Raw genomic sequence first — 144,179 nt, forward strand, 5'->3', positions numbered from 1 at the left:
ACCAGCAGGTGGCAGCAGCAGCAGGTAGCTAATTGCCTTTCTTTAGAGACAAGCAAATTAGTGACGCATGTTTATCCAAACAGGCCCATGTTTCACACTGAGTAAGCATCAATATGAAACATTATAAAATACTTTTTTATTTGTGTTTATTTAATTCATATTCAAGACGTTATAATATAACGTCATTCTTCAATGTTAAAAAATGCTTATTTAAACAATATAACACTTATATTATTAAAAGAAGCTTTTTTTTCACAATTTCAGCTGGTGGTGTGCCGCGGGATTTTTTCAATGAAATAAATGTGCCTTGACTGAAAAACGTTTGAAAAACACTGGTCTATATCACTGCCGTTCAAAGCTCTAGCGATCGACGGCGTCCGCCATTATGACTCAAAAGAATTCCGGGACACCCTGTGTATATTCTGATACATTTCATTGGTTAAGAGACTTGGATTGAAAAAAAGAAAATGACGTATACGGTATAAGGGTAGAAAGACGCAACGGTGCTCCCGGCTCTAGTGGTAGAAACTCGGTTATTGCCCTTTATTTTTATACCCTTATTATTTTCTTTTGTTGTTGTTTGAAAAAGGCGGTTGAAGAGGGACAGTGTTGTTTCGGTTGTGGTAAAGTTAGAGTTGAGACAAGTGAATTTTCCTTTTTTAAACATTTGTGCATTTCTCAATTTATAACTTGCATTAATTTTCATGCTTTGGCTAGAAACATCTCATTTTGAACGTGTCCGAAGTTCCGGTGACACGGATATTAGCTTGAGCTTGTATTTACCCTCTTATGTTAAAAACATGACCAGGAAAATGATTATTACCATAGAGGAGTGGAGTCATCGATGCAAAATTAGCAGGATAAGCCTAGTAAACAATACACAAACATACATTCAAATATGCTTCATTTCAAGGACATTTTTGATCGACCGAAATGCAGAGAAAAGTTTAAAGCTGCAGTTCCCATGTTGACCTCATAGGATCAGTCTTTGCTGCCAAGTACATTGAAATTCGGCCCTCTGCTGGGTGGAAGAGGATGCCTCGAACCACGTCTGGTCCAGGGCAGTTCGAATGGTGGTGGTGCACACATTGTCTGTAGAGGTGCGTTAGGTGACGACGAGTTCATCCTTATCAGGAGTTTGATTCTTTCTTAGTCCTATCATGTCTTTGTAAAATCAAATGGCAAGGATTTCCCTGGTGATTCAATTGCTTTGAAGTGAGACTGGAGCAGACTTTGTGGCATCCTGTCTGAATCTTCTATTCAAGGCATGGAGACAAGGTCCACATGCGGCATATTTGTTACATACAACAATGTCATCAAAACCATCTTAGTTTAGTTCAAAAAAGCTAAAATATGCCAGAACTTGGTGATGTTATGTACCAACTTCTAGTCCTCTTAGGTCTTTTTGATGTTCTTTTTCAGCATATGTATGATTTTTTTAGATGGACTTACCATATTTTTCGGACTATACGGCACACTTCAAAATCCTTTAATTTTCTCAAAAATCCACAGTGTGCCTTGTAATCTGGTGCTCCTTACGTATTGAGGTCGGCTGCTCAGTTCGTCGTCTGCAATTCAAATTCCTTCCTATTTACTTTCACTCATCTAATTACTACCAGTCGTACATTTTTTTTGACATAGCGGAATGAGAAGTACTTCCTGCTCCATGTTTAAGAATCCCGTTGTCCTAATGCTGCAGTCAGACCAAATGCGAGCTGAGCATTTCTGGCGGCACGTTTCCAACGTTACAATGTGGGACCATATCATTCCGGTCTGCGGGACTGAGAGGTAAACGACACAGCCAGCTTCCAGTAGCTGCCTGGACTGAGAAAAAAGGAGCAGGCTTGAATAACAGCAATTGAGGAAGTTGGTGTATCTGGTGAGTGCATTGTTTACAAATGTTGAACTGTCAACCAAGATAGCATTTCGCAGCCAAAGCAATAACACAACCACTGGTCACCAGATTGACTAGCGATGTTCAAACTGTTTTTTCAACCGTCAGAGGAGCCCCTCCTCTTCTCCACTAGTAGAATCCCGCATGTAGTTGCACGGCGATTAAAGGCATGTGACACCGAGTCTGAACCTAGCATAATAGCGCTACAGCTGTCAATATAGTACAATTAGAATAAACCTTTTCACATACAATGCTTGACCAAGATAATGGGCCTAATGATCTGGTGCACCTAATGGTCCGATAAAATATAGTATGTACTGTAAGTACAGTGTACGTAATGCATTGCTCCTGGTAACAGGAGCGGTCTCGTTAATAAACACACACAATCATACCTAGGGTCAATTAAGAGTGCTAATCATCCTACCATGCATGTTTTTGGAATGTGGGAGGAAACCGGAGTTCCTGGAGAAAACCCATGCAGGCACGAAGAGAACATGCAAACGCCATACAGCAAGGCCGGATTCGAACACACGACCTCTGCAATGTGAGGCGGACATGCTAACCAGTTTCTTCCTTGGGTTTAAATAGTTAAAAAGTGTTTCACCCACAAAATTTCACGCAAGGAAGGTTGAAGACAGTCAGGTCGTCCCCCTCTGCCGATGGGGTGTCCATTATTTATTTTTCAGGGAGTTGGCAACCCTAATTGGTGCATGAGCTAATTGCCTATATTAACGTCGTTAATTTTTAGAGCATGGAATTCTAGACTTGTACGATTCAGTCATGTTCCTGCCCTAAAACAGACTTTAATTAAAATGTCATGAACTAATACCTCAATTTCAACTTAATGAATCTTTTAATCAATGGTTTTGCTTTTATAAGAGTGTGAGGAGGGAGATAAATCACCAAAAGCACTATTTGTAATAGTTTGCTGCTATTTTCTCAGCATGGCGAAAAGTGTGAGCAGCAATGCATAAATGGGTGTTTTGCTGAAGAGGCATCTGATCACTTCCTTCCTCCTGACCTCCCACTCTACTACTCAGTGGCCCTCTGCAGATGACTTAAATTGGATATTGCTCTGATTATCCAATGAACAAAGCCCAATCATGGAGTCTACGTTTGACCTATGATGCATGAGGCCTGCTCGATGTTGTGACATGGTCGTACTGTAGTATCAAAATACATCACATTAGACCAACTGTGAGGATGATATATTTTTCAAACTCGTAACGCCCGAATAGTACACATTAAAATTGGTCATTATTGTACCGGTAATTTGGGTCTTCTCAATGAATATCATGAAAAATCCAATACCCAATCTTGATGAGAGAAGATGCTTGTCCATCTAACTCAGGGATGGTCAACTAATACGATTGAGGGCGCCACAATGTTTTGTCAGCGCTACTGGGGAGCCACCGAATACTTCCTAACCAGATGTGTGCCAAAAATTTTTTATAAGGACAAAATATGTGCATATGCCTATGTTTTGAACCAATGTACAGAAGGGTATTTTAGTATATTTTCATTTTCAAATGCATATAGAAAAGATCCACTGCTTAACTACAAATAAATAACAATATACTGTGGTAACCCTCCCTCCTCCCCCATTGCAAAGGGCTTTCTTGCATAACAATTCCCATTGAAAGATGGCACAAAACTGCTCAACATCAAGTCAACATTCTCCTTTTGTGCCTGTATTCACTAAAATAAAACTCACTCAAAGATTTTAATATTATACTTCCACTTGATTGACTTGCGTGTCATTCATATCCCCAAATTGATAGGCTGGCTCACACACCTGTGTGAACAGCGCAGTGTAGGGCAGTAAAGCTGGTCCCGGATGCGCCCCCTTAGTAGACTTGTCACCAAGGGTAGGCCATAGAGGGCCGTGCCCGCCCAGCAAGATGCTTGAACATACAGTGTTACACTGGTTCCCAGTCAGCTGTAAAATAGATTTAAAATTCTGCTACTGGTCTATAAATCACTGAATGGTTGGGGTCCTGAACACATTAGAGAAATGCTGATTGAATATAAACTCAGTAGGGGTCTGAGATCTGCAGACTTCAGTCAATTATTGGGCCCAGAGTTCAAAGTAAACAAGATGAAGCTGTATTTAGCTGTTATGCTGCGCACAAATGCAATAAGAAACAGAAGAGAAGTCAGCCCCGAGTGTAAATGCTTTTAAATCTACCGGTTGTAAAAAACTTTGATAAAGGTCTTCTAAACATTTTTGAATTGTTTTTACTTTAAGTTATTTTAGAAACTTACACTTATTTCTTTACTTTTGTTTGAAATGGTTTTAAAGTTTTCTGTTAATGTGTATAAATGTTGTCAATCTACGTTCTTTAAGTCATTTTTGTAAGGTACTTTTGTTTTCTCTACTTTGCTTCTGAATATCATTACCGGTACCTAGTTTGTAAATGCAGGTGTTGTGTATTTGCTTGTGAATGAAATGTGCTATATAAATAAATCTGTCTTGCCTTGCCTTGCCTTTATGGCTTTTCTGTGCAGGGAGCGTGGGTTCAGTTTCTACTTAGTGATGGTTGGAATGTGAGTGTGAATGGTTGTGTGTCTCTATATGTACCCAGCAATTTACCCCCGACTAATCCAGGGTCCGCCTATCACTTACATTCAGATAGTATAGGCTCCAGTTCGAGCGACCCTGTACATGACAAATGGTACGGAAAAAGGATGTATGTATGAATAATGCATATTGAATAAACATAATGCATGCATGACAACATTAAGTCTCCAGAATGAGCTTCAACTTGCATTAGAATTGCACTTCGCTGAATTGACAAGCTGTTTTTGTTGAAGGTTTTGTTCTTTCTCTAAACAAAACATCCTTTTCTTCGCGGATGTCTGACTAAATGATTTGTAGCATGTGAACTGGTTACGTTATAATTTGTGTTTTGTTTATTCATTTACAAGTGGCAATGAAGCACCTATTGCTGTGTAAAACATGATAATATGCAGCCTGTTTTTACCAGCCAGTCTGTCTGGCATGTGAACATTTTTCTGTGTAGGAGTATCTCATCTTATTGCTATGTGAAATGTGTCCTGGCTGCAGGAGTTCATTATCCTGTTCTTGCCTGCTGCTGACCGAGAGTGCAAACTACCAGGCAGGTTTCAAACCCTATTCAGAAGTGTAAATGATGGATAGATGGCAGCGTTACCAGATGACCTCAGTTCAACCAGCTATTACTCACCCGTCAATGAAAGTGCTTTGCATAATACACACTGTGATAGGCAGGGAACATATTCTTTTCTAATAACATAACACTTTCCCCATTTTATAATTGTATAGATGTACCTTATAAAACATTTTCCGTCAAAGGATTTGTCTGCACGTCTGTCCATTCATCCATGCATCCATCCCTCACCGGTCCAAATTTCCAATTGAAGGTCCCACATCTCATGAATTTGCGAAATAAATATTGACTGGTTATAATTCATGTACCTGTGTGTTTGTTTAAATAATCCACAATCATGCCTCCAAATATTTGATGACTTGTAAAGGCTTTTTTTTCTGGGATATGCTGTGAATATGTGCATGTGTTTGCATATTTATTAGCTTTTAAGACCTGACAAATAACTGTGTTAATGGCTGAACAGTGGATTCAATTCAAGCTATGATTATCTGAAAGCACAGACTTCTGTAAATGGACTTGGACATTCATCACCTATGCACCCTAGAGTCTATAATTTAGCAAGCTGCACAAATCTCATAATGCAAAAGCACATATACAGATGAGATGCCTTTGACAGACGTTATTACATGCATGCAAAATCTGAATTATTCCAGCTGCTGGAAAACCAGATTGCCAGACATAGATGATTTTGTATTTTGTGATTTTGTATTTTAAATCCAGTATTGCCCATGATAACCCATTTTTAATACTAGTCCTACACTCAACTCTCTTAATTTACCCGTACTTATAGCGCACTTAAACAACAACCGAAGTAACAAAGTAAAACAAATATCTATATACATATGTATACAGTTTTTTTTATTTTACTTTGTTACAATTTCACTTGGGTTGTTGTTTTGATTAGATACTGAGGTGACACAGTTCGATAATTTTTTTTTGTAAATATTTTTTAATTGTTTTAATATTCAAAATTTCATTTTCTTTCCTTTAATCATTCAGCATTTACAAAACTTAATGAAACCTGCTGAAAAAGTACAGCTTGTGTCAATTAAATATTTATATGTGAACTCCTATGGAGCCATTTAGCTTCTCATGCGTTATTCATTTACAGTTATTTGACATCTGTAATGGACCTGTCAGAGTCACTCGGCTGTCGCTGTTGTCATACAGAATATTCTCAGAGGGAAGATGGTTACTGAAATGGTTGTAGCAGGTACGATATCCATGGTTGTTGCTGTCTTTTTGACAGGAACTTGGAACTTAACTGTTTCAAAACAACTCGTGTCCGAGAGTATATTAAGCTGTTTGCAGCACTCAAGTATGACGCTGCCACATCAAGGTGGGATTCATGCACTTCTTCTGGCGTCTTCTACTTCCGGAGATACGCCGCAGCAGACCTGCTGTGTATAGTGGTTTGCTGGTATGCTTTTATTTTGAAAGCCGTTAACGAAGGGAAGTGTGGAAAATAAATAACTTGTTGAATGTGACTTCTGGCCCTCTGTTGGACCCAAATAATTGTACAATACGACAAAACCAACCCCGGGGCCTCGCAATGGAAGTAAGCACACGCAGTTGGGTAAGTAGTAAAGTACCAGTGGCGCATTCTGAAGCGTGTCCACAGCAGGTTCGAATAGTAAATTAGCCAGCTAATGATCCTTAAAAAGCTTCTGCCGTTAGCATCTCTCCTGCGGCGGCGTCAATCATGGTCACTTTATTTTGGGGGGGGGGCGGGGGTGGAGGAGGGCGGAACGGGGCGGGGATGATCATTTTTATGAATAAGGGCGGGGGGGAAGGGTACCCAGGTCAAGGGTGGAGGGTCGCAGCCGGACCGGCAAAAAAGCGTTAAGAGCCCAGCTCTGGAAAACTGTAAGTTTTATTTCATTTAATAAAATGTGAGGTACTATAACAGGTCGTATTTTTGTAGGAAATGAGGTCTTAAACTATACAAATCTGCAATGCTGTATAGTGTAGGTTCAAATACGCTTTAGTCCAGAATGCATTCTTGCTAAATTGCGCTACTGAAACTGCAGCTCTAAATGCCATACGCCTCATGTTACATAATTGTTAACACACACAATGCATTAACATACAACCGGGACATCCTTAGGCCCTGCCTGCATACTAAACATTTGTCAATGTATGCTGATAAAGTTTTACGTTTAATCATTACATCTTCATGAATGATTGAAAATACCTTATATTTCCTGTACTTCTTCAAATTCGAATCTGTAGTATTTGATTGAAGTACACTAATTATAATTCCAATGATTGCTAGCATTGGCACTAGTTACTGTTCAGGGTCATATACTGTACAGGCCTTTTTCTTTTGTGACCAGACTTGTTCGGACATGAATCCTACTGAAATGCTGTGGCATAAACTAAAAAAGGCCCTTCATGCTCGAAAACACTCCAGTGTTACTGACTTTCTGCAAGGAAGAGTGGACCAAATTACTGTTGCTCCACAGACATCTGAAAGACTCAATGCCAGTTCAAGAAAATGATCCATGAATCCTTGAATAAAGTGTTTGCCGCTTAGAATAGCCCACCAGTTATTAAGTTTGGGGGACAAGTACTTTTTTACACAGGACATTTATCTGACATTTATATTTGTTTGCTGATCTTAAACGTTAAAGTGAAAAAATAATTCAAAAATAATAATGAATAGTCCGCTGATAGTGTAGTGGTACACACGCCTGAGTTGTGTGCGGGCAGCGTGGGATCGATTCCCGCTCAGTGACAGTGTCTATGTGTGCCCTGCGACTGGCTGGCCACCAGTTCGGGGTGTAGTCTGCCTTCGCCCATTGACGGCTGGGATAGGCTCCAGCAACTCCCCGCGACCCTATATAGGATAAGCGGTTTGGAAGATGACATGACATGACATAATAATGAATAATAAAATAATAATTTGAGAAGAGTCGTTTCCTGACAACTGGCATTTATTGTTCTATTTTTACCACGATGGTGACCAGGGGTGGGGTGACCATCGGGAATGTCGGGAAAACGTGAATTTTTCTCAACGGCCGATGTATTTCCGAGCCGGTCCTGACCTTCACGGTCGCTATCAGGTGTCCGTCCCGCCACAACCCCAACCCCCACCACCCCACCCCATCTACAATAACGTTTCAGCGTGTGACAACCGCACCACGTCGCCGCCTAAATGACAGCCCGTCGACGACAATTTTTCAGCGCATGAAGGCTGCACAAAAACCCCTCGCTATGAAACTCCTGCCTGACGCTGTTATGTCACAAGCAAGCTGTGGACAATCTAAGCCCTCTCTACACGTAGAGAGGGCTTAGATTGTTTTTGAAAACGCCCGATATAAGTCTGCGGTTAGCCCTATCATCCACACGTCCCCGGAGTTTTTTCAGTGAAAACGCAAAACAGTGGAGTGGACTGCAAACCGCAGTGGAGATTATACGGTTGTTAAAAAACCCTGGCTACGTGTAAACAAGGCCTTAGAGTCTTCCTTATATGCATATTTGGAAAGTGGGTAGAAGCTGGAATACCCAAAGAAACCCCACACAAATAACAGAGAGAACATGCACCCCAAACCTAGGACCTGTGAGGTTATTTTCAACATTTCCGCATTGCACGATGGCGCCCTTATCACGTCATCACTAGTGGACTAGTGTGCCAGAATACTACAGATGCACTAAACACAAATCCACGAGAGTTATAGTGAAAATTGGGTTAGTAACTAGTAAGTTAAAAAAAAATCTTGCAACTTAAGCAGTAAAAACAATGCTCAAAGTAACCTCCCACAGCTTTAGGGATCGCTCAGTAGTAATGAAGGGTACAGAAAATAATTAGCCCATGTATTAATCTATGACTCAAGAGTTGTTGATGACAACAAGTGTATGTAATTCACAGAGGAAATTAGAAAAAGCTCATGGAGGTTAAACATGTGAATACAGCGTGTCAGAAAAGCTCTAGGACTGGTGTTACAAATGTATATTTCTAACACAAACTACAATTTGCGAGTTTTCCCCTTCAGTGTGAGCCAGATTATCAACAGCACGTCCACAAAGAGATCTTGCGACATTTCCTTCGTTCAGTGTGCAAAGAAGAGGTCAGAGTTGTGGCAGAACAACTTGTGGCTGCTTCACCATAACACGCCTTGAGCCACCTCCCTACTGACCCAAGCTGGCTGTGTATTAACTTTGTTCTTAATTTGAAACTCAAGGGAGTCATCAAGGAGACCCATTTTGAAGTCATCAACCACATCAAGATGGTCGTGATTATGAAACTGTGGGGAAATCCTTCCAGGGGTGAATGAAGGTGTGGCAGAGAAAGCTGGGAGAGTGCCTTCGACTCCAAAAGGATTATTTTGAGAGGGACAACTTGTAGTTTGCAATTAAAATACATCTTTTGTGACACCAGTCCAAGAATGTTTTGACACACCACGTTAACCTGAAGAAAAATAATTGATGATTTATTCGATTACTTTCATCTCAAATAAAACCAGGCGCTGCTCGAGGTGCCGAGGACCAAGCGGAGACTCAGAGGGGATCGAGCATTTTCTGTCCCTCTCTGTCCATTTTTAAAACCCGGTTGAAGACACATTTCTTTTCTCTGGCTTTTCATCAGACCTGAAACTTTCGGCTCTTTTCCGGTGTCAATTTTATACAGTGTTTTATGTTAATTTATTGGCTTTATTTATTTATCATTTTAATTATATTTTATATATTATTTATTTATCTCTATATTTAATAATACGTGTATCACAGCCTTTGATTGTTTTTTTAAATTTATTATATTGTTTGTAAAGTGCTTTGTTACAGCTCTAGCTGTTATGAAATGTACTATATAAATAAAATTGTATTGTATTGTATTGTTTGTAGAACCTATTTGATATCTGCCTGAAGCACAATGTGGTTATGGCCTCCATCCGTTGAATGAATGTTCAATCAATGCATGACTAACATTCATTACTTCTGTCAAGGAGGCAATGTTTATTTGTTTATCTGATTGTTATTCTCCTTTGAGGAGTACATATCTTTTTCTGGATGGAGAACTATCTTAATACTTTGTACATTTTGATACAAGTAGGTCCACACTAGCCAACCGCTTACATGACATAAAAATCTGAATACGGTAACATAAAACCTACTGGAATTAAACACAAATAGGACTGAGCTCATGATTATGGCACTTCAGGCGCTATTCAGAAAGGTCGGAGAAATCTCATTTAACATTGACGGCTGCGCTATCGAACATTTTACTGAAGTCTGCGACCAGGGGAGTAATCTGTACCCCAATTTATCGTTCCAGTCCCACATCAAATTAATTTACAATTCAGCCTTGTTTTATCTTAAAAATACAGTATTTCCAGACTCTGCCCATCACACACTGGCAGAGACCCTCATTCATTCCCCAATCACTTCTCGCCTGGACTATTGCAGTGGAGTCCTGTAAGAATTGCCTCGCAAAGTCCAAGAAAGGCCCCATTATGTCCAAATGCTGTTGCCAAAATTCTCACCCACTCAAAGTTATGTCAGGACATGACCCCCCCCCCCCCATTCACCTTCAAGTTGTGGACTGTATTCAAATTTATCCTCATGATCTATACATACCTCCAGCCTATGCACCACCATACATCACTGACCGCCTCCATCCTTACACCACTACCAGGATGCAGACCTGCTCTCCATCCTAAACACCCAACACTGGATGTTTGGTATATAGCCCATCAGTATTGCAAACCCCAACTGCTGGAACTCTTAACCTGCTAAAATCTGAAATGCTGCTTCCCAGGGACATTTTTAAAAACTACTCAGGCACCATCTTTTCACGAAAATAGACATTCAGTATCCCCATTGCACTACTCCACTATGTCACTCTCCTGCAAGCTACCAAGACTTCTGACCACTGAGAGTGTCTTCCTACTTCCTTCTTACTGATACCCACAAACCAATTTTTAAAGTACGCTGTGAGAGCTCCCACACATGACAAGGAAAAATATCACCATCTGTGTTTACTGCTCTTAAAATGTGTGAATGTGTGCTTGCATGTACGTACTCAAGATGACCAACACAGCATACCAAACACAAGATACATGTTGAAGTTCCAATACTTATTTGTGAGAGAAGTATGGTGCCACAGGACAAACTGATGGAAAATACAAAGTAGAAAGAATAGCGGTAGAAGAAAAAATCTAAAACGCTAGAATAACTGTTAGATTATTAGGTACCTACATTTCGTTGCAAAGTCTTGGGCTTGCCCTTTTCTACTATGACTTAGAAGACACGTTATGCAAACATTTAACACACCACCATTTCAGCTACTCAATTTGCATCTGGCAAAAGTGCAATCTTTGGGTCACTCCATAATTAGCTATCATTCCATGTGAAATCTGTGTTTTGGCTCAAAAACTTGGTTAACCACACACAAGGATTTTGTGAATGGAAATAATGAACAGGTTTTCATTGATAGATTTCAGCCCTAACCATTTTCCAAGCACAATGGAAAGGAAAAATTACTCATAAGACTCTGAAAACAGTTGGGTTAAAAATAATACAATTTTGGGTAACAAATGGACCAATCCACTATTTGGGTCAATTTGACCAACTTTCTTGCTTTGTTTTGTACAAAACAGTCACATTTTTGGGTTTGTTTTGTAGAAAACTACCCGTTTTGGAGTTGTTTTCTGCAAAAACAACCCAGAGAGTTGGTTCGATTTGACCCAAGTAGTGGATGGGTCCTTTTTGACCCCAAATTGTGTTATTTTTAACCCATCTGTTTTTAGAGTGAAACAATCCTCACACCACAGGATAGTCATGCAAGATAATCTTTCAGAGATAGTTTTGCAAGATTTTGTCTGATTGTTGGTATGTGTTTATCGTAATACACTACTTAATAAGACATCAGACATCCAAACCACCAAAAATCATCAAACATACGTCAATTGGCAACAATGATTGGCACGTTTTACATGGGCATTATGCCCAGATTAAATTTTGCTGATTATTCTAGAATTCTGTGATCCTTAATATTTAAACTAGAAGAAGAAGAAGGCTTTCCAACAGAATCACTGTTGCAATGGATAAATAATATAATAACATTTCTACACTTTTTCAATCCAGTGATTAAATCGTCACACCACCTCCTCTTCATCAACTATAAGCATATCGTCGCTGTCATGTGAAAAACACTGATCTCCATTTTTTTTGTCATGTCATGTCATCTTCTAAACCGCTTATCCTATATAGGGTCGCGGGGAGTTGCTGGAGCCTATCCCAGCCGTCAATGGGCGAAGGCAGATTACACCCCGAACTGGTCGCCAGCCAGTCGCAGGGCACACATAGACACTGTCACTGAGCGGGAATCGATCCCACGCTGCCCGCACACAACTCAGGCGTGTGTACCACTACACTATCAGCGGTCCATTTTTTTTCATTTTCATATTTTTACATGAATCATGTTTCCGCGTTACAGACATCGCATTAAAGTGAAAATTAAAAAAGTTTCCAAAATTGGAGATGTTTTTCACCGGACAGCGACAATATGTTGCTTTTGCAGCTTTGAAAAATAGTTACTTACTGCAAGTTCTTCTTTTGTAAAATGCAAAGATTATTTTTGTAGATGTTGATGATTCACTATTTTCTGTCCTTTCCGAGTTTATAAAATTATACTTTTTCACATCAATTGCCTGTCAGGCAGGACTAAAAATAGACACCTCATATTCAAGCATTTCAGTAGGCACAACATTGTAAATGTGAACTTTCGTGCATCCAACATGAGGAGGACATTAAAAGATGTGATCACCAAACAAAAACACACTTGCAATACTGCATCTTGTGCTTAGAATTAAACTTCATGCAAAGAAGGGAAAATGAATTGGAAAACTATGAATTGAACAGTCTTTATAAAAAAAAAATAACCAACATCATTTCCAAAAAAGACAACACAATAATCAAAGCCAGACTGACTGGTCACAAAAGCTATTCATATGCAAAACACTGACGCAGTCGCAATCAAATGAACAGGTGTCTGTCTCGAAAGGCTTGGGAGTGCACTTGTGTGGAGAATCATTGTGAGTTGTGACACCAACATGTCTATCCACCTATTTTGGCAACAATTAAAATTCAACATTTAAAATCCCATTCAACAGTTTTTAGAATCTTCTGTTTTTATCAACATAAAGTAACATAACATTGGACTTGTCTAACTTGCATGTGCATAAAAGATCAGAATTTGAATTTAACATTTATAATATCATTTATCACATCTGAATCCTATACTCTTTCAAATTATGTTAATATACCATGGATTCCATTTAGTTCTTTTTTTTTTTTTAATTGAGATTCTAGATTGTTGGCATTGTTTGAACAGGTGGTAAACTATTACTATCTTGGTCTGGTTTAACCAAGTAAAATAATTTTAATGTCAAATTCAAGAGAAACTATTCAACTAAAACTATTGCAGCAGTCAATTAGCCCATGGATAACGGCTCCATGTGTTCCAAGCAGATGGGAATTTCATTTCGCCAGCTTTGTCTGAAATAAATTATAGGTGTTGTACAGCCAATCATCACCAAGGTCAACTTCAAGTGACGTTCTATTGCACTTTTTGTAGTTACTGGACTGAAACGTCTGACTTCCCAGTTTTTACTATTTTTAATTTAAAATGAAAAACATTTACCATATTGTGCCTTAATAACCCTTTTAGACAATGTTTACATGACAACTAGGTAGTTATTTCACACCTGAGACACTATAATTTGCATGTCGTGATTCTCCTCGTGGTCTTGTTCAGAAAAAAACAGTACTTGTTATTTCCTTCAAAACATATACTTCGGTTGAGTTGGGTTGAGTTACAGAATAAAGGTGCTTCCACTTTTCACCACACATCAATCATCACTCGTTATCTAGCTCACTATCTTGCACAAAAGATAAGATTTAATCAAAGAGTTTTTGACCTGTGCTACAAAAATTCAAATGCTCTCAATGTTCTTGGTTGGTGTAGTGACTTTGGATTATCATTTATATTCCCTCTGCATGGGAATAATCACACTGCAGTTACTGCATCCGGATAAAATCAAAGAGGGGAAGGGAGGGTATTATTGATGCATTAAATAAACAGTTTTCAAAAGATACCCAATTAGCTGTAACTCCACAATAGACCATAACCACAGGCAATTTCATCTCCATAGAGCATAGAGAGAACATCAGAGTAATTCAAAATGCGACTGGTGCTTTAGTGAATTGGAATACAATCAGAGTGAGGGTGATTTTCTCTACTCAGATTACTGATGCATGCTTGACCAAGTAGGAACAATGAGGATATTAATTAGGAGACATGCTCATCCACCTGTTTGGAGGTTTTATCAGCCTGAACCATCTGCAGGCGAAAGCAATCTCACAAATAGATATTTGAACATGCCAAATCGCAAATGGGAAAATGTTGGAGTCTCGCCCCATTTAGCTAAACATTAACAAAAAAAGCACATCATGGATGTACAATGCTATAATTGAGAAACTCAACGATTAGTGGCTTCAGTTTTTGCATGGTAATTCCAATTTGTTGATTTGCACTTTCTGAGGCTTCTTTCTTTGGAAGGTGGAACAGGGGAATTCTGACCTGAAAGATCTCTTTGACGAAGACTCATTTTTTCATTTCACCCTGTCAAGGGTGAAATACTTCATTCATACATTTTGCACCATTGCGTATGTAATTCACTTGTCCTTGAAGTTTGAAATTAAGCAGCTTTAATTTCAAACAATGTTGTAAATATTAATACATTTGGCAAAAGTTGGAAGAGTACTTACTCATGTTTAATTCAGCAAAGTAAGTGGTGTTGAGAAGAAAAATTGTATGACTTTTATTTTATGACAATTAAATTATAAGGATATGGATAACTAGATGATCAGTGCTAATGATGCGTGTGTATATTGCTTGTAAAAAATTGTAGAAAGTCTGCCTGTGAGTCTTTGCAATAAAAACCTTGCCTCACAGGGGTTAATACCAGAGCTGGGCATATCGCTTATGTGACAGACCGGTCCGCCTATCCGCCTATGACGGATGCCTATTTTGTTCTATATACATTAGGGCTGTCAAAATTAAAGCATGAACTATGTATATTAATTTAAATTTCATAACGCACTAAAAAAAATTAACTCAGTTAGCTCAGTTTTATTTACTTCCTGTAGCAGCTGACCTCTGCTCACTGTGCAGCCAAACTTAGAGGTGAGTCACTGTCGCAAAGACGGACTTTTATGTAATTTTACTTTAAAAAGTTGCTTGACTCCTCATTGGAGAAATCCAAAATAATTTACACAATAAGTAAATCATTATCTTTAAGATACAGTATGTAGTTTCCCCCCCTACTTATTTAAAAGTCACATTCAGGGTAAGTAAGTGGAACATGCTTTAAATGCTTGTTAAGTTGTTAAGTGTTCAGGTAGACATAAGGTAGGGTTGCACAGGATGAAACCACAGTGTCCATAATTGGAGTTATGCAGTTTTTGGATGAGCCTTTTGCACGCTACATTAGGTAGAATGTGGAGATTAGGTAAATTATATTAGATCCATTTCATGCTGCATTGATGAGCTAATTTACACTATTGCCCTTGAGAAATTGTCAATTTACTTGTCACTCATTATTGAATGACATTGACACTTTATGTTTAAATGTTATGTTGTTTCCCTTCCTTTAATTTATACACAGTATTATATATCCAACCTCTCTATTTCAGTTTTGAGATTATTAGTTACTGTTTGATAGTCAACATTTTTAAGTAAGGTTGGCATAAAATTTAGTATGCTTGTGAAATGAAGATCATCATCATCATCATCAATTTTATTTATGAATTAATCAGCCATTCAAAACTAATTCCACCACAACTTCAATATCTTTATGGGTCAATATGTTATGATTAATGTGGCTCTCATAAGAAAGAGAAAAATATAAAATGTCATGGACAACCACCACATAGACCAGGGGTGGCCAATTCCGGCCCTTGAGGGGCAGTATCCTAGCTGTTTTCCATCCGTCCCTTCTGCAACATCCCTGATTCAAATGATCATATAATCAGCAAGGTCTGCAGAAGCTGGATAACGATTCTGATCATTTGAATCAGGTGGGTTGCACCAGGGTAACATATAAAACATGCAGGATACCGGCCCTCGAATTGCCCACCCCTGACATAGACAATAATTGGCTCAGAGTGGAGAATTCCATTTGGGCTCACTTGCAATTTGCAACTGGTTTTGACACCAGACACAATAGGACTGTCTTAACAAAAGTCTAAAAGTGTAGAAACTCATATCATTATCAGATCAATCAATCACTAAGTAGCCTACCTTGTCTTGCTTGTGTCACGCTTTGCATCCACTTCACTATAACGAACCCTCTTATGGAAATTATCATTTCAGCTCAAGAGCTTATAAATACTGGCTTATCACCAATTACAGAAACATGAAAATAGTATTTAAGTATTGACAATTTTTTGCACTTAATGTCTTTATCCATTTGCACTACTCACTGTTGGTCAGTTGTACTTCCATCTAATTATTTTAGTGTACTAAAACAATGAGATTGCCAAAAGAAATAGACAGCACCTGGACACGCAGTCCCAGGACCCAGTCTGACTCTGAGAAATAATATCCATCCATCCATCATCCAATCCGCTTATGCTCACAGGGGTCGCGGGCGTGCTGGAGCCTATCCCAGGTGGATTCGGGCAGGGTAAACCCTGAACCGATTGCCAGCCATTCACAGGGCACACAAAGACAAACAAACATTCACACTCACAATCACACCTATGGGCAATTTAGAGTGCCCAATTAACCTACCATGCATTTTTTTGGAATGTAAAAGGAAACCGGAGTACATGCAGGCACAGGGAGAACATGCAAACTCCACACAGGAAGGCCGGGGCCGGATTCGAACCCACGACCTCTGCACTGTGAGACGGATATGCTAACCAGTTGACCACCATGACGCCTTGCAATAATACCCATTAAATAAAATATTTCATTCACAACCACCCAACTTGGGAGCGCTGTTTCTGACCATCATGAGTGATACTTTAAACAGTCTTATCCAGCACTCCTCTCTATTATTATGTTAATATTCTTCTTTTCAGCCATGAGTATCCTTGACACAACAATGGAGATGATGAGATTGAACTCCTGAATTTCAGTTAATGAAATCAATCTGAAAGCAAATCTTTACTACTTACGGCAGTTCACCATGAAATTGATGAATTAAATTTGATTAAATGAATGTGACGACAACTGATGAGATCCAGAGATGTACATACGGCACTTATCTACACTGTGTGTAGTACTGTTTAATAATGGCACCATTACATGATAGCTGGTGCTGCTGATGAGCACCAATTTATAAAGTGCAACGGCTTTTATACAATACAATACAATACAATACAATACAAAAATTGTATACATGTAAATGTACTGAATGGATTTTAAATGTGTACTGACGGTCATACCTTTGCATATAATCAAGTGTTTGATTTCTTATAGGTATGGCTTCATGTTGGTTTCACTCATGTTGCATTCATATTCAAAAGCAGCACCTGTCCAAAGGGTGATATGGTAGGAATATGACAATGTGATTATACCAGTGCTGATCATACACACTAAGCATTCTATGTGGATTTCTGAAAATGACTCGTGGGCTTTTTTACACGTTGGTAAAATGGAACAAACAGCAATATGTCAATACATTTCGATGGAATTTTGAGCAAACTCATCAAAAAGAGCCAGGAACCTTTTGTCGTTGGCTTCCAATAAGGGATTTATACAAGTATACAATTAAACCACCCCTCTTCTTTTCTGGTTCATTTTCAACGAAATGAAGCATTGGGGTGTTTTTCTCCTCCAGTCTCCAGGCTCTGCCTAGCCTGAGAAGATGCTAATCCACTGCCAGAGACCACATCAGCAGCAGAGTCCAATACACCTTAGGGGGTCCAACTAATTATCTCCCACTAAGAGCATCATGGATGAACAAAATGTTTGTCCATATGGCTGCTGTGGCCTCTCCCCCATTTGCGCCCAACCCTTTTGGTGGCAGTCTTAACTCCTACTCTTTCTAAAAACAAATAAGAGTTGTGGCGGTGACCATTTATTACAGATACAATTACATTAATGAAATACATCCATCCATTATCTTCCGCTTATCCGAGGTCGGCAGCTTCAGCAGGGAAGCCCAGTCCTCCCTCTCCCCAGCTACATCTTCCAGCTCTTCCGGAGGGATCCCAAGGCGTTCCCAGGCAAACAGGGAGAAATAGTCTCTCCAGCGTGTTCTGGGTGGTCCTCGGGGTCTCCTGCCGGTGGGATATGCCCAGAATACCTCATCAGGGAGGCGTCCAGGCGGCATCCTAATCAGATGCCTGAGTCACCTCAACTGGCTCCTCTCAACGCGGAGGAGCAGCGGCTCGACTCTGAGTCCCTCCCGGATGGCCAAACTTCTCAACCTATTTCTAAGGGAGAGCCCGGACACCCTGCGAAGGAAACCATTTCGGCCGCTTGTATCCGAGATCTTGTTCTTTCGGTCATGACCCACAGCTCATGACCATAGGTGAGAGTAGGAACATAGATCGACCGGTAAATTGAGAGCTTTGCCTTTCGGCTGAGCTCCTTCTTAACCACGACAGACCGATACAGGGTCCGCATCACAGCAGACGCTGCACCAATCCGCCTGTCAATCTCCCGTTCCATCCTACCCTCACTCAAGAATTGAATAGGTCTTCGAAGTATTCTCCCCACCGACCCACAACGTCCAGAGTTGAGGTCAGGAGCACCCTATCTCCACTATAAACAGTGTTAGCTTTCCTCTCCTGAGACGCCGGATGGTGGCCCGGAATTTCCTCGAAGCCATCCGGAAGTCATTTTTCTTGAACTCCTCCCACACCCGAGTTTTTGCCTCACCAACCGCCAAAGCTGCATTCCGCTTGGCCAGCTGGTACCTGTCAGCTGCCTCTGGTGTCCCGCAGGCCAAAACTCCTTCTTCAGCTGGACAGCATCCCTTACCACTGGTGTCCACCAGCGGGTTCGGGGATTGCCGCCACGACAGGCACCGACCACCTTGCGGCCACAGCTCCGATCGGCCGCCTCAACAATCGAGGCACGAAACATGGTCCACTCGTACTCAATGTCCCCCGCCTACCCCGGGGCGTGGGCAAAGTTCTGCCGGAGGTGGGAGTTGAAACTCCTTCTGACAGGGGATTCTGCCAGACGTTCCCAGCAAACCCTCACAATACGTTTTGGTCTGCCAGGTCGGACCGGCATCTTCCCCCACCATCGGAGCCAACTCACAACCAGATGGTGATCAGTTGACAGCTCCGCCCCTCTCTTCACCCGAGTGTCCAAAACATGCGGCCTCAAACCCGATGATACGACTACAAAATCAATCATCGAACTGCAGCCTAGGGTATCCTGGTGCCAAGTGCACATATGGACACCCTCATGTTTGAACATGGTGTTTATTATGGACAATCCGTGACGAGCACAGAATTCCAGTAACCAAACACCGCTCGGGTTCAGATCGGGGGGCCCTTCCTCCCAATCACGCCCTTCCAGGTCTCACTTTCATTGCCCACGTGAGCATTGAAGTCCCCCAGTAGAAGCTAACCAGTTACTTTTTTAGTCTGTGTTTTTTAATTTGATGAACATTTTACTGTTTGTAAACTTTTCTATGAGTTACTCAAAAGGCTATTTTTAACCAGTATATTAATATCAAACCTATGAACTTGAATTTTTGAACGTAGGCGCTGAAGTTAGAGGCAAGACAGGAATTTCGAAGACGGGGCATGCGGAGGTGCTTTAAAATGCAACGTCCTTTGATATTATTTCTTTACAGAGTTCAGCCACACTTTGGTTGCTCATACACCGCCAGCTAAGCCCCTGCCAAGTTGCCATCCGCCGCTCTCGATAGCTTTTTTTTTTTACGTGTTTTACAATAATAATTTTAAAAAACTTTCAATAAGTAACCAATTTCAGGCTGAAGAATAGTAAATAGTGTCATGTTAAATCGAGCTTTATATGGATCTTAGGATAACTGAAAATGCTCAACTGAAACGCAAAAGTAAAAACATTATTGAAAACTACCACAAAACAACTGCAAAAGCAAATCACCACAACAGAAATGATGTAAAACAGAGGCTGAACTCAATTGAAAGCAATGGTAAATGTTTAGCCGTTTCCATTTTTTCATTCACTGACATGAGGAAGAGTTTACAGCTGCAATGCGGTTACCAGAAAACATTCGACCTAACTTTCTGTTTTAATTATTTTTCTTTTACTTCTTCTACTGCTACTCTGCCACTCATCTTGTGGCATCTCACATGTCAGTTTTGATACAACAACATGCACTTGGTTTAGGGTAGGAGTGGTACGATCGTTAGTGGAGATGCTATGATCTGTGTTTTAAGATGTGTTGGTCATCTGTAGTACATTCACACTATAGGAGCATTAAGCATACACCAATTGCAAATGTGTATGTTCTCTGATTTAAAAAACAAAACAAAACATATTTTTAAAAATCTGTCTGCGTGTACCACATTTACCTCTATTTTAACTGTCACACTACTTTCAATCTGCTCCAGCTTTGATCAAAACACCAAATAAAAAAAATAAAATAACGCTAATTCAAAACTCATTCTGATACAAAATTGTTGGTTAATTTATTGTTCTTCCAGTGCTCAGCTTTTCTGGCGTCTGGAAAAAGCAATGAAAACCGCCAACTGAAAGCGAACAGAAGTTTCCCACCTTTGATTAAATGCTTTCAGAACTTTGCACCCTTGAGGAAGATAACTGTGTCTTTTCCACAGGCAGAGAGCACATATAACAAGGTTAGGCAGCTTTTCTCAGCAGGACGTTCTCATAAAAAAAGATTCACTTTCATTTGCTATTGACTGTTTAGCCCTATCTTCACACATGATCAATAACAATGTATTATGTCAGCTCTACACCCCAAATGCAGCCAAATATGCACTGCACTTGGGCTTTGAAAGAATAACAAGGTTGTTAGTTACGAAGGTTACATTGATTAATATTCTCTTTGTGCTATCATTAAGTGAGCAGTTCTCAGTAATGGAACATTTGCTCATAGAATCAACAAGGTTTCACAAATTATTAAATTATTATTATTATTGAATGATATCTGGCTGATATCATGTGGGTTTTCTGTATACTTGTTGCATTTTTCCATTTACTCTTTTTCTCTCTGTAAAGCACTTTGTCTTGCATTTTTAATGTATGAAAAGTGCTATATAAATAAAAAATGATTAATTTATTGATTGATTGATTGATTGATTGATTGATTGATTGATTGATTGATTGATTGATTGAAATGTGAGGAAGTCATATATATACGGTACATTCATTTCCAGTGATCAAGAACTACCACAAATAAAAGGGATGCCTCAACTAGAGGCCTCTTTCACAAAGACAACTCTCTCACGCCATACCCCTTTTCCTTTAATGTGTCCTGAATGAAGTATTTGACAAGGATCATCACCTAACTCAATTGAGTTGTAACGGGGAATACTACTCAAGGACTTTAAAGAGTCTTCTCGGTGAGACAGATCCAACAGAAAAATCTGACATCTGCCGTATTTATACAGTGGTTTAAACTTGCAAGGTTATTTTTTAGTTGATGTGAGGAGATTCTGAACACTCCCATCATTTCATGGACTATCACAGTGAGTGAGTCACCAAATGGTTACACTTGCTTTGCTGTCACACAACTGTTATTTATGTGCTGCAGGAGCATAACCTACCCCCCATGTCGACAGCGTTTGTTTTGGAACAAAGAAGGGAGCAAGAGAAGAAAACAAATGTCCCCATTAGATTATTACCTCAGTTGCTGTGGAAGAGCCCTCATCTAGTGCATGAGCTCGACCGATAAAGGCATTTGCCCAATGAGCCAGTGACAGAAAATGGCAAACTGATACAGTATCTCAGTATCACCACAGCCAGGTTAAAGGACCATGGATCATTTTAATGTAATCTTGTGTACGGCAAGCCTAAAGCAGCAGATTGATGATATATATCACCTGTGCACTCCTGCCCCCCTCTTGACACACACAGATATAGCCATTTTCAGTCTCTCTCACTTACTGTATGCACACATATACGATAATTATACCACACAATAACCCTTTGAGAAAACACTTAAATTCTCTTGAAGACGGTGGAATATGATTAAAGGTTTTGCGATGCTTTTATCATCCCATGAGCTGTTGATAGCCAGCAAAATAGAGCAAAGTGAATTACCTCCAGCTGTCTCAGTGTAGCCTGCAGACCTCAAGACAAGGGCCATAAAGTTAAATGCATTGTCGACTCCTGCTCCCACAACACCTAAAGAGAGCTCTTTGGGCCCTGGGAGAAGAAACCTTGTTATTGTAGCAAACACTATAAAACAGCTGCACTGCAAAATATTACATTACTCTGATTTTTTCCCCTATTTTTCCATTTTGTTAAGTTTACTTTCTATAAATAAATATATATATATATATATATATATATATATATATATATATATATATATATATATATATATATATATATATATATATATATATATATATATACATCGTGAGGTTCAGCGGTTCAGATAATGGATGGATGGTCTCATCAAGCGCATCATTTGCGAGCAGCAAACAGCGGACGTGTCCATGTCCAGAAACCCCCCTCATGACTTCTTTTTAAATCAGTGCTTCCAGTGCCGTCGGCTTCTGGGGTTTTAATGACTGTATGTGTTCCTGTTTTATTAAAAACTGATTTAATGCTGAATGATGTTAACAAACTATCGTCTCTCCTCGTTCGCTGGTTGGACTTCTGTGCTGGCACTTGTTTGGCCATCAGCTGCTGGTTCTGGCATCCAAAAAAGCCGTCCTGTTTCTAGTGAAGCATCTTCATTTTGACTTTTTGCACTTCTGTGATGCAGAGCTTTCCTCCAGTTTTTTCACCTTTGGTTGAGGACAGATCATCCAAAATATCTCACACAGTCTTTGGTCCAAATGCATTTATTGTACTCAGCTCTGCTTTTGTTCTTCCCAGCTGAATCTTCTTCACAACATTTAAGTCATGATATAAGGCACCACTGAGCTTGACAAGGCCGTCCGTGCTGTTGTATCTGAGTCTGTGTTTTACCGTACTCATATGAAGGCCTCACTGGCTGAAATTTGATCACTTTCTGCAGTACATGTAGCAAAGAATGCATCAATATTGCAAGCATCTTTCGCTAGTGTAGCCTTCTTGTGCATTTCTGTACTAGCAACCTGAGTTAGGTCATTTTCATCTCGGTGTCCTATTGAAAATTCCTGGCGGCATAAAGTGCAGTTGGGTCACCTCTGACAGGCTTAACCAACATCTTTACTTCCCATTGCTTGTTGGAACTGCAGTCTTTTCTTTCTTACAGGTTTATCCACGTTTCCCTTTGCCGAACCGACCAAACAACATGACACATTACCACATTAAATCGGTATATATCGGTATGTATAGGGCAGTCCTACAACTGATGCACATGATGATGCCTGATGCCTGTGATTGGATGACAGGTGGAGTGATTGGGCTTGGTCTGACATTGCCAATTTATCTGATCTAGAATCTGTGGAGTGCAGTTTGTTGTATTTACAAGATTTAATAGTTAATACGAGACATTTGAGACCCAATATGGGACAAAGAAATTTAGCTCAATACGGAATGTCCAGGCAAATAAGATAGTATAGGTCGCTGACAAAGCATGTTACCAACGCGGATTGGCTGCCGTGAGGCGATGTGCGACAAAAGTAAAATTTTTAGGTGAATGTGCAGATTTTTGCTGCCTGTCGCCGTACCCCAATGCTCCAAAAGCGTCTTCCACACCACCCTGCATGCTGGCCCGAACGTGTTGCCAGAAACACTCATCCTGCATTTGGTCTAAACATAGCATTAGACTATTGGACTATTTGCTGACGCAGTTGTTCCCTAAGTGTTAAACCTTGCCCCATCCTTGCTTGGGACAAATGAATCTTTCTGGGATTCCCCTTTTATAACCAATCATGACCGTCACCCTGTTTCCAAATAACCTGTTTACCTGTGGAATGTTCCAAACAGGTGTTTTTTTTAAGTATTCCTCAACTTTCACAGTCTTTTGTTGCCCCTGTCCTAGGTTTTTTGGAATATGTTGCAGGCATGAAATTCAAAATGAGTGAATATTTGCCCAACAACGTCTAGCAGTTCTAATGTTGTCTTTGCAGTGTATTCAATCTAGTCTCTGTAGTGTTTTCATTTGAATATAGGTTGAAAATGATTTGCAAATCATCATATTCTGTTTGGTCCCTGATAGTGTAGTGGTACACACGCCTGAGTTGTGTGCGGGCAGTGTGGGATCGATTCCCGCTCAGTGACAGTGTCTATGTGTGCCCTGTGACTGGCTGGCGACCAGTTCGGGGTGTAGTCTGCCTTCGCCCATCGACGGCTGGGATAGGCTCCAGCAACTCCCCGCGACCCTATATAGGATAAGCGGTTTGGAAGATGACATGACATATTCTGTTTTCATTTCCCTTTTATAACTCATCCCAACTATGTTAGAATTTGGGTTTGTACCATGTTGTCTCCATAAAAACACAGCATGGTGGTTTCTCTCTTACAGTTTCAGTCAGAATATCAAAAACGATGTTGAAAAGGAGTGGACTTGAAAAGTAGACAGAATTTTTGATGGCGTGCAACCCCTGTGCGTGCTTGGAAACCATTCGTTGTTCCCACTGTGATTCTTAGTCTAGGTGTGGCATTTATTATGGACTCCTTGATTATGCTCACATACTTCTCTGGCATTTTTTCTCTCACAGTCCTCTCCACACTTCTTGCCATGGGACACAATCATTGGCCTTCTCCAGCTCAATGAATGCAGGGTTTCTTGGTCCAGGCCTTTCATGAGCCCTAATTGTTGTGTGTTAATGAGAACTTCCTGTCTTGGTTGCCCATCTAACACCTTGTGTAGTAATTTAAGTGAATGAGAAGTTACCGTAATTTGACTAGTGACTAAAGCTCCCGACAACAATGGTCTTGTTTGGGATGCATTTTAATTGCCTGCCCTGAAATTGGCTGGCAACCATGGATGGGTGAACTTTTGCAGTTAAATTGGAATTTTTTAGGTGGGAATAATTCCAAAAGTATTTCAATGTTGCGTTCCATGGGAGCCACTTGGCGTCAGGCCCCCATGACGCATGGATGGATAGCTGGATATATGACATCATTAATAGCTTTAGGACCGTGACTAAAGCTTGATGTCACGTTGGTCTACTCTTTGTTTACCTGTACATCACTGTCGAAGTGCTAAAAGAATTTCACAAACGAGACACAAGTGGTTACTCGATTATAGCTCCTCCATAGAGCCTCCTAGACTGGCTTCTTTATGTGCATTTAAGACAATTGAGAGGTTCCATAATATGTTGGTGTGAGAACGACTTCTGGGTCACGGTCAGAGGCTTATGGCGAGTTCGGCTTAAGAGAGATGAAATCCACACTTTGTTTGGAAAGCATGGAATCAGTTTTACTTCATTATTTACAAAGATATTAAAAGATAAACATTTTTTCTGACTTCTGACCATCTGAGAGTAGTGGCATTTGAGCCTATTGCATTGAGTGATACAATTGACATCAGTCAAATTCAATATTGTGTCAGGTTAGATTCGCTCTTCTCAGTTGTCTTATTTACAACACTTAGGGAATGATGGGTAATGAACAGTGTCTGAAGAAAAAAAAAAAAAAATTGCGATCCTCCAGTGAACTACGATACTGCAGCGTGGTCAAAATGGCAGGCACGAAGCAAGCTCATTAGACAGAGGGAGTGTCCAGGATCAAGAGTGTTGCAGAAGACAGAGCCATGATTTTGTGTTTGTTTGTGGCTTTGTCAGGTACGTCCTTTTCAAATTGACGCCTGTGTTTGAAGCAGAGACCATTACAACAGCAGGAAGCAACATCTTGTCCAACCTTAAGAAGCACTACTGCTATAATCACTGCATGGGCAGAAATCAATGTAGGTTCAAGCTCTCAAGTGAGCCTGTTGATAAATTAAGACAAATAAATTAGGACAGGAACTAATTTTGTGTGAGACGGACAATTAAAGATGCATTGAAATTTCCCTAGTGAAAACACTTCCTCATCTATTAAATAGAAGCAATCATCAAGATTGACAATGACTGTGGAAAAAAGTGATTTGAGAATTCGATGTCATCTCAACTGTTCAGTGGCAATTTGTGTTCTTATCTAGTTTCCATTCTACTTGAATTTATGTTGTATCTTGTCTACATGCCAACTCTTGCCCTATAATTTCCTTTAAGTAGGGTGACTAGACTGTACTTTTCCAGACAATGAACACTTTTTGAGAAATATAAAAAGGTTTCAGCCCAGATTTGAACATCCTCTGGCATTCTCCAACCCTGAGTGAGCATTTCTAACTTTATTGAAACTACATGAGGGTATAGGATAAACTATAATCCAAACAATAATTTATATGACCTTTCTCGGTTTTTGATTACCACTGAAAGTTTAGTTAGAGAAGGTAGGTCGAGTATTGCAATTTGTGCTCCATCCACCATAGCGGCATGGCACTCGGTGTTTATTCAGCATGAAATGCTGAAAATACATTAGCTTTGGGAAAGGTCTGTAGGCGGGGTTAAAGGCTTTGCAATGCAGTTAAAGCGCCTCAAAAGAAACAGCACTACATCATGAACTGTCTGATATGGCAGCAGATCCCTATGGGATAGCAGTAGGAACAGACTGGTGAGACTGGGATTCAGCACATTGTGTTGGATAAAAGCTTCAGTACTTTTTTAGTGTCAGACGTTTTTAGTTAGCATGCACACAGCGAATTGCTCTTCAGATTTTTTTTTTCCTGGTCATGTCACCTATTGCTACCTACAGAATTTGTAAAGCACAATCAAAACCAAACGAAACAATGCCATACTGTCAGTCATGCCCACTAGTGTAATCAAATGCTAAACTAGGGACAATCAATCTTGCATTTACTATGTATAAAACGCATTAAAAAAAAAGGAAAAAAGAAAAAAAAATCTAATCGATCTGCTGATGCACCGTGATCCCCGCACGCACTGAAAAAATGTGATTTCAATAATATTTCACTCACAAATGATTGGGAGCATCTTTAATATATTTTCCAGAACTGTTCACACAGAGTTAGTGTGGTAGCGACATTTCCAAAGTTATTGCCTGTATTACTACCTCATGACTGTAATTGCTGTCTCCTTATGCTCCAGGGTCTCCTCATGCCTGCTTGAATGTCCACGCAGCTGCTTCCAGGCCTTTCTCATTGAGTCTCATTCCAGTCTGCGGCACATACCCTGTCCTGCTTGCTGCCATTTCCTGTTCATTCACTTTTCGTGACAGATTCATTCACACTGCCTTGCCTTGCTTCAAACCGGAGGGATTCCTGCCAGTGGAGTTATTGCACTGTGATGAGTCTTTATTCAGAATCCAAATTTAGAACACGATGACTTAGTTCAATGTCTGATATGTTATTTATCTAACTGAAATTGAGGACTCCCGTGTAGGTCTTGACAAATTATGTCCTATTAACTTAGTTTTGAAGAATTAAATCCATCCATTTTCCAGTTCAGGCTCACTATGGCAGATGGAGTCGGTCGCAGCTGACGTAGAGGAAACTGAATATTCTTGACTGATCGCCAGTCTACCACAGGACTATTACAAAAAAAGTGATTAACAGATGGATTTCATGCCACCAGGATAATCTATAGGAACTACTGCACTACTTAGCAAAGCTGGGCGTTCCGTCTTTCTGACGGACCGGTACGTTTATCCAAGTGCGAGTGAAAGTGAAAGTTTCATCAGATTCGCTGACAGATACCCATTTAAAAAGAGAGGCGGACTGGCCGATAGACTGTTACTATTTTTTTCCCGCTGGAAAAAAAGGCAGACATGACAGACAAAGGAAGGGTACCCACGATGCAAACGGATGACAAATAAAGGATGCTCAATTTTTTTGTAAAATTTCCAGCTCTGCTACTTAAGTTTTAGTCCAGTTGACTTTGCGTTCACACTGGCAATTTTATGACCGACTAAATGCGCTGCATATTATGTTTATTTTTTTTTTTTTTTACTTTGTTCTAGACCTTAATACCAAATACAAATACACAAGCTCAAGTCATTTCACAGACTTTACAGTAATGTATTCCTTTGATGTGTAAATGGTCTTCACTTCTATAGCACTTGTGTTTTGTCCAGGTGTTCCTCTTTGTCTCATCAATTTGTCTGTATTTAGTTCCCTGCTCTGTTACAAGCCTTGTCAGTTTGTTGTCTGTGGTCAGGTCAGTGTCAAATCCAAGTCCTTTTTTCAAGTGATTGTTTAATTTCATTTGATCCTTGTTGTTTTGTTCTTTAGTTTTACTACAGTACATTGTTTGCCTTTTTGTTTTCTTTAAATTAAAAACTTTTGATTGCACTTTATTTTGGCCTCCTACCTCCCTGAGTTTTGGTTCTTCTCACACCAACCATGACAGAACGAACCGACCAAGAATGGGCCCAGCAGGAGAGGCATCACTCCAGGCTCTGTGTTTTCCAGGAAAAAGGACTGGGATTTGACATTGACCAGACCACAAACTGACAAGGACTGAAAGAAAGCAGGGAACTAAATACAGACAAATTGACGAGACAATGAGAAACACCTGGACAAGACACAAAGGTTTGGAGTAGGGGAAGGGAAATCTGGTTCCTCGAGAGCCATATCTTGGTTGTTTTGGATCTCTCCCTACTACAACACGCCTGATTCAAATGATCACCTCATCAGCATGCTCAGTAGAAGTCTGAAACAATCCTAATCGTTTGAGTCAGGTGTGTTGTAGTAGGGAGACTTCCAAAACAGGCAGGGTATGGCTCTTGAGGAACAGGCGTTCCCTCCCCTGGGTTGGTGGAGCTGAGTGACTAACACTAGGAACTGGGATGACAAGCACAGGTGAAGGAACACATGGAAGGAACTAAAGATAAAACCAAACTCAAAGACACACCATGACAATTTTAGTCTTTTGCTGTTTCATCAAGATAATTCAACACACAGCCATCCATCCATCCATTATCTTCCGCTTATCCGAGGTCGGGTCGCGGAGGCAGCAGCTTCAGCAGGGAAGCCCAGACTTCCCTCTCTGCAGCAACATCTTCCAGCTCTTCCGGAGGGATCCCAAGGCGTTCCGAGGCAAGCAGGGAGAAATAGTCTCTCCAGCGTGTTCAGGGTGGTCCTCGGGGTCTCCTGCCAGTGGGACATGCCCGGAGCACCTCACGAGGGAGGCGTCCTGGATGCATCCTAATTAGATGCCATAGCCACCTCAACTGGCTCCTCTCAACGCGGAGGAGCAGCGGCTCAACTCTGAGTCCCTCCCGGATGCCCGAACTTCTCACTCTATCCCTAAGGGAGATCCCGGACACCCTGCGAAGGAAACCCATTTCGGCCGCTTGTATACGAGATCTTGTTCTTTCGGTCATGACCCACAGCTCACGACCATAGGTGAGAGTAGGAACGTAGATCGAGCGGTAAATTGAGAGCTTTGCCTTTCTGCTGAGCTCCTTCTTCACCACGACAGACCGATACAGGGTCTGCACCACAGCAGACGCTACACCGATCTGCCTGTCGAACTCCCGTTCCATCCTACCCTCACTTGCGAACAAGACCCCAAGATACTTGAACTCCTCCACTTGAGGCAGAATCTGGAGAGGGCACGCCACCCTTTTCCGACTGAGGACCATGGTCTCAGATTTGGAGGTGCTGATTTTCATTCCGACCGCTTCACACTCGGCTGCGAACCACTCCAGCGAGAGTTGGAGATCAGGGCTTGAAGAAGCCAACAGTACCACATCATCTGCAAAAAGCAGAGATGCAATACTAAGGCCACCAAACCGGACCCCCTCGACACCCCGGCTGTGTCTACAAATTCTGTACATAAAAGTTATGAACAGAATCAGTGACAAAGGGCAGCCTTGGCGGAGTCCAACTCTCACCGGAAACGAATCCGACTTACTGCGGGCAATGCGGACAAAACTCTGACATCGGTGGTACAGGGACCAAACAGCCCTTATCAGGGGGCTCGGTACCCTGTACTCCTAAAGCCATTAAAGCCATTAAAGTCCAAACCCTTGGCAACATAAGTGAGTACACTCCTAAGTGAAAGTGTCCAAATTGGGCTCAAAAGAATCCATATTTTGTGTTGCCACGATTATTTTCCAGCACAGTCTTAATCTAATTTTGCATGGAGTGAACCAGAGATTCACAGGTTGCCACTAGAATCTGCTTCCAGTCCTCCATGACAATTTCACAGAGCTGGTGGATGTTAGAGACCTTGTGCACCCCACCTTCTATTTGTGGATGCCCCACAAATTCTCACGAGGGTTTAGGTCTGGAGACATGCTTGGACAGTGCATCACCTTTACCATCCGCATTTTTAGCGAAGAAATGGTTGTTTTGGAGGTGTTTGGGGTCATTATGTTGGAATACACTAAAGTTTATTTTCATCAGTTTGTCCAATGAAAAGATACAATGAAATATTTACAAAAACGTGAGGTGTGTATTCACTTTTGTGAGATATTGTAGGTTAGGGCTGCTCGATTAAGCGATTTTGAACCGAAACCGAATTTTCTGGATAAAACGATGTTAAAAACGTTGAAATCAGCACGGTCGATTTTGTTATTTTTGGTGTATTTAAGCCACCGTAGTTTCCTCTACATTTCCGCTTCCTCCTACGAGCACGCAGTCCAAAAACAACAACAACAATAGCATCCATGGCTACCTACTGGACAAAATTAGATCTGTAGTGTAGTGTGTGCCCCTCATGTACAATACAACTCGTGAGCAATTAACTCAACGTCTGAAAGGTGTCCCTTTTTTTCTCCTCTACAACGGATCTCTGGTACAGCCGGACTATGCATCCGCATTTTATTGTGGGGCCGATTTGCACTAATCATTGATTGATGTTTTAGTAAGACCAGGGAGAAAGGTGAAGGCTAGTCACTAGCTGGTTGCCAAAATGACTTGCTGACAGACTGTTTGGTTTACAGACTCATGTTGATGATTTCGTTTCAGATGGTATATGCACTTTCTTCTTTCATTATTGGTTTAATTAAGAGTCGATCTGAAATCTATTGTGTAAGTAAAATGCTGTTAATCCCAATGGATTGTTCTGTGTGCATTAAGTTAAATTGACTGGCATTTTGAGTTCAAAGAAAGAAAAATTAAGTTTAAATAAAAGACATTGAAAATACTTCATTTTTCATTATGTTTTTATTTTCCAAAAAAATCGTAATCGTAAAATCGGGTTTGAGAGAAAATAATCGTGATTTTCTTATTAGGCAAAATCAAACAGCCCTACAGTGTAGGTCAAAGATTATTTTCTATTAAAAGAGTTTTTTAGGGTCTGACTATCCAATATCGCTCTCTCAAATAGTCTCCCTCCAAAAATAGTAGCTTGGGGGCATCTTTTTGTATCCGTCTTGCAATCACTTTGTTGTGCTGTCTTGGAGCTGGTCACAGCACATTGCTTTCGCTTCACTCCGGCTGAACTGACTTTGTGACGGGCCTTGAGAGGCAAGGATGCGCAGTGTCCTTATTCTGTCACCTTCCCTGTTGGCTTTTGAGTGGCCCCAACATATGCTCTAAAGCCCCAACAGAAGCAGCCAATAAATCACTGTCTTCTTGTCGAAAACAAAAGAAACTTTGTTTGAGGAGTTCCACTCAAATTTATCAGGGTTTTCTTTCAGATGATTAGATATGCCTCTGGCTTTTTGAGAGTGAACTCAAAGAACGTTATGGCTCTAAACAGTTGGTTTGGGGGCAAATATATATATATATATATGACTTTTGTGACTTTTTTGGTGTTATTGTAGCCACTGAGACTTTTTCCCAGCTTTACTCAGAACAAAAAGAGTTCTTCCCTCTGTGTCCATACTGCAAAGTAATTTCTTTGTATGAAACTGACCCTCGCTTATTTGCCCCCCAATGCTACTCATCAACTAATCAACTATATAGTGGTTATCATTTCACATGTGAGTCCCTGATAGTGTAGTGGTACACACGCCTGAGTTGTGTGCGGGCAGCGTGGGATCGATTCCCGCTCAGTGACAGTGTCTATGTATGCCCTGCGACTGGCTGGCGACCAGTTCGGGGTGTAGTCTGCCTTCGCCCATTGACGGCTGGGATAGGCTCCAGCAACTCCCCGTGACCCTGTATAGGATAAGCGGTTTGGAAGATGACATGACATGGCATTTCACATGTCAGAAGTGATATTTTTCATCACCATTTCCTTTCCTTTGTATTGTATTTATTTGTTTCAAATACAAATCATAGACGGACTAAGCAAGGACGAAGGTAGGTTTTTGACCATACCTCTAGTTATCCCTAACCGGGTCAGGTCCCGGCTGACGTGTTGTGTTGGGTTCTTTTAAAAATCAAGACTGCCTTGCTAAGCCTACACAACACTGGAATGCTCTTTCTCGTGTGTGTTCCCTCCCTGCAGTATTGTTCTCATAGGCATGGTCTGCCCTCTAGTGGACGCCCATTTTACTGATGAGGGAAAAAAAAACACTGAGAGCTATGATCCGAAAATGGAAGACGTTCGTTCTCCTCCAAAAATAACATTGCCTTATTTTGCAATAATTAATTTATTGCGAAATAACGCAATAAAAAGTGAAAAAGTGTAACAAAACTCAATAGCATTGTGTTATTACACAACCTTAAATATTCTCTTCATCATCATCTTCATCGTCACATCACGATTGCTGGCAGCTAAAAATCTCTCTTAGTTAAACAGTTACAATTCAATTCTCTCATGATACTCCCAGCCGGTAGGTGGATATGCATAGGAAATAATACAGATTATGATCTTGAAATAATGTCATGCACGGGTGCTTTTGTTTGGGGGGCGAGCAGTTTAAAAGGACGCGAACGGACTGAGTCGGAGGACGATAACATTTTTATGAATAAGGACGCAGGGAGGGTAAACAGGTCGCGGACGGAGGACGGAACAGCAAAAAAAGGGTCAAGTGCCCAGCTCTGTAAATTGATATATAGCCTACTATTAAGAATAGATTAGGAATATGAAGAATATGGGCATTGCCTTACAGTTAGTCCATAATACAGTTCTGAATGTGACCAAGCAGAGGTAGTCTTGGGCATCGACAATAAATGGAATAGAGAATATCATGATACACCATTAAATAATGGATATCGTCGCTATTCTGTGAAAAACACATCCCCAATTTTGGAAACTTTTTTAATTTTTACATGAATGCGATGTCTATAACGGGGGAACACCATTCATGTAATAGTAAGATAATGAAAAAAAATGGAGATAAGTGTTTTTCACATGACAGCGACGATATGCAGTATTGGAAGAAAACCATTTATGACACATCCTTATATCCATGCATTGCTTTCAGCAAAAAGGAAAACACAAACTACAGTACTACCGTTGCTCTCTCTGCAGTGTTGATAGTACATGGGGGAGATTACACATTTGCATACACCATCAATATTTGATGCTGTTGTATCAGTGCTATATCATAACAGAAAATGATATGATACATCACAATATCAATATTTTTCCCTGCACTACTCACCACATCCGTACACATACACAGCCACTGTCATGCAAAGCAAAGCCTTTATTTAGGGTTTTACATTTAGTAAAGAAACTGTACAATCACCTCAAAATTTAATCATAGCACCCAACTGGCGATAGTAGCAATTAGATTGCATTTTATTATAAGCTAACATTGAGATCATCCATCCTCTAAATGATCATGAGTGCAACTTTATTTTTCCTTAGCTGGTTGTGAGCAATTAATCAATTCATTTCGTTTCAGCTTTAATAGGCTATCCAGGATAACATTGATGATCGTAACTGCAGGTATAACAACAAGGACCTCTGTAAATTGTCTGTGTCTGGGCCGAGACCCTGTTGGTTCCAAATATCACCTTTACTGTACATCTTTTTATATACAGTATCTTCCGTTCTGATGTTATGAGAGGGATGATTGGAGTAAATCATATCATTAACCAATAATGCATATTCATGACAAAATACACAGTATGAGGTTGATGTTCAATTTGGTGATTCAATTTTCAGGACTGCTTGAAAATGGAAAATAAAAATAAATAAATAAAAAAAGTAAATGTATCATTTTGTCACACAACAGTCAACTTTCTTCTCAGACATCAAAATGGGGGTGGGGGAAGTTGCGCATCATTCGTCGCGCGTCATTCAAGCAACCAGGCTGGCTCTTGTATTATTATGGCACTCAAAACAAGACGGCCTCTGTGTTGATTATTTTTTATCATTCTGTGTTCGATATGAACTCATATTTGATTTGACCTTTGATCACATGACTTTGTATGGACACTTTTTATGGAATCTTCAGGTTTGTTGTGGAGAGGACTACTCTTTGATGCATGTCCCCCTGAGTGCATGTGTCCTTCTCAAAGAGCAGACCATTAATCTTTGAGCGCTTTCCATCAATGCAAACTGTCAACATATCATCCTCTCTCTCTCAGTCAATCATGTAATATCTGCGGTGATAAATAGAGCTGCAGGATAACCATATGTCATTTTACACTGCCACATAACAAAGTGTGCATGCTTATCAAAAGGTCAGACGGGAGGGTGAAATATCACAGGATAAAGACAGAGAGAGGCCTGTAAGGCCATCTAAGTTTCAAATACAGACCTCCTGTACCATAATGTATGCATCAAACGTCAGGGGTCTTTGCTACATCGATGTGACTGTACATTGGGAATTGAATATAATTCCACACGTAAAACTGACTGAATCGCAAAATACATGATAGTTTTGTAGGGAAATCAGCAAATGACTTACATGCAAATGACTGCATGCAATTTATCATGTTGTCAAACACCAGTCATCTTTGTTCTCTGACACCAGAAATCAAAATTGGGGGGAAAAAATAGTTGTGCATGCCAGTCTTTGGAAAGCTAAAGGCGATAATTTACATAGAAAATGGGCACAGGATTGACTGAAAGCCATGAATAAACAAAATGGTACGTGGTTTTGCAATTGGAAAATCTGGAAAAATGGCATGGATGAATAGACATTTGGACAGTGATTGGTAATAGATTTTGTTCAACATATTCATACCACAAACTAACAGTTAACTTTAATAAATATATAAAACTATAAAAACTTTCAAGGGGAAATTTATTGCACTAATGAAGGCTGTCCCAAACAACTCTCATGGATTGTGAATCACTGACTTTAATGATTTGGGCTGATGTCATGCAATGTTATATATAAGATTTCATATGAAAAGGAATGCACTAATAATTAGTTTGGAAACAGAGCTTTGTGAAGCGCTATTTGTGAGTTAGTATGTGGTTGCAAACCTAGGGGCAGAGCTGGGCGCTCCGCTATGGCAGTGACAGACCGGTCCGTCTATCTGTCACTGACAGACACCCGTTTTACTGACGATTGACGTATGACGGGAATATTTTTTAAATATACAGACTGACTAAGCATAGATGGAAGCCCCTTTATTTATTCCGCCATTCGTCAGTTGTCCGTCATTAGTCTATTTTTAGCGGCGAGCGCAGGTAAGAAAATAGGGAGTTGTTGTTGCTTGGGGACAGATTCGAGTGAGGGACCAGGCATTGAACAGGCTTCCAGAGCACTGTGAGTCACTATTTCTGTTCAAATATCATTCAGCGGGTGAGGGGAGGGGGGAGTGTTAGTGAAAGTTTAGGCATTTAAAATTAGAGGCGGACCGGCCTATAGTATTTACTTTTTTTTTTTTTTTACCTCCGGAAAAAAAGGCAAATGTCGGATGACGAATAACGGATGCTCAATTTGTAGTATAATGTCCAGCTCTGCTTGGGTCCTGATTCATCTGTTCACGCATAAGACCTTTTTTTAATCGCCTGGACGCTCACCATGTACTATATAAGTTGTGAATGATGGCGACCTTACCAAAGATGTGTGATTCATTAACAATATTGGCTGTCTGGAAGTCACTAAACATAGAGCTTTCCAGAGACTTGTGAATGTCATTGAAATTTGTAAATCAAACAATCGATCAATCACAATTTTAAACTCTACAAGACCTTACATTTTGAATGAGATGTTTCCAGAAAGCTATTAAATACAGAGATGACAACATCCCATTTTGACATTTGACGTTTGGTCAGGAACATTTTGATTTTGTCAAGAACATTTGTGTCTCAGCCAAAGCAATCAATCTAGTAATCTATGAACCAATTAAATTATGCATTCATCTTCCACATCTTGGACAGTGGGTGTTTTTGATAAGTTTCTGCATAATGCCACACACTCTACTTTAAAGAGAGGAATGTTAAATTTAAGACATTTGAATGATTAAAACGTTTTAAAAGTAACTACTTCATTTACACCATCAAAGCATAGCTGAAAGGATGATTGAAGATGCCTTGGTCAAGATGTATTGAGTCACCGGAATCTAATCCAGTGACCTTCCGTCACAGGTTACATTCTCAAATATTGCTTAGAATCTTAGAACATTTTTACACTGCAGGTCACTTCAATGCAGGCAACTTGCAACACAAAGCTATAGTATGTAATAGATAGATAGACAGATAGACAGATAGATAGATAGATAATTAATAAAGAAGAACATTACAGAAATAATTATCTTAACAAAAGCAGAAAACACTGTTGCATTCAATATCCAATGTGGTTAATAAGTTCGACCACCTCACATGTACAGTACGTTCGTTCTGGATTACCACTGTAGCCGATTGACACTAATTTTGGTCTAACGTGTGATTGAGATGTTTCACTGGCTTAGGAGAGAAGGAAGTCTTTGGATAATCGAATGCCAGCTAAATGATCTGCAGTGGACGCAGACTGAATTGGAGGCTAAATGGCTACATAGAAGGCTCTTTATCTGAAGCTCATTACCCGCCACTCAATTCCCACAAGACCTTCTTCTGCTTCACGCTGAGCACTTTCCTGCCGAGAGAGTGATTGCAACATTTTTCTCGACAAGCCCTCGCCCCTCTTTTTCATTGTTTCCTGTCTCCCCCAACCTCACTTTCTCTTTCTGCCTACTCCCTCCCTCTGTGCTTCTTTCGGTCTCCCTCGAAGGCATGCAAACGCCTTTGTATTGTATGTGTCATTACAACACTAAGACAAGCAAACGTTGAATGAATGGGAGTGTTTACTCGCTTCCTGGTGAAAGTGAATGAACAACATTATGAATCATACACAAGCATTTAAACCAAAAAACAACTAATAGGATCATCAATAAACTACTGTATAACAATCAAAAGTGAGACATGAAAGCAGATGGGACAAACTGCGACGTCGAGTGTCACAGATCCAAGGAGGAGTGGATGCCTACGCATTTCTCTGCCAAGGCTCAATGTACTCAAGACCCAGATGAGCAAAAATGTCCTCTTCGCTCCTAGCTGTCAGGAACTCACTCTACCAAGGAGAGAAACAATTACAAAGTCAGTGGCATGGCCAGAAATGCATAGGAATTTGTGAAACCAGATACCCACAAACATATGCTGTACCAGCTGGATTCAAAACAAAGCAGGAAATAATGTTTGTCAAATGCATTTGGCCACATGCAGAAAATAAAACAAAAATCATGATGGCTCTACATTTTTTTTGCATTACCACATAATACATAGGTTTTCTCCGGGTACTCCAACATCCTTCCACATCTCAAAAATATGCATGGTAGGTTAATTGGACACTCTAAATTGCCCCTAGGTGTGATTGTGAGTGTGAATGTTAATGTTTGTTCATTTGTGTGTGCCCTGCGATTGGCTGGCAACAAATTCAGGGTGTCCCCCGCCTAATGCCCGAAGACAGCTGGGATAGGCTACAGCACGCCCGTGACCCTTGTGAGGATAAGTGGTTTGGATGATGGATGGATAAGAAATATTTTATTTTGAAAAGTAACCGGATTCTCTCTGTTACATCTGTCTATGACGGTCTTCTGACGCATGTCAGGACTTGTCCATGTAATGCTAATACTGCACTAAACCCACAGGCAGGCGGGAAACGTTTCTTTACAACAGGGAAAAGGCCCAGTGATGAGACAAGAAAGGCGAAAGGTGCATTTCACAGACAAAAGCAGAACACCTATTTAAAATATGGATTTACAGCGACAGGTTTTAATCACATACGAAGCCCACTCTGCACAATACGCGATGAGCGGATCTTGATTTCGCGTTATGGTTAGTTATTCCTGGACTTTGTATTAGTACTGTGGTGCCTTGTTATGTTGGCACATTTCAGTAGGACACCGCTAATATCAGGGTTTTCACGTGTCCCGTAAAACCTGGAGAATAACTGACCAATTTTTTTTTGTGGAAAAGGAGAAGAAAGTAAAATGTCCTGGAATGTCCTGAGTTGTCCCGGAAATTGTTTTTGCTCCCTCTGATTCTCTATACCTTTTTGTTGAACGCAAACAGGTTCAACAGACATGTCCTGTATGTCTGTTTACCGCTGCCTCAAATGCGCAACATTGACCTGTGCTTTTCTTCTTCATCTCTGCTTCTACCTGGCACAGCATCCTATGTGATGCTGCCAACCAATCAAATTGCATGTTCCCTTAGAACAGTTCTGCTGCCTATTGTTCCTATATAACTTTGTTGCACAAACTTTTCAGATGCAAGCAAAGATGTATTTTCTCGAAAGGAGCGCCAGACTTGGCGACTTTCATTTCATTAGTGTAGCTGTTGCGCTGTATATCGAATGTGAGGTTTTTCTCCCATTCTGTGTCTCCTCTATTGAGTGACAGAGATCTGTAGTGGGCGTGCCAACACTTTTGTACTCTGAGATTAAATACATGTCTGGTTTCAGTAGAGCCACAGAGAACATGACGGCGGCTTTGAGATAGCAACGGGTAACAGGTAGTCTTACTGGGTTACATTTCACTCAGTATTTCATACTTGCTCCATTGTCCAACAGCAAAAACAGGAGATATGTGAGTGAGAGAAACGTTAAGGATTCAGCTCTAATGAAATACAGTGTACTGTATGTGCCCGGACTGAAGCATCTGTATTCCATCTCGATTTGCTTAGCAATGTAGGTGATTTAGATTATACATCCAAGAGAGATCTTATATTAGTGTTGTGACATTTGCAAACCCTTTGAACGTCTCTTTGTTAGTGAATGATGAGATTCGATTTGCATTTGCAGGAGGCCGTTTGGTTCTTTGAGCCAATTTGGTATGGTATTTAGTAACATTGGAGCAATCTGGTTAAAAAAATCTATATATATGAGGTACAATTGTACAATATAACACTTTTGGGGGTGGGATTTATTAGTGTACGTTGCGATAACTGACAATTGATCATTGATTCTACTATACTTTAACATATGAAATAGTGGTAAAATTCCAGAAAAGTCCTGGAAAATAATTTCAAGAAAAGAGTTTGAACCCTGAAAATAGTTAAATAAAAATGTGTCTTCACGTTTATTGTTATATCTACAACACCCCAGTTTTTGTGTTGCTTGCATGCACACTTCACATTCTGTGCTGTCTGCTACATGTTGGAGTGTTAGTGACCATATTATAACGTTTTTTGTTTTTTACCCGGATTCACGTTTGTTGTACCATTTTATTTACCAGATCATCATGAAGCTCTGCAGAAGCCTGATAGCGATCCTGATCATTTGAATCAGGTGTGTTTGAGGAGGGGACCATCTAAAAGATGCAGGATAATGGCCCTCAAGGACCAGAGTTGCCCAACCCTGCTTTGAAAGTTCCATTACATTTAACAGCATTCTTTCTTAGTTCACAGAAAGCCCTTTTCGAGTCCTGTTGAGCATTCAAAGCAATGTCCATAAAAGCATGGTTAGATGACTTGCGTGTGGAAGCCCTGACCGTAAACCCATCAATCTTATTTGTAATGATCTCCATAGCATATGGGAAATATCAGTTATATATACAGTATTTATTCACCTAGTTTTTGTTTTGTATTTCGTGTGTGTTGTGTCATAATCGCTGCATGTCACAAGTACATGTCCCACTTAGACCATTAAGCTCATTCACACCTTGCATACTTTCCTTCTCCTCACACTTTGTTGTAAATACTTGTGCTACTGCAGATGAGATGAAAACACGACTAGGTTATTAACAGCTGGCTGTCTACCAATGCCATGTGATGAGGGGTTATGTCTCTATAGTGCTGACGAGCTCTGACTCACCTTGGGAGCGGGACTGCCTGTGGAGAGAGAATGAGCTGTGATTTTGACACATCCTGCCTTCAAGTGCTAAACTGGACCTGACATGTGCAGAAAGGATGTGAGGAAAAGCCAAAAGAACGGGAAGCAAAGCTGTCAGCTGAAGGCAGGCATAAAGCAACTGGGAACAACAAGTTGTCAGCCAAAAGAGAATTGCAAGTCCACCCTCCTAGCTTGTTACAGATAATGCAAAGGACAGGTTGGCCATGAGGCAAAGAGGTGTGATTACAAACAGGTACAGTGAAGCTCTCGAGTACCTCCTGTTCATATATACATATATTCAAGGTTTTTTCCTCCTGACTTATCGCAAGCTCAAAAAGAAATATATATATATATATGTATATATACACGGCGGCACGGTGGTCGACTGGTTAGCACGTCAGCCTCACAGTTCAGAGGTCGTGAGTTCGATCCCTGCTCCAACTCCCTGTGTGAAGTTTGCATGTTCTCCCCGTGCCTGCGTGAGTTTTCTCCGGGTACTCCGGTTTCCTCATGCATGGTAAGTTGATTGGACACTGTAAATTGCCCCTGGCAATTAGGTGTGATTGTGAGTGTGGATGTTTGTTTGTCTCTGTGTGCCCTGCGATTGGCTGGCAACCAATAGAGGGGGTCCTCCGCCTACTCCCCGAAGACAGCTGGGATAGGCTCCAGCACGCCTGCGACCCTTGTTAGGATAAGCAGTATAGATAAGGGATGGATGGATATATATACACACACACACATATATATATATATATATATATATATATATATATATATATATATATATATATATATATATATATATATATATATATATATATATATATATATATATATATATATATATATATACACACACACACACACACACACACACACCCACACACACACACCGAAAAATTCGGGTCTGATCAAAAGCCAGAGAAAAGAAATGTGTCTTCAACTGGGTTTAGGGAGGGCAAGTTCAGGAGCAGAGATAAGACGTGAAGTGGAGGACCATGTGAGAATTGTTGGTCTGATGAATGGAAAATGAAAAAAACACCCTGACAGCAGAGTGATATGCCTTCTTTGTTAGAAGGACGGACGGGCGGCACGGTGGTTGACTGGTTAGCATGTCCGTCTCAGAGTTCAGAGGTCATGGGTTCGATTCTGGCTGCGGTCTTCCTGTGTGGAGTTTGCATGTTCTCCCCGTGCCTACATGGGTTTTCTCAGGGTACTCCAGATTCCTCCCACATTCCCAAAACATGCATGGTTGGTTAATTGAACACTCTAAATTGCCCCGAGGTGTGATTGTGAGTGTGTATGTTTGTTTTTCTCTGTGTGCGCTGCGATTGGCTGGCAACCAGTTCAGGGTGTACCCCGCCTACTGCCTGAAGACAGCTGGGATAGGCTCCAGCAACCCCGCGACCCTCGTTAGGATTAAGTGGTATCGATAATGGAGGGATGGATGGATGGATGTAAGAAGGATTTTGCTTACGAAAGAAGCAGTTCAAGCCTAAAGCAAAGTAACCATCCGCCACAGCTAATGATAGCAACGAAAACGCTAATGCAGCGAGCCATTGCAACGTTATTTGCCAAACTAAACTCGAGAACAGCCCGCATATGAGCAAGTTTGCGACCAACGGGCTGACGAAATGTCCTTGCCAAGTGAATAGCAATGAACTGTCGGCCGATCAACATAGTTAAAGACAAGGGATTTAACTGAGGTGTTTCAAACAGCGTCCAATGACCCATCATACAAAACACAGTGCAGGTGATGACTATAATCAGCAAGATGTATGACGGTGAAAAGAAAAACAAGCTTGATGTTACGGTGGTGTATTCGGACAAATTACCGCAGATCACTGGATCTCAACTCGCAACCACGGTTATTGGGGGGTGACTGGACACTATTGATGGTGAGTGGAACTTCAAATCATTTTGCACTGATTGTTGTGAAAACAGAAACCAGGACTTGGCTGGTAAATGTGAAAAACAGTTCCTCAAGGTGACAAATGACTGGGTAATTAAAAAAAAAAGATATACACCATAAATACAGATACATGCATACAGACGACGGGGGGCTTTGGGGCTTTTCTCAGCGATTTTTAAGTGAGATTAACAAAGATTAATTATATCAATTAATTACAGATCATAATTAATTAATCCCTCAATGTTTTTAATCCATTGACAGCCCTAACAAACAGACGAGACACTGGACAAGACACAAGGTGTATAGAGGTAGCTGACTGGGTAACACTAAGGACCGGGTAAACGAGCACAGGTGGACAAAACCTACTCGATTTGGGCTAAGACAGCAAACAAACAGGCGACAAAAACAATGAACCAACAAAGACTGAAGGAAAGAAAGGAACTACATAGAAACTGATGAAACGAGGAACACCTGGACAAGACACCAAGTGTTAGAGGGAGCTGATTGAGTAACTCAGGTGTCTGGTAACTGCAAGTGTCTGGTAAATGCGCACAGGTGGACACAGGTGGACACAATAACCTAAAGGGACAGACACATATTAAAGAATCACGAGGAAAACAAAATCAACAATAGAACGCAGAAGGCCAGAACCAGTCCGGTGGGTGTCCAGGAGGCCAGACGAGAGGGTCTTGGTAGGACCAGTCTGGTGGGCGACCCAGAGGCCGGACGAGAGGTTCTTGGCGGGGCCAATCCAGTGGCCGTCCCGAAGGCCAGACAAGAGGATCTTGAAGGGGTCAGTCAGGTGGGTCACCCGGAGGCCAGATGAGAGATTGTTGTCGGAGCCAATCTGGTGGACGTGGTGAAGGCCAGAAGAGAGGTTCTTGACGGGGCCAGTCCGAGGGCCACACAGGGCGTACGAGCAGCCTCAGGCCTTGCGCCACCCTAGCAAATCGGAGGGAGGCCACAGAACTTGTGCCGCCGTAGCAGAGTTCAAGTGCAGCTGCAGAGCTTGCACCGCCGTAGCAGAATCCGAAGGAGGCCGCAGAGCTTGCACCACCATAGTAGAGTCAGAGGGCAGCCGAAGGCCTTGCACCGACGTAGCAGAATCGGAGGGAAGCCGCAGAGCTTGCGCCGCCGGGGCAGAGTCAGAGGACAGCCGAAGGCCTTGCGCCGCCAGAGCAGGGTTGAAGCCTGGTGGTGCAGAGGAGCCGGGACGGGGGCCTGCATTTGCTGAGGCGCCGGGAAGGGATCCTGGCACTGCCGAGGAGCCGGCATGGGAGTCTGCAGTTGCCAAGGCACCAGGAAGGGGGCCTGGCACTGCCAAGGCACAAGGACGGAGTTCTGCCATTGCTGAGGAGCTGGCACGCGGGCCTGCAGCTGCTGAGGATGGGACCTTGCCTCATCAGACTGCCACCACAGAGGTTGGGAAGCACAAGAGACATGAGGGGTTGGGAGTACAGATAGTGAGAAAGGTAAACTAGAAGAAATGGGATGAACGTGACTAGGTGAGGTAAGTACGCAGTAACGAGGTGCAGAAAAAGACGGGGGATGACACATTCACAGCACAAGCAGACACTGTCAAATAAAGTAAAAGAACAGACAGAGTGTGGTGATTGATGAAATAAACACAATATGGGACAATCATTCAGCCGCTGGAGTCTGTCAGGACTCGCCAAAGGTATATAACACAACCTCTTTCCTTTAGCGACCAGGCGACCTAAAAAAGTAGCATGCTTGGAGAATATGAATTGAGATTTAACAGCCAACAAAACCACAGGTCACCAGATTGACTAGCGATGATCAAACTTTTTTTTATGTCGGCGGACGAGAAGCCCCTCCTCCGTTCCGCTCAACGAAACCCTGTTATATTCACCTCAGTGAACCAACACTGCGTGCTCCCATCAGTCGTCATATAATATTTAATATTACATTATGAAGTTCTGGAGGTAACGTATGGCTCTACACTGTGCTCTATATCTATAACATGTTTTGCTGTAAATGCCACGTTTTTACTGACACACCTCTCTTACTACTCACGCATCAGGTCCCTCAAAAGAATGAATGTTTTAAATGGTTTAAATAATTAATGAAAAAAGCAGAAACATTATATATGTTGAACAATAAAATTTTTGTATGTGTTTGTGAATGTATTTTGTACTGGAAAAATGTCCAGAGAGTAATACATCTGAGGAGGGCATAGGGGTTGAATCCATTTTAAAAAATAGCTTTGTGTCCTATTCCAGCCATTGATGCTTAGTTATGAAAAATACCATTTAGATTTTAATTTGCATAATTCACATTGAACCCCTTCCACATGGACATTGGATTCCTCCAAGGGTGCCACCCTGAAAATATGAAAATGAAAAAAAATGAAAAAAGCTTGGACCCCTCCCCCCTCCAGGTGCCAGGCCAGATAATTGATTTTTGGGTATTTTCCGATTATTCTCTGATTTTTTTTCCCCCCCACATTTCCCCCCATATTTCATAGAGAACATATAATGATTTATATATGCATTTTATATTTATATGTTTATCAGCATTTTCTGAAAAGTAATTTGTGTTTGTAGATTTGTTTTGTTGTTGTTTTGCAGACCCCCTGAGATAGCCATGGCCCCGCCAAGGTTAAAAGTCTAGCTCCGCCACTAAATTGTCACTGGTTCTGTCTGCTATCTTCATGGACCAAATGTGAATTTAATGTGTAAAAAAAACTCCAGTTTGGTGGCCTGAGGATCTAATTTCTGAAATTTGCCAGTTACGTGGCCCTAATAATTTGCTAGGTTGGTTCACAGATGAGTGTGAAGCTCTGGGGATGAGGAGCAGCACCTCCATATCCAAGTAAAGGGTAGCTTGGAGCCTCTGGGTTGAAGTCCTACCTCAAAAGGAGAAGTATGTCTGGCTTTATTCCCAAATGGCAGGAAATGGAACGCAAATCGACAGACGTCTTTTGTAGGAGGGAGAGCGTGCGGACCTAAAAGACAAAGCTCTTAATTTTCTGGTCACTATTGACCTGCCTTCAGCTAAGGTCACAAGTTTCACTAGAGTTAACTGAAGAACAAGATTGTGGATACATGAGTTAAAAATCAGTTTCCTCTCAAGAGTGGCTAGGCCCAGCCCTATAGATTCTGCAGAGTGATGAGCTAGCACATATACTATGGATGCATCTTCTCTGGTATTGTAAAATGTCACACTGTTTCTTTGAGAATTGATGTAGACTTGATAACCACTCATCATTAAGATGTGCATCTGCCAACAATGCATTTAAAATGGGAATAAAGCAACACCCTATGTGATACAGTAACCTGCAACTAAAATTCTGAGTCAAAGATTAGACTTAATCCATTTCTGTGTTTGTCACAAAATATTTGTCTGAGACTTGCGAAACCCTAAGATTTGATAATTGACAGTAATTACAAATTCAACAATCTTAAACACAAGTATTAGAATCAAATTATTGGTAAATGCAGAATAAAATGTTGTAGTTGCCAATTACACAGTGTATGAACGTTTACCCTGTGATTCTGACTCTGACCAATGGCCATTTATAATTAGAGGTGGACAGACCCATAGACGGATACTATATTTTTCCATTTCTTATAAAATGCCCAGCTCTGCCCATTGTATTATATTGTGTATGAATTGTGCTACATAAATAAAGCTGTCTTGCCATGTTTTTTATTGATTGTGATGCTATTTGAAGAAATGAATCGCTAGTCTATTCAATACTCTGCTGTTCCACAATAAAAAAAATAAACATGTAACACAATATTAAGTGTGAGAACGATGTGACTTGTCTGTCATCTTACGTTTATTGACATATTTTATCCGTAATCAAGAATAGCAGTAATTCTTCCTATCCCTACCATCGACTGCATTGTTCCACACGCAATACGACACAAAGTATCAAAACTGTTATTTTAAATATGTTTCCCGCTTGCATTTCTGGTTCTACTTTGTCCTAAATCAAGATGAGACATCCAGACAGGATCTTTCAGTACTTTGCAAGGTTGTGTGTGATGTCTGAAGGTGTGATTGCATTGATGAAAAATGTATCACTTGAAATCAAAGGGTGTTACTGTACTTCTATAGTGATCTGACTTTCCGTGTTTCCGGTCCTGTCAGCCTTAGATGATTTTTTTGTTTTGTTTTATATTTTTGGGCAGCAGTAAAAGTTATGTCCATAATGAGAAAAATAAGACTTCAGCTGTAATATAAATCCATTATCCTAAAAGCGCTGCCTCTCCAAACCGCTTGCTACTCTGTCAGTTGATAAATATTTGCTTTTTATATGCTTATCTCAATTCATCATGCACACAAAATATTTAGAGGAATAACTTTTGGTTGTTTGTTTTCAGAAAAAAAAAAACAGTTGTGGAGTGGAACATTTATAATGCAGTGAAATCATCTTGAGGCACATTAAGCGGCACACACATCCTTTAGTGTTTGCCTTGCTTATAACCTCAGGCCCATTTATTGGTCTGACAACTCAAATCAAATAACAGGCAGACATATCATTGTAATTTATGGTGCGGCACGTTATACAATACTGAACTCGTAGGTGATAACAGGCTGAAGCTGTATGGAGGAGTGGAAGAAAAATTGGGGGAAAAAAACATGGCTGATGTGATTTGCAGTAAATCCACTTCTACTACAATGCATGGCGGGGCCTATTGTTCAGAGGAAAGACAGGACAATTGAGGGCATCCAGCTATAGGGGAAAACAGATGAGATTTTCAATATTTCGAATTGAGCCATTCTCGCGACTCAGGACTAAAGTCTTTCCTTTGGTGCACTATTCACGTTCAGAAATCCTCACATCACCTTTGCAAGCTGCTTATTTATTTACTTAGCATAACTGTGTGACCATGAGTCTTATTTATCTCAGACTTGTTTTTACATAGGAAAACTGTCCTTGACAATGCAAAAATGTTGTTTACTGCTTTTGGTGCATTTAAGGGAGGGTTAAAAACAGAGCAGATGTTAATTTTAAAGAATCTGGTGATATTGAGGTGATATTGGGTTACCTGCGCTGGAATGGTGCTCAGCCGAGCAAAGACCTCCGTTCAGGTCAATTTATTTCCCATCAGTACCAAATTTCACACTACTACCTGTATATGGTTTATACATTGTTTCGTAAAAAAGGTGACAAATTTGAAAAATGTATGTTTGTGGAAATGCTGTAAAGCAGTAAGCAACATCATAGCCTCTTTAGCCAAGGAAATAGCAGTTACAAAGTATTTTCGCCTGATAAAGAAAATCTCACATTCTCTCTCTCACATTGCCATGGTGACTGTGAATACTTTGTCAGTTGTAAAAACATGTTGCACTTTCAGATCCCATGACAATGTGCATTGTAATATGCAGTAATCTAGTTCCAGAGTATCCATCCATCCATTATCTATACCGCTTATCCTCAGAAGAGTCGCGAGTGCGCTGGAGCCTATCCCAGCTGTCATCGTGCAGTAGGCGGGGTACACCCTGAACTGGTTGCCAGCCAGTCGCGACTTCTGACATGTTTTCGTGTTGGTTTGCAGATCATACTTTGGGTGTTTGTACGATCGTCGTAAATTACTGCTTTTCCACGAACTGTATGGTCAAACATCCTTGCATTTGAACACAGCCATTCAATTCGATTCAGTTTGCAATTCAGTATTGCAATGCACTCATAATTTAATATTTTTTTTACTGACCCTAATGTAGGGTATAGCACAAGTTCTGAGACCGTGGAAGTAGTTGACACCCACAGAGTAAACTGAGTTTACGAAACGCTAGACTATTTTATTTTTGTAGGTCCTAAAACTGCACGTCTGCATCACCTTGAATCACATATTAAACAGTAATTACTACTTGCTACAAAGCAAATTATCTTTGAAATTGTAAGGCATCTATTTCTCCCCGTTTTCATGTTGGTTATGCCTCTAAATGTAGTCTTCGCAGGCAAAACACAAATCTGACACTGAGTTTATCCACCTTATTCCTACGCCCCATGAGCCTTTGCGTGAATTAGATGCGCGATTTCAAGTTAGAACCGAAACTGGTGTTTTGCTGACATGGAAACTGCGCGATTCCACTTTCTTTCGAAAGGTACAGACTTTAAAATGTGGGAACATCAGCAGGAATCAGGATTGAACTGTTTTCTCTTCTAAGCTGCAACAAGTGTGTTGGATCTTAGAAAAGAAAACAGTTCAATCCTGAGACCTGCTAATGTAGCAGAGTAGGAGGATGACATAAAAATTAGGCCAGTGACAAGGTAGAGTCACATGTTTAACTACTTTCTGAACTCTGTCACATCAGATGTGAGGTAATGAGCAATCTCAAAAGCTCTGAGCCTCTGACAGTCTCTGACAGTCAACTGTCAAAAGCTCTGAGGCTCTGAGTAATACATTTGGTCGCGTTTTGTTAAAAGTGGTTGTTATTTAGCTTCAAACGTAGGAGCCAGCCAAACCTAAAATGTCTCACTGCATGGGAACCACACGAATGGGACGTCAATCCATGTCATCAAAATTGCAATCAATCTGTCATGGTCTGTGTTTTGAGTTTGGTTTTTGACTGTAGTTTAATGTTTTCCCTTGTGTTCCTTTGTCTGTTTCTTGTTAAGTTATTGAGTCCCCCTGTGCTTGTCATCCCGGTCCCTTGTGTTAGCCAACCAGCTTCCTCCTATCCTCTGTGTCTTGTCCAGGTGTGCCTCGTTTTAAATTAAATACATTGCTCACCATTTTGCCTCCTGCGTTTGGGTCCGTCCTCCATGATACCATGACAGAACGAACCAACCCCAATATGGACCCAGCAGGACAGGCATCACCACCTACCTTTTGCTTTCATGATGAGATGCTGGTCCTTAACACTGTGACCATTGCATCCATGAAGGAGCATTTTTGGACACTTGAACACAACTTAATGTCTGCAAGATAGTCTCCCCTCCTCCAGCCACAGCCGTCACCCGAGCCTGTTCCCATCCTGGCGGCGCGAGCCCCGCAGCCTCCACCTGAGCCTGTTTCCGTTCGGGCGGCGCGAGCCCTGCTCCCGCCACCTGGACCTAGTCCCGTTCCGGTGGCGCGAGCCTTGCGGCCGCCACCCAACCTCTTTCCCTTTTTGGTGATGCAAGCCGCGCTGTCGCCACTGAAGCCTGTTCCCGTTCCGGCGGCACGAGTGCCACAGCCATCACCGAAGCCTGTTCCCGTTCTGGTGGCGTGAGCCCCGCGGGCTCCACCCGAGCCTGTTCCCGTTCTGGTGGTGCAAGCCCCGTGACCTCCACCTGAGCCTGTTCACGTTCCGGCAGCGCGAGACCCGCCTTCTGTTCCTGTTCCGGTGGCGCCCAGCCTGCGGACGCTTTCTGTTCCTGTTCCGGCTGTGCCCAGCCTGAGGTCGCTTTCAGTTCCTGTTCCGGCCGCGCCCGGCCTGCGGCCGCTTTCAGTTCCTGTTCCGGCGGTGCCCGGCCTGCGGGCGCCCTCCGTTCCTGTCCCGGCGGCGCCCGACCTGCGGCCGCCCTCTGTTCTGGCGACACCAGCGCAGCGTCCGCCTTCCAGTCCCGTCGTGGTGGCGAGATCCCTGCTGCCGCCTTCCAGTCCCGTCGTGGTGGCGCCAGCGCAGCGGCCACTTTCCAGTCCCGTCGTGGCGGCAAGTGCCCTGCTGTCGCTTTTCAGGCCTCCAGGACGACCGCCTGATTGGCCCCTTCAGGTTCCGCTCTTCGGGCCTCCGGGGCGACCGCCTGACGGCCTTTGTTTCGTGGGCTGTGATACCACCTCATGACCCACCCTGTCTTTTGGGGACTTTTTTTTTATATTTTGAATTTCATGAGTATAACGCCTACCTCTCCTGAGGCGCTCACAACATCTTACTGGCAAAAAGGCGTACTGTCTATAAAATCCAAAATATTGCAACAATCAGTTCTAATAAACAGAGGTTGATGAATACTAAAGTGCTATGTATTCCACATACATAAAAAGCATACCTGATGTTCTTGTGACACTTGGCACGGGTCGAAATTATCTCTAGTGGTTGTTTGCAATGCAAACTTATAAGCACAAAGTTCAAAGCACTTCAAAGCAGTGTTGCAGCGCAGTGCTCTTTGTCCACAACGTGAAAGGAGCAGAGCTGGGCAGTCCGTCCCGGGGCCGGTCGGACCCTACGGCCCGGCCGGATGCCCATTTTTGGGGCAGTGGGGTAGGGGGGTGACAAATTTAAAAAAATGGCTGGACTAAGCATGGCCGGCAGTGGATTTTAGTCCAGCCCACTAATCGGCCCTCATGCGTGTGACGTGTGTCGCGAGGCGGCCAAATTTCATCTCAGCCTACTCTGTGAAAGGCTTCTATTTAGGCTTCTTTCAAAACAAATTGTGTCCGGGAGGAAAATCAAGCTGCGCGCAGCACTCAAGTATGACACTGACACATCATGCAATTCCCTACTTCCGGAAATACGCCGTAGCAAACCTGCTGTGTAGTGGTTTGCTGGCATGCTTTTATTTTGATGGCAGAGAAGTGTGAAGGAGGGGAGTGTGGAAAATAGGTCACTTGTTGCTTGCAGATTTGTCTGTTGGACCCAAATAATTATATAATACAACAAAACCAACCCCATGGCTCGCAATGGAAGTAAGTATACGCAGCTGGGTTGTTGTGTCTTTCACAACTTAATAACTTGGAGAAGTCTCGTAGCTCAGCTTCTTTTTATTGTGTAAACGGCATTCATTGACAGACGAGTTGAATCACTGATAACACTTGAAATTATATCATGCCACGCACGTCGCGGTGCACTGAGGAAACACAGGGCGAATAACTACGCCTGGAAAAGTAGGTCCATACACTACATAGGTAAGTACGTGAGCAAGTGCCGCGTTTGAAGCGTGTCCGCAGCGGGTTTGAATAGTAAGTTAGTCAGCTAATTGTCTTTAAATAAACCTCTTCTGTTAGCATCTCTCCCGCGGGGGCATCGTGCACATTTTTTTTTGGGGGGGGGTGCGTAGGTCAGAACAGAGTCAGGGGCCGACACTGTTTACGAATATGGCCGTGGGGTCGCGGCCGGAAGGGTACCCATGTCAAGGGTGGAGGGTCGCGGCCGGACGGGCAAAAAAGAGTCAAGTGCCCAGCTCTGGAAAGAAGCAAATGCTCCGTGAAACAAACCCCTTGTAGCAAATAGCAAAACCGGAAGTGTCTTACAGGAAGTTGAACTGAAATTTCAGAAAAACTGAAATGTTGATCTCTTGTCTCATACCTCTCATTTGATGTCAAATCCAAATGTTTTCAATGTACACCATGAAGAAATTGGCCTTACTTTTCCAATACTTTTATAGGGGAGTGCACATGTAGTCCTTGCTGCTGCTTTAGCAACAAGCATTAGCAACCCATCAACATTCCACAAGGTTGAATACTTTTTCTCAGATGAAAAATCTGGGGATTAAAAGAGGGGAAAAAAAGATGCTATATCTTCTTCTTGGAAATAAAAACTGAAATGTTGATCTCTTGTCTCATACCTCTCATTTGATGTCAAATCCAAATGTTTTCAATGTACACCATGAAGAAATTGGCCTTACTTTTCCAATACTTTTATAGGGGAGTGCACATGTAGTCCTTGCTGCTGCTTTAGCAACAAGCATTAGCAACCCATCAACATTCCACGAGATTGAATACTTTTTCTCAGATGAAAAATCTGGGGATTAAAACAAGGAAAAAAAAGGTGCTATATCTTCTTCTTGGAAATAAAAGCTGAAATGTTGATCTCTTGTCTCATATCTCTCATTTGATGTCAAATCCAAAAGTTTTCAATGTACACCATGAAGAAATTGGCCTCACTTTTCCAATACTTTTATAGGGGAGTGCATATGTAGTCCTTGCTGCTGCTTTAGCAACAAGCATTAGCAACCCATCAACATTCCAGAGCAAAATGAAGCACTGTGTGTTACTGTGAGTCAGTGTCCTTGACTTAATAAGCTGCTAATCAGCTACATGTTTCTCTGTCCTCCTCATAATGACGTCCCTCGTGGGTTTGAACACATACGAGTTCCTGCAAAACATCTGCCACTTCTCTGTTACCCATCACACTCTGTGTGCCACCCAGCCCAATGCTTGATGGATGGGGCAGATGGACATGGCTGCCTGCCCGATCCCCGACGGTCTCCACTGACACATCAAAGCACGACAGAAAAGGAGACAGAGGGAAACACTGGAAAGCTGATCAGCGCAAGACTTTGAAATAGTCATTGGTTTATCTGATCCTTGGTATCAATATATCGATATTATATCAAGTATCAATTGGGTATCAACTACACTCATCAAGTATTGATCATAGTACATACAGAAATGCACTTCAAGAGCCCTCTGCTACCGTTTAGAAACTCGCAGCCGGGATTTGACATGAACTTTTGAACATGAACCTAACGTTTTTTCTAAACTGTCTATGCTAGGAAACACAATTGGGCTGTGGCAAAGCAAAACAATTAGTTTCTGCAATTTGGGACAAACTGCAGGGCATTATGTGAATGGTGAAATCAAACAGTGACCTGATTCCCACTGAATGTGTTTTACAATGTCTGCATGCAGTTAAAAGGTGCAGCTTTTTAAACACTAATACACGTCTTCCAGGAGACATTCTCGGGCTATTCTGAACCTTAGAAGTGTAACATCCGCCAAGGACCTGACATTGTCTACAGAAGAAAATGTGTAAATGGTTTGCCTTCGCAGCTCTAATCAAGCCGCTTTCCGGGTGTTATTCTTTTTGGGTTCAGATGTGTCTCTATGCTTCAAGTTAGGAATCACAATAGTTTCATGCAGTGTGGCAGTGATGAGAAACTATTTACTGAGGAGTACTCCAGTTAACATGCTCATGAAGGCTAATTAACTGTACGGTTGCAGCCATTTTTGACCAAAGGATCTATTTTTGTCAATAATTCATATATATAATTTATTTTATTTATTTTTTTCACATGTACGGCACCAAGAGGTGCAATAACCGACTTGCATTGGATTCTACCCTTGGCCTCAATCCAGAGCTGGATCCTGCTTAAAGTAAGCCATTTTAAACTTGTAAACTTTTTGGCATTTTAAGTTGAAGATTAAATAAGTGCATGTGAGGCTTTGTAAAGTTCTTTGGGCTGAATGACATGGACACACTAATAAAGTCTGCATGATAGTGCACAATCTGTTCCGCTATGACGTGTTTATTTTTTGGGGATAGACGGACAGATGGACCGGAGACGTTTACCGACGGAAGCGATAAAGGAACCGCGGTTAAGATAATAGATGGACTGACCGATTACAATTTGGTCTGGCTTGAAAACTAGACGGATAGACGGATGGCGGATGGGTACCCAGGCTGAAGATGGATGGCGATTGATAGACCAGCAAACTTTAATAAAATGCCCAATGCAAATCAGATAATATTTTGTTGTTTATTGCACACCTTCTATTATTCACGCTCATTCTTATTCTTCATTAGTGGGGGATAAGGCACAGTGATTGCTTCAAAAGTAAATTTCTTTGGATGACAGGAGAAAAAAAGTCTGTGAAGGGCAGAGAAAGTGGGATGTGGATAACACACGTATCCTCCTTCAACGATCAGCTTCACATATGCTGTTCTCTTGTCTTCAACTCGGCAGGACCTCAGGTCGAACACCAGAGACAGAAACCAGAAGGGCACATGCACCTCACTAATCACACCAGCAATTAGGAGAAGAGTCATAAAACATGGCTGCTTATAAAACAGCTATATTGGCTTTAATGTTGTTGTTATTATACAACCTTCCCTGGATTTCTAATCAGCCTGTAAAACAGGCAGAAGTCCAGTAAATAATGAATTCCTCATCAGAAACATTGGGGCCCCAATTCAAAATATGCAAATCTTATTGCTATCTGCGCCTGTGGACGAGCAAACATTTGCAAATGAAAATTGTTTAGTGGGTTTGGCTGCCCCGATGTAATGAATGGCCAGCAATAACGATGAGAGAAGTGAAAAAAAGCCTGATGTTTTGAGTTCAATGATTATTGGAACAAAACATTCAACGTTTGTGATGGTTAATAGCATTCTATGGTGTCTGAATTGAACAAGCATTTATTGCTATTTATGCTTGCAAAAAAAGAAAAAGTAACATTTTAATGGTGATACGGTTACACCCAGGGGCAGGCCATAGCAACAAATTGTGGGCCCTCATACTAAAACTTCCTGAACTTCCCCCCCCACACGAAACACAGCCCTGCTGCCAGCCGCCACACACACACTTAAAAAAAACACCAAAAAAAACGTAAAGATATACTTTTTGGTTTGTGTCTTTGGACAAATGTTAAATACATGGATATCTTTTATTGACACAAATATGATGATGAATGTACTCGGAACAGCTACGTCATCATAGATCTTTCTAGGTCCCACGGTTGCCATGCAATGGTGCCTTTGGCCATTCACCTGTGCGAGGAGGAAGTGCTCTTGCATGTTTTGCCTAAAGTAGGTTGTGCATAGACCAGATTTCCCTGGCAATTGTTTGTGACATATATTGTTAACAGTGAATTAATTTTGAAATCAGAAGTCCTCGTGATTTGTGGCGCACAAATATGAAGTATTCAACTACTGTTCACTTTATGTTAAAAAAGAGTTTGAAGAAAAATGCTTGTAATTGTTAATAAAAAATTCAAATGAACAAAATTGAAACAAATAGATTATTAATAAAAATAAAAAAGGGGATAAAAGAATAAATCTTTTTAGCATGAAATATGAAGCCCACTCGATGTTATTTAAAGGCCCACATAAGGTGTTATGGTGCACCGCATCCGGCCCTCGGGCCTTGAGTTTGACACCTGTACACTGGGTAGACATGAAAGTATCACTGAATTAAATGTCCAAATTGTGCCATATGCTACAGTGGCTTTCCTGCCCAAAAATAAATAAATGCAGTATAATACTTAAAAGGTACCAGTAAATAACATATATATATATATATATATATATATAGGGCGGCACGGTGGTCGACTGGTTAACATGTCTGCCTCTGAGGTCGTGGGTTCGATCCCAGCTCCGGCCTCCCTGTGTGGATATTGCCAGAGGTGTGATTGTGAGTGTGGATGTTTGTTTGTCTCTGTGTGACCTGCGATTGGCTGGCAACCAATTCAGGGTGTCCCCCGCCTACTGCCCGAAGACAGTTGGGATAGGCTGAGTTACTAAATAAAAAATAAAATAAAGTACATTACTGTTACTTTTGCGAGGCATCTCATACGTCGCTTCCACCTGAGAAGAAGCCGCTGCCTATCTTATGAAACAAAATCAGCGGGAAGTTTGCGTTTCTCCTGCCAAACTGGCAACAATTTTGTGGTTCACTCACGCTGCAAGATTGTATGGAATATACATAATGTGAAGTATTTCTTAATAAAACGTGTTTTACTCCGAATAACTTTTCACCACAATCCAATTTTGAAAGCCACAAAACAGTGACGTGACGTCTTCAGTCGGCACGTAGACAACCGCAGGGCGAATCTCACAAAGGTAGCGGTAATGTTCGTTATGTAATTTTATTTTTTATTTAGTAAACGCAACAGCCAGGGGGGTGGCAAGCTTAGAAAAGGAATATATTACAGAACTAGTGTAACAAATTGGGTTATCTGTGTTGTGGTCGAATTTATGTTTTGCGGAGTTGTGTTGTTTCCGGGGTTAATGAATGCATCGCGCGGCTCGCTGGATCGGAGGAGATGCAAGCGAGGAGGACGAAGAGGAGAGTCGTTGCACTTTTTTGACTGAACGGTTGTCGTACATTATGAGTCGGCCCACATTAGCCGGTTGGACTAATAAAAACATGAAAAAACCCGTGACTAACCAGAAAAAGAATTGGTCCTAAACATTCCAAAACTTATTTTGAGCCTTGCTTTTTTTGTTGAATACACTGGAGTTATTATTGTGAAGTTCAACCCTCCTTGACTCCTTGACATTGTTTTTTTTTTTTCATAAAATGATCAACGTGGGACATGACTGGTTTGGATTTGTTTACTTCCTGAGTGTTCCTGAAGTGTTCCGGGACACACTTGACCGTGACGCAACTGACAGTGAACTGGCAATTAAGTCGAATTAACAAAATACAGCAACAAAACAAATTAACATGTACCTGGTGTCAAAAGGATATGTATTAGTCGGTACAATTGAGCTCTTATCGACACACTCTAGTAAACAAAATGCTAATTTAACATCAGGGTGAATGAAGAACGCTCTCCAGTTCACCTCAGGCAGTGACACACAGACTAGCAGCATCTGTGACACACTCGCCTATTTATAGCTGCCACTTTCTCCGCAAACTTTATTTTAACTGAATAATTATGATGTTGTTGTTTTTACACTGACAAATTTAAATTAAAGAAAACTTTTCAAAATTTAAAAAAAAAAAAAGAAAGGCTAGGACCTCCCACTGCCAAGCACTGGTAACCCTTCCCAACTTTTCCCCCAACTTCAACACCCCTGGAAACACCCTGAAGAACACCTCTCTTCTCACTTATTGTAATTTAATCTGCCATCATTGACTTATGTTGCTATTACTAAGAAGTAGATTTTTACCAATTAATTTTTCAGTTTCACACAGTCTGCTGTTTGCTGTTGGAATATAACAAATATGTGCAAATGTTGATTATATTGCTTTGAATGTGTTAATTAATCAACTATGTCAGGTAAGATGTTCTTTCTCCAGCTAACAACTAAAGTGTTTAAAGATTGACAATTGAGCTTGCAGTTGTATATTGTCTCTCTTCTTCAGTTGGACCCACACAGAACACCCCTCTAATGATTGCAGAAAATTAACTTTCTCTCTTGCACCAAGGCTCATGAATAATTAACTGGTTTGTTGAGCAGGGAGCAGGCGCTTTCAAGACCATTATGGGTATTCTCTATATGGAGGTTAAAAGAATTCAGGCTGTGAGTTGCAAGCGAGAAAAAACGAAAGCCAACTGATGTGAGCATTTAAGTAAGCTCATTCTGCTCTTAGTGATCTCTGGATGCTGTCATTATAATTAATAAGAGGGAGTAAGGTCAGCAAATGCTCTTCTACTTGTTTTTTTTTTTTTTTTTACAAGAGAAAATATTTCAGTCTGAGATCATTTCAACAAAAACTTAAAGTCCCTCTCATAGCAATTTAATTTAGACCATCTATTTAAGAGTCCCTTTGGAAGAAGCTTTTGTGGGAGGGAATTTGTGTCGAGTATTTGCTCAGTCTCTGTTCCAAATCATCACAATAGTTAGGGACAGTTGCTCATTCTAAGAAGTTATCTCATTTGAAACAATCACTCTGATGTGGTGAGCATGTCAGTAGACAAGTTTTCAAATGGATTCATTTCAAGTGATTAACTTCATTGGAACATTTGGATAAGGGATAATACACAGAGATGGACACTTGACCCTTTTTTACCCTTCCGGCCGCGACCCCCCGGCCATATTCGTAAACATTGTCGGCCCCCGCCCCGAAAGACACAACAACCCAGCTGCGTGTACTTACTTCCATTGCGAGCCATGGGGTTGGTTTTGTCGTATTGTATAATTATTTGGGTCCAACAGACAAGTCTGCAAGCAACAAGTTACCTATTTTCCACACTCCCCTCCTTCACACTTCCCTGCCTTCAAAATAAAAGCATGCCAGCAAACCACCACGCAGCAGGTTTGCTATGGCGTATTTCCGGAAGTAGGGAAGTGCATGATGTGCTAGTGTCATACTTGAGTGCTGCGCGCAGCTCGATTTTCCTCCCGGACACAATTTGTTTTTGAAAGAAGCCTAAAAAGAAGCCTTTCACCGAGTAGGCTGAGATGAAATGTGGCCGCCTCGCGAGCACGTCACACGCATGAGGGCCGATTAGTGGGCCGGACTAAAATCCACTTCCGGCCATGCTTAGTCCAGCCGTTTTTAAAAATGTGTCACCCTCCACCCCTCCGCCCCAAAAATGGGCATCCGGCCGGGCCGGAGGGTCCGACCGGTCCGGCCCAGGGACGGACTGCCCAGCTCTGATAATACATTTGTTGTTTGTCGATGAATACATATGGCAAGTATGGGATGACAAAGCTCAGATCCATTGCTGTGCCTCACAGTTCAGAGGTCGTGGGTTCGATCCCGGCTCCGGCCACCCTGTGTGGAGTTTGCATGTTCTCCCCGTGCCCGCGTGGGTTTTCTCCGGGTACTCCGGTTTCCTCCCACATTCCAAAAACATGCATGGTAAGTTGATTGGACTCTCTAAATTGCCCTAGGTGTGATTGTGAGTGCAGATGTTTGTCTCTGTGTGCCCTGCTATTTGCTGGCAACCAATTCAGGGTGTCCCCCGCCTACCGCCCGAAGACAGCTGGGATAGGCTCCAGCATGCCCCGCGACCCTTGTGAGGATAAGCGGTGTCGATAATGGATGGATGGATGCTTCACACTCGACTGCGAACCGCTCCAGTGAGAGTTAGTTAATGAAGAAACTGTACCACATCATCCGACAAAGAACTGAGCTGCAATACTGAGGCCACCATACCCCTTCAACGCCTTGGCTGCACAAAGAAATTCTGTCCATAAAGGTTATGAACAGAATCGGTGACAAAGGGCAGTCCTGCTCTCACCAGAAACAAATCAATGTTGACCTCCGCCAGACCTTGAATACACATATTTAGCCCTTTTGAAGTGCCAGCACCCAGCCTTTGGAGCGACCTGCCGGAGCCAAGGGAAGACCGACGCATGGCTTTTCCAATTCAACCCAATTTTTGTTGGTCATCACGGCTCTAGCCCCACCACCTAGCCAGCACAGCGCGGCTGCATCCCCAAAACGTTGCACCCCTTCCCTCAAAACGGGAATCACAGTGTGCGTCCGGCAAAAAGCCGACGCGCCCGCACGCACGACCAGTGTCTGGGCGCCTGAAACGGGTAGCCCCACCTAGTCCAAACCACACCGCGTGCAGAGTCGCAGAACCCCGTGGTCGTTGCGATCGATTTTCCTTGGTTGAACTTTTTTTCCATTTTTGGAACTCGACTTTTCTTCTTCTGCTTGCTCCCCTGTGACGTCACTCTCCGCGGCAACGCTTCCTCCCCTTTCCCCGTTGAGCGACGACAACCAACACCTGTAAGTGCAGCTCGCAATCTCCTACGGGCCATACGATTGGTGCATAATTAACTTGGGAATCAAGTAGAGCTTGGTGTAAGTCAGCTGATTTTAGCCTGGTACGCTAGCTCACACTATTCATTACATGCCCGCACGCACGCACATTCACTTCGTCCGGTCCCAATGCCCCTTCCTCACAAACCTTTGATATTCGTTTTCTTCAATTATTTAGACTTGTCTTAACATAGGATTTATGTATTGTGTTTCTATTTCTGTTTCTGAATATTGTAGTGTGTTTCATTTGGATTTCAATAGCTGTAGAAAATAAATCATTGTCATATACAGAAATCTAGTGTGAATTGTGTGTGTTTGAGTCAAAGTTTCAATCACTAGTCTGGTAATTCGGATTTACAGATTTTTAATGTAGCACCTTCATATATTAAGACTGAATTACGAGGACTTTTTCGTCCGTTTTGTCCAAAGAATAAACCCAAAACGGGCGTGGTGGCCCCTAGCGGCGATCGAGAGTTAGTGCAGGCATCAACCCAATCGCCGCCCATGTATTGAATTAATATTTAATACTAAACAATCACTACAGCCGCTACCATAGCTTCATGGAAGGAATGCCAGACATCAGAGTCTCACTGGGTGCTGATTGGCAACATGGAGAGTGAGATTCGGCCATTCTTTCATTCATTCGTTGCATGGTGAAATTTATAAACTGTCCATCTCCTTAGAGCACCGACTCACTGGTAAACAGGTTCAAATAAAAAGCAGAGGCCAATCACTGAACATAACAGTCGTCTCACCACAGAGTTGGCTGGCTGGAAGGACTATCCCTCTGTCTTTAAAAAGTCACAACCTTTTATGACGCATTTGCAGTATACTGGTTATAGGATGACTAAACTCTCTATTTTTTTCCATTTGTTTTATTGGGAGGGGTGAGCATAGTAAAAACAAAACCGTAATTTTGAGTGTGAAAGTACACTACTTGCATATGCTAAGAAATGGTTACATTTACTAAAGGAAATATTTTTCTGTCATATTCATTCACAACATGACCTCTAAGGTCACAATATAAAGTCTGAGGTCACACCATGTGTGAGGTCAGCACTCCTCTTAGCAAGACATACTGTCTGCGCACTTTTCTGGTAATGTAGAGTCAAATCACACAAAGGCTGCACAGTGACCGCAAGATCAGCCTGAACCAGCCCAGTGATTGTTCATTTGAGTGTTCTTCTAAATAAATCATGCATGGGCCAAACTGAAACAGGAGCCCAGAGTGAGAGCGTGTCTGTGCCACCGCCAGCTCAGTGTCAATTAATGCTATATGACAAGGCAAGTGTGGTCCAGCATCAGACAGTCCTGAAACCTTTTGCCTTTCAGTTCATCAATAATGGATTGCATTTTGCCTCTATTATGAGGGATAAACTTAATTCAGACTCATCCTGCAACACCGCTTTACCTCCCTCATTATATTTATACCTTTCATTCCATCAAGTACTTTCAGACGAGAATGCAGCTTGCTGATATAACAGCCTTCCATTTAATTATATTTTTTTACTGCCTCAATAAAAAGTATAAAAATATAGATGATTTCTCCTGTTTGTGGGTGGATAAGAGTTTGCTCGAATGGAGGCAGTGGTTGGATGGGTAATGGCAAAGAAATGAAATAGATAATGGTCACATCTTGAAAGTGTTGTTTCCCTTCTTTCTCATTACATGACGTCACACAATTCCACACACAATTACGTATCTTAGGTCAACAACAGCTGTTAAAAACTAATATATTAAAAATATACAGTAGATAGAAATACAGTTGTATTTGTCCATCAGTGAGGGTGATCTTATGCCCCCAGATAGAAACTAGTGTGTATACAACTGTAGTCTGCAGGAAACCTTTTTAAGACTTAATTTCAAAGACATCAATGCCACTGAGATCAGATCCTAATGTCCTCAGCAATCATTTGTGTTTTATGACAACTAACCTACAATGTGCTGCCAGTCCGACAAGCAAATTGTAGATGATAAACACAGAGGGTGTCACAATTTAGGGACCTGTCATTCTATGCCTTTGCTCTATGAAGGTCAGGTATTACCTAATGCTAGAGTGCTAGTAAAATGACAGTCCAGCCAACCCTGAATCTTGTCACCTAGCAACAATCACAGCTTGACAATCAGGACAAAGCATGTAGAAATGGAGCAACATTAAGTATTTTTCCCAACTTTTTAAGAAACCCAATAGTCCTTCCAATTCAAATTCTGCATGTTCACATTGATCAAGAGATGTGTTAAATATCGTAACAGGTTTCTCAACATAGAACCAGGGGGGCATAGAACCAGTCTGTTGAAATCGGTAGTTCATTGCGACATGTCAGTAATATTTGACTAATTTCCACCAATGAGGTTTTGGTGGTTCTGTGTGTTTACACTTTACAATCCTCATGTCCCTCGAATGTGCGCATGGTGCAGAATATACTACATTTTCCCGAAGAGGTCTCTTTGACTAGCACTAGAGTAGCCCACAAAAGAAAGCTTGTCGATAGGAGAGAAGTTTTCACTTCTTTTTTTCTTGTACTGTAAAGGTCAAAGGCTTTTGAAATGTTTGGACATATGAATAAAGAATGTGTCATCAAACTGAGTGATGAATTAATAGACAATTGTTCTTGCAACTGTTACATGCAAGTGGTGTTTGATGTATTTTGGAACTAACATACTAGGACTGACTGTAGAAAGGCAATCTTCAAAAACACTGGTACACATTTACTGTACATGTCACAGCGAGGGAACCTTGAAATTGCACATTACTGCAGTAACCATCACAGCATACACACTGTCACTGCATAACCCATCAGACGGAGACAACAATTTACCCGGATACGTTTACATCCATTATTATGTTTATAAAATATAATCCACAAGTTCTATCATGAGCAACTATCGGACATAGCACACAAAGTGTCCAAATGCAAATACACTACAAAAATAAAATATTCTTAAAATCGGTAGGCATGCGCATCCATCTCCTACGTTTTCTAATTCTGGGTGACAGCTCCCTCACAAGAGAACAGTTGTTGCGTTTAATGAGAATAATATAAAAAATAAGACAAAGCCTCTTGCAAAGACATGTGACATCAACATGGACAACCAGTCAACTCACAATAGCAGCAAACAGATTAGACTACATAGGATGTAGTGATACTCTACATACTTCAGGTGTCAAAAATCAGGGTCAGGGGCCAGATCCTGCCTGCCACATCATTTTATATGGGCAGCGAAAGAAAATCTTTTGCACCAACTTCCATGATTCTCGCTTAAATCCACCATAATTTCAAATTGTCATACAGCATGTAATAAATACAAATGGTCAGATATTGCAGCATTTTTTTGTGATTAGCCCCCCCCCTTTTTTTTACAATAACTTCAACAAATATTATCGTTAACTTCTGATTTTAAAACAAGTTATCCATCAATTTGTTGCGTATATGTAATAATATGATGTTGTGATTGAACATTTATTGTATATGGTTTCATAGTTAGAACTTCCGTCTTTGGAAAGGCGGTGGTGACGTTTGTATCCATACCATTCTCATCAATAATAGCATAATTAAATACGTTTTTGTTGTGTGAATTAAATTAGCGATTGAACATAATTTGGGAGATTAGTTGTGTTGATGTATGCAAAGAGGTCCTGATTTGGTGAGATAAAAACGTGTGGGGAAGATTATGTTGTCGACGCTGACTGGCTGTCGCCGACGAGGGATGGACCGGGACCACGTGGTTGATTAAATATGCAGGACGGAACGCGGTGGCGGTTAGGCGATGCCGGCTCTGGTAGACTTCCTGATAGGTAGGTTACCTATAAAATAGTGTTTGGTTTTTTTGTCGCCTTGTTTTGTATTTTCTTTTAGGTAAATGGTGCTTAGTTAGAAACTGTGGTCAAAGGTCAAATTCAGTGGTATACAAAGATATGTATGCGGTTTGTCAGATGCCTAAAAATAGAAAAATAATCGTACACAGTAGCACTCCTGTCATCCACATGAGTTTCTCACTTCAGTATCCTGCCACCAATTATAACAGTAGCTACATTTGGCTGCTGGGTGTGCTCCATGCTTATTTTGAGTATGTCACCACACATTCCGAGGCTGAATGTTTGCAACATTTGAAATAGTCCAATTTCCATAATCCTATTTAGAAATCCAAATTAATGTTGTAATTTGTAATTTCCCATTCTTATCTTAAAGCCACAGGTGGAGGCTGGAATGTTTGAGATGAGAAATCGGGAGCAGGCATTCTGTAGTGCTGAGATATGCCAAGATTCTTTAAATCCGACAATTTATCTTCATCTAGCTCTGCTCCATGCAAGTCTTTTTTTTAAGCAATTTGCCTGACGGGGGTTCATGTTTTTATTACTGGATGTTTGGATGACAACTAATTTCAGACCTAATAAGAAGTCATTTTGCTATGATGACATTTTTAGGTGCAATGTTTGCTTTGTAACTAATTTTCACAAGCTGAATAAGGTGCATTCATTGCAATCCTTATTACACGAGGCCTATAAGTAAATCAAAATACCACACAGCTCAGGGAGTATCTAGAAATTGATAATCATTTGAGACTTTGACTCTGAGCTGCATCCTTAGTTCAATTTACGAACATAAATTACCCAGAAACGTGATACAAATATTGCATAATACAATAAACTAAGCAAAAATGTGGAGGTACACCACAATTATAACCATGCTTTTCTTTTCTGTGCTACTCCATTTCCACATGGATATTTTACCATGCAAAGAATAATGATGATGACTTTATGTACCTAATTAAATGCAAGATGTTGTTTGCACCCATGTGAGGCAAGGGAGAAATAAACTATCCCTCTAGCGCTTCACTATAATGAGGTCACGAAATAGAATTGGGTGCATGCCTTATTTTATTATTCTGTTTCCTGCAATTTTCATGATTGATAGCTTCGAAATTTGGGTAACAAACAGGACAATTTTAAGGTTTGTTATTGCATATGCAAATGAGAATTAAATTGGGATATTGGGATTCTCACCCAATGGCCTGCGATGGAACCTGTTGTGGTTACCAGAAAAAAACATTCATTTGTGCACACTTGTAATTGGTGTGGAGCTCCTGTAATTATAGGCAGTGCAGGTTCAAAAAAGAGATACATACGGCAATTTAAGTTTGTCCCTCTTATTTATTCATGGAAAATAGTGACTTGATTGCACTGCCCAAAAAAATTTAATCATGAAACTTACTTTGTGAGGATGCAGGTAACGTGTGTACGCTGTATCACTTTGTGAATGTCTTCTTTTTTTTTTTTTTTTTATCATTGGAACTTCTTCCCATGAATAGCAGAAAAAGATTCACAGAAGCGACGGTTGCAGACCAATTCATCAAGACTTCAAAGTCTGCACACAGTGAGGATTGAATAAACTACCGCATCTGACCTTGAAACAGTATATCACAACGTAACTCCAACTTACACCAGGTCCTTTCATCTGCCTGTTAATTAAATTGTAATTAAAATTCATAAGAACAGACGGGAGGAGAGGTTTGTCGTTGTGAATAGTAAATGTGCGAGGAACTACACCTTCATTTGTAAATGTGCAGCAGCTAATTTCCAAGCTCCCCCACGCACCCAACAGCCACCTGACTGTTTAGAGGACACCTTCCACAGTTCGCTTGTCTGTCACAATGGTCGCGCAGGTGTGTATTTCTCACAATATGTGAAAACCCTGAGGGTCCATGTGCCACCATCCGCTAAATTAAACCTCTCCTCCTCTTCCCCGGCACACTTAAGATCCTTCTCATGACCAGCTCCTATCCTCATACATCGCACCAGCTTGGAAACAGGGGGAGCTTCAGAACTCTTGCTCCCCAAAGCCCAGTGCAATTGCCCTGTTATTGTCCAGTCATCCACTGCTCACAGGGGGGTGGGTCGAAAGAGCTGTGAGCACTCTACACCCTAGATTTTCTAATTTGACAGTGAGCTTCATATTAATTTCTGCTTTCCGCCTGGGGGGCCGAGAACTTCTGCATGACAGGAACTATCTTTACGGGCTGATCACTTTTTAAATTAAACATTTTTATGCTTGTCAGGAAGAACGGAAAGAGTCGGTGCCATCTGCTGAATTTCTCATGTTTGAAAGGGTATTTTAAGGAATCTGTGGTATGAATGACTCAAGCAACATTTTTGATGGTCCTACACAGAAAGTGTGTGAAAGTGAATTTTTGTTGTAACATTTTATAATTACTTTTGCTTTGTTTTCACCAAAACTCATCCAACATTTCATAAAAAAATATTCACAGCATTGGAATAAAAATACATTGTCATTCTAAAGATTTCTACACATATTTTATTTGATTCTAACACTTCAATATAAATCAAATGATGATGAGCAAATAATGATAAACAAGACGATCTGTATCAATTAATCTATTTTACAATTTAATTCATCCTGTAGCAAGTCAACATTTAATATTGTATTCCAATTAAACACGCATTATCTCTTATGTGTATAATTATACCATCTTTGCTTCTTACTGTTAGGTTCCCTGATTCTGCTCCTTGAGCCCCGCCACTTCCTTTCCCTGTGTGTGTGTGTGTGTGTGGGGGGGGGGGTTGTCTTAGTGCAGGTTGGAGAGACAATTGGTGCTGGGACCAGGTGCAAGTAATCACCATCAGCAGCATACTGTACCTAAGCTGGTCCCAACCACCACCTCGTTGAAGATCGACACTTTCGATTCAGAGTTTGTGCATGAAGCTACTATCTTGAACTCCTGCAAGTACTTCCAGAAATTTGAACCTGTTTTTATATTACTTCTCAGGTTACCCTGCACTCAGCCTGCTAACCCTATGCCGCGAACTCCGTCTGTGACCAAGACTATTCCTGGACTGGCTCTCTGATCTACACCTTCATCCTCGATTCAATAAACACTTTGTTGTGTTTCTCATGTCGTCTCAGGTCTCTGCAATTGGGCCCTCCACACACCCAAAACTTTGACACTTACCATACCCAACTTTCTGCTCAGTGTCAGTCATAGCAGCTACATGGGCAAAATGGTTTCCTTGGTGAGTGTCAGGTAGAGAAAGTAGAAATACTCTTATCATACCAGTAACTATAACAGGACTTAGCCACAACATCTACACTTGCAGCCTTTACACCAGGACTTCATTCATCACACTCCTACACATGACAAAGAATAATTACCCTCTAGAGTGATACTGATACACACACACACACAGTTGTGGACATCTATAGAATGAGTTTCAACGATAGGTCATTCCTCATATGCTATAGTTAAGTATGTTTCGAGGTGTTGGACAGGTCATGGAGGGAATCAGTCCTTAATGTTATGATGAAATCCTCCACCTGTCCTCATTCATCAGCCCCACTACACATTAATTATCACAAACCTTCAGCATTACAGTAGAGGACATGTACATTCGCTCACACAGACCTATCTTCATTGACAAGCTACTGCAGCAGAAACTACTATCACAGAAGACCTGTTTCTGTAAAACCATCCAACCCTACTGATGCTGGTTCCAAATGCCTGGGGCACTACAAATGGTTGGCCTAGAGATGTCAGTCATTGCTTGCCTCAGTTACAGTCAGTCATCTAAACCTCACTGCACCGGTACAATGGAGCTGCTCTGAGTCAGATCACACTCTCTTTCAAGTTCCAAAACCAGTAAGGAGACCCAATATTGCATTTTTAGAAAGCATCAAAGGCAAGTTTCACTGTGAAGAGGCACAGATGGGATTTTGGAACATTCCATCACTTAGTTCCCATCAGTATTTCAGGCCGACCCACGTGGGCCCAGTCCATCCCTCGCGGGTGACAGACAGTCAACGTCGAATTTCCACGTCACAAGCAGGCGCCGCACAAGCAGACACACAGCCCCAAAAAATAAAAAAACAGACACACACCCTGTGGTGATCGGTGAAATAAAAACAATATGGGACACGTCATAGAGGTCTATGGCACTGAAAGGTATACAGCAACACTGTTTTATTTATTCATTTTATTTATTTGGCTATGTGTCAGGATTGTTGCACCTGCATGTGACGTGGTACCGGCCGTTCTCTACACCATTTGGCTGAGTCGGACCGACTGGGCGGGCCTGAAATACTGACAAGAACTCACAGATATGGACGGACGGACGGACGGACGGACGGACGGACGGACGGACAAATAGATAGATAGATAGATAGATAGATAGATAGATAGATAGATAGATAGATAGATAGATAGATAGATAGATAGATAGATAGATAGATAGATAGATAGATAGATAGATAGATAGATAGATAGATATCTTTAACATTGAGCTAAAAAACACCTCATGTTTTAAAGTGTGTTAAGTGAGCCTCGCGTGGACCGTGACAATATGTTCAATTACATAGTGAGGATGTATTTAGAGCTCAAAATAGCAAAACACCAGATTTGCGTGCTCCTTGTTTTCACAGCCTCACAAATGCAAGCCACAATAAAATATGCAACTATAGTGTTAACGTGAAAAGCATGCATTCTATATTGGGCTTGTAAGGTTTGTCTGCCTTTCTGAGTAGGTGATCCGACTTCAGGAAGAGGGGAGATTAAAATTCTGACTCGGAGGTACAAATTCCAACATACCTGTATGACTTTATGCTCAATGCTCACACATCTCACGAGTTCCTCCAACAGCAGCACATTTGTTTCTAATACAGCTTCTTCTTGAAGCCCTTATTTCCAGAGACAGCAGTAACATTTCTGGTAAACTGTCAACCTGCCAGATTATAGGATTTGACAGTGGGAGTATATCCAGAAAAACAAATTGTAAATGCAATACAAATTTAGCTCAGCTAAATGTGTCTGGCTGTTCATTCAAGGAAGGAAATGCTCCGCAGACCATATCCTTTGGCCATTGTAAGCTTATTTTGCTTTTCAAGGCTTTAGGGGAGTAAGGAATTCCTGCATATACTGATAGACAAAAAACAAAACATGTGCTGGGGTCATGTTTGGTAATTTGCGTGGTTTTTCACTGTTGTTTTCCCCTTCACACTTCAGCTAACTTTATTGTAACATACACAAACAAACAGCTTTAAAATTGGAGTCTTATTTACTGTGCATAAACCTCAAGTTGTTGTATCTCTCTATGCCAGTTGCAAGACTCCCCGAAAATTTCCCTGGAGCCTGCACTTAATTGGGAGATCATTAGATTGAGTCCAGCGCTGTTATTTCTTATCTTTTTGAAGCATTTTATGAGAAAGATACCAGCTTGTATCCACTTAATCTTTCTGAAACCCACAAGATTAGAGTCCGATAAACGACCATCTTTGGTCCTTAGTTGAGTCGTCTCCCCTCAAACATTTGTCCTCATGGCTCCTTTGTTTCTCTTGACACCAAACTGCATGTCAGTTAGAGTTGACAGGGGGAAACAATGCCATTATTCAACCCTGATCCTATTGATGATGGATACCAGAATAAAACAACAAAAAGTATACCCTCCTCCTCTTGTTTCGAAAGCAAAAAGACGGACGGGCCCGCAATACTGAATTACTGCAATGCACTTTAATTCGGAGTCAGCCAGTCCTCCCTCAAACGTCTCCAGTTGGTCCAAAATTCTGCTGCCCGCCTACTAACTGGAGCTCGAAGGATGGAGCACATAACACCAATTCTGGCCTCCCTTCACTGGCTCCCAGTGCATTTTAGGGTTCAATTTAAGATTCTCTTATTTGTCTATAAGTCATTAAATGGCCTGGCCCCGGCGTACCTCTCTGAGCTCCTCCACTCCTACGCACCTTCCCGCGGGTCTGCGGAGCAGGCGCTGCTTGAGGTGCCGAGGACCAAGAGGAGCCTCAGAGGGGATCGAGCCTTTTCGGCTGCTGCTCCTTCACTTTGGAATGACCTCACATTGGTCGTTACGCAAGCCCCCTCTCTGTCCATTTTTAAAACCCGGTTGAAGACACATTTCTTTTCTCTGGCTTTTGATCAGACCTGAAATTTTCAGCTCTTTCCCGGTGTCAATTGTACATAGTGTTTTATATCAATTTATTGGCTTCATTATTTATATTTTATTTATGTTTACATACTATTTTTGTCTATATTTATTAATACATGTATCACAGCCTTTTACTGTTTTTGTTCTATTCATTGTATTGTTTGTAAAGTGCTTTGTTACAGCTCTAGCTGTTATGAAATGCGCTATATAAATTGTATTGTATTGTATTGTATTGTATTTCAAAGACAAACATCAAGCATTGATCTTCATTGTGGTGTGTGTCTGTGATAGGGAGCAAGGAATACTGGAGATCTCGAGTATGGAATTCTGCCTGAAGGTGACATTTGAAGCTTTCTGATGACTGGAAAACAGTACTGCAATTTTCTGTTGTTCTGAGTGCTAAACTTGAAAGACAAAATGCTCAAAAAAACAATATACAAATAATCGTCATGTGAGCATCTTTCAATTGCACTTTTAGACCTTTTCATTAATTCAGACAATAACATTTCCCCTACAACTATTTTAGAGTCACATCTTAAATTACTGGTAGTAATTTTTGGCATAATAATGACAGTCCTTTTTATTCAACATTTAACCTTAAAAACAGCTAGCTATATATCAATCCAGGAGATATTTAAATGTACACATTAACATAATACAGTAGGCTACCTTTCTTTGAACAGTTAAGGAGGTTGAATGCTCTTTTTGACTTGCAATTTGGAAATCCACTTTCAAAGATGTATTTCCAAAACATATATAATATGATAACTTTTTCATGTAGATCCACATCTTCAGTGACAATGTTGATGGGATTGAGCTGAGATCCAGTTCAGGTTTTGTAATGAGTGAGCGATTATTTGCAACCAATCAGTAGCACTACTATTTAAATAATGCTGCTATGACTGTCATCAGAGCCTGTTCAATGATTGAAAGGGTGACTGAAATGCTGATCTGTCATGGGTCAGTTACACCATGCAGGAAGGGAGGATTTAGATAGCAGACAGACAGGCAGCTGGGCTAGACCTTTTGCAGATGCAGTATGTTGTTCATCGTTCACAGGAGCTCCTCGCTTTAATTCGAGTCGTGACATAAGAATCACGTGGCACAAGATGTAAGTGCGTGGAAGACATCTAGGTAAAAATCTGTGAGTTGTTGTTTTTCCATTCATTCATTCTGTATAAGCATATGTGTTTTTCATAGAAATATTTCACTGTTATTCATGTAATTATGAGTGATGTTTACTGACGGAATGTAAAGGCCTCGATAGACCAAAAAGACGCTGGCCAACAGTGACAGACGCTTACCCCCTGTGGCGTGCGGCCGGCTGTGGGTACGTCATGCTGGAGGAATACACCGCAACGACAGACAGCGACGCTGACCATTAAAGTACCTTCTCCGCATGTGTGAAATGTAATACCCTTCCATACCATCGGTGGCGGTAGTCACCATTTCTCATGGTTAGGAAACTCCAACCGGAAAGATGCTGGCTGGGATTATAATAATGTAAACAATGCATTCAGCTATATTCTTCACTCACGATGAACTCCCACGCGAAGTAAAGCATCACGTTCTTGACACGGTATTGTGAAATACTTACATTGTCAACCCTCGCTCTTGTACTTGTAAGAAGATTAAGGCAGCGGAGGCGTGCTCACTGTTTTTCCGCATTTGTCACTTCCCGTTGGTGCTCCGAGCGCTGATTTGCTAGCTAACAGCCAATCAGAGTGACCAAATGTCACGACTGCCGACGCCGATTCAACATACGTAAACGCCCCCAAGACGTTTACAGATGGGTTACGACACTACGACGGTGGCCAATACACCACACAGACAGGGCATTCAGACGCCACAACGCTTCACGACCTCCGACGTCAATTTGGTCTTTCAGGGCCTTAAGGAAAGAAGCGCATTAAAAGGACGAGTATGGGCAGGGTCGGAGGACAATTATTTTTAGGACTAATGACGGAGGGACAAGGACGGAAGGGCACCCAGGTCGCTGACAGAGGACGGACCGGCAAAAAAGGATCAAGTGCCCAGCTCTGCTGATCTCTTTGTCAATGTTGAAATCTCATTTAGGGTTGGGGGCAGGGGGCCTATGTTTGATGGTTAGCCCTGGGCCTATGAGTAGGTAAAGGTGGCCCTGCCTATAAGGGCAATGCATCCTAATACATTTTGTCCATTTTGTCCGATCTGAAACAGCCAGATTGTACAATATTTAACTATAAGCATATGTTTTTGAGTGACTTCTCCTGTCCATTTCAGTGCACGGATGGCTGCACAGTCAGCGGGCCTGACTTTGCCCTTGCATTTTAATAAACACCATCTGAGTTGGCTGTTTGCGCATAAAACTGTCATGAAACTGCCACCCAGTGATCCCGAGACCGTGACCTCTGTCCTCAGGGCAGCCGCTGATGAGACATTGCAGTGACAGGGTGGCTCCCATGTCAATCTACACCCCGATACGCTTCATCCATTGTCTCTTTACGCTTGAAAACAGCTACTCTTTTGCATGCATCATAAATGGGATGCAAAGAAGGTTTTCAATGATAGGATCAACACAAGCTTCAGAGATGACTGCCTCAAAGATTGATGGGCGGCCAGAATTTTTGTTTTCTTGTCAGTTGTATAAGCGTGTCCATATCTTAACAATTGAGTTATCCTGCTGTGCAGTTGAAGAATCTTTTTCTTCTTCTACTGAAACAATCTATGTGGTGTTTCTTTTGTTGTTGTTGTTTTTTTTTCCAAATCGAAAATGATCATTGTTTAACTTTGTTGTTGAAGGATCTGAATCTATATGAATGACTTCATATTAACCAACAGGTTAACCAAAAAACAAATTGGGAATTACACATCGCATAATCAGGTAAAAGTCTCAGAGTCAGCGTGCCCTGATCTGAGCACAGGACCAGCTGGTGAAGATCAGCCCCATAGGCAGGGCCAGCCAGGGAGGAGACCAACCCAAATTATGTTTAGATTTTGAAGACGGTATAAATGTGAGGGCTGCAGGTTAGACCGCGCCCTTTTCTGCCCTCGCCCGTCTTGGGTGAGAGCATTCGCGAGGATGGAAAAGCTGCCTAGATCTGATCATTGTATGATTCCTGAACTTCAGAGATGGTAAAGAAAACTGACGAGAAAATTCAATCGATTTGTGTGAGTCTTTATTTATATTGGATACCGTCTTGAAAGATAAAACGAACACGCATTGAGTAAGTAGTTGTTTTGTAAATTGCTAATTGGGCTTATGGACTCCAGACCTACAAAACATTCCAACATTGTCTATGTTTGTTGCTCACATTATTTTTTTCCCAAGTAGCCTATATGACATGATGAGTGGAAGGTTAGCCTTGCTTTAATTCTGTGTCAGTGCATACATGGGTTTATGTTCGTGTGCACATCAGGCCACTCGATGCTCCCGACCATTTGTACTGTAATGATGCTGAATTATTTTGATATCCGTATCATTGGTAAAACAAACAAGTGATATGTAGGTTCTACACATTTTGATCATGTGCAACTGATGTATGTTCGAATTAGGTAAATCCATAGGATTTTTTTTTCCTTCAGTGTACTATGATATGGGTTTCACATAACTCTCCATCCTGGAGTATATACTATGTGGTTAACATATGAAACAAGTGAAAGACATCCTACCACCTTTTTCCAAATATGACTGCAAGGTTGCAAATGTATAAAACAATAAAACAATCTAGCACAAAAACATTTCAGAAACAAAAATTGGATTTTTAAAGATTGTGAGCTATTTTGCTACTCTTGACCCTGACACATTGTGGGCTGACGATGTTGCTTTGCTTATGGAAAACATTCAAACAAGAGAGTAAAAATCACACATTAAATGAAATAAGACTACAGTACTCCTAAGATAAGAATAAATGAAAGCAAACCAGGATGGTTATTTGCATTCAAATGCTGTGCCTTTGCCAGAAATCAACTATTATGCAGACTGTTATAAACAAACCCACATAATAGCACAGGCTTTTAGTATTAAACTCCCCCATAACCTCGGATGCCAGTGAATGCTTAAAAAGGAAAATCACCTACATCATCTTGTGCTTCATCTTGTTTACATGTTTGACTTTCCACGATGTACGTGCGACTGTGAGACACATTTTCCAAAATATGAATAAACCACAAGTGACAAACTCTGGTCCTCCTGCATGTTTTAGATGTTTCCCTCCTCTGACACACCTGACTCAAATGATCAGGATCGTTATCAGGCTCCTGAAGAGCCTGCTCTTGAGCTGATCATTTGAATCAGGTGTGTTGGAAGTGGGAACTTTGTGTGTCTTTGTTGGGAATGTTGCGCGGGATCTCTGAAAATTCTTATCTTTTACAGATTTCCCAGGTGCAAAATTTTCAAGAGATTTCAAGACTACCTTAAACAAAAGAGGATTTTGCACATCAATTACTGCATAACATTGTTTTAAAAAAAAACCTGCTCTTGGAGAGGTCAGCACTAATTGTCACAGTACACTAAAATTAAGAGTCTATGAAAATACCGAAAGAAAGAAAACGCCACCCATGCGCATAGTTAGACTGCACTTTGCACTAGGGCCCAGAGTCTCACTTGGTCACATAAGTCACAAAAGTTCAAACTGGTTTATGTCCAGCAAGTCTGTTCAACCTTAATCATGTTTTTGGCAACTGATTTTGTAATTTTCATTCCAGTTCTTTTTTAGAGTGTAGGTTTTATAAAAATGAACACATTAGACCTTAATTCTGAAGTTGCTGCATAACATAACATGTACTATCTATTCTGTGAAATACTGAATATATAGTAATTGCTATATTTCACAGCAGTACTTCAGTAGGTTATTTCATCTCTAAATTCACAAAGAACACCCCAAGATTCCTTTTTGGCGGTGTATTGCTAGTATCACTTAAGAATATGTGATATTTACTGCACCTTGGTTTTGTCGTAAAGAGTATGATTGTCCAAAATCATCCTTCTCTCTAACCGAGCAAACCTCCTGAGGTCTCTGTCAAACTGCTGTGGGGAAAGAAAACACATTGTTTAAAAAAAATGTATATCATTGCATGAAATCAACCCAAACATATTTTTTTCAGGAATATGTTCCCAGTAGCCCCACTAGTTGGAACAGGGCATTCTGATTAATATTACGTTCATGGAATATAGGAAAATCCACCCGTTCTTAGCCATCTCAGGGGGCGCCATTTTGTCACTTCTATCGACTGAAAACCAATCACGGCATACCTGTTTTCTGAATCTGAGCCATGATTGTTCGTTACCTGCGCCCTGAGAAGTTGTGATGTCATTTTCAGGCGACAGAAGTGACAAAATGGCCGCCCCCTGAGATGGCTAAAATCGAGTGGATTAAGTCTTATTCCACAAACGCAATATTTATCAGAATGCCTTGTTTCAACCAGTGGGCTTACATCGAACATATTCTTGAAAAAAATATGTTTGGGTTGACAATATGCAGGTACACATGCTTATTGTCATGCCAGCAAAGTATCGTCACAAAGAAAAGGCGCAGTTGCTTTTTAAAATATAGGCCCAAACATTTTTCAAAAAAGTGCTTATTGCTCTGGATTTTGTGTCATTCAGTTTTTGTTAGTTTAACTCCTGTTTCTTTTTCCTGTTAGTTTTCTTTTTTTGTTTGTAACCTACCGTGGAGCCGGTCCATCCTAGGAGAGCAAAGGCGTAACGATCCATCGGTGGCGATACCAAGTCCACACGCACTGCCCTCCATCCCCTGTTGTCCCCCTCAGCACAGCTGAGACCTCCGTCCACCTGGCTGGCCTCCAATCGCAAGATCAGGAAACATTTTGCATAATAGTCCATTGCCTCAAACCTCTGGCAAGGCAGCTTTGACATGTGAAAAGTAGAGGCCTGGTAATCAGAGTAAAGAAGAATGCCCTAAAGGAAAAAGGGAGAGCAGATTCGGTCAGAAAGTAAATCACAAAATCTAGGTATTACTTAAGGTATAAATGTTATAGGGACAAGATGATCCTTAACATCAGTCACCAACTGTTTGCTATGTTATTCATTTAAAATACTTTCTGTTTCTGGGGGCTGTAAATAATATTCTGGACATAATACCAACATACTGTATGTGTTCTTGTTGTTTTGTTTTTTAGGTTATGTTTGCAGTCTACTTTGACAGGAAAAGTGGGGGAGAAAATCACATTTTATCTAAAACAAATTAATTCATGACTGCCTAAATTAACATTATATGAGGATCAGAATATGCAGACTTAAAGTTTCCCCATTTGTAGAATGCAGCATCAAACCCTTCCAATCCATGTTAATATCTGATCTGTTTGTAATCATTTTGTTCTCTAATATAAATCTTTCAAAAGGTCAACCAGTTACCTTTGTGAAACATTTATTAATAGTATAAACAATGTTATTACTGTCATTCAAGTGCACACTACAGTGTGTCTTTTGCTGGAAATCAGATCGATCGGCTCCAGTTACTTGCAACTCTGAACAGGATAAATGGTATAGGAAATGGACGGATGTATAACTTGTATGATACAGTTATTCACTCTCAATTAACTTTGATGTGTAGCAGATGCATGGTGTGGTACATGCAGAGGGAGATTACTGTGCGTGTCACTGATGTCTCTAAATTTATCTACCGATCCCTTTCATTTTGCAATGGTGTTGAGTTACTTTCATTCTAGCCATACAACAATTTATTATACAGAGAAGTCAGGTCAGAAATGTTTTTTCCTCTTACCAACGATGCTTGATCTAATAATAACACCTTTCTCCTTGTGGTGATGGACAAAAAAGTCCATCTTTTATAAATTTCATTTGTAAAAGCCTTTTATATCAAATAATTTATCTTAAGATACTGTATGATGCCAACCATCATTGACACATTAGATTTAGATGACAGGATATTTAGGCATTATAGTTTGTTCAATTACACTGATGAGATTAGTTGTTGGTAACACATGAGAAGCCTTAACAATGTTATACCTTGAAGTTGTTCAGCTTGGCAGACCTTGGCAAAGCACAACAAACGGGATGCTCAGTAGACAGTTTGCATTTTCGTCAAATTCCAAAGAAGAGTAAAAAAGTACTTTGATAGTAAAGGTCAACAACTTCAAGTAGAAATGTGTACATTTTGGCTGCTGTTTTAGAAAACGATGTGGTCAGCCGGGAAATAAATCTTTGATCTTGCGTGACTTTGTGGCAGTTGTATTTGTGCTAATCTTTTTATAAAGTTCAAGCATGTCTTGGTTTACACTTTTTGAGGTGTCTAATTCAGAAGTGTATGCACACTCATCCAAAATCTAATTTGTATTCAACCTATGGTATTTAAAAGGGGCAGCGTGCTGGAGATTTAGTTGCGTGTGTTTTCTTCAGGAATGTCAACTTCCTCCCATATTTCAAAAACATGAATGTTGAATTGAAACGGACAAAAGAGGTGTGTGTATGCAAGTGTATATGGTTGTTTGTTTGCATGTTCCTTGTAATCTCGCTTGAAGTCAGATGGGATTAATCCTAAATAGGACAGTTGGTATAGAAAATTGATAGATAAATAGAAGTAAATGACAGTGTAGTGGTTCAGGTGGTGTGAATGTGAGCATGAACGAATTGTCTGTTTCAATATGGGCTCTGTCATTTACAGAATATCATTCCAGGGTGAAGTCAAACAACTACCCTTATTGACATTGTTAGGCTGACTGGCCGGTTACCAATTGGAAGGCAATGACTCTTTATTTCTTAATTGATGTTTAAAATGTGAGTGGCGCCACACATTAAATCAGTCATTGTTCTTGTAGTGTTTAGGTGAACACTTAAAGAAGAAGTCAACCCAAGCATTTTTTTTTTCAAGAATATGTTCTATGCGGTCTCACTAATTGAAACACGGCATTCTGATGAATATTGCTTTTGTGCAATATGAGTTAAGCGGCAAAATCCACCTCAGGGCCGGCCATTTTGTCACTACTGTAGACTGAAAATGACATCACAGATGCTCAGGGTACAGATAATGACCAATCATGACTCAGCTTCAGAAAACAGGTTAGCTGTATTTGGTCGTTATCTGTGCCCTGAGCATCTGTGATGTCATTTGATGCCAGAGATGACTAAAAACTGGTGGATTAACTCTTATTCAACAAATGCAATATCTATCAGAATGCCTTGTTTCAACTAGTGGGCCTGCAGAGAACATATTCTTGAGAGACATGTGTTTTGGTTGATTGCCTTTTTAAGGATCTTTCCACTGCCAAGAGTCTTGTTCCTCAAACCAAAAGTCTGGCTTTTTACCCGTACTGACATAAGTATCCACATGGTGCCACGGGGCAACCAAATTGCCGGAAAATACAAACAGGGAAGAAGAAGGAGTAGAAAAAGAAGAATTATATGCTAGGCTAGCTGGTATCTGCTGACTACATTGTGGTGAGTGATTTGGAGGGCACATTATATAAACACAAAGCCTAACTGAAGTTCAGCAACAGTATGAGAGTCTGTTTGCTACCCTTGGCTACCCTTGTGTGCCACAGCAAAATCATGGAGTCAGGCTTGTAATAGTTTTGGATTTTTCATTATAGTTCGTTTTTATTTTGTTTTGACTTTTTTTTTATATTCAGTTAGTTTAATTAGTTTTTAGAGCAGGTTTTTTGGTTTTTATTTCATTTTTTTGGAGGGGGGGGTGCTTGGTTTTTGTTTCATTTTGTTAGTTTTAGTAGTAGTTTTAGTTTTTTTTTAAATATAATAAGTATTTTTTGAGGCGGCACGGTGGTCGACTGGTTAGCACATCCGCCTCACAGTTCAGAGGTCGTGGGTTCGATCCCGGCTCCGGCCTCCCTGTGTGGAGTTTGCATGTTCTCCCCGTGCCTGCGTGGGTTTTCTGCGGGCACTCCGGTTTCCTCCCACATTCCAAAAACATGCATGGTAAGTTAATTGGATACTCTAAATTGCCCCTAGGTGTGATTGTGAGTGCGGATGTTTGTCTCTGTGTGCCCTGCGATTGGCTGGCAACCAGTTCAGGGTGTCCCCCGCCTACTGCCCAAAGACAGCTGGGTTAGGCTCCAGCACGCCCCGCGACCCTTGTGAGGAGAAGCGGTACAGAAAATGGATGGATGGAAGTATTTTTTGAGGGAAATATAAAAATATATATAGTTCCCTAAGTATTTCATAATAAAGTAAAGTACAATTCCCGAATGACTTTCGACCTTCCTTCTTCTGTACAGAGGAGCGGTAATACCAAAATAACATTTATTATAAACCTCAAAAGCTCATGTATTATATTAATTGACAAAAACAAAAATGAAAAACATTTACATAAATCCTCGATGTTGACTACCCACATAAGGATTTGAGTGCCACTCAGTGAGGTACCAGCTTTAAGAATAAATGCTCCAACAGCATGGGCTATTTTCTTGTGTTTATCTTAAGTGGCAAGGTAAGTGTAAAATGGTCTGAGCTGTTGATTCATTTGACCCTATACCCATTTTTGGTCGAAACTGCAAGACTACACAATCATTAACATTTTACTAACATTTATAAACAAAGCAAATTTAATTCTAACAAAATTACAGCTACTACTGCTGTAGTTGTTGTTAATAAGCGCAACATTCTCTTGCTTTTTTTCCCCACTGTAATGTGTGTTACAAGAAAGACACGACATTACTATTTTAGGAACATAATATTGGTTTTGTGGCTGTGGGTGTGCTGAAAGAAACTGGATGGACTTTATAAGCACTGAGACACCCAAAAAAGTATGCAGCAATATTCATGCACCTAATGAAAGCATCTGGCTTTGTGGATCATTCCCTCTTAATATGAATTGTAGATTCTATTGGGGTCATCCGTTGGCTTGTTTATCTAACAGCCTCTCTAATAGAGTTCAGGATGTTAATTTAGACTTTCACCCTTCATACATTCCCGAAGGTTCAATGCATGCTCCCACTTTCTTCTCCACTTTCATTCCCTCTGTTGTTAATAATTCCTAAATTCCTCTCTATGCCGATAAAATAAGCTTCTTTGCTTCTCGTCTGGTTCACAGGCAGTGATTGCATTTAAATTACTTCAGGGCATTTTTTTCTTTAATTACAGCATGCTGATGATGACCTTAGTTTTATCATTAAATGCTGCAAAGATTGCAGTTGGCGTTGAAAGGAAGCGTGACCCTTTCATGTTGACTATGCCCAGCATAGATGCAATCATAAAGGAGACTACGTTTATAAATTTGGGAAGATAGTTTAATTCCACTGTTACTCTCTGGTGCCAAAGGTGCCACTAATTAAATGACCCAAGTCTACACCAAGTATACAGTATAATAAAAGTATGGTAGATTGTTGCACTGCTTTGGGTTATTTCATTTTAACCTTCCTCTATTTCTTATTGACATTATTTAAGGACATTGCATGATCCTCAGTCGTAATTGTAATTACTATAGCAGCCACAATTGTCTATTTATTTTCAATGTGACCTGATACAAAATGATTTCCTAACTCTATGTTGTGTGTTATTATTATGTTTGTTTTTATTACCACGATCATAGGCTTTGTTGGTGATTGGATTTTTAGGCATTCTTATGAAGACTCTGCATGCAAACTAATCTTTCATGACTAACACAAGAGAGAGGGGGGGGGGGAGACCGAGTGAGAGAGAGAAAGAGAGAGAGAGATGTTAAATGTTAAGTGTAAGGTTATAAGATTGACAATGAGGAAAAATTGAGGAAGATAAAAGTACTCTAAAAAAAGAAATGTCAATTATGGTCATACCTCAGGAGTTAGCTTTGATTTATTTTACATTGCAAATTGTATCACATATTCATAATCTCAATCATGACCTTGAAAGTTGATTAGTTCCTCTTTCTTTCATTCCTTCCTATTTGACAATGGATCGGTTAAATTAAGTTTAAAAAACCTAACGAATTGCAACTATTGCAATAATTGAGAATAGGGGGCAGAGCCAAGTTAAAACTAAGTAAGAACACTTTGAACATTATTAGCTTAAAGAAGCACTGGGCAAGAATTTGACCTTAATAAAAAAAATTCACAACTCTTTTGATGAAACATTGACTTACTTACAAGTAGTATGAATGGGACTTTTGTCATGCCCTGGGGGGGTATGTATCATTTTTACTGGCACCAAGCAACTTTGAGGAGGATGGGAGCAACCCTGGCACACAATAAATACGAATGTCCTGAATTGCTTTACGGCATACTCACTTCCTCCTTTCGCTATAAGGACGGAAGTCGATTCGAACGTCTACGTGCTATTACTGGTGTCAAGGCAGAAGCCCCAAAGCAAACAAAAAAACAAAAGTATTGTTTAAACAAAATTAGATTCATTACCTCATCGCTATTCATCTTTCACACAGCCACTGGAAATAGAAATGTAATTCAGTCCAACTTGCAGGCCGGCGGGAGCTGAGATTTTCGCGACACTACGCGCTGGCGCGCATTAGAACTGTGGTTGACGTTTGTGAAAACACTACCGCTTTTGTCAACAAAAACTGACATGACAGTTGATGATGAAGTGTTGCTGTAACTTATCTTAGCTTATTATATGAAAACAAAAGAGTCAGGCAAGACTACATTCAGCTATGGAAGATAATTGAAGCCTGATCTATGGAAAAACAGCTCCTCTTCTTCGATAATGGGAATCTCTGCCAAATAAGATGCCATGCCAGTATAGTGGAGGAATGAAAATACTGAAAATAGGTGTGAATGAATTGAATGAGTACAAAAGAATTAGGAGACTCAACGTGGATCATGTAAGAGAGAGGAGTACATGTAGTAAAGGATGGCAACAGACAAAAATGATCAGCGTAGAATTGATTTTTATGGAACTCAAAGATGGCGGCACGGTAATCGACTGGCTAGCACGTCCGCCTCACAGTTCAGAGGTCGTCGGTTCAATCCTGGCTCCGGCCTCCCTGTGTGGAGTTTGCATGTTCTCCCTGTGCCTGCGTGGGTTTTCTCCGGGAACTCCGGTTTCCTCCCACGTTTCCAAAAACATGCATGGTGAGTTGATTGGACTCTCTAAACTGACCCTAGGTATGATTGTGAGTGCGGATGTTTGCCTCTGTGTGCCCTGCGATTGGCTGGCAACCAGTTCAGGGTGTACCCCGCCTACTGCCCGAAGACAGCTGGGATAGGCTACTGCACGCCCCGCGACCCTTGTGAGGATAAGCGGTATCGATAATGGCTGGATGGATGGAACTCAAAGACGCCAGTGATTCTTCCACCTGGTGTATGCTTACGTCATGCTTGGTGCAATTTCAACACAGTGGCATGTCTAACATCAAGAGCAATCTGTACACTGGTTGACCTGATTCATTCAAACTTGGCAAATGATTTGATCAAAGGAAATAATTAATAAATATAAAAGAGAATGAGTAAGAGTGGTAAATATATATTGAGTAGATTCTACAGTTGTTTTTTTAAAGTCGAGGTATATTTTACTACATTTTTATAGATGTTTCTTACTGATATAAAATAGATAGTGTAGGTACAAGCAGCCCTTTATTTTATCATTCATTTACAGCATTAGTCATCAGGTAAATTAAAATGTCTTTCATGGCTTATATTTACCACTCTTTTCACAGTGCACACCATGAAACACACCTTATCGAATCTACCCAATAAATGTAGGGTAACAGTTTTCAGACACTCTAATTGGGTAAATGTAAATAATATATTTTAGCTTAAGAGTACCTTAACCCTTTCATGCAAAGTGGTCACTACAGTGGACAGCTATTTAAAAGTTGCTTTCGCCTATATTAATTAATCTAAAAAATATATTTAATGTATTAATATATAAATATATATATATATTTTTTTTTAAAATAATTACATTAAATCATAATTAATGCATGAAAGGGTTAAAAATCTTTTGTTTTAATTTAGATTAATTAATGAGATCCCTGTTAAAGAGCTTTCATTACCAATACAAGGTTGAGAAGCACTACATGAGTGAAAGCCCATTCACCATTTCACCCATATTTTTGTTTAAGTTTGAGTAATAATTATTAATTGAGAGGAGTATTTGTACTAAAAATCATGAGTATGTTTACCTCAACATTAATGAATAATGTAGTCGTGGAATTTAATAAAGGTGACATAAACTTTATTCAATATATGTAAGTATGTCATAGCTTTTGAATTAAGGTATTCTTTACCCAAAATAAAAAATTAAAATACACCCAATTAAAGTGGCTGAAAATTGTTAAGCTACATTTACTGGGTCGATTCTAAAGGTTGTTTTTTTTACAGTGAAATACACAATGTGAAAACAATAAAATAATCTACATTAGACCACAAGCAATGCTTTGAATCACAGTCACAATTACGTAACACACTGCAATGTAAAATATTATTCTTCCATCTTCTTTTATCTCTAACCTTTTCATGGCTGGTCCAAAAAGAAATCAAATGTTGATCATTTGATGTTTGCAAAACTGGCAAGACCCACCCAAACGCTCTGTGCAACGTTAGGGGCATATTTGTCATGAAAATAGTACAGCCTCAGGCTCACTTTAGAGGTTGCACTGCAATTTAGCACTCACAACAAAATAGGCACGTCAGTCCATCTGATAGTTCGTCTTATCCCAAAAAAATGTTTGGAATGCATCTACATCCCCTGAATGGAATCAAATATGCCAACCTTACACAGCCTCCACCTTCTATATTTCCCGAGATCAAAAATAATGTGAAAATTCACTGAGGAACAGAAAAACATGCAAAGAAATTCAGCCCCTACTCTCACTATTAAACCTCCTCATTACCCATGGTGAGAAACTCATTTGTTGTGCAGCTGCGGGTCAAATTTCCAAGTGTCACCCTCGAGTGCTCCCGTGGATTGCTTTCTCTCGCTCTGCAATTACAGATAACCATTCACCTTCCAGTAGGTAGGGAAAATGATTCTTTAAGTTCCCTTTGTGTTGCGCAGAGTAGTCAGTGACAAGAAGTGCAGCATAAAAGACCTAAACTACAGCGAGAATCTTTCTGTCAAACAGATACGTTTCAAGACTAGTTGTGCAAGAAGGACTGTTCTTCCTATGATCTTACAAATGAAGGCCACTTGGGCCATTTTTCACTCCCTGTTGTCACTACATTACTTTTGGCCTTCAGTCATATTGATGCCTTTGGAGAAAAGCATTAATGGTTCTGGTGACAGTCTCATGGACCATTAGGTACCGGAACACATTTAATTCAAGCTCGCTTTAGTTTGGGACCCTCCAGCATACATATATCAAGTGTAGTCACTCTGATTTTATTCCTGTCTTGATCTTTCTGTTTGACACACATATGCTCAAAAATCCATTTTTAAAAAAACAGGATGTCACGAAGTTGTCGTCTCAGTATTGCAGTGGACTGTTTAGCCCAATGGCGGTCTGTAATCATCTCCCAAGCAGCAGGTAAGTCAGAAAACATCTGAGCGTAAGCTGATTCCAGAGAGTTTAGAGAGGGAATTACAGAGAATGATGCAGATGCAAAGATAATCTTTCCCCAATAGCTTTTCCTGTGAGTTGTGGGGGAGCGGTGGGGACGATTGGAATCTGAATGTTTATTTCCATGTTTTTATCTACCTGCAGCCTTTTTTTTTTTAAAGATAACAGCATGAGATCATAGCACAACAGCCAACATTCTCAGCACATACTTTGTACATAATGTTGTGAGGGAAGCATAGAACTGTGATCTCATCTTGTAATTTGACTGACTCACTGAAAGGAAACTTCAAAAACCTGCCGGGAAGCTGCCGATTAGCTTGTTTTGGCCAAGAGCTTTTGAAGGCCAGTCCAAGTAGTCTGCTCAGATTTGATTTAATCTGAATCACTTATCCAACCAGAGGTAGAACACTTGAATATCTAACTGCATTCAGTCGGCACAAATGCATAACAATAAAGCAGAATTGTATTATTATGGCAGGCAATGCAAACAGGGCTCAGCCTTTGGAGAGCAACACTGCACGGTATTGAAGGACGCTGATGATAGATGAACGGAAGCAATGCTCAGTGACTCATTTGTCTGCTAGTGAATCTGGCACTGACATTGCCTCTGCCCCTGAGTTATGCTTTAAAAATCAGCAGGAAAATGATGATGACATTTGTTTTGCAAGGACATTTCTAACTCCCCACAAGTTGGACAACTGTCCTTAGCATTAGCTGAGTGGATGTGCTTGAGTCCTCAGGGACACGATTCTCAATGACAAGTTTACGCAGCCGGGAGTCAAATTTTGTTATGTCATTTAATCACTCTCTCTCGTCCTGGTGGTTGCTAACCAGGCCGGCTCCATCCCTTTTCTGCCTGCTGAGAGAAAAGTTAGCAGCCCTATCTCGCTTAGTTTTCCTGGCCACCTAGGATTTGTTTTAACATCTGCCCTACCTGTTTAAGTCACCATCTCCCTTCAATGTTCACAACTACTGTTCACATACTGTGTGCTTTTCATTACTTTAGCTCACCTGCTTTGCCTGCAGGGAACAAGTGGCTGCAAATGGTGAGAGCCCTGTTAATAATATGTATCAGCTGATTATCAGCTATACCTGCACTGGTGAATCTATTTTATTTTATTCTTAAATACAGAAACGTATGATCCCGAACAGTAAAATAAATTAAGTTACTTATGTTTGTTTACGGGCGGCACGGTGCTCGACTGGTTAGCACGTCCGCCTCACAGTTCAGAGGTCGTGGGTTCGATCCCGGCTCCGGGCTCCCTGTGTGGAGTTTGCATGTTTTCCCCGTGCCTGCGTGGGTTTTCTCCGGGTACTCCTGTTTCCTCCCACATTCCAAAAACATGCATGGTAAGTTGATTGGACACTCTAAATTGCCCCTAGGTGTGAATGTGAGTGCGGATGTTTGTTTGTCTCTTTGTGCCCTGCGATTGGCTGGCAACCAATTCAGGGTGTCCCCCGCCTACTGCCCGAAGACAGCTGGGATAGGCTCCAGCACGCCCTCGACCCTTGTGAGGATAAGCGGTATGGATAATGGATGGATGGATGTTTCATTACCAATTCAGCACGCACATGTTAAACGGACAATAAAAATATTATGGTCTTCCATCATTTCATGTTTTCTTACTGGCCTTGAGGGTATTCTTTTGTAGCATGACAGCAATTTGTTGTACATTTTGGTACCTGTGTCAAGAAGCTTTTTTCCATTTTTTTTCTTTTTTTGTTAAATTGATTCATTTTCTACCCCGTTTGTTCTCATCAGGGTCAATGGGTGAGCTGGAGCCTATCCCAGCTGAGCTTGTGATCTCAATCACATAGTGAAGAACAACCATTCACACTCACATCGCCCCACTTAAATGTTGCTTGATAAATGTATTTAAATTCATTATGTTCATTTTTATACCCATACGCACTGCAAAACTGAGATATGCTAGTGGCTCAACACCATTAATAATAATCAAATTGGAAAAATGTTCATTTTGAACTATTTTGCAATTTTAGAAAATTGGCACCAAAAGAGCAAGAAGTCATATACTTACTTGTTTTTTGAAACAATCGATAATGTGGCGTAGCACATATTCCTCCTTCCCCACCTCATGTGTTGTGACAATAAAGTCCACATCATGGCCAACATCCTTCCCCCTGCAAACAAAGACCGTGCATGTGCTTATTGTGTGTTGGAATTTATATTTTAGTTATTACATAATGAACCTGGCCTTTTTTGAACCATTCAAGTAAGTTGTTGAATGTTGAAAAATTATTGCCATCTATTTTGTATTTCTGGAGGGACATTTTTAGGAAAACCATTTGTCTGGCTTAGTGTCATCAAAAAGAGACCAAAATACAGTCGGACGTGGCTTCCATCGTGCATCTTGGCTGTCAGTACAACTGCAAGCACAGTTTATTGAGAAGAAAGTGACCAGGCAAAAAAACCTCAGAGTAGAAGACCGATATGTGCACATGACATTTGCTTGAAAAGCAAATCTAAAAGAATCAGTCATGGTCATGAAAACTGAATTAGATAAGCACTCTGTTCCAAAACTTACATACTTTTGAAAACACTCTTGAGACCTTTTCAGATTAGTTAAAGCGGATGTCAACCCCAAATTGTCTTTACAATAACATGTTCTATATAGCCCCATTTGTCTAAACACGGTGTTCTGATTAATATTGCGTTTGTGGAATATGAATTAAGGAGCAAAAGTCTCTGGGGGCGGCTATTTTGCCACTTGCTGTTGATTGAAAATGTCATCACAGCTGCGCAAGGCTCGGGTATCGACCAATCACAGCCCAGCTTCAGAAAACAGGTGAGCCGTGGTTGGTCACTACCTGAGCCCTGAGCAACTGTGATGTTATTTTCAGTTGACAGCAAGTGGCAAAATGGCTGCCCCTTGAGATATATAAAAATGGGTTGATTTTTCTGTTTAACTCATTTTCCACAAATGTTATATTAATCAGAATGCCTTGTTTGGACTAGCAGGGGGGCTGAGAACATATTATTATTATAAAGGAAATTTTGGGGTTGACTTCCCCTTTGTCATTCTTCACTTAAATGCTCACTGAAAGTCATTGCATACAGTACAGTCAGTGAGTCCACCAAATGTATGTAATGACTTTTTAATGTGATATGTTAACTGTACTGTTTGATTATTCAGTAATGGGGAAAAAGCATGTGCTCCAATACTCTATTCCTTGACTAATTTGGAGGTTGTAATATGAAAACTATGGGGCAAGAAGACCTATACATACAGGAAATAGGTGAAGATGACTTAATGTGACAAAAAATGCAAACATTTTTAATAGTGTATTAACACGATTTTAATGCTGCGTTACATGGCATTACAAACTTTTAGGATTTTCTATTCACAAAAGACTTTTTTAACAGTTTCACTGTATTTTCAAATAAGATGATGTTTGCTTGATCTGTGATTTTATTCTGTATTATTGTTGTTAAGTTTATTGGAACTCATGTACCTAAATCCAACATACTAAATCACAATGGGTTTTTTTAAAAGCTCATGAAAGGTCTTAAAATCTATTTTGCCACATGCTGTCGACTGAAAATGACATCACGTGTTGAGGGCTCAGGCAACAACCAATCACCTCTCACCTAACGTCCACAAGCTGAGCTAAGCTTTGTTGCCACATTAGCGCCAGCTCAAGAGAGTGTGAGTGTTTCATAAATTTGCATACTGGAGGTCCACATGGCGACACCCCAAAGCCCTTTTGGGATTTAGCCACTCTAGAACCAGATGCAGACTACCATTGGACGCAATACTGAAATAATGAAAAACAAAACATATTCGAAAGCATTTTTGTGTGGGCAGACCCTCCTAAATTTTCGATATTAAAATCAGATGCATTTTTTGGTCCTAAAAAGAGTTTGTTCTTTTGAACTAACAGCTTTTGTTTTCAGCACAGCTGGGCATTTTACTAAAATTTGCCGGTCCATTTTCCACCGTCTGTCTATCCGCCACTTTGTCCGGCTGGACCAAATAGTAATCGCCTAGAGGCCGGTCCGGCTATCATTTTAAATGGCTTACTGTAGCGTTTCCGACAAGCCAGTCGTTGTTGTCATTTTTGTTTTTAGAAGATCCAACAGGATCAAACTAACCTTGTCTTCCAGTTGGATTTCATTGGATTTATACAGTATTTTATTTGAAAGGAAACAAAAAGGAAACAAAAAGGAAATGTGTTTTCCAGCCATTGGCTCACTCTGGGCTCATTACTAAAGCTCTCATATTCCATGATGAAAAGAAACATTGTGTTCTTGTGATTATAGTGACCCACTAAAACAGCAGTGTGTGCAGTTTGTCATCAGTGGGAACAGTGCTGACACAAACAGCAAACATAGGCCAAGCGTATTTGACAGAAGTTTCCTGATTTATCAAAGTGGCCACCACTTCAGCTCTATCCTTTGCCTCTGCTTGCTACCAAACAGGCCAGGTGCCATTTAATCACTATGCAGTCACATACACACACAACTGCTTTCGTACACATTAGCATGAGCATCACTGATAACAGCAAAGTGAAATGACAATGAATGTCAGAGACGGCTGCAGGAGAAGGATGAAATACCACAGTTCCATCTTCCGTTGCTGCTTGTAACGAATAATGGAAACATGAGAGCGTAACATCAAAACAGCAAAGATGGGCTACGAATGGCTTTATGGAATGGCTCAGAGTTCATCATAGCTAATTTGAGGGGCAACTGAGTCTTTGAAAACAGCCATAAGTGCTCTACCCTTCGCTCTCAAGCACACTCAGCAGATGCCGCTTTTGTCACATTTGCCCTCTTACTTTAACTTATTCTGATTCCATTAGAGCAGATGTGTCTCACTTGCTTTAAGGCTTGGTTGTGGTGTTGCATGAGTTGACTTGTAGGATACATTTATTTCCATCGCAGATTCCCATCTGCTGAATGTGCAACTTCCCCTAAACCCTGCAGCACTCTTAATTGGCGAAGCCAAGATTCCACGAGATTCCCAGTTTGTGTAGGGTGTTACAAAACATGAAAAGAAGCTCGCCAGCTTACGAGCAGCCTCTGCTACCCTAGCAAATCTCACTTGAGTGCTCTGCATAAATGTGTGCCATGAATAGCAAAATCATAAACACGGAGAAAGACTGAAGTCATCAGCATACATTCATACCTCTCTTGGACATCTACTACCTCTAATCACGATGTGGCGTGCATAGCATATGAATGGGTGGTGAAGTAGGACATGTTCACTTATAAACACTACACTTCTTATCTCTCTGGAAAGTATTCGTGCATTATTAGTACGAAGCAGGGCTATGCAGCACTAATACAGCTTTGGTCAGCAGAAAAATGGATGATAGCACACAAGTCCTATTCTCTCAAGTGAAGGGGGTGTTTTTCTTCCTTTTCTTTGCAATCTTTATAAGGCATCTGCTTATGGTCAGCTGTGTCACCACACACAAAAAGAAGAAACAGTGTAACGTCAGCTGGTCTACACTTATATTGCGTGAGGAAAAATGATAAATTATTAAGTGTTTCAGTACAAAGCGCATGAAATATTAAAGGTTATTTACAAATTTGTGTGGATGACAGGGTGACATGTATGAATAATACAGATGTGGGAAGTGTTGCTTCTGGAAATGTCAAAGAATGTGAGGAAAGAAAAGTTTGGTCACAGTTGAAAGTAGCTGGCTCGAGTAAGGAAATGGCTTCCCTGGCTGTGATGTGTCACTTCACCTTCAGGTTTGCCTCACTGCAAGAAATGGGAAGTGAGAACGCTGAAGCTTTAACATGAATAAAAGAAAAAACATGTTTTAAAGGTTTCATCTGTTAGAGTAATTTTCATGAAAGCATTCTATTTTCTCTACTTCTTATCCCTTTCAGATGACATTCATTTTGTATTTGTTCCTCATGTTTGACATGTACCCTTTGGTTAAAGAAATCTGGTCTGGTTTGGGGTTTGCGATTCGGTGCTTTTATACAACTGTCCCGCCTCATTGTGGGCCGACGATCAACTGGCATGTCCGCGAAGACCACGTTTGCTTCACTTAATGAAAAGGGAGGAAAACTTGTGGATGCTTTGCCTTGACAACATGTCTACATACTCACAATGCCCTGAGCATTTAACAGTTCCTGGCCGCGAAGAACATCTCCATGATGGAAAAATGGGAACTCTTTACTCACCGGACCTGGTTGTGTATACTTTTTTTCCCTCTTCCCAAAGCTCAAGGGGACTTGTTTTGAAGAAGTGGATGACATCAGACGGCCATGACGACAGAGGAATACGGAATACAGGTATTAGCTCCACCCCTTTCTTCACCAGAGCGTCTAAGACGTGTGCGCAAGTGTGACGACACAACCACAAATTCGATCATCGTACTGCGGTCGAGCATGTCCTGGTGCCAAGTGCATATACTGTATGAACACCGTTATGCTTGAACAAAGTGTTTGTCATGGCCAATCTGTGACAATTACAGAAGTACAATAACAAAACACTGCTCTGGACCACCCTAGTCTCATTGTTATTGCTCATGTCAAGCAGAAGAGGGTAGTCCCCAGCACCTACATTTGAACCATTTCTCAAAACAGAGAGGCTTCAAACGTCATCAGTGACAGTGTTTTCCGATAATGAATCACACTTTCAATCACATTTCAGAAATTCCTTCCTGGATTGATCAACACATACGTCGGAGCCTCAGCACAATTTGGCCCATCGCTAACAACATCAGTCAGAACAGAAAACATTCTGTATTAGCCACAGGCGTGTTGGCTAAATCGTGTGCCTGTGTGGAGGCCATGTTGACAGGGGTGATGTTCCCAACAAAGGCAAAGCAAATTAAAAATCAAATTAATTCAACTCAACTGTATTTATAAAGCACTTTAAGACAACCGCCGCTGTACAAAGTGCTGTACACGGAGTAAAAAGTCATACAAAACCGAGTAATGAAACAAATTCATAATGAACACAGTAAAAAGCAGAACTTGCTCATTTCTAGTTCTCAATCAGTTTTCATTAAGTTTACTTCTTTTGTCAATGTCAAACGTGTAGTCTACTATCAATATAGAACATTTGTAAAGAAAAATCCTACACAAGATATTTTTATCCCGTGAAAGGTTATTCGCGCGTATTGTAATTGCATGGCATCGTATGCACCTGTATGCAGCACAATGTGCCGGCATTTTAGTTATTTCGGTTTTCTTGACATCCAGAAACACGGAATGTACTGATGCCTTTGCCCCTAGTAGCTTAGCATCGCCGTAAGCACACAGCTCAAAAGCGGCATGTCGTATCAACCTATGTTTGTGTCTATGTTTGTGTCTATGGTATTTACACTCACAACCAAACTTCATTAGATTCATTAGATACACCTTCTCAATCTAATGATGTCAAACACAGGAGGTATAAGTTAATTAATGGGTCTTATTACAGTACTTTTTTTTCGACCAGCTGTCAGTATAATGCAGTGCAGTTTTATATCACCGGCAACTATAATCACATGATATTGTTAAACTAATACCTCTTCGAGAGATCAATCAGAATTGAGCATTAATATTAGATTGTAAGGCTCTCGATTTTTATATTGTGAATGTGTACCTAATGTAGCGGCCAGCGATTGTACATAACATGTTGCAGTGGGAGTCTGCTGCTGTTTGTGGATTTGAGAGCCGTTCGATGTCATAAAGTGACAGTCCTGACAATTTTGATTTTGAGTAAGCGCCACAGCTAAGACTTACTGGTGCCATTTGAGGGTTTCACATATATGCAGGCAGAAGCTGTGTTTTCCTGCTTGATCTATTTTTAATCCCCACGAACAACATTTCTTGGAGTCTTGTCACCCTTCTTGCACAGCTGTCCTTTCAATAAGCCTAATGTCAGGAGCATCAACAAATCCTTGTGGTGTTACTTTGCTCTGAAGGGGATGACAGCTTGATTTACTGCAGTGTGTCAGTTGCCATTTGCAAATTTGGGGGGTTGACTAACACTTTAGTGAACGTTATCTGGGTGCATCTATTTCAAGAGATTTAGTAAAGGCTATTGGTTGTAAGTAATTAGGTTAATAAGAGAGTTTGAACCAGGCTGGAAATTATAGGTAATTAAATATGTCAAAATTTTAGAATGGGTGCTTTCTCCAAGAACATCACAATGAAAAGATATAGTGGGTGATTAGTGGCGATGCTGACAATTAAATGAGCACATACACTATTTCGATGCGTTGTACCCTATTATCTACTATTTAAAAAAACAGATTTTCACCAAGCTTAAGATATATTAATCACTAACTGTCTTAAATTGTACAGGTCATTGTTTTTCTATATAACTCTGCATGGTTCCAATTAGATTTCAAGGAATAATCTCCAAGCCTACACCAAATATGAGAAGGCTTTTGAGTGTGCTCCATCTTGCTGAGTTTGAAGTCATAAAAGCTCTCTCATAGGGCCTGTTATGCTTTTCAGCAGACTCCTCTACTATAAATCGTGTACTGTTGCTCCCCATCATCTTGATGTTAACTATCCGTGATGCTCCAATCTCTCCCCCCTCACCCCCATCTCTTTTACCACATTTTCCCTTGAGGAGCAGTTATTTACATAATCAGACATCATTCCAGCTGTCACTCATCCCTTTGAAGTTAAGAGTTACTGTGTAGTATAAGGAGTATGCCACCACTAATGTTTCTCTCAAGTCAAGGGAACTAGAGAATTTTCAACCATCACAGCAAAAACGTATTTTATTAGACGTGTCACCTTAGATGTCCAATGTTAGCTATGGCCAATAAATTATTTCTAAGAAAATTAAAAAAATGGTACCAATATATCTGAAACATACTGGACTAATTTTGTACATTTCTTTCTCAAAAAATAATTCACTCAAAATGTTGATATTATTGAGGTGCTATGTTTGTCCTGCATATCATTCTAAATCCACCAAATTATTAGGCCGACTCACGTTGTAGTATCGTGAAGTGTAAGACCCGGTGTAAGTGCAACTAAGACATGTCTGCCATCTAGTGGTGATTGGTGATATTACAACTTTAAACTACAGTCGACCTGCATATTCGCAGTTCAGCACTCACGGACGTGCATTTTCCCCTTTTGTTTCTCCCCATTGCCCCGCTGTTTTTTCATGTCAATTATATAGTGGATGTTCGTCAGTGTTTTGTTTTTAAGTTTGAGGTTTTGTAAAAAAAATACAAGAACAAATGTTTTGTTCAAAATTAATCAAAAGGCCACTCAGAGTGGGATCGTGGGTTTCATACAGCCCACGGGCTGCCAGTTGCCGATCCCTGCTCTAAATTGTCCTTGCAGTGATTGTGAGTATAAATGCAGTGTGGGGGCTCACTCACCCCCGTTGACTTAAGTGCCTTTCCTTACTGCCCTATACTGCCACTTCTGAATTATTTACCATATACATATACAAGCATGCACACGCACTCAAACAAACACACGCACACATACACACACACTACTGAATATAGCAGAAAAACTTACTCTGGCAAAAAGCCCTAGATATAAAGAAGCGAGCAACTCAAGGAGAAAAGAAGGTGCAGATAGCTGCACACGGTGGGTGAGAGCACTTAGTCGTATAAGTTTAGGGTGGCCAGGAAAAGGAGAACTGGCAAAGACCAATATGACCTTTGACCTCAGTTTACTGGAGCATTTTGAATTGGATATTTGTAAAAATGGAAAAATCTACTCATGCAGATAAAAAGTAATTGAATGTTAATACAATTGCACTATGATGTCAGACTGAATAGACTTGACGAGACCAGTATTACTTCAGCTACCTTGTCCATCTTGTCTTATTTATCCTTTTAAATCGATATGCTAATACATCATGACGTCAAATTATTCTGACTTTGACATACAGTAAGAATTACACTTTGGAAATGTGACAAATTAATTGGGACCAGTTTTGTCCTAACATAAATGTTCTATGGACACAGCAGATTAGGGCCAAAGCCTATTTCTTGTAAGTAAAGTAAAGAGTGATAAAGATGAAACGGAACTTCCAAACTTAAATACAATTTCAAATGTAATCAATATAATCAACAAAAAAACACAGTTTGCACAAAATTTCATTCGTGACATCATTTGGGATGTCAGCATATTGTATACCTCAATGAGACCTCAATTCAGTGACCATGCAAGGATTGTATATGGATGTCTTTTACATTTTCTAGGGCATTTTTGTGACACTTAATCCAAATATGTGAATGAGGACCCGCCTCATTAAGGAATGTTAAAAGATATTGAAGATGTGAAACGAAAAAGAAGTAAGCACACTCTCACCAGTATACCAGAGTATTTGCCAAGTGTAGTTTTTTTTAATTGATATTTTGCAATGGTTGATGTCTATTTACACTTGTGTGAAAATTATAACTTTATTTGCGTCCGAGCTGACAATTGGTTTGCCTGGTGCGCCTACAGCCACCACAGGGTGACGCTGTTAAAAAAAAAAAATGTTTTTTCCTTTTTCTCTTCCTCCAATAGCGTTGACAGTTGACCAAACCAATCAGACCTTAATACATGAGTTTTAAGAGTATAAGAATTAGCCTTCACTGCACAAGGCAGTAATTTAACATTTTTACTCTGGGTAACTTGCACAGTTGAATGAACATGGGAGAGGGTTTCAACAAAATGGTGCAGAACAAGTACGTAAAACACACACAGCTACTGTTACACTGCAACGTTTGCTGACATAAATTCCTGATCAGGATGTATGTGGGTGGTTCTCAGAAAGTATATTCCAGGAGTATGACTTGAGGGACCCCCCAAAAAAACATGTTCAAAACCCGGTAAAAATAATATATGCTTTAAATCAAATCTTCCTGCAGTGTGCTATGAATAAATAAAGATAGTTCTCTCAGCTCTTTGTTCGCAAGAGATTGTTGAATGTCGTGGTCTGCTCCATTGTTTCATATTGGAGCACTTGGTACCTGAGCACCGAGCACTCAAGTAAAAAACATTTTTAAATTAATTAGTTTTACACTCGAACAGCTTCACTACCTTCATGCAAAGATATTCAGCTGAAAAATTGGTCCAAATGACCAATTGTACGTAGAAAATAAATTGAATGGTGAACAATGACCGTTTTGTTAGACTCATTACTTTCGAGCCATGGTGGACACCAATAAATGATCAGCATTCGTGTTGCAAAATACGGAAGGCCTGCAGCTGCAATTATGCACCTTTCAAACCTTGCTGACTCACACTTAAGAATACACTAAAGAAATAGCGTGTGCAACTAGCGTGAAATAATTTATCAACCTATTTTATTGAACATCCGTTACCAATAATACTAGACCCCACGCTTGACACGTAGCTTACTAAATCATTGTAGAATTTAAGAAATAAAAAAAAAGAGTTTGTAAAAAAAAATTTTAGCATCGTATTTTGCAGGGAACCCATTGAACTTCCGGTTCAACTTTACTTAAGGTCATTCAAGCAGAAGTATATTGTTCATTGCAGTAGTAGATCATCAGTGGTACCTGGTGGACACAGAAGGAAATACACCTAACATTTTTTTCTGGTGATGTACAGTGGTCCCTCATTCATGGCACTTATTGGGGGGACAGAACCCGGCGCGACAGGTGAAAAACCGCGAAGTAGCGTCGGACTTATTATTATTATGATTATTATTATTATTTTATATGATATTTATTGTACAGTTTTATTTTGGGGGGAATTGCGCCACTGTTACGCCCCGACATGGTTCCCACACTTCTAAATACTTGTTAAACAATCAATTTAACTATAAAAATGCAAAATGAAGAATATAAATACAGTACCAAGCTGTAGGTGGTGAGAGGAACATGAGCTTCAACCACGGCAGCTGACGATCACGACGGAACGTTCGCTAAAAACTACGTTAACGTTTTAATTTTTATCATAAAATTGACTTACCTTAACTAGAATTCCATAGTGTAATTTATCCAATCCTGCATTTTAAAACGCTTGTCGTCGTCGTGAAAAGTGAAAGTAAAACGGTCGCTTCTTCTTCTTCTTCGCCTGCTTTTTCTTCTTCTCCTCCTCCTTCTTCATTCCAAAAACGAAGAAGAAGCATGGCTGCCGGCTAGGGATCATGCATTAACTTTATCTTTGCACAATAACATCAATAAAGACCTTTGGATAAAACGCAACGTGGGATTGTAGTTAAGGTAAGCTGTTTTAAGACAACCTAAGACAAAACTAACAAACACTTTCACACTTTATTCGGCGATGTCTAAGTCGTCCGTGCCGCTGCACTGCGCTGCGCTCATGACTTATGAACACAGCTGTTGGGCTGCACTGTCCGATTTTTACAAAACTTATTAGAGCAAACTCATCATTACAAATACGGATGAGAAAGTATCCGGCTTGACTCTGACTAAATCAACGGCACATTTGAATAGTGGACGAGACTAAGCGAGAGGCTGCGATGATGCGCACTCAGTCAGATCACGCACAGTACAGTGTGTGGAAAAAGTAAATCCACTTGTGCTCTCGTTGGTCGATCTCGCGCTGGGAACCAGTTAACACCTTTTATAAGTCTACAAAGCCTCCGAGTCAACTCATATCTTTGAAACAATGCGTCTTTCTGCAATATAGCTGCCGATATGGCTGTGTTGTTTCATTTTAAATTTGTTATGAATGCTTCTGAAAAATCTGCGATGCACCGAGGGCGCGAAAGTTGAAGCGCGAAGTAGCGAGGGATCACTGTATTATCTCATTATGGACAGCGTGACTCGTGGAAGTACATGTACGTGTATAAAGTACATTACAGGAATAGATCATCGGTGGCACCTTGTGGACACGGAATGAAACACACTTAACATAATATTTTTCTGACAACGTATTATCTCATTATGGACAGCGTGCAACTCGATAAAACAGCATTTTGTTGCATTGACATTCTGGCAGTTTATTGGTAACAATTGTTTGAAACTGATGCATTTTAAGGGTACAAAGGGCTCTATTGTGTGGTTGGCATGTCACAAAGAGGAAGTGGTTTCACCAGTCAAAATATAGCCACGCACAAATGACAACACGAACACAGTCAAGTTGATTTTATCTCTGCAGTGTGTACGCAATTTTGCAAGCAGTGAAATCTGGTAAAAGGAAGGCAATATTGACTCTCAAAGTGGGTCAGCATTTCAACAGTGGGTCAACTTTTGAGAACCACCCTTATTTTCCAGCCACAACACACACGCATACTGTACGTATACACACTCAAAAATATAAACGCAACACTTTGGTTTTTGCTCCCATTTTTTATGAGATGAACCAGCAACCTGTAGTGGATGATGCTCTACCTACATATTTCATTGTACTGTATGTACTAAGACGACTCTCACACACACACACAATCTGACACGTATGTGTGAGCACTTAGCAACATGAAGTTGCTCTTTCAAACTGAAGCAGATATTGAAGGCCAGTTTGCATTCCCATGAGCATAACCAGTATCAGTAGAACAATAGCACAGAACAAGAAGAGTTGTTCTGTCAACCACCACATCAACACAGAGAGGACGAGACAAGTATTCTACCTGCGGAAGCCACCCGTCAGTGCTATTACGGCGTCCGATGTGATCAAACGGACAGCTTCGTCAATAATGTTCCCCAGGGCTTGAGCCTCCACTTTAGTGACAGCCCTTGAGATGTCTCCATAATACAGAAAACCTGCAGGGAAAAGACCATGTGGTTATTAGTCTGGGAGCCAGCCATCAATCACAGCCAGTTGCTCTGGGGAAATGGAGAGTCAGGCTGAATTAAAAGGGAGATACAATGTGATATTGTATGTTGCGCTGGAAAGCGACTACTGGTGCACGTGAGTAAATGATGAACTCATGTCATTTTAGTTTCATCTATCTCAACCATTTGTTTTGTTTTGTCACATTGTTGCACAGGAAAACATTATTTATCTTGGAAGAACATGAACCACCCATTTCTAACAAAATTCTAAATATGCCTGGTGATATGAGCCATTCTTCCACCCCCTTAAATGTATTATGTAGTGTTATGATAGAGTTCAGACATCTTTTTTTGTCAAAAACGCCATTATTTGTCTGCACAGAGCGGTCCTTGCTCCGTTGAGAATGATGGATTGTGACCAGTTTCATGTAGATATTTGTCAGTACAGTATAATGGGTTGAGCATGCTGTGTTTTGAAGTACTGCTTCCTGCAGCACTCCATTTCAGGCATCCAACTGCACTGTGAGCAGCAAAAGAGCTCGACAAAGGTGCAAATGTGCATAACAAAAAAGGTCTTATTCACTGCCTACAATATGGAAAAGTGGGATTAAGCTCTGAAACTGGAGACTTAATTGCCCCCCAGGGATAAATAAAGTTTTCAGAATCTCAGTTTGTCTACCCAGCTCTTTTCGACAGTCCAGAGGTTTGTCATAGCAGGATACCATTTTCAAAAGCAGGAAAAAAATATATATAAAATGAATTAAAACACATCTTTCTCTAAGATATTATTGTGCAAAGGTACTCTAACAATTGCCCTCAATCACTTATCTCTAAACTTTGCAACCAATAAATGTCTATACTGGATTTTGGGTAAATTCTCAAAAGGCAGTTAACATGTGAAGGGGCATGAAAGCTAATTATAGTTCATATAGTGATTGCAATCCAGCAATGTTTTCGCATAGTAGCTGAGCTTGGAATCACTGACAGTGTATTTGTTCACTTGCCAGATAGTGTTGGCAGCGTGGCTTCAGTTGTGTCTCACTGATGGTGTGAATGTGAGTGTGACTTGTTGTCTGTCTCTATATACTGTTTGAACTATGATTGACTGGCGATTACTCCATGGTGATACTTTGGGGTGGTTGACTGGAAAGCCAAGTACAATGCGACATTTTTGAGGTGGAAGGTTACTAAAATCAGCTAGTAGTAGCTTTTCACAAATGCAGTCTGAATGCGAAGGGGTGAAAATCTCAACCCTCAATCAAGTCAATGTCAAATTGATTCTCATGAATACCAAGTCTAAATAAAGTCAAGTCTTTTGGTTTTTGCTATCAAGTCACAGTCATAAAATCAGCAACTCAGTCGACTTGAGTCCAAGTCTTCTGACTCGAGTCCTTCACCTCTGCTTCAGACTAGAACGAAAATTGCGAAGTTGCCGAGGCAGGTCAAGCAAGGTGAAAATGCGTTACATCATGAGGTATCGATATTGCACAGCATTGCACAGTTCGCCCGCAGTTTTCTCTACTCTATACTTGCGTTGACCTCAGGTCTTTGTGTATTTCTGTGAATCACTTTTTGCCTCACTGCTCAATATTCAACAGCTCCAAACCTTCAATTCATTAATTCAACAAGACAATGCTCAATTTTGAATGACATTGTTACTTTTGCTAAGCCAGCAAAAGTAGGACGTTTGTGTAACGTAGCTTTTTTTTTTTTTAGAAAGCTTACTAGCATGGGCCAACATCTTTTGCAGACAAATACAATACATACATTTACTGATTGCAGAACCTCATTTCATGTCATGTCATGTCATGTCATCTTCCAAACCGCTTATCCTATACAGGGTCGCGGAGAGTTGCTGGAGCCTATCCCAGCCGTCAATGGGCGAAGGCAGACTACACCCCGAACTGGTCGCCAGCCAGTCGCAGGGCACACATAGACACCGTCACTGAGCGGGAATCGATCCCACGCTGCCCGCACACAACTCAGGCGTGTGCACCACTACACTATCAGGGACCTCTGATTGCAGAACCTTAGCTTTTAATGTGAAAAGTGTTTCTTAAGATTTGTCAGTGGCTTTTGTGTACTAGGTCCAAAAGGGCCAGTGAAAGCATTCCAGCAGATGGTGCTGTAATTGTTGTTATTTAAAACATTCACTGGGCAAAAAAAAGCAAATATGTTTAAAAACACATGTAAACTATCTGTAAATATAGGAGTAATTTTCTGGAAATAGCTTTTCCATCCAAACCCTTGATAATACCAAGGACAGTCTTATTCCACTATGTACTGCATAAAAAAATGCCCAAGTTCCACCCCTACTGGTTTCTAAATGCTTACTCTATTTGATTTCAAATCAAGGACTCCATTTTACAATCACCATTGTGTTTTGTTAGAAGTAACCCTGCTGTTTTCATTATTCTGTTTCAACTGTAGATTCCCTGTTGTTGCCATCTCTCCTCGAAGAAAACGTACAGCATAACAACCCCACACATTAAATGAGCCTAAAAAAAGGAAGGAATAAAAATGTCACAACTGACGCCAGACTCCAGGGCGAGTACAGCCATTTGGTCTATGACACTTTCTCTTGGCTCCGAATGCCAGGTGGATTTTTCCTTGTATAATCAGTGGTATAGAAAAGTAGAGATGTTGAGATGTTGACGTACCACTTTGCTGCATCCGGTTGAGCTGAATGCTGGGCTCTGCCAGAATGTCACTAAATGAGCGTAACCCCCTACGGTACCACTTCTCTGCCGTCTTCGGTCCAACCCCAAACACACTTGTGAACAGCTGTCAGGAAATAAGGAAAGGGCTTTATTAAGAAGTTCTGACATGACAGCTCTTATAAGAAGAGGTTAGCTGTCGGAGTTTTGAAATGCTATATGGATGGCCTTTTCGGAGGGCAAAATGCAAATCATTTCCAAAGCATCTCAATTGAGAAAGCAGACGGAGGTTGCAGTGTTGATGAGGATATACGGTACCTGTACTTGTTTTTTTATACTGACCTTCAAGGTCTGATACCTCTCACTTGACAGTGTTCGCTCAACTTCAAATGAACGACCACAATGGAGCATCTCCTGAAAAACAATAGTTGATCATGTCAGGGGCGGAGCCAGAACGTGGCTAATGGGTGGGCCTGGAAAGATCAGAGTGGGCCTGAATATGACTCACTGAGCACAATCCTCCTGTCCTGACACATCATATATTCACATAAAATGACAAACTGAACAATATTAAGTTCAGATCTTCCTTAGAGAACCACAATTATGCCATTCTTAATATTCAATGAAAATAAATAACACCAAAACCACTAATTCAAAAATAGTGTTCTTTTAACCATTAACAAATAACTTACTTAGGTTCATCATATACCGGTACTTCAATTTTTGTAATTGAGATGCTTTATTCAGTTCTTTATTTATTTGCATTTATATTGTCAGTTGCAAAGACTATCAGATTAACAAATCTGTACTGTAGCACTTTTTGTCATCCCTCTGTTGAGCTACCAAGCACTGTGGCACAGTACTGGTGCCGCTAGACACAACGCAATCCATTAACTGGTCAACAGAGAGACGTTACTTTTCTGCATGAGGAGCTATGATAAATGTGAAGTAAACAAAGAAAAAAAGTTTACAGAAGCTTATCTTGAGATAATGTTTGGATTGTGTCAACTACTCCACTGATTTTGTTTTGTCAATTGTAGACTTTCATATACTGAAAGTAAAGGAAAACACTTTATGGGACCAACTACATAGCAAATTTCGCTGGTGTTGCGCCAAAACCTCATAAGTCACATTTTGGTGAATTTCTTTTTTTTTTTTTTTTAAATCTATAGTACCGGTCAGTCCACACGTGTGGGTGTTATTTTTTAAACATTATTGTCCAATATAAAGTGTTGAAAATGGCTTGCTCTCCTTCCCAATGCAATGCTAATGGTTGACCAAATTTGCCATTTTTGGGCTCTCCTGAAAAGAGACCATTTTGGAGGCATAATGTTTTGGCCCAACGCCAACGATATGAAGGGATCAATCAAGATTCAAAGCATGCACCACTTTCAGAACTCAGCTGTTTTGACACACGCTTGTACTGAATTCATTCAGCCTTTTCCAACCAAAGCTTCCTTTGTTATTGCTACTGTAAAAGTTGAGGCATCTGCTGTCTTGTGGAAAATTTCAATGCTTGTGAGAAAGTAAATCTTAGTTGCTCATTGTTCAGCTCTTTCAACATGCATCTTACCCGATAAGACTTGATGTTTTTGTTTATGTGGCGAGGAAATGGAAGCAGTCCGGTGACTTTTTCTTTCATCCCAGTTTGTCCACAGACACCAGAACCTTTTTTTTTTGCTGAGAAGCAATATCCAAGTTATTGTTTTCTTTGAAACCTCAGTATGTTCCCACTTTAATTGTCTGCCTCACTAGAGCACAGCAAATTAGCTGCCCATAGTGTATTGGTCTTCATTAATGTAATAGGTTAAGTCAGTCATCATCTCTTTTAAATCGACTAAAGCTTAAAATTTAGATTGTATTTCTCTTACATAATACATCTCTGTAGTGATGTGAATTGAGTGATGACTTCACAAATCAACTAGTCAGTGAACCTAACACCTACACGGGAACTGCAGTACAATGGAAAGCAGTACACACCCACCTGCCTCCAATCACCTTCACCATCTTTGCCTTTCACGTACATATACACACACGTGTGCACACACAATCATACACACACGCATAGACTATTCATCACAAACTGCCACAGTGCTGCCAGACCTTCACATCAGTAGGTTTTTATCTTCAGTCATTGCTATCTGAGTGTCACTCCAATGTTCACAACCATATCAAGCATTTTGTTTTTACTCTGTCTACTTTCATTTTTTTTTTATGTGTCATGTCATGTTCTTGCTTTGATCTATGATCCATCTTCTCAAAGAGAAAAGAAAACAGGAGCGGTGGTTGAGCATCTGAATGCCGCAAAGACAACAAGCACAAGAGGGCATTCATTGCCAGTCTAATTTGATCTATTGTGGGACATTATTGTTACTTTCTTCAGTGACTCGATCACAAAGTTGACAGATCTGACAGATTTTGAAACATGCACCAAGAGACGCACTTTATGCTATATGTTTAAATGTGTCAACTAACCTTGCATTGTCAGACAGGGCTCTCCTCAAGAGCCCAGTCGTAATAGTTTGCCTAACAACCTGACATTTTCTTGTCAAACAAGAGGAGGCAATGACCCAGTAAGATTTTTTTCACACCAAAAAACGGTCAAAAACATGTCTATATGCATGTGAAAACTGATGTCTTTTTGAAAGATTAGATCTGAGTGGACAATTAGAATATCAATTCTTATTTATATATTGTATATTTATTCAAATAGTGTTTATTTATTTACTTTATTGAGCAAATATTTTACATTGTCACGGGCCGGCGCATCACCAAACAAAAATGTCACGAAAAGTATTTATATGTAAAAAAATCAGAATCTTGTCTCAAATTACTCACAAATTTGCAAAATCTGGGCCTGTTTAGTTGAACACAAAGCAAGAGTTGGTTGAATTTGAGAGTTTTGAGTCATAGCGCCAGTTGTGAACAAGTTACATGCATAATTTTGCGCATGATCTCTTGTTGTAATGAGAAGGTGCCTTTACAGTCAGTTTAAATACAAAATGAGTGTAATGGATAAGGCGGTGGTCGACTGGTTAGCACGTCCGCCTCACAGTTCAGAGGTCGTGGGTTCGATTTTTTTTCAATCTTTTTTCGGCCTCCCTGTGTGGAGTTTGCATGTTCTCCCCGTGCCTGCGTGGGTTTTCTCCGGGTACTCCGGTTTCCTCCCACATCCCAAAAGCATGCATGGTAAGTTGATTGGACTCTCTAAATTGCCCCTAGGTGTGATTGTGAGTGCGGATGTTTGTCTCTGTGTGCCCTGTGATCGGCTGGCAACCAATTCAGGGTGTTCCCCGCCTACTGCCCAAAGACAGCTGGTATAGGCTCCAGCAATTCCCCGCGACCCTGTATAGGATAAGCGGTTTGGAAGATGACATGACAATGGATAAGTATTTCAAGTGAAATGTCAGAGCAGACTGTAGTACAAGTACTTGAATTCTGGGGTGGGGAGGAATGCACTGGTCATATAGAGTGGTCACAGGTGAAAATAACATTTTGGTAGCCACACTTTTAATCAGATCCTTAAGAAAATTAAACATGTTCATCCTTTACACAAATGTTCCGTCTGCATATTAATTGTATGACTAAATTTGATACCTCCATGACTGCCTTGGTCTGCTCCCCCAGGCAGGGCAGGTCCTGAGTGGCCTCTATACTCTGCATAGTCCACGGCAGACTCTTCAAGACAGACGCAGCTCTCCTGAAGACAAGGCATGAACGCTTGAGCTCACCGAATTCGTAGTTTTCCGCCAGTACTTCAAAAGCGTCCTGCAAGCAGAGAAGGCCATGACAGACAAAGGATGGGGAAAAGGAGGGAAAGTTAGGACACATTAGATTGTCCATACATAATACGGATTGTCTTTTTTAAATGGCTCTGCCACAGAATAATACTGAGCTTTTTAAGCACCCAGTAAAAAACCATGGAAAAATAAAGGAAATGTGGTTACAAAGCACGTTCATGCAAACATGTATCAAATGTTCATTCATATATTAAAAGTTGTGACCCATTAAGGCAGGGGTGTCAAAACTTTTTTCCAAGAGGGCATGATTTGGTGTGGTGATTTTTGGGGGGGCGACCATTCAGCTTCAACTTGCTTTAATTTTTCACGCCGTTTATTACCAGTTTGCATGTCTCATCTGGTAGTGACGCTTGATTTTGAATTCTTTGAAAAAGCCACAGTCTGTTCGCAAACTAGACGGGGCACAGTTGTTTTGTATTACTGTGAAAAAATATGACAATTTCCACTTGTCCTGGAAGCATCGGCCTGTCAACTTTCTTTTTCTTCACTACACTCTCTAGTCTAAAAATGGGCTGGAAAGGGCCACACAAAAGGTCATGCAGCAAGGTGTTCACTCTGACACCAAACACAACGTTGAGATGGGGTTTTCAGAGAAGCAGAGTGCTCTCGGAGGTTATTTCCGAAAGCACCCGAGAGGGCAACCACAGGTCTGCTGCCATCTGGTGGTCAAACATAAAATAGCTTTTTTTTACACGTGTATTTTGTACTGTGGTCAACACTATTGATGGACACCTCATTATTAATATCATGCCAGAGGCTGCAAGCCGGTAGAAATTTGAATGCGGGCCGTAATTGGCCCCCGGGTAGGGTGACCATAGGTCCCGATTTGCGTGGGATTGTCCCGCATTTTAATAATCTTTAATGCGTCCTGCAAACTGACTCGATGTCTCGCATGTCTGATCGACAGGCACCAACTTTCAAACGTGCGTCTAAAATCTTGTTTTTTTATTAAATGCCTGTGTGAGGAGAGCAGACAACACACAGTGGAGGCTATTATGGGGGCGGGTCGCAGGCTATGTGTGTGTGTGTGGGGGGGGGGGGGTTATGGTCATAATCCGTGGGTGAAGCCAGTGAGAAACGAGTCGGATAAAGCTTTTTGTGAACTTTGTCAGAGTGTCTCCTCTCCTCTGTTAAAAGCGGAGGTGAATATAATGTTAAACGCCACAAACAATGCAAGACTCACAAAAAACATGCAAGTCAAAAGGAGTCTTCACATTCTCGGATACATTCCTTCTAAAACCACAACAGACAAGGTAACATCTGCTGAAGTAACTAGTCTTTACCACACTGTTCAACACTCCCAGTCGCACAGGTCAGAGGATTGTGGTAATATAATAAGCTCTCATCAGTTATATTTCCAAACTCAAGTCTGATATTGCAAAGCAAATGGATGTGGTCGTACAAAATCTGCATCCATAGTTACTGATGTTCTTGCACCTGCTAGTGTGGAGAGTTGTTTGAAAGATAAAAACACCAGTGGGTCAACTCCCAAGTGGCAAAAAGCACAAAATTGCTGCTATTTTTGTGTTTCACTCTCTGCCAGGTGCTTTCTGTGATGCTGAATGAATGTGCATGGCGAGGTTGGGACAGGGCTGCTGTTGCCGTTATTGAGAAAACTGAAAGACTTGAGTTGTGATGGACATAACCTAAAGTGTTTCATTAGTGCTTTCCTTGCTTCTGGAAGTGCATAGTGCTACTATGGTGGACACGTTTGTTTACTACTGAATTTATTGTACTTACAGTATTGTTATTTCCTGACTATTTTTGTCATACTTCTTGTTTTATTTACGTTTTATGCTGTGGCTGTTTAATTTGAAAATAATTTGAATTGCAGTAGTTGTAGTAGCCTGTCTTTGTTAGGATTGTCTTTGTCACTGTAATGAATTGTTACTGCACTTCATACCCTACATGTTGACTCGAGATCTGACAAGGCTCTATTGTGTGAGTGTGGCTATTGTTAAAGTTCAAATACCTCAAGATGTGATGAGACTGACTAATTACAGCCTTTATTGTGAACTCCTATTGGCAATTAATGTCTCCGAGATTGACCACTTTACTAGCAGTTTGTGTCGTATATTTGTAAATGCAGATAATTTCAAATGCAATTCTGTGTTCTGTGTTTTTATTAGTAGAGCTATAGTTGTTATTTTGTTACAGTTTATTATATGTTAATAAACAGTTGGCAAGCTGTGCCATATGCATTTTTGGTGTCCGTCGCGAGCGTCAGCTGCGTCCCACATTGTCCCCCACAAGCATACTCCTTGTCCCACATCTGGTGAGTTTGGATCTGGTCATTCTACCCCCGGCCCAGACTTTGGACATGCCTGCATTAAGGAAACCAGATAAGGAAGTGCTGTCATGGTACAGTAAGACAGGCTTGGATTCTCTTCTGCAAGACAGGGCACAGACCTTGCAAGCAGTTGGTCATAAAGTAAGCAATGGGAACCAAACATTGATATAGAGCAACATAGACAGACATAGTAGCTTTGGCTTTCAGTTACTTTAAATCACGACACTTTTGACCTTTTGGTGCTCTTAAGCATACGAAAATGCTTAAACTTCTTCTCTTGTTAGTTCTATTCACTCACAGAGGAACTTGACTGCCGCTGACTTGGCAGTTTTATTATGCTGCAAGTAGAATACACAGTGCTCTCTAAGAGCAACACTATGAGCAATGATTTCATTTCTCAATGATTCATTTGATTTCATGTTAATTTAAGTTAAATTGTTTTACAATGCTTTATGAAAACTGGCAAGTGTCTCTCCTTTCAATTCCTTATGACATTCAGGGTAGTATTTCATAGAAAGCTGATATTTTTTGTAATAAATATCACCAAAAGTATGTTAATCTAACAAACCGCTTTGCCATTTCCAATGGATTTAACACTCCTCGATTTAACGAGACCGAGGAAGACTCCATATTTACGCCCGAAGCCAAGCCCTCGTTTGAGTCCGCTGCACCACCCGCTGCCTCGTGCAGACATGCAGCCTCGGGTCAGTAAACAGGACACTAGCTCACCCAGGGACCCACTGACCCGCTTAGTGCACCACATGGAGATGGAGCAACTAATTCGCTTGCAAACACACACTCACAGATGACTCTCTAAACATCATGGAACACACACAAGCATCAAGCTGGGCTGCTGATGAAGGAGGAGAGAGCATGTACTGTATGTGTACTGGATCTGTTACAAGTAGTTTGTCAGGATGAGTCGGTGGCGTGCTATGGTACAACTTTGAGATGACTACCTTTATCTATCTATTCATGATCTTTTTCATATTTCTTTCTCGCGCATCTACATGTCACCCCAAAGTCAGCTGGCATAGGCCCCAACTCACTGGTGGCCCTCAACAGTTTAAGTGGCATTTTCTATCACACGACCGCGGCGCACAGGGAATATTGGTGACAGAAAGTACACTAGACCTTAGACTAGCTAGAAGCAGGTCAAAGTTGTGGCGCTGGGGATGTCATCGGATTTCATTCATAAAAATGACAAGGGAGCAGCACGCATCTAACCTGCTAAAAAAAAAATCTGAATCAATGGAGGGATCAATTCATTGAAAGTATTATTATTATCATCATCTTTAATACATTTTTTAAAGCACCCCTTTACCACAGCACAACTGTGGGTGTGGATGTGTGGGGGGCCCAATTGGGGGTGGAAGGCGGTTTCCTAGTGCCCACTTCACAGTGGCCAACTTTACATCATCTGCGAGTGGAGATCTTCTTGCAGTGCCTTGTAAACGTACTGTGTGCACCGATCTTCTGCATGGACTCCAGCGAGTCTATTATGCCTCCGTCATGTAGACTGTGTGCCTCTCCTGCACTGAATTTAAAGAGAATGTGAGGTGCTGCTTCGATTGGCCGGGAATCAAGTCGACTTGTTCACTCCCACACCGGTGCAAACCCCCATTTCTAGCTGTGCGCCTTCACGAAAATACCAAATTAAAGAAAACGCCACCCGTGCACACATTTAGACCTCACTTAGCGCTAGACTGGCACTGAGCATGATACTAGGACCCTGGGTCTTTGGAGAAAAAACAATGAAACATTTATTTTAATCTTACCTTAACCCTGACATGTCCAGCTCTGGTCCTCAAGGGCCGGTGTCCTACATGTTTTCAATCGATCCCTGCTGCAGCACACCTCATTCAAATGATCAGCTCTGAAGAAGCTTGATAACGATCATGTGTTGCAGCAAGGATAGATGAAAAACAGACACGTTTGGACACCCCTGCCTTAACCTATCCAAGCACAAACAAATACTCATGAAGTCAGTCTATCAATTTCCTTTCTAGCATCCAGCTAAATGGAGTGAGCGTAGTGAACAAACAGAACACACTACGGCCCTCATCTTATTAATGAGGAATTATGGCTCATTGGGGGGAACACTGCAAACACATTGATGCAGCATGCCAATTTACCTCCCACCACCACGTATTGCGGCCATGCCTGTGAGTCATGTTCACAAAGCAACCTGCTTCGCATGCATGCGTACAAAAAAAAAGTGCAGCCGCAAGTTGGAAACCCCACTGAGAAGTGATTAATCACAATTAACAGCTTCAATGGGTTTTATTTATCCTTATCTTATGCAGAAATCACTTACATGAAATGATTACACCCAAAAATGTGTAGCAAGCTGAAGTGGAATTCTTTACAACAAAGATGAATGTCTTGATATTAAATACATGGGCAATTTGTTGATAAAAAAAAACAGTATTTGAACACTTCATGTGACAATTATTCAAATCATAAAAAAGTTTGAGAAGAGTTAGGATTTTAAAATTCAAATATATAAATATGATATGGTGTAAAATAAGGGAATATCTTTGTGTATGTACGGTATGTATTATGCTGCCCTTCTGCTGTGCATGCGTACATGTGTATTCGATGCCGCACGTCAATCCTCCTAGAGATAAATGTCAATTATTGTCTCGGCCTATGTCAGATTTGTGTGGAAAGGATTACACTTGGGCCACAGTGGTACAAAGATGACAAGAGAGCAGCCTTGATTTGCCTGTGGTTGGACATCATTTCAACAGATCTGGAATAGGTGGTTAAGAGAAAGAAAGTAGCATAATGCAAAAAATGGAAATTGTCCTGGAAACGAAGAAGATCTCGTACACAGTGTAGGGTTGACAACTTGCTAGTGTGCTGTAACTGAGACGATGCACATCCTGTCTTGCTGATTCTGACATTGTTTTGCACGATCTACTTCCTCTTCCTCCTTTATAACACATCCTGTTGGCCATGGTTGCTCATCTCTTGATTCCCTAGGCGTATCACGGCCGACTATTTCATCTGACTAGCTCAAATGCATAAATCCCACAAATATGCACAGCCTGCTATAGCTGTCCTCCCTCTGGATTTAGGAAACAAGAAATAAATATCATGATATTCCATCAGAGAAGTAGCGATTGTTGCATGTTTTTGTCTTGTGCAGTTACTCACCCTCTTCACTGGGAATGTACTAATTCTATTTCTAGAACTATTTCTAGTAACTATTTCACACTGCTACACAAGACATCAGATTTTAAAGTACCGGCAGTCTATGATGTCAAGTCAAGTCAAATTCATTTATATAGCCCTTAATCACAAGAAAGTCTCAAAGGGCTTCACATATGCATATGCATGCACATATTACGTGAGCTTCTTGCCTTGTTAGTAGTTTCACATTATTAATTTTATATCACAGAAACATGGAATTTAAACAGGGGTGTATGTGTATTTCCAAACCATGTCAACTAATCAATTTACAACAGGTAGACTCTAAATAAACTGTAGAACCATCTCAAGGATAATCAGTGGAAACAGGATCCATCTTATACGGCAGTTAAGGCCGAGTCCTACAAAGTCTGCCTGACAACAAGGGCAAACACCTGGCAGGACTAGAAAAAAATGTCAGAATTATGCTGGTCTACTTTGCTGTGCCTGCTGGATATGTATTTGGATTGTGAATTGTTTTGTAGCAAATGTTTTGGGAGTTTTGTTTGTGCCATTTATTGTAATTGGAAGTATTCTGGAAGGGAAAAGGAATTCAAATTTTAACATCAGACAATAATAAAAACTGACAAGCTATTTCAATGTGGACGCTCCTAAATAACATCTCTCATTAGGAGATACAGTGACTGTACATGAGGTTAATGACTTCATTATGGGGAAGCGAAACTGAGTACAACTTCTAATTGCAGTTAATGGAGAGGGGGAAAGGGGGTTTAAAACCTGAACAGCAGCTCTCTCCATTCGAGAGACGAGTGAGGAATTAAGGCATATGTGGAAATTTATGCATATGCATCAGCCATTGCCCAAACATTGTGTGCATCTATTGTAAACTGTGCCTGATTGGTCTTGAGGGAATTCAGCAACACGCACGCATGTCACACCAGACATGGCATCAAGAAAGTTCTTCCAACGCAGTGAGTGTTATTCATATTTGATAACTGATGAAAATATAGTGCTAATTCAGATGGGAGCATGATGAAATAGTGGTTAACTGTTAGTCTCCTCACAGTTCTGGGGTTCAGATCCGGGCTCCAGTCCTCTCTTGTGGAGTTTGCAAGTTCTCCCCGTGTTCTTCGGGTGTACCCTCCTCCCAAATTCTCAAATACAGTATACATGTTAGGTTAACTGCAGAATATACAATGTCCTTAGGTGTTAAAGTGAGTGTGAATCGCTGTTTGTCTATGCGTGCCCTGTGATTGGCTTGTCACCAGTCCAGGGGTACCCCACCTTTTGTCCAGAGTGAGTCAGGTACTCACCTTGAGGACAAGTGTAAAATGGATGGATGCTCAATTAGGTAAAAAAAAAAATGTTTTCATCACATTACATTTCTTGTGTTTATCTTCAATCGTTCCAGGTCAGGGGTGCTCAATCCCGGTCCTCAAGAGCCCCTATCCAGCCTGTTTTCCATCTCTCCCTACCTGAACACACTTGATACAAATGATCACAATCGTTATCAAGCTTTTGCAAATCTGGGATATGAGCGGATCATTTAAATCAGGTGTGTTGCAGGCAGGGAGAGATGGAAAACAGGCTGGATTGGGGCTCTTGAGGACCGGGATTGAGCACCCCTGTTCTAGGTGTTCTAGGTACAGTATTTTATTTCCAATTAACAACATGCAGAACAACCCTACATTCTGGCTCCGTACGTTCCCTGTCTTTCAATGCCATAATAATTATAGGAACGTCAGTTTTCCCACCTGCACCAGCCCTCGAACACTAACAGATTCATCATTCCTGGTGGGGCCTGTCATGTCCATGATCCCCTTGGCCAATCCAGAGCCTGAGGGTAGGTAGCAAATGCCAGCTCTAGGCCACGGGTTTGTGAACATGTCAAATGCTACGCTTCCAGAGTGTCGCAGCTGCCGACGCAGCTCATTTGCCACTTTAACCCATTTTGCGGAGTATATTTCAAAGTGCTGGTGATGTGGGGGGAGCAAGCTAGCTTCACCATATGGAAAAATTGTGAATCCTTCAGGTGAACTGTGAGGCGGACATGCTAACCAGTCGATCACCATGGCACCGCTCTATGTGTATTTATTGTATATAATTTCTGGTTATGGTTTTCTGTTAAATCTTGGTGAAATGATTTATTTCATAAATATTTTGTAAACAATTGCTTCCGGTTTGGGTCACGTATGACGGATGTATATTAGATAGACAGACAGAAAGAGAGACCGCTGGAGAGAGAGAGACGAGAGCATTATGTAGTGTGATGGACTTTTATTATCTTCGATATATCGACTACTGGGTTACAAGGGCACACACAGTGTGTTTTATTATTTATTTATTGAATGTTTGAGTCAAAGAGATGATTGTAAATAATCATTGTATATACTATAGAATATCTATGTTTTAGTTTTCATGGTACAAGGCGTGTTTCTTTACAGTACTACTTGTATTGCGAATGCGTGTGACGAAGTAAATAGTAGAAGAAGAAGAAGAAGAAGATCTGACGGTCCTAAAATTGCGGTGATGAATTGTAATTTAGCGATGATAGAAGCTTGGTTAAAATAACGATGATGGAGTGACAACTGACGATTACAGTTTTGGTTCCGCTTGAAACAATGATAGACTGACGAAGATGGACAGGTGGCCTGGATGGGCAAAATGTCCCCCCTCTGAAATATCACCAGACACGATGTCATAAAATGCTGTGTCTTCTTGGACTGGCTGAGTGGCCACATTACGAGTTTGACACTGACCAGACCCCGCCTGCCATCGCATACTTCTGCCAAGAGCATGGCCTGACCGCACATTTTGGGCAGAAAAGGGAGATAGAGCACAGGTGCTCAAAGAAATAGTGAGGCCACGTAGGATATGTCACACTAAGCGGAAAAACTGAAAAATAATTCAGACACACTAGGTTTCTGTGTTGTGGGCATGAGGCGCCCTAGAAACCAGATCGGCACAGGACTAACGTTATGTTTGTAAGGTACACTAGCATACTTTGTATTTTTCACTCATTTGCGTAACGTTAATTTTTACCGTGTTTTTAGTCCAACCAACTTCAAACTGAGCATCTTTGACTGAAAGCAAGGTCTGTGTTATATGATTGCACACCACGATAGTCGGCTTGCGTTTTAATCTGGAATGCTCCCACACTTTTGTCATCTTCTCGCGGCGTCAATAGATTTGCTTCCACCTCCAAATTTCTGTTGGTGTGTGACGTAAGCTCTTTTCAATGAATGAATATGAGGCGCAAAATAAACATTTTGACCTGCAAACTGCAATGCGAGACTGCTTATTTCAAGCCTTGAATTTAGAATCCGGACACCCTGTGATGAATACAATGACTGTGTTTACATGCAGCCAATAAACCTTTTAAAACCTGAATATTGGATATATATGGACAGTACTCGGGTATGTAAAAGCCATGTAAACGCACGCATTAACCCAAATATGTCCTTAATAATATCATGCCTCGGTTTTCGCTTTCCAAACCGAATATGCGTGCATGTATATGGCAATCGGAATATTCCGAATGCACGCGACACTGTGCGCATGCTCAACCGCAATAAATCTTGGTCCTTGTAATACAGGAAGTGGTTGTATGCATGCTGTTTGGCGCGCAACCCACCAGAAATACACGTTTAGTGATAAACAAAACATGGCGAAAGCTAGAATAAATACGACACCACACTTAAAGAGAGGAGGAGACCGTCTGCTTCATTTGTGCGGTGGGTGACATGAATATGTGTTTTATTGAAGGAAGGAAGGAAGTAAGTAACAAGCGCAGATGACGTACATTGCGTCAAGCTGTCCGTGCTTCGCCGTTTCAATCAGGTTATTAAATGCGGTGTGTAACCCTCTCCGATGATGGTTATGCCGAAATCGGACTCAGAAATCGGAATTTTGACTTTAACCTGAATATTTATTGACTGCATGTAAACGTAGTAAGTGAGAGAGAGAAAATATGTCTCTAAGACTTTTTTAAGTTAGTTTTTACAGAGCAAAATGTGTGTGATGTAGTAAAGAGAGGTAGCTGTTTCTTACTGTAAAAGTCTTGTTTTTGTTGTCTGTGCTTGTACGTCTCTGGCAGGCATATTGAGAAATGGTAGCCACAGGTGCGAGTACCGATCCATCTTGCAATGCAGGCAGTGTGTCCTGTGTACAAGAATAACCAGGCACCCAAGAACAAATCAATGCATGGCAAACAGTGTATTGTTTATATACTACTCTGGCCGATCTTTTCATGGCAGGTAAATGAAAGTTTCTGAGTTGCTAAATGTCTGGATGTGTCTGAGGATATACGTATATCCCTGAGTAGCAAAGGCAAGCGTCAAGCTGAGCATAAAAATGTAACCATTTGCCTTGAAGAAGTTATTTCATAACTGCGTGTCTCCGGGGCAACAGGCTAATGACACTCATCTCACAGTCTGGTGGCATCCAAATCCATTACAACGCTGAACCCGTGGCATTACAAATCTGCTTGCCATCATCCAATTTGCCTCCTGTAAATTGCCTTTTTCATACTGTGAAGAAACGGATCAACATTTGTGAAATTTATGTCAAGGGCATAATAAAATATATTCAGATAATTAGACATCACAAAGAGAATATTGTGAACATCCAATTAGTCTTGGATTTACTATGAGAACCGGGACCGGAGAAAGGTACAGTGAGTCAAACCATGCACTGCCGAAGCAAGCATCAAAAAGGTCATGCAAAGAATTCTCTCATTGCTCGGTTGAATCTACCGCATACAATGTTGTACCAAAACTATTCTAGTCGTACACTTAAAAGCAGTCAACATCAGAGTTAGTCCTCGTGATGTTGAAAAGTAAAATATGTTCTTCAGTAAAATAAAAAGAGTTTCTTAGTGTTTTTTTCCACATCTGATGCAGTTCATTAGATATAATGCAACTGAACAGCGCAAATGTCATCAATGTGCTTTTGCACCTTCCCCTCTATGCCTACGCACAAGAATACAAACACCTTATATGCGCCTCAGTGGGCCAATTGCAAATATTGCATTGCAAGGAGATATATGCTTTCAAATATACTCTGACTTGCTTTGGACCATTTGTGACATAAAATGAATTTTATTTCCACGCTATCCAGAAGAGCTAAAGAGATAAATGCCCCTGAGCAACAGCCTATTTGTAGGATTTTATTTTATCTCTACGTGATAACTGCCTGAATGAGTTTATCACTCATGCACAATTGCCACTGCACGCTCCCTTGTTCAGTTTGCAGAAGACGCGCATCACAAAACAAGACGAGGAGAGGTTTTATGGTTACCTAGGGACAGGCATCAATAAATGCCAGCATGGCATTATTAGCGCTGTCATTTGATGACAAGGTTGGCTGGAAGAGAGCAAAAACGCCAGTGTGCCAATAATAAAGAGGACAAAGGAATTTCAGGATTATTTAGAGGAAAATAGAAACATGTCATTGTGACAGTTTACATAGGCTTTGGGGAGAAAATGTAGATAAGGCCTGAAAAACTAAAGTGCTCAAATCAATTTTTGTACTGTAATATGGAAGTTGCCCTCAGCATGGTAACAAGAGCAAAGGCTTAAGTGAAGTTAAATGAAATCTTCCTCGTGATGGTTATTGGATTCATATTGATGAAAGTAGCTGTGTTGATATGGCATGGTTGTCTGGATCAAGAAAACAACCTGCTGCTTGGTTTGAAGTGTCTTTTGTGCTCAAATTTCTGTTTCTGTGTGATTTATGATCGAAACCTGAATGAGGTGTCTGTTTTCCACAGTAGCAGGCCTTCCCACTCTCATGCTGTCAGTGAACCAGCTGATGTGCAGTACTTGCATCTTGGAAAGATTCTTCAGGCCGCACCCCTTCAGCCACTCCCATAGGGATGATGCCCTGCTGTCCTCAGACACCACATGAGTGATCTCTTCGCTGTAAATGAAGATGAATGACTTCAATGCTTTGTTCCATTGTGTCAGCTAAGCTACAGGACAAGTCAAGGTCACATACATTCACCCTGCGCTAAAATTAAGTCATGAGTACCCACAAAAACTCAGGAACTCATTCTATCATGGAACATATGTGTAACAGTGGCCATCCGACAAAGTTCAGCCCAAGGCTCGAACCCACATTACCACCATGCCCCAGGCTGAGACGTGACGTGAGTGTGCTAACCAGCAGGCTAAGATCCCAGGGTGCTAACCTACTGGCTAGCACTAATCTTAGTACTCCATTTATTGAACTAAGCTCAAGTGGCTAGTGTTACAGTAACAGTTGCCTTTTTTGTACCGTCAATCCTGTGCCCCACTCTGCAGGCATGACTCATCAATTTACACTCAATTCAAGTGTTACATTATTCTAACAGTTGGATAAGTGTGGGTTGATTGGTTATTGGAGCGTGAAGCACAAGTATGACTTAATAGAAAAGCAACTGTTGTTGTGTTTACCGTGCGCTACATTAGTTTAACAACAAAGTTAACACAATATTCCTCACATCAAAACAACAAGAGGATTAGATTGTATAGTAGGCATTTTTATTTCGCACTATGATTGCATTTTATTTTCAAGTTGGAAAAGACGAGAGCCAGAATAAACCTTTTTCATGTGACGTCATCACTCATTTGTGACACAAGAGGAATCGATAAGCTGAATTGTCAGGCAAGAAAACAAACTTTTCCTAGGAATCCAAATTCCTCAAAATGAACTGGTTTTACATTTACTTACCTAGCCCAGATACTACTTCCTACAATGTGTCAAGCATTCACAAAACTTACTTGGTATACTTGTTTGACCAGCAACATATTCCATTTAATGTATGCAATAACCTTTAACTTAATACAGTGAGCTGTCTAAAAACAGGCTTGCCTATTTGCTTCTGTCACGTAAAGCAATCTTAAAATATGAAAAAACACTGCATGTTTACCATTCATTTGTAATTTTATGTGTAGCCATACCAAACTCAACAAGTCAAACTGACATGCAAATTAGCAAGAAAGCAAGCCCGGTGCTGAATTGTTTTTGCCAGAATAAGTTGGATTGACAGTGTGACTGAAAGTGAGCCTAGACACAAGGACGCATAAAAGTCACAGAGCTTTGATATGGTGAGGTCTCTGTGGTCAACTCTGCTGCCTTGTTCTTTCAGCCAATAGCTTCCTTTTCCTGAGGAAAATGAGGTAAAATGGGCACATCATAAATAGAGAATGCCCATATCCCATGGTATTGTTTGCTCTGTTTTGTATTAAAAACTACCTAGACATAAAATGTCAAATGAAAAATCGTTAATCTTAATCACATCATGTATCATACTATGAAGGCCTCAATGTATGCAAACTAGATTCGAGTCATATACACAGCATTCTCAGTGACCACAACATTAGCGACATTTGCACAAGCAAATGAGACGCAATACAAGAGCTGTATAAGCTATTTTTTTCTTCCCTTAAAGATCATACAGTTTTACCTTTTTTTTTTTTTTGTGCGGCATTTGTTCATCACTGCAAGCTCTGACCACAATTATAAACCACTATGGGCAGTTGTACTGCTGTAATGCAGTTCTCAAATAAAAATTGCACGTGTACCTAATGAAGTGGGATTAAAAAAAAAAAAAATTAAAAAAAAACAACAACAAAATATTTCTAAAAGAATTTCCAAATCTGCAGTTGCATTTTCCTCATTTTTTTTAGATTGTCTAAAAATTTCTTTTTATCTATATACTGATGTGTAATATATACACAGTATAAAAACAACTTAAGAATTGACAACTAGTCCAGGCAAAAAAACTGTCACATAACTAGTTAAATACTTCATGAATTTACATGGAATATTTTTTCTTTAAATTACTGAGCATATTGGGAATAAGGCAAGTGCATTTGTGTGCATGTTTCCCACAGAGGATCCACGCGTTACATCCGGCCATATGTTGGGAGCAGTGTGCCTTCTACTTGTGTAAAACTAGAAACGTGTGCTGTTGCTATCAAACTGCGGCTGATATCAGTTTTGTCGGTTTACAGAATTAACGTCAGTTTGAGGCAAGCACGCTCTATTTCCTGCCGTTGGTTTCAAACTATTGTATCAAGCCGAGTGTAACCGAAGCAGCGTTCAAGCTGTGTTTCTGGGAATGCTGCCATGGCCAAGTTGTCACGCTGCTGGCAGGCACACAGATACACAGAAGCACGCACACACTTACGGTTGTACAGCACTCATGAGGACTTCATTTAGAGCGCAGATTACATACAGCTTAAATCAATAAATACAAATAATTTGGGGTTTGAAACATAGAGAATAAGACGAATTATCGAGGCTAACACACAGAGACACAAACTCATTACTACGTGAGGGCAAATACTACATTTTGATTTGCCTAGCACCATTAAGTCAGTTGCTATGAATGTGTTGCATTAACAACATCACCTCATAGGAAGTTGACTGATGCTTTATTTTCGATCATACACAGGAATGTGCGCACAGTTTGGGGTTTAATACTTTCAACTAGTGAGAGAATTAAAAACAATTGAAGGCCTGTCACATCCACAAGTAACACACAACAGTTGAATGATCATGTCTTGAAACAACTTGACACAAAAAAATTCTCCCTTTGTATGTGATTTGACATCGAAATGTAAGACAACTCATTAAAAACGATCCCTGTGTTTTTTGTTTTAAAAAAAAGAATAAGATGACTTGGTACTATTACTGAACATATGTTGAAATCCAAAGCCACAGGCAATCACCCTGCAAGTGACTGTAAGTGTAAGTTAAAGTTACAACTAAAGTCTTTTAAGACATACACAAAATACAGAGTAACAAATAGCACTTTTTTCCTAACCTGAGGATGTCATCCACAATAAAGCCTTTTGACCTGGCCAGCTGGGTCAGAAAGCCTCTCCTGGTGGAGCCCATTTTCCTCTCCACTAAGTACAGTCTGACCTCCTGGAACTTCACCACGTGCCTGGGGACACTGACGCTCGTTGGTTTTGACCGCTTCCTAACACAAGGCATAATGGCAGCATGGAACATGTTTTCTGGAATGAGCAAAATCTTTCTGCAGCGTTTCTTCTCATTACTTCCATCAAGGAAAAAACTAACCAACTCTTCCTTTTTTGGGGGGGTCCTAACAGTTGAACAGTTGCTGTCATGAATGCTTCTGGCAACAGGTGTTAAAGATGAAGTTATGGTGTTTACCATAGAAACACCTGCAATGTTGAGTGGCTTGGGTTTTTTTTTTTCTAAGAATTTGGCATGGCCTTGTTTGCCAAATAAAAAGTACACTCTAAAACAGTTGGGTTAAAAATAACACAATTTGGGGTCAAAAATGGATGATCCACTACCTGTGTCAATTTGACCCAACTTTCTGGTTTGTTTTTGCAGAAAACAACTCAGAAAATGGGTAGTTTTGTACAAAACAACCCAAACATTGGTCTGTTTTGTACAAAACAATGCAGGAAGGTGGGTCAAATTGACCCAATTAATGAATCGGTCCATTTTTGACCCAAAGTTGTGTTATTTTTAACCCAAGTGTTTTTAGAGTGTAGATGACCCAATAATGTCCTTTAAGAGGAAGTTTGCTTAACAGTATTGTGCCCAGCAAATTAACTCAAAAGTTTCATTACAAGTAGACTCTCTTGGAATGAGTGGAGATTCTCTCCAGGGAGTTGCCTGAATTCTGGTCACCTCACACAGCTGTCCTGCCATGTCCAGTTCACTTTGCCACTTGCTCACACATTATGTCCAGACCAAGTCAGCACCATCTGCTCCACCACTTTAATTAGCTTACAGTCTAAAAATGAGACTCTATGTGGAATTTGATCCACAACCTTTGTTTGCAAACACAGGTAGCCAAAGGAGGCCACATTATGGCTGAAGGAAAAGTGATCAGGAGCACAAACACAAAAATAACAGACAATGGCTTTCTTTGAAATAATTATTGAGAAAGAATCTATTGCCTTGTGTGATTTTTGTTTCACTGTTGTATTTCTGTGATGCAATTATCGACAACAAAATTGAGGAAGAAAAATCATAACAGATTTTGCCTCAACAGTGCATGTCATAAATGTCTCTTCACTTTGCTCCGGATACCTTGACAGAATTTATTACACTGCTCTCACATAACTTGGCCTTCTATGGGTTAACGGGTGTCATAGAGCAGAGTTGACTAATTTGACATTGTACCCCTTCCCCTCAATTACTCAGCAGGGTATAAAGGCGCTTGGCCTCCTGTCAAATTGTGGACCATTACATTTTAATATCACTAAGACAAATGACTTCACTCCCTGTAACAATGTCTGAAATGTTTAACCCAATTTCTCAACTGACTTGCTCCAGCAGCCAAATGCGGACACCAAATGACATCGCCCAATAACTATTTGGAGTTTTCCTACAAATGAAAACCTTTGACTAAAACCATTCATTTCTGCCTTTCATATAACTGGTATGGGTTTATTTGCTGGCCACTGAGATCTCCAGATGGCTCGATTTTTTTGTCCTTACCTACTATTCTCCTGGCTTCCTTTTTTTCCCTCTGTCTTCCTATGCTTTGTCAAAGGATTCTGTGTGCTTGTGCGTTCTGACAAGAATGAGGCAACAGATGAGAGTACAACACATTGCATTTAAGACCACAAATGCAAATGACAGAAAGGCCTTTCCTGTTAACCGACATCTAGCGAGGTCTATTCAGCCACTATTAGGCACTTCCATGATACATTAAGGGTGCATCTGCCGCTGCAGGATCCTATGATTTTCCGAATTTAATACAGAGCTGCAGTTCATTTGCAGAATGAATGTATGTTATATGGCAGTAGATGGGGCTTTTTGGTGCATGAAAATCAGTCAAAGGGGAAATTTGTCATTTCATTACAAATAAAATGATGATTGAAATACCAATTCATCCATCCGTTTTCTACCATTTATCTTGTTTAGGGTCACGAATGGAGCCCAAACTGACATTGGGCAAGGGTGGGGGAAACCTGAGAGTGCTCACCAGTCAATTAGAGGGCACACACAGACAACCATTCACATCTGAGGGCAACTTAGGTTCTCCAAGGAAACCAGACTGCACGAAGAAAAATCTGCTAAACACATGTGCTGTCAACATTAAAAACTGTGACTATTTTATAAATGTGTACAAATGGAAAAATTAAGGTTTACATTACATATATTGTCTATATGAAATGTTCAATCAAACACATTAACCACATCCTAGTACAGTATTAATTATTCAAACAGTAATGTAACAATCACTACAGCACAGGATTATTTTGACAGTAATGGGCTTGTTCCCATAGTGTCAAGAAAATGTTGTGAGCATTCTCACAACCTTCTAAACCTAAATTGGAATTTTCATTCGCTGAGATAATTTTAAGAAAGGCTATTTTTTTCCACACAACGTCAGTTAGTGCATTACGACTGAACACACAAAGGCAAATGAAGACAATAGTTTGTATTGTGTGCACTTCCTCCCTGATTTGCATTCACTGTAGTAAGTGAATGAGTAACAGTTGCAAAGTTGCTTTCATTAGAGTGATTTCAATTGATGTTATTTTATGCAACAGTAAGCACATACATGCAATCGTCTCCCATTCTGTTGCATTTAATAACTCTTAACGCGCTCCTATTGAGTGTCATCAGTATGGACTAACACAGTCTGACATTGCAGGAAATATTCTCAGAGAAGAAAGGGAATGAAAATTGCAAGCGGAACAGCACTGATAAGTGCATGTTCATCCATCCATCCATTTTCTATAAGCTTCCCCTTGTTTGGGTCACAAATGAGTTGAAGCCTTTCCCATCTGTATTTAAGCGAGAAGTGGGGCACACCATGGACTGGTTGCCATACTAACTCAACTGGTAAATGGTATATGATACTTAATGATGGTCTTATTTATGCTTCCATTTTGTCATACTTCTGTAAAGGACTTCACAGTCTGCAATCTCTACGGGTGGGCCATAAGGGGCCATTTCCACCCACCAAGATGCTTGTGCCCCCCACTTGAAGCACGGATGTGAAAATTAAACCAAAAAAAAAATAATTTAATTTTAATTTTATCGGAGTAGCTATTTTTGCGTTGTGAAATACTAATGTTGAGTTGTTAATCATTAAAACATTAAAAATGTGAATGGACGGATGGTGTGATTTTTTGTGATGGATGGCCAGTCTTATCTGCAACAGCCTTACTGAAAATAATATTCGGTGTGCAGGCCTACAAGTGCCGAATACATCACTGTTGGTGTGGCATTTTTCAAAGTGAATCTGCGAGGTTTTGTTTTTGTGTGTGGCATTGTGTAATGTGGTATGACATAACTGTAAAATAAAAACATATGTAAAGAACGAGAGCCGAGGACACTGAGCCCAACTAGACTGGCAGATGGGACAGTCTCGCTTAACGTAAGTGTAAAAAAAGTCACTTAATGTCACTGAACTGTAATCACTCATCACCAAAATGTCTCAATTTATGCCCACAGCAATCTCTGAAAATGTCAGCACTTTCACCCCAATATTTTGGAAGCAATTTTCAGACTAAGCTCGTGAACGCATCTATCAAAAAGAAAACGCTTAGTGTGTATAAAATCTGTAATATTGGGCCGTTTGTTCTAATATTTTCAACGGTTGAAGTGGGAATAAGTAGAGATGTCACACAAATTTTAGTGTAATTGATCTCGGTTTTAGGACATTATGTGATGTTACGTTTCCTACTTTACACTTGTAAGACTCCCTGGCACAATCACATTACCACAAGTATATTACATTGAGGTCAGCAACTAAAGAGCCATTTGCAAACGTTTCATAAAAGAAAACACCGGAGCCGCAAACCCTTTTGAGATCTAAAACAAAGATCAATTTCCTTTCCTTTTTTATTTTTATTTCTGTTGAAAGTCCTAATAATGCCACAAATGCCAAACAGATTAGGAAAACTGATAAATGTATATTACACGTAGAAACTATCTAAATGATAAACTGCATAATTTAGAGTACAGTCACTTGAAAGTAGCAGTAAAACATTTGTAAAAAAAAACCAAAAAAAAACCACTTGATCAGACTGAGACTCTTAGACCTGCAGTCTAAAGCTAAAATGTTTCTTTGGTTTTGTGTGTACAAACATACAAAACTTTGTGATAGAGTGCTGCATGGGGTCTAGGAATAAATGAAAAAACTAAAAAGGAAAAAATATTTTTTTTTAAAATACATAAATATAAAGTGGCAATCCAGGATCTTTTTACACTTGTTTTTGGCAATTTAACCTAAAATTGATACCTATTAATTTAAATTAATTGAATAAGGACTTGAACATGAAATACAGATAAATGCGCAAAGAGACTCCTTGCTTCCAACCTTGGATGCATCAGTTGAATCTCAGTGTAGGTTTTTGACCATAAATTGCTGCATTAGTTAAGGATGTGGGAGACTAATAATGAAATTACCTCCCACTGTGCACTTCTGTGTGCTGAAGGTGAAAGCTGGAGCTGCAGGATGTGACAGGTCAGTCTATTACTGTACTTCCAGGGGCACACACACTTCAACTCGGGAGTGTCCCTGCTGTGACTGAAATGAACTTGCCATCCAGAGAGCAGTAAGAAGGGTGGGACCAGCATCAAGTGGCCTTATTTCTGCGCAAGGTAAGTGATAAGAGCAAGATTATGACGTATGAGAGTGCTGATGGATGCCAAGACGGCACATTGACCTATTTGCTCCGTAAATCGGGCTCTTTTTATTACATACAGCATCTTAAGTGAGCAGAGTATATAAACTAAACAGGTTACGAGATGGCATCCAGTATAGGGGTCATCTGGAGTGATTTGTAAAACAATATGTAAACATAAAATGTATGTAACTCTCAGACTACCAGTCATAAAAACAAGAAGAGACCATCCAGCATCATATGAAGTGCTTTAATGTGGACTCTTTCGATTTCACTTTGAGAAAAAAATGAGGAACTTCAACTTGAATCCACATTTTTATAACCAAATTTGAGCCTGAGAAGTCTGAACTAATCAAACGTAAAATTCAACCACATTTTTCATCAACGATCAAATGCATGAAAGATGCAAGAAAATACAAATTATAATTTAATGTAATTTGACATAATCAAAAAAACACTTTTATTAGGTTTTTTTTCATTCTGTTTTGTAAACCTATGAATTTGCAAACTCATAATAACAATAATAATTATGAAGTATATCAGTACCAACCCTTTTTTTAGAGTATTTCTGTAATACCCATTACAGACATGTAAATAAATATATATTTTTGGATTAATAATGCTGTTAATTGAGCGGAGCTGTGGCATAAATTTTACTTTGGGTGGTGGCCGATTCAATTTGTTAAGCGATGTATGTTTATTGTCACTAGAACAATATGCAAGACTGCGCTGTAACTGTCAACAGACTCAGAATAAGTGGACGGAAACTCATGATGAGTACTATAGCTCCCACTTTTTGTTTGTTTGTTTGTTTCAACTTGAAGATAACGATCCATTATTTCGTTCGTGTTTTAATCTTCTGAGGGTCATATCTGACTTGCAGCTATGCAGTTTGTCATTCTAATTACTTCCAAATGGACAAATCCTAGCAAGCAATAGGATTATGCCATTGCAACAGTACAATGATTACATACAAAGAGGCTGTTTGTCAAAAATGATTAACAGGCAGTTTGGGATGCTGTACAGTCAGTGCAACATTTTGCATTTGTTTTTCATAATTACCTACAGTATATCATGTTCATTTGTTAATTTTAAATGCACTGTAAACATGACCATTGCGATATATGCGAAACGAAATTTATAAAGCAATTCAGTTGCATTACTTCTCCCTTTCTACAGGAGGATGTAATCAGTTGCTATTATTGTTCACTTCTGCTTCCACTTTCCTACTAAAAGTAATGTTTCTCACTATTTTGTCTTCATTGACTACACTGTATGACAGGGGTATCAAACGTACGGCCCACGGGCCGGATCAGGCCCGCAATATGGGTTTAATCCAGCCCACGAGTAGGACCTGGTCTCTATGTTTATGTCTCTATGAGAATTTGCGATGAAGTGAAAAATGGTTCCACTTATAAACAATGTGAATTGTCAATCATGTTTCCACTGAAAAATACATTCTATTTGTTCAAGTACAAAAACATGCATAGTGAGAAAGTTGACGAGAATGATTTTCCAAAGAAAGTCTGAATTCAATAGAATATAAATTGGAGCAAACATAATTTGATTACTCTATTCATAAATGTTATAGAAAAATGGATGCAAGAACTTTGACCCCTTTAGCAGTTTGAAATGAGGGCAAAACAGTTTTGTGTCATAATTCTACATTTTCAGCACAGCCCTTCCGCTGCTTTGTGCTTTGAAACAAGCAATCACTGTGCTGTGCTGGAATGACCATCCATTCATTTTCTAAGGGGATTGTCACAGCCTAGAAATGGAACATATCGCAGCCAACTTGGTGAGAGGAATGGTACTCATGGGTCAGTCACCACTCACCAGCCAATCACAGGGCATATAGACAAACAACCATCCAATCTCACAATCACACCTCAGGAAAATTTAGGGTTTTCAGTATACTCGTGCATGTTTTGGGCAGAGCTGGGCATCCCCTAACCGTCATGAAGTTCCCGTCTGCATATTTAGCCAACCCACGTGGTCCCAGTAGGTTTGAGCCAGCCAAACGGCGTTGAGAACGGATTTAACATGTCACATGCAGGTGCCGCATAACTGACACGCAGCCAAATAAAGTAAAAATAAAACCGTATACCTTTCGGCCCCACAGACGCAACATGTGCCCCATATTGTTTTTATTTCACAGATCACCACGGTATGCATGTGTTTGTCTGTTGTTTTCATTTGATATTTTTTCTGTATTTGACAGCGCGTGATTTGCCGCCGATTGGCTGTCGCCAACGAGGGACGGACTGGGACCACGTGGGTCGACTAAATTTCCAGATTGGAACTTCGTGACAGTCAGGTGATATCCAGTTGTGGTTTTTGGAATGTGTACCTGGAAACAACGTGCAGAACAGCCAACCAAGTCTTAAACCCAGACTCAGATTTGTGTCACAGACATGCTAACTTATAGGCAGAGCTGGGCATTTTAATCAAATTTGAGCGTCTGTTATTCAGCATCCGTCTGCAGCGTGGGTACCCTTCCGTTGTCCATCATTCGCCTTTTTTTCCCCGGGGGAAAAAATTGTACCCGTCTATTGGTCGGTCCTCCTCGAACTTTAAACGGCCGGCCGGCGATCAGTCCGACTAAACTTTCATTTGTGACACACTGCACTTTGTAAGCCTGCTTGCTTGCTTTGACAGCCTGGTCCCTCACTCAACTCTGTCCCCCAAGCAACAACAAATGACTATTTTCCGAAGCCTCGCCACGAAAAATACACTAATGACGGACTGCAGACGAATGCCGGACTAAATAAAGGGGTTTCCGTCCATGCGTAATCGGTCTATTTTAACATTTTCCCGTCATTCGTCAACCGTCGGCAAAACGAGCGTCCTTCAGTGACGGATAGACGACCGGTCCGTCATATAGACGGAATGCCCTGCTCTGCTTATAGCAACTGTGGTGCCTGCCGGGATAACATTCTGGTTCAAACAAAATACAGCATTAAACTTTATATCTCATTAAATATTTACTGGGCTGACACTTTTGTTTTCACTGACATTCTTCAGCTGCAAACATCCCATTATCTGAATTGTGTTATCACGACCTGTTAAACTAAGCTTGTAAACTGGATTATTATTACCTTCAAATTAAATCAAGTTGTCGTAATCACATGATGCTGAGGCTAGCAAAACAGCTATACTGTTATTGTGTTTCTCCTGCTCGAATAACTTCAAAAGTCATTAACATTACGGGATTTTAAATTTACCTGGGTATAAAGGTGAGTGTTTTTGTTTTGATTGCTATTAGTTTTATTGCCGATGTGAAAGTAAGGCAGGATACACTGTTTTGTTAGTCAGCAGCATCACATAAAACTGCATTACAGATTCCCAGTACACACATACCGATTAGATTACTAAAATCACTAATGGCAATTTCTGAGATGTGAGAGACCCTACTCATGAAGGGGAAAAAATTGGCTTGTGTATTCTTACTGCTTTTAAATTGGGTATAGTGTACTTGTCTTGAGGTGATCGAACAGTACAAAACACCTAATGATATCTACCTGTACACCAATAATCCTGAGTCTTCTTTCTTCCTCATCTTTTGACCCCACATACGGAATTTACCATCAGAAATATTGGACGTGTTTTGCATTTACGATTGTTGGCCCTTAATGTTTCCTAACCTGATTGGGGAAGAAAAAAATAACTTTTAACACACACGCAAGACATCCAATTATTTCATCTTGCCTGACTTTGATCAGAAGGGCACCTGCTATTTGATTCCAGTAGCTGTTTGGATTTCTTTTTGACAAGATAGGTTTTACATGTTATTGACTTTTTTTCATTGTGTACTGCCGGTCAGAAACTCATGGTTTATTTACTTTCTCATTTCGGTGTACGTACTGTAGCTGCTGTAAGAGTTACAGTAAGTAATAAGTACAGTTAATTCGTCACTCACATGATGCAGAATGATGCATTTTCATTGGTTAACCATTAAATTCTTTTAAGACGATGATAGCATGCATGCATGTGAATTTATTATACTGTACAAGTGTTTTACTTATTTCATACATTACTTATTACATACATATATGCATGAGTACATATCAATCTCTTGGAACTTCCCATTGGACTCAAGAACTCAGTTGGGGCAAAACTGTGTCACTGAATCTCGCCCACTAAGCACTCATTTCTGTCATTGCATATTAATATAGATGTTTAGACATGAGTTGCCTTAAGGTTGAAAAATAATGATGTAATACAGTTATGAACAGAACTGGGCATGACGGACGCCCATTTTGTAGGTGATGAACGATAGACGTAAAAGTTCCTCAAGTTTTCTAGAACCCACCTGTGATAGGTGAAAAGCCATTATGTAGCGACCAAATGTTTATTTCATTAACAATACAAATATATATACTTTTTTTGTAAACCTTTATGCACAATACCAGTACAAACTATTCCTGTGAGGTGCAGGTAGTAGTATTGTCCACTTGGGGGGTCGCCATTCTCACAATCTACACTACTGTTGTATCTGTGACTTTCTAGGACTGAATGGGTGTGGCTTTAAAAAGCACAGACTGGCCTGTTGAGCGACGTGGGAATCAACGAATGAGATTTTAGAGTTGGCTGGCTGTTAACTAGCTAACTGCTAGCCGCTCTGCATGTTGAGTAACCCAGTGTTAGTTGTGGTTTTGGCAGCTCGTTTATGAATGTGCTTGTGTTTATTTTGTTACCATTTGTTTACTAAATGACTGAAAATGCACCATGCAGCTGTGTCTATCCTTGGCCACATGTGGAGGGTTTACAATTTATTCTAACTTCTGGTGGAAGGCTATACAAAATTAGCTAAAACATTTTTACTTTACCATAGCTGTGCAGTTGTGGAAGCCAGTTGTACTGTATAATAAAATGTTGACCCTTGTGAGGATAAGTGGTATAGATAATGGATGGATGGATGTTTCTCCTCTTTGAAAATTTTCCCTGCGGCGTGCAGTTCAGCGACTCTACTGGCGATGGTTCGCCTCGCGGGAAGTTTGTACGATGAGTCGCCTGTGGCCGCCTGCAGAATCATTGCAAGTCCATCATCTTCAACCGCGCGGACAGGTCGACAGTTGACGGCAATCCACAGAGCCAAAAGATTTGTTAGCTTGACTGATTGCGTTGTTCTTACTGGTTTGCCTCGGCCTTCAGCTATTGTCATTTGACGAGCACTTTTCCCGGCGACATCAGCGCTTAGCCCGGCATCATCCTTGCAGCATTGAGGTGCTTTGCTTTAAGGTGGTATTTGAGACTCGAAGAATTTCTACAATAGACTATATATATTATACATATATATATATATATATATATATATATATATATATATATATATATATATATATATATATATATATATATATAGACACACATATATACATACATACCATACAACTTGCTGTTCTTGTGTTTCAGGTTCATGGGCCATATATAATGTATATATATACTGTGTGTGTATATATATGTATATATATATATATATATTATATATATATATATATATATATATATATATATATATATATATATATACATAACTTTATTTATACAGTGCATTTCATAACAGCTACAGCTGTAACAAAGCACCTTTTACATTACAATAACACAAAAGTGAAAGCAATAAATTAAAACACAAACTACTACTATATACGGTAGACACCGTAAAACAGCAGAAAACTGTCAGTCTCACGTAGGATCAAAAGCCAAAGAAAAGAAATGTGTATTCAATCAATCAATCAATCACATTTTATTTATATAGCACTTTTCATACATAAAAATGCAACTCAAAGTGCTTTAAAACATTCAAAGCAAAACATAGAATTATCTTCAATCAAAAGAAAAGATAAATTATTTAAAAGTTGTTGAAAGCCAAACTAAAAAGGTGTGTCTTGAGCTTCCTCTTAAAAATATCAACAGTCTCTGCAGACCTGACATCCTCTGGCAGGCTATTCCAAAGGTGAGGACCAAAATGGCTGAATGCAGCCTCGCCATGCATTTTGGTCCTCACCCTTGGAATAAATAAAAGGCCGGCGCCAGAGGACCTCAGGATCCGCGAGGGCTGGTATGATAAAAGCAAATCAGATAAATAAGATGGCCCAAGACCATTAACACATTTATAAACTAATAAAAGTACTTTAAAATCGATCCTGAAACACACAGGGAGCCAATGCAGCAATTTCAAAACTGGCGTAATGTGCTCCCGCCCTCTGGTTCTCGTCAGCACCCGAGCGGCTGAATTCTGCAGTAGTTGCAGTGGTGAAATGCTCTTTTTCGGGAGGCCAGAGAGCAGGGCATTACAGTAATCTAAACGACAGGAAATAAAGGCATGCATCAGCACTTCCGTGTTAGCCTGAGAGAGAAACGGGCGGACTCTGGCGATATTCTTAAGGTGATAAAAACCAATCTTGGTTACATTTTTAATATGAGGAATAAAACTGAGCTCAGAGTCAAAAATGACGCCAAGGTTCTTCACACAGTGTGAGGGATTAAAAATGTGTAGTTTTGGTAAAAGCTTCTCTCTCTGACCTTCGGGACCGATAACTAAGACCTCAGTCTTGTCCTCATTGAGCTGTAGGAAATTATCTGCCATCCATGACTTGATATCTAAAATGCAATTTAAAAGGGTATCAATGGGTCCTGTGTCATCAGGAGACACGGCAATATACAGCTGCGTGTCATCAGCATAGCTGTGAAAGCTGATGCCGTGTCCCCTGATGACATCCCCGAGGGGAAGCATATAAAGATTAAAAAGTAAGGGGCCTAAAATCGAACCTTGAGGAACCCCACATTTAATTTCATGAGTTTTAGAGGAACAAGTATCCATACTTACAAAGAAATATCGGTCTGTGAGATAGGAATAAAACCAGTCAAAAACAGTACCAGAGATGCCCACTAGATTTTTAAGTCTATTTAATAAAATTTGGTGATCTACTGTATCAAAAGCAGCGCTTAGATCCAGTAGCACCAAGACTGTGAGTTTTCTCACGTCTGCAGTGCACCTAATATCATTTAAGATCCTTAAAAGAGCAGTCTCCGTACTGTGGTTCATCCTAAAACCAGATTGATATTTCTCCAAAATATTATTTGTATTTAAAAAATGATTCAACTGGATGAAAACCAGTTTTTCTAAAATCTTACTTAAAAACGGTAAGTTGGATACGGGTCTGTAGTTATTAAAAACGCTCGGGTCAGAACCGCTCTTCTTCAGAAGGGGCTTCACCACCGCCGTTTTAAAGGCAGCTGGGAAGACGCCTGTCTGAAGAGAGCAATTGACTATATTTAAAATTTGTTCTTCAAAAAATCCATAAAATGTCTTAAAAAGAAATGTGGGAATTGGATCCAAAAGGCAGGTTGTTGGGTTTACCTGGGAGAAAACTCGAACAAGTGTCCTTGCATCAACCAGGGCAAAACTTTCCAGTGTTTCCTCATGTAAATATGATTGTCCGGGTTTATTAAAACTTGTGTTTTGACGGGCTAAAAGACTGGATCTTATGTCATCGATTTTACTTCTGAAGTGGTCTGCAAAGTCCTCACAGAGAGCATCTGTTGGTCTCTGTGGGGACTTATTAAAATCAGAACTAGTTAAAAGTTCAAAGGTGGAGAAGAGAACCCTGGGGTTGTTTTTATTGACTGTAATGAGGTTTGAGAAATAGGAAGATCTTGCCAGTTTTACTGTTTTATTGTAAGATTTCAGTTGTTCGCATAAAATTTCATAGTGTACTGTAAGTTTACTTTTTCTCCACCTCCTCTCTGCACTCCTGCATTTTCTCTTTGATATTTTGATAGCATTGTTTCTCCACGGGGGTACAGTCTTTGTTTTTGTTGTTTTAATTAAAAGTGGAGCTACTGAATCTAATGATGATTTAAGATGTAGGTTAAAATTGTCAACAATAAGATCACAGGGTGCAGGTAAAATGTCAGCAGGAGTGTTTTTTAAGATCTCGATAAAATTTGCTGCCACCTCAGAAGATAGGTAGCGTTTCTTCACTGTTCTGACCGGGACTGCTAGATGGTTAAAACTGGCGATGTTAAAATAGACACAGTAGTGGTCTGACACTGCCAAGTCAACAACAGAGGACACACCAGCAGACAAGCCATAGGTTATAACCAAATCCAGGGTGTGTCCTCTGTTGTGAGTTGGCTGCAAGACGTGCTGTTTAAAATCCAAGCAGTTTAAAAGGTTTGAAAAATCTCTGGATAGTGGGTCCGAGATGTTGTCCATGTGTATATTAAAATCGCCAGTTATTAATATTCTGTTATAACTGGAATATAAAATGGATAAGAATTCTGAAAATTCTGTAATAAAAGAAGTGGAATGATGGGGAGGTCTATAGACGGTAATGCAGAGAATAGGGGGACTGCTAAAAACAAAGGCATGGTGTTCAAACGATAAATAGCTGCTAAAAATGATCTCCTTTGATAAAAGAGTATTAATAAAAATTGATGCAGTCCCGCCTCCTCTTTTGCCATCCCTTGTAGAAAATAAAAAGTTAAAATTCGGTGGGCAAGCCTCGTTGAGAGCAACTGGAGCATCTGTACCAAGCCATGTCTCAGACAAAAGTATACCATGTAAATTATTGTCTAAAATCAGGTCGTTTATGATAAAAGTTTTGTTTAAAAGGGAGCGCACGTTCAGCACGGCCAGATTAATTATTGTGCTGGACGTGCGCTCATGGTGGTACGAATGAGCAGTATTAACATATACTAGATTACCACTGTTAAAACCACGTTGTTTGTGTGTGCAAGGGAAGCGTCTGCCGGTGATGGTTTCAATGGGAAAATTGTCCGATAGTGGTAATGATAATGAGGGCCTGCAGGGGGAGCTAGTGAGGGTAAGTGATGGTAGTGACATTGTCATTGCAGCGTTTATGAGTAGAAGAAGAAATATGATTGGTAAACAAGAGTCAGCTGGGAGTGGAATTGGTTACGACATGGTGGATGTTAGCGGCTAAAATCTTGCTACCAAGAGAGTTCGGATGAACACCATCCGGCTGGTAAAAAGACGGGCGATTCCAGAATAGGTTAAAGTTGTCAATAAAAGCAAAGTCAAGGTGGCCACAAGTGCGTAGGAGCCACGTGTTCAAGCTTAAAAGGCGGCTGAAGCGCTCGGCTCCGCGAGACAATGCCGGCAAAATGCCACTCACCCAGACCGAGAGATCGCAGGTTCTTAACAAGGCAAAGAGGGCGTGAAAGTCTCTCTTCGTCTGCTCAGACTGTCGGCGTATTGTCTCGTTTGTCCCAACGTGAACGATGAGCCGGGTAATGGATGATGGCAGAGAGTCAAGAACACCCGGCAGGATGTTAACTATGTCCATGACTTTCGCTCCGGGAAAACAGCGGGTGACGCAGCCGGGATAGTGAGTACGTCTAATGGTGCTGTCGCCAATTATAACGGTGGTCGGTGGGTGACGTGAGGAGGGAACGCCAAGGGACTCACCACCGGCGGAAGATTCACGACCCCACTGTCCAGGATGGCTCCGCCGAGGCCGAGTGAAGACGGTGGATGACACCGATGAGTGTCGCCGATGATGCTGGTGATGACGACCACCCTTGTACCGGGACACCGCGTCCCGGAGCAGCCCGACGCGTGAGTGGACGGCCGTGTCACCGGCGGACCCGCCCAACATGGGGTTCCCGGCCGAGGTCGTCGCCGTGGGTGGCGGGGAATCCGAGGGAGCCCCTGGGAGCACAGCCCCAGCGTCGGACGCAGCAGTCGGTGTCTCCGACTGCTGTAGTGCAGTGATGGGAACAGGAGACTCACTCGCCAGGGCGGCGAACCGATTCCCCAGGACCAGTTGGGGGCGGTGGGGTTGCTCCCCGGCCCTCCGGCCGCGGGACACCACCTTGACCCAGGTGTCACTCTGCAACGGTGTCGAGCAGGATGGCCCCGGGCAGGCAATTGGATCCCACTTCGCCGTGTCCGAGAGGCCAGCCGCCTCAGCCGTCATTGTCGCCGACAGGATTTCACGAGCGCGCCTTCTCATGACCACCGCGGAGAGTTCGGGGAAACGGGTCGCGAAGCAAGAGATGACCGATTCCTTCTCATGGAGCTCCTCTGAGAGACGACGAATATCCCTTCTTAGGTCAGAGATTGTCTTATTTGCCTTCTCCAGCAGGCCATTGTGTTCGTCGCTGTCGTCTGAAGGCATTTTAATACACTAGCTCCAAGCTAGCCCCAAGCTAGCCCGTTTCCGTCTCACGCTAGCTGTATGCTAGTCCGCGAGATCAAGCGACCCAGAGATTAACAAAAATTTAAATAAATAAAAAATAAGATAAAAATAGTCTCCAAAAATTAAAAAGAGTAAAAACGCAACGCGCAGGTGAGGTAGATTCGAAGGCGAAAGTGCAGAAGTGCAATCGATACCATCCACGTCCAAACTCTGACGTGGCAGGAGAAACGGGGTTTAAAAATGGACAGAGAGGAGGCTTGCCTAACATTTAATGGAAGGATCAGCCACAGAAAGGCTCGATCCCCTCTGAGGCACCGCTTAGTCCTCGATACCTCAAGCAGCGCCTGGTCCGCAGACCTGGCACCGGGAAGGTGCGTAGGAGTGGAGGAGCTCGGAGATGTATGTCGGGGCAAGGCCATTTAAAGATTTGCAAACAAATAGAAGCATCTTAAAATGAACCCTAAAATGCACTGGGAGCCGGAGAAGGGTGTTATGTGTTCCATCTTTTGAGCTCCAATTAGGTGGCGAACTGGAGACGCTTGAGAGGGGACTGGGCAACTCCAAAATAAAGTGCATTACAGTAATCTAGCCGGGATGTAACAAAGGCATGGATTACTGTTTCTAAGTGCTGATGAGAAAGGAGGGGCTTTACCTTAGCCAATTGTCTAAGATGAAAGAAGTTAGACCGAACAACAGCGCTGATTTGCTGGTCCAATTTAAGATCACTGTCCAATTTAAAACCCAAGTTCGAGGCTTTAGATATGAAGCCAGGGGGCCCATGTCAACAGGGTGGGATGTAGAAGAGCCACTGGGACCAAACACCATAACTTTGTGTTTCCTTTTTTTTGACATTTAAGAAATGTTGTGACATCCAGGCTTTGACGTCCTCTCGACAGGCCAAAAGCGGTCTGAAGGAGAAACTTTATTTTTTGCTCAGCGGGACATAGATTTGACAGTCATCCGCATAGCAGTGGAAGGAAATCGTGTTTTCGAAGCATGGAACCCAGGGGAAGCAAATACAATGAGAACAGCAAGGGCTCCAAAAAAGAACCTTGTGGAACACCATACGATATAGGGGCAGAGCAGGACTCAGTGGAACCTAGGCTAACAGAAAATGTCCTGCCAGTCAAATAGGATCCAAACCACTCTAGACCACTAATGCCCACCTGGTGCTGCAAACGAGCCAGAAGAAAAACGGTGGTCCACCGTATCGAATGCTGCAGTTAAATCCAAGAAAACAAGACATGCATAGTGTCCAGTTATTATTACACACATAATAATATTGGGGCCAAGAGTAAACATTTTTCTCCTTTTACAATCAAAGTCAGCAAAGGCCCGATGATGTGTCTAGGGATAGGGAAAATTCAGGTTCCTCGAGAGCCATATCCTGCCCATTTTGGATCTCTCCCTACTACAACACACCTGATTCTAAAAGATTATCCTGACTGATCATCCCAGGTTTTGGGTTGTGTTGCTGATTTCTTTTTTCCCCTCCCCAATATGCTCATAAAATGGTTGAGCAACAATTATCAATTTTGAACCTGCGCAATACACAAAGTTTAGCTGAGCTATGGTAGTAGTGATGGTGATGTAAAACTGAACAACAGCTAAATGAAAAGTGATCTGAAGCTTTTACTGTTTCTAGTCACAAATAGAGGACCAAATTGTCTTGACTGAGTGTTTGTATAACACGTCTCTCAAGTCATTCACCACAATAAAAATAAAAAGTGTTATAACCACAATTCCGTTGCGAGATAAGATAACAGTTAGTCTAACATTTTCTATTTCTTTTTTTTTTCCTAAACTACTCTTTTTTGTGTGTGTATTTTCCAGGCAGTCTGTGGCACCCTGGTGCCTCTCACAGGCCAGTCTTGGTACTACAACAGATGCTTGGTTGGGGGGGGGACTTATTCTTGATGGAGAAATTGTTTTGTGTGCGGTATGCTGTGTTGTGTGTCATCTTGAGTTCACCGCACATTTTAAGAGCAGGAGGCATCTGCAGCTTTTTTTTTGTCAGGTGTAGGTTGACCCACATTTTCAAAAAATGGTTAGGATGTTAAAAACCATGTGTACCCTACTTCAAGGTAGAAAATACTTATACAAACAGTCAAGAGGAACAGAACACTTTCATAGTGTGGAAACAGATTCACCACAACACAGGGAACTACTGAGACTAACGACACACAGGTAAGGAGGCCACAAGGTGGGAAGGAGCTCCAATACCTCAATGCAACCAGTTTAAATTTCTGAGCTCCTCACCTTAAAAACGTTTCATCACCAGGCCCCTTCCTACCTCACTGACCTGCTACACTGCCAATCACTCCCACTCAGCCTTTGTTCCTCTGATTTAATCATTCATTTTCAACCAACAGTACATACAACTGGTAAAGCGTTCTCCATTGCTGCTACTTCTCTTTGTAACAAACACACTTCCCCAATAAATGCGCAACTGCGCAAACCTCTGCACCTTAAAATCACTGCTCAAATCCCACCGGGTCACACTTAAAAATGAACATAACATTTTAACTGTTTGATTGCTGTTTTTAATGCTCTTTACTTACATTAACCAAAACTCAGCTGAAAAATATGTTTTTAGACATGCATGACTCAAAGATACACACTGCTTGTCAAATGAAATAGTTAAGACTTACACTTGAAGATAAAGTTGATGAGATATTATACTACTTTTTATGTATTATTGTTTGGTTCATCATACTACATAAATAAAATCTATTATCAGAAGTAGCAATACTATTATTTGGGAAAAACAGAAAATAAAGGTCGAACAAAAATGTTGAGGAAAAAAACAAGGCTTTGAATATAACTAACTCTAACATCGAGACAAAACATGTCCAAACCCTAACCCTTATAATTTTGCAATTCATTATTTGTTCCGGCAAAGCAAATTGCCCCCCTAAGAAACTGTGTGAATGTGTTTTCATCAACGTGGGGTATCAGTGCAGTTCCCAAAATTAAACTAGATCACAAAACTTGAGGAAATCTGAATTGGTAAATTGATAATGGTTTCATTCACCATTACACAGATTATATTTTTATTATATTCACACACCCATCTTATAAAAAGGGAAGTCATGCTTAAAAGAACTGTTCAATAATTCCAGTTGAACAGCATTCTAGCAGCTGGTGAGTTATTAAGATTTTAAAGTGGTTCTACAGCTTCCAGTGTGCTATTCAAAGGAGAGATAGACTGCAGCTTGGAGAGAAGTTGTGTCTCATTTGAACAAGCACAGACACTCCTATAAATAATTCAACATTGGGACGGTGCCTAAGTATCAACTGGGGTGGATTATTTGATATTTTATTCTGTGTCAGAAGGCTAAATCTGATTTATACAGACACCTTTCCCCCCACTGTAAGTCACATGATGATGAAGTGTGGGGTCAAGGTTCATTTTCTTTGAAGCAGGTTTAAGCCTTTCATATTAAGCAATCTCACTCTCTGTTTTACAAATGATTAAATCACAAGACTCTGCTTTAAAGGGCATTCACTGTGTGCTTATTTTGGGTGCTGTCTGTTACCTGGAGATTTCTACATTCAAACAAAGGTCATGAGGTGGTCTATACAATTGTAAATACATGGTCTTAAAAGACAATCACTGCTCTTTTTTTTTTTTTTTTTATGAAATAACTATCCATTAAATTTAATAACAGTCTATATGTTGTGCATGAATGTGTTTCTTTGATGTTGTTTGTTTATTTGGCATTTTACTGTGACAGAGTTCCATAACATTGGGACGAATTTAAAACAAAGAGAAAGAGAGAGCGAGAGTTGGAGCAAAGAATGACCCGAAGCAATGAATTATGAATGAAGAAGGGAATACATAATTTAGCTAGTATTGTTGCATATTTTATGGTAATCATTTTCCTTTCATTTACGATTACCTTGCTGCTCCGAAGAAATAAAGTTAGACACCAAAAAAATTACCACATTTTTTTTCTATTTGATGATGATGATAACATTGTATCTCAGCGGGCTGGTGTTTAGCGTGTCTGCCTCACAGTCAAAACGGATTCCACTCTCACCGTGGGCCTTTCTGTGGGCAGTTTATATTTCTCAAGGTACTCTGGCTTCCACTCACATTCCGAAAACACCCATGAAGTGTCTTAAATTTCCCATAGGTGTCAACGTGAGAATAGATTTTCTTCTTTTTTTTTTTACATGTGCCCTGTGATTGACTCCCAACTATTCCAGGGTACAGTTCACCGAAAGTCCGCTGGATAAGCTCTTTCTCACCTGTGACCCTGAACAGGAAAAACAGTAGAAAACCGAGAGATGATGCATGGTAATGTGGTACTTCAAATGTTGGCCTGCTACACCATGTGACAATGGCGTCTTTGTTTTTCATATGATTTGCTTTGTATATCTTGTAGTATAATTGTTCATAAATTGTGTACATTTAGTAACCACATGGTTTACAAATACTGTATAAGAGGACTGCACAGAGTGAAGTAACACAAATCACGGGCACCTCCTTCTGCAGCTTTGCTCATTGTCTGTTGTCATTATCCCATGTTAGTGATGCTTATTCAAATATTGAAATAAATATGCGCCCCAGAAATGCCCTAAAATGACCCCTGTATCACCTCTAAAATTTGAATAAAGGAGCAAATTGCAATGAAGGCAGATGGCAATGACAAAATGATGAAGTGAAATACTGCCATCCACTGTTTGTAAATAGGATGACATGTGCAATTACAAGACATCTTGTTACTTATCAGATATTTATTCAGCTAGTCTCTTTTTTTTTTAATAGAGCATGTCGGATGGCGACATGAGCAAATTCAGCCTGCTCCATCAACCGTAAGTAACAACGACCAAACACTTATTACTCACCTCAGCCTTCTTAAAACAAATATACTTTGTAAATGTCAGAATATATTTTTGTAACACTAAGTCTGAGTAAGGGCGGCACGGTGGGTGACTGGTTAGCATGTCCGCCTCACAGTGCAGAGGTTGTGGGTTTGAATCCGGCCCCGGCCTTCCTGTGTGGAGTTTGCATGTTCTCCCCGTGCCTGCGTGAGTTTTCTCTGGGTACTACAGTTTCCTCCCATATTCCAAAAACATGCATGGTAGGTTGATTGATCACTCTAAGTTGCCCCTAGGTGTGGTTGTGAGTAGGAATGTTTGTTTGTCTCTGTGTGCCTTGCTATTGGCTGGCAACCAATTTAGGGTGTACCCCTCTTACTGCCCAAAGACAGCTGGGATAGGCTCCAGCACGCCCGCGACCCTTGTGAGGATAGGCGGTTAGAATAATAATGGTTGGATGGATGTTTTATGACATTGCAAGCAGTTGATTCATTTAAAGATGAAGTCAACCCAAACTTTTTTTTTCAAGAATATGTTTTATATAGGCGGCACTGTGGTCGACTGGTTAGCACGTCCGCCTCACAGTTCAGAGGTCGTGGGTTCGATCCCGGCTCCGGCCTCCCTGTGTGGAGTTTGCATGTTCTCCCCGTGCCTACGTGGGTTTTCTCCGGGCACTCCGGTTTCCTCCCACATTCCAAAAACATGCATGGTAAGTTGATTGGACTCTCTAAATTGCCCCTAGGTGTGATTGTGAGTGCGGATGTTTGTCTCTGTGTGCCCTGCGATTGGCTGGCAACCAGTTCAGGGTGTCCCCCGCCTACTGCCCAAAGACAGCTGGGATAGGCTCCAGCACGCCCCGCGACCCTTGTGAGGAGAAGCGGTACAGATAATGGATGGATGGATGTTTTATATAGGCCCCCTAGTTGAAACAAGGCATTCCTATTAATGTAAATTTGTGGAATATGAGTTAAGCAGAAAAATCTACCCGTTTTTAGCCATCTCAAGGGGCAGCCATTTTGACATCTGAAAATGACATCACAACTGCTCAGGGCTCAGGTAACGACCAATCACGGCTCAGCTTTAGAAAACAGGTCAGCCGTGGTCGTTACCTGAGCCCAGTTGTGATGTCATTTTCAGTTGACAGAAGTGACAAAATGGCCGCCAACAGAGATGGCTAAAAACGGGTGGATTAACTCTTATTCCACAAATGCAACATTTATCAGAATGCCTTGTTTCAACTTGGGCTTGCACAGAACATATTCTTGAAAAACATATGTCTGGGTTGACTTCCTCTTTAAGGAAGTAACAGTGGGTTTTTCATATTCCATAAATAAACACGTTAGCGAGTTCCTCATTCACCTGCGAGATCAACCTCTAGGCTGAATAGTGAATAATAAATGTTGATTAATCATGAATCATAAAAAGTTGGTTCCATCCAAAATGGAGTCTTCATTCTCACCATGAAATGCTTCCAAATATCTTCTGGTTGGGTGTGTGGACAATTATGACAAATTTAAAACAGATGATCCTATTGGGATTTCAACTGGATTTTTTTTTTTTTTTACAACTCATACTACATTAACTTTAAATAGCTTCCAACAAGAGAGTCTAAAAATACACTAGTTGAAAATGCACTTACTGAACATTACACCTTCAGATATGTTCATTGCAATAGTAGAAAATAAATCTATAAGGAAGTGCTGTAACAACCTTTACCAACACCAGACAGTCCCACATGCACCTGCTGTTGCAAGAATTTTGTTAAAAACTGTGGGCACCAAATCAACATTTGTGTGTGTGTGTGTGGGGGGGGGGTGCGTGCGTGTGTGTGTGTGTGTGTGTGTGTGTGTTAGTTTAAGTGTGTGAGTGACAGGGAATAGAAAAGAGAAGTGATTCTTTTTTTTTTTTTTTTTTTTTTTTTTAGCCAACCATAATGAATTCCAACCTCTTGGTGACGAAGGCGTAACTTAGACATGCAGTACAGTATGACATAAATGTCACATAAATATGTAAAGCCTTGGATTGACTGCAAACATGGATGTTTTAAGTAAACTCACAGCTTCTGCCACAGCAAAGATTCGGTAAGCTCTGTAAATTTTTGCCACCATGTGAACGATGACATGACATTTATTTTGACATTAATAGGAATGTGTTTTCAGCTGTTATCGCAAACACCAAAAGGACAAAAACTGTGCCTTTGCCATTCTTGAAAACTTAACAAATGGAACACCCCACCCTTTCCCCATTCATGTTTACACTGCAGGTTCTCAGTGACCAAGAAAGTTAATCTTTTTTTCTAGGCAGCTTCAAAAGATTGCTCAGGACATCCAGAAGAATGATACCAGTTACCTGAATAAATTTAGAAGGTACATTTATCTTTTGATATTTGTTTTTAACCTTTTACATACCCAGGTCAAATTGGACCCGTCTTGGTATTGACAGAAATAAAAATACCCTGTCATTCTTTCAGTCTGAAATTGATGACTTTTTATAAAGTGACCCTAAATACACAAAAATTAAAATAATTCAAAAGATTCTTCTTTTGTACATGTGCAACAAAGTTAAATTACACTTAAGCTGTTCCAGGGAAAATTTGACACCTGCTAAAATTGATTTTATATCTACCAATTTGTATTAAATTAAAATTGTGGGCAAGGTCGGAATCTGTGAAGCTGTACATGCCATGAATGTGTGTAATTTTTACGGAACAGTGGTAATAGTACTCAAGAGTGCACTTGAAACAGTCTCGAGAACGGCCCGTGTTTCCCTACCTTTGCACAGGTTACTACAAAATATGCCCCTGTTTGTCTTTAAAGGGTCATGGAAGAATCTCAAAGCAGGAAGAGTCCAAATCATGTACAGTGTATGTGTGTTTTTATGGCTCAGTAGGGATGGTTTTCACAGGAGAGTTTGAAACAGTCCCGAGAACTATCTGTGCTGCTACAACATTTGCACAGATTCACACAGAAACATGCCCCTGTTTGTCTTTGGAGGGTCGAGTCTTGTAACAGTGAAACAGTAAAACAGGGTAAGAATGATCACATTATAAGGACAGTAAAGAAGGATAAGGAACAGAAGTCATAAAGCTGTCAGAGGGTGCCTTGACACAGGTATGAGACCTGCTAAAACAAGGACCCGCAATTTAGCAAGCAAGTATCAATTTACTCAGTAAAAAAATATGAAATGAGAGTCATTCATTAAGCTAATGATTAAAGTTATGGCAGAAAGACATATACTGCCCAATAGGTTCTTGATCCAAAAACAAGTGGTATAAAAGATTGTTTCTCTCCGAAACATGGCTTCATGGTTAATCAGCTATAGGTCAGATGGGCTATTAATACATTTTAGAAAGATTTGTAGTTCAACACAGTTTCACAATAATTTCCACAGGAAAGACTATGAAGCCGAAAATATCTCAAACAGATGGCCTCTGTCTCACTTACTTTTTCTGATATGAATACCCTTCAGGATAGAAATCAAGTTGGTACACTGTCACTGAAGATTTGTGTTATTGAATTTGTTTATGTCTGCTCAGTTTAAATCCCACTTCTAACACTTTCAGATGCCACAATGGTTTCCGTTGCTTAGACTGGATGGATGATGGATGGATGGATGGATGGATGGATGGATGGATGGATGGATGGATGGATGGATGGATGGTAGGGTGGGTGCTTGGGTGGGTAAAATATGTCAAATCACTTTTCCTCCATTAAAAACTCTGTTCATGTTTTCTTTCCATGTGGCAGACTGAAAAGCAAACCAGTTCCAGAGGTACCTGTGAGAGACTACAGAGGTAAGATCTCACTGAAATGGTTTGAATAAAGATGGTCAGTTTCCCTCTCTGAAATGGATGCAATGGACAGGGCAAACTGAAGCACAGCAGGGCCACTCATTGAAAGGTTTTAATGTCATTCAAAAGAATGTGTTTGGGTTAAGGTCAATGACTGATCATTTCATTGTCATTTGAGACAGTTTGGTAATTAATGTTACCATTAATACTTTTACCAACCACTCCAATCCACCAAATATTCAACTAAAGTTGACAAATGGTCAGTATTCAGATATGTCATCATTTACATACAGTATGTATATACAGTACAAGGCTGAAAATAAGCGAGTGGGCAGAGGTGGGCATTTTACTACAAATTGAGCGTCCGTTATTTGTCATCCATCTGCAGCTACCCTTCCGTCATCCGTCATTTGCCTTTTTTTCCGGGAGTAAACAAATAGTAAATACTAAAGGCCGGTCCGCCTCTAATTTTAAACAGGTGTCCATCAGCGATTCTGACTATACTTTCACTAGCAAAAAAAAATATTACGAGTCTTGCAGTATACAGGATATATATTTTTTTAATCAAAACAGTCATTTATTATTATAATGAGCAGGTGAGGAATTTTTTTAAATATGATTTTTATTTTTGACAGAATTACATTATATAAGGCAGAATAGAATGGTGGACTAGGGATGATCATGTCTGTCTCAATGTTGAGAGGTCCATTCACAGCCAAGGCTCTTTGTGGAGTTTGCATATTCTGCCCAGGTTTTTGTGGCATTACTCCACGCACTCCGGCTCCCTCACACGTCCCAAAAACATACATGTAACGTTAAATGACTAATCCAAATTGTCTGTAAGTGTGAATGTGAGTGTAATTGGTTGTTTTTCTAGACTGGGTATATAAGTGCAAAAATTTGAAGAGTTACTAATTGAAGCACGTTTTCTTCAAATTACAATATGGTGACTGATTGCAGATGAAGACATGGTGGGTCCAGAAGATTTGTCTGAATCGGATTATGTAAGTTTGAAAAAAATATATATTTGGTTATATATATATATATATATATATATATATATATATATATATATATATATATATATATATATATATATATATATATATATATATATATATATATATATATCTACAGTTCTCTCTAAAGTGGCAAGCTTTCCAATGCATGTTGTCTCCAGGATAATGAGCTGTATCACAATCCAAAAGAGCACGATACCAACTATGAGCCGCCTCCCAGCCACAAAGTCTTTACCAGAACCTCTTCTTCATCCTTCTTAACGGGGGACTATCTTGGTCAGTGTGTCAGTCACTATCACTGGTAGAGAATATATTAAGGCCAGATCCTTTGTGCTGATACGTTCAAAATTCAAACATTTTCTATAACTTTAATAGTTTTTTTGTATACCTCGTACGTCATCACTTTAATACAGCAAGTTGGATCAGGTGCTTTGTGTGGCATTTTTAAATAGAAACACTGTCAAACCAGCACCTCGGGGGGATTCAGAAGGGAGCATTATGCAAATGCTGACACTTTGCTTCTCCATTCCAGGCAGCTGCCGTAATGGGACAAACTTCGAACACAAAAAGGACTTCAAACAGGGCAAAGGATCACAACAACGGCCCCCACAACCCACACATATGGACAGTAATGATGTAAGATGAAGTACAAGACACAAGCATGGAGAAATTCTGCTTGTCAATTCATGCTATCTTGTAGATGAGCAAATACTTCCCACTGAGTGTGCACAACATTTTTTTTTAAATCTGCTGTCTTTGTGGCTCTCTACAGGTAGACTACATCAGTCCAGATGGCAGTAATGAGGATGACAACTATGTCGAACCTGCAGACAACCCCACTGCTAGTAAGCTACGCTTCAGAATGAAAGTTGGATAAAAGTAAAAGTTGAGAATGGTAACAAATGTGTTGAAGGCTACTCCAACAAAAATTCAAAGGATACATGCTTTTCTATATCACTACCATTAGATCCTAATGTGTATAATGCAAACACAACCAAGAAAGGGAACTCCATGTCCCAACTAACTTTACCAAAGTGTCAATCCAGTTCAGGTAGGTGAAGATATGCAATAAATCCAAAATTTGCTTAAGGTTGTGAAGGGTCACACCTCCCATCTTTGGCTTCTAGCCATTTTACAGCAGGGCAACCACATTTTATCACTCTGTGGATTAATATATGTTAAAATGTAGATAAATACAGAATAAATCATGAGCATATATAATGAAGCCTTTTGGGTTTGGTCATGAGACTTTCACAAGCATTTGAATGTACAGTATACACTTTTTAACATACTTGTCGTCACTCATGCAAAAAGATGTCAACAAGTGTAAATAATAAAACATGATTAAAAGAAAAGTGATGGTGCATATGGTAAAGTAGTTTTATTGGTTTTAATTCATGTGATGTTCAAACATTGTTAAAACACAAAAATATGATTATAATGACAAAGAAATTAAATTATTAAATTAACTATATATAAACTATGTACATAGATTCAACAGTATACTGAAACACAAATTTTGGTTGTTTTTTTCCCCCCAGATTTTTATGAAGTTCCTGACCAAGAGGTGGGATTTTCATTAAATGTGTATGTGTGAAAACAATTATAATTTGTTCCTTAAATGTATTTAT

The 144,179-nt window shown here is 40.5% G+C and overlaps 2 protein-coding genes across 7 annotated transcripts in view; one reads left to right on the forward strand and one right to left on the reverse strand.

Annotated features, from left to right (window-relative positions):
* Positions 1–37,105: 37,105 nt before the first annotated feature.
* dntt (deoxynucleotidyltransferase, terminal) lies at positions 37,106–118,226 on the reverse strand. The gene is made up of 11 exons (XM_086045154.1): positions 117,937–118,226; positions 114,869–115,043; positions 113,175–113,285; positions 103,476–103,646; positions 100,221–100,292; positions 99,882–100,005; positions 97,077–97,209; positions 85,611–85,713; positions 74,817–75,065; positions 74,091–74,174; positions 37,106–37,483 (listed from the first exon to the last, which is right to left on the reverse strand). Exons 1-11 carry the CDS (start codon positions 118,125–118,127, stop codon positions 37,397–37,399), a joined length of 1,500 nt encoding a protein of 499 aa, XP_085901280.1. The 5' UTR covers positions 118,128–118,226; the 3' UTR covers positions 37,106–37,396.
* Positions 118,227–122,600: 4,374 nt separating this feature from the next.
* Positions 122,601–144,179, forward strand: part of blnk (B cell linker) — a 24,563-nt gene continuing 2,984 nt past the window's right edge. Inside the window, exons 1-11 of one of the 6 annotated variants that reach the window (XM_086044960.1) lie at positions 122,601–122,720; positions 124,965–125,060; positions 137,687–137,733; positions 139,664–139,820; positions 140,040–140,105; positions 141,486–141,532; positions 142,490–142,533; positions 142,710–142,824; positions 143,081–143,184; positions 143,321–143,393; positions 144,090–144,115. In XM_086044960.1, the coding sequence (XP_085901086.1) occupies positions 139,774–139,820; positions 140,040–140,105; positions 141,486–141,532; positions 142,490–142,533; positions 142,710–142,824; positions 143,081–143,184; positions 143,321–143,393; positions 144,090–144,115 (522 nt within the window). In that variant the 5' untranslated portion in view covers positions 122,601–122,720; positions 124,965–125,060; positions 137,687–137,733; positions 139,664–139,773. Of the gene's footprint in view, positions 122,721–124,964; positions 125,061–136,902; positions 137,216–137,686; positions 137,734–139,663; positions 139,821–140,039; positions 140,106–141,340; positions 141,399–141,485; positions 141,533–142,489; positions 142,534–142,709; positions 142,825–143,080; positions 143,185–143,320; positions 143,394–144,089; positions 144,116–144,179 lie in introns of those variants that run through there. The other 5 variants (XM_086044963.1, XM_086044961.1, XM_086044962.1 and 2 more) reach the window with 5 other exon arrangements.

This window comes from Filicampus tigris, chromosome 11, assembly GCF_054856515.1.
Source record: "Filicampus tigris isolate MCC_2025a chromosome 11, RoL_Ftig_1.0, whole genome shotgun sequence".
Lineage (NCBI taxonomy): Eukaryota > Metazoa > Chordata > Actinopteri > Syngnathiformes > Syngnathidae > Filicampus > Filicampus tigris.

Bases quoted from the DNA above. Each gene is read 5' to 3' on its own strand.
- dntt (XM_086045154.1), bottom strand. From the start codon at position 118,127: ATGTTCCATGCTGCCATTATGCCTTGTGTTAGGAAGCGGTCAAAACCA. The intron at 75,066-85,610 runs GTAAGTATATGA...TTTTTCCTTTAG, and splicing joins TCGATTGTTTCAAAAAACAA to GGCATTCTTCTTTACTCTGA. The intron at 74,175-74,816 runs GTAGGTTACAAA...CTTTCCCCACAG, and splicing joins TAGGATGGACCGGCTCCACG to CAGTTTGACAGAGACCTCAG.